At 40.9% G+C, this 135,225-nt stretch overlaps 2 protein-coding genes across 9 annotated transcripts in view; both read left to right on the top strand.

Annotated features, from left to right (window-relative positions):
- The window catches only part of EPC1 (enhancer of polycomb 1), a 101,503-nt gene extending 98,885 nt beyond the window's left edge, over positions 1 to 2,618 (top strand). For 3 of the 4 annotated variants that reach the window (XM_073334417.2, XM_073334416.2, XM_073334413.2), the window contains one exon: positions 1 to 2,618. This exon is cut by the window's left edge and continues 3,005 nt beyond it. The gene's annotated coding sequence lies outside the window, so the exon portion shown is untranslated. The other variant, XM_073334415.2, reaches the window with a different exon arrangement.
- A 59,137-nt stretch (positions 2,619 to 61,755) lies between these two features.
- Positions 61,756 to 129,663, top strand: KIF5B (kinesin family member 5B). 5 transcript variants are annotated; one of them, XM_073334409.2, is made up of 26 exons: positions 61,756 to 62,131; positions 73,301 to 73,388; positions 75,871 to 75,944; positions 76,692 to 76,796; positions 77,275 to 77,323; positions 77,718 to 77,773; positions 77,855 to 77,942; positions 79,680 to 79,804; positions 82,613 to 82,717; positions 83,198 to 83,343; positions 91,254 to 91,402; positions 94,295 to 94,488; positions 95,383 to 95,451; positions 100,595 to 100,801; positions 107,913 to 108,056; positions 108,991 to 109,176; positions 114,891 to 115,032; positions 115,382 to 115,443; positions 115,530 to 115,639; positions 116,341 to 116,442; positions 119,424 to 119,484; positions 119,578 to 119,649; positions 119,757 to 119,861; positions 120,334 to 120,550; positions 124,179 to 124,311; positions 127,044 to 129,663. In XM_073334409.2, exons 1-26 carry the CDS (start codon positions 62,006 to 62,008, stop codon positions 127,048 to 127,050), a joined length of 2,922 nt encoding a protein of 973 aa, XP_073190510.1. In that variant the 5' UTR covers positions 61,756 to 62,005; the 3' UTR covers positions 127,051 to 129,663. The 5 variants fall into 5 exon arrangements, with proteins under 5 accessions (XP_073190510.1, XP_073190508.1, XP_073190509.1 ...); XM_073334408.2 differs by having other exon boundaries at positions 61,757 to 62,131; positions 108,988 to 109,176; XM_073334411.2 differs by having other exon boundaries at positions 61,758 to 62,131; positions 108,988 to 109,176; positions 114,891 to 115,008.
- The last annotated feature ends 5,562 nt before the right edge of the window (positions 129,664 to 135,225 follow it).

Raw genomic sequence — 135,225 nt, 5'->3', positions numbered from 1 at the left:
CTTGTCTTCCAACTCTCTGACCTGGTGGCTGCTCCTTCCACCCATCAGAGCGTTCACTTCACTTCTCTCTCTTGAGTGGGTGTCCTAGGGCATCTCCTACTTTTTAATCTGCAAAAGAGAGGAATTCTTGAAACTTCAGGGTGATCCCTCTCCAGAGACTTAGCAAAGATCTGTTTGGAGACTGCCTTCCTTGATAGAGGCCATCGATCCTGTTCCCAGCTCAGTTACCTTTTGCTCCCCAAAGTCTGGAATTCTAATGGTAGGGGAGGGTGTGTTAATAATTCTCTTCCTCCCTTCCCCTTCAACCCCATTCAAAAATCATCTTAAACGCCTTTCTTAGAAGACTTAACCACCTCCACTGCTGCTTCAGCAAAGGCTTCTCCTCCTGAGCTATGGAACTACAATACAATGAACAGTTGGTAAGGATCTACTTGGCAATATTGTGGATCCCACAATATTAGGCTTCCACTGCAATTTTTATTTTAATTAGCTTACTTTACCCAGACAACAACTTTGCATACATTTTGAGAGTGCAGTATTAATTGTATAAACATTAAATGCCTATAAAAGGCTGAAGTGACTGGACTTTATTTCTATCGCGGTTGTGTAGACTGAATTTTATATTGTACCGGTCACTTTTTTTTTTTAAATGAATGTAATACAGTTGTAGAAAAGTGTCTGGTTGGTTTGTTTGTTTGTTTTTTTAAAGGCATAAAATTATACTTGAGTATTTATATCATTCCAGCAAATGTTTCTTAAACAAATAGGCCTACTACTCTGGCTCTTCCAAATTAGTGCTATTAAAGGTCCATTATTACTTTTCTGCCATTTTCCATGTCTTGTCTGCAACTCAGCCACAATTATTTGAAGATCATCCTGCGATTCAAGGAGGGCCTTAACGGTTAGTGAAATATCTTCAGTATTGCTGGTTTTAATTCCCAACCTCCCCTTAAGAAAAGACCAAGATTGGTTCTGAGAAAAGATGGGGAGGAGGGTTGTAACAGAATATCAATTTAATATACAGTGCAGCAATGCTTAAAGTTTGGAAACGTCCTCATTTAGTAGTGGGAGGAATAGATCCACAGGCACCAAGGAATTCACAGAACAGATACAAGACAATATCTGAGATGACCATGTAGACTTTTGTCTCTATCATAGAGCAGACTAAGTGAAACATAAGGTAGTAAGTGTAGTGAAAGACTAATTTTATTAAATATTCTATATTTTGGGAAACCTCTAAAAATTACTCTTTTTAGGTAAAGTTTTTAATTTGACTTATCAATGCACTGCTTTCAGGTAAAGTTTGGAAAAAAATCTGAGACATCCTTAAAGTTTACTAATGGGGAGGAGGTACTATTAGTTAAGTAAAGGTGTGGCCAAATAGGTCCTGTATTGCTGCTGGATGCTTTCCAGGCCTGGGTTCCAGCAAACATCTGGAAAGGATGAATTTCAGAAACATGGGAGCTCTACTGGGAATTTTCTGCCACTGTTTGTGGAATTCTTAAACCTAGATTATCAGAAGATAGTTGCTGTGACAGGATAAAGGAAGAGGCAATTCCTCAGTTGAAATTTAGAATATTTATGCTTTTATAAATTTAACAGAGGTCAATGCAGAGCATAGTGGATTGGTGGTATGTGCTCTTGGCTGCTCATTTCCTTCAAGAGGCAAACCATTGCATTCTATACAAGCTGAAGAAAATGCTGCAGATTTGGGTAAAGTAACCTTCAGAAAATTGCTGAGTATTAACATTTTTTCATTGATTGTGTTCCATCCTGTTTTTAAATATCTTATTTTTAAGGCACAATGAATGTTAACCACAACAATAATTGTCGTTAATTTTAACTTGTATCTTCAAAATAGGGCCAGATCATGATCCTTATGTGAAGTCAATAGCGAAATTCCCGTTGACTTCAAACCGACCAAGAATTATCCCACATGTTGGAATTTTCAAAAGTGTTCCCATATCACTTAAGTACGCAAGCCTGTTGACAGTGCTCCTAAAGTCACTTAGGTGCTTTGGAAAATCTCACACATGGAATTCAAAATAGTAAATTATGAGATTACTACAAAGCATAGGAGAAGAGGAGGAAAGCTTCTGAAAATCTTTCTTCAAAAGTCCACAGCTATTAAAGTTAGCAACCCTAGTGAATGTTGGTATTCCCCTTTAGATGTGATTTTAGGTGTGGTTTGTATAAAGGTAGTCCTTTAGAAGGATCACTTTTTATGTGTAGACATCTGCAAATCTAGATAATAAAGCTCCAGTGCTTGAGCACCATAAATAAGAATTGTTCACTATGCAACAGGTATGCAGGACACATGTTAAAATCATAATGAGTGAGAAGTTTAGTAATATCCTCTATCAAAGGAGTTAAGGGATTTTCCCATTCTTTACCATCAGTTAACAACCCCAAATTAAAGCATATAAATATTAGACATTAGTTGAGATTTTCAAAAGTACTAGGGATTCTATGATTCTATGATTTAGCTAGGCATCTTCCATTTAACTTTAAATTCAGGCCATGCTTCCTGCAAAGGTTAGTGTTTGTTTATATATATATATGGAGAAAAAAGTAAAGCAATTATTATATAACTTTTTTCCCATGTCATAGAATATCAGGGTTGGAAGGGACCTCAGGAGGTCATCTAGTCCAACCCCCTGCTCAAAAGCAGGACCCATACCCAATTAAATCATCCCAGCCAGGGCTTTGTCAAGCCTGACCTTAAAAACTTCTAAGGAAGGAGATTCTACCACCTCCCTAGGTAATGCATTCCAGTGTTTCACCACCCTCCTAGTGAAAAAGTTTTTCCTAATATCCAACCTAAACCTCCCCCACTGCAACTTGAGACCATTACTCCTTGTTCTGTCATCAGCTACCACTGAGAACAGTCTAGATCCATCCTCTTTGGAAACCCCTTTCAGGTAGTTGAAAGCAGCTATCAAATCCCCCCTCATTCTTCTCTTCAGCAGACTAAACAATCCCAGTTCCCTCAGCCTCTCCTCATAAGTCATGTGTTCCAGTCCCCTAATCATTTTTGTTGCCCTCCGCTGGACGTTTTCCAATTTTTCCACATCCTTCTTGTAGTGTGGGGCCCAAAACTGGACACAGTACTCCAGATGAGGCCTCACCAATGTCGAATATAGAGGGACGATCACGTCCCTCGATCTGCTCGCTATGCCCCTGCTTATACATCCCAAAATGCCATTGGCCTTCTTGGCAACAAGGGCACACTGCTGACTCATATCCAGCTTCTCGGCTACTGTCACCCCTAGGTCCTTTTCTGCAGAACTGCTGCCTAGCCATTCGGTCCCTAGTCTGTAGCGGTGATTAATTTGCTCAGTGAATTGTAGCCTGCCACCTTTTCCCAAATAACCTGTCCTTTTAACACATTTGTGTTCTACTTTCACAGGATTCAGACCTTCAAGCAAGTCCACTACCTTGAAATTGGTAGCTGAACATCTTCCAAATGAGTTCCATCTCCAGGGCTTGAATGCTTCTGTCATAAATATAAAGGGAAGAGTAAACATCTTTAAAATCCCTCGTGGCCAGAGGAAAAATTCTTTCACCTGTAAAGGGTTAAGAAGCTAGGATAACCTCGCTGGCACCTGACCAAAATGACCAATGAGGAGACCAGATACTTTCAAAAGCTGGGAGGAGGGAGAAAAACAAAGGGTCTGTCTGTGTGATGCTTTTGCCAGGGACAGAACAGGAATGGAGTCTTAGAACTTAGTAAGTAATCTAGCTAAATATGTGTTAGATAATTTCTCAGCCATTTAAAGAAATAATAAAGCTGTGCTGAATAGAATGGATATTCCTGTCTGTGTGTCTTTTTGTAACTTAAGGTTTTGCCTAGAGGGATTCTCTGTGTTTTGAATCTAATTACCCTGTAAGGTATTTACCATCCTGATTTTTACAGAGGTGATTCTTTTTATTGTTACTTCTGTTATTTCTATTAAAATTCTTCTTTTCAAGAACTGAATTTTTTTTTTTATTCTTAAGATCCAAGGGTTTGGGTCTGTGGTCACCTATGCAAATTGGTGAGGATTTTTATCAAACCTTCCCCAGGAAGTGGGGTGCAAGGGTTGGGAGGATTTATGGGAGAAAAGTTTCCAAACAATGCTTTCCTAATAAAAATAAACCCAAATAAACGTTTGGTGGTGGCAGTGGAAGTCCAAGGGCAAAGGGTAAAATAGTTTGTACCTTGGGGAAGTTTTAACCTAAGCTGGTAAAAGTAAGCTTAGGAGGTTTTCATGCAGGTCCCCGCATCTGAACCCTAGAGTTCAGAGTGGGGAAGGAACCTTGACAGCTTCTCAAATAAGTAGGCTTTCTTCAAGTGCTGTCCCTGGGGGTGCTCCACTTTAGGTGTTTGTGCGCCCCTGCATTCGTAGTCTGAGACTTTTGGTAGCAGTGCGTGCTGCAGGCAGTTAACCAACGCTGTGCGACCAGCCCCCACTCAGTTCCTTCTCTACTGCCCTTAGCTACCAGCCAGAGCAAACAGCAGCTCTGCTTTGTAGTTAGTCAGTTACTTAGTTTCCTTGTTAGCAGCTACTTAGATTGTTTCCCTTTTCTTTTCGCCTTGGTTAAAAAACAAAACAAAAAAAACCACACAACCAAAAACCTCACAGCCAGGAATTTCAGAAAAACAGCCATTTTGAGGGTGGAAGTGACTCTCTCTCTCTCTCTTTTCCCCCCCCCCCCCCTGGTTTCCCAGGCTTTCAGCACCGCAGTGCCTGTCCCTGACAGCCACAGTTGGTGTGTTTGTGGCATGCCTTCTTTGCGCAGGCAGCAAAGTTTTGCATTGCCTCAGGCTCATGGCCAGAACAGCACAGAGTGGAGAGGTCTCTTGGACCTGCATCAGGGCATGAAGCTCGGAACACACACACAGACTCCCCAACTTTGCCAACTGCAGCTTCGGACAGGGGTCCTTTCTCCAACCCCACACTGGAGTGCCCCGCCGGGTGACACTTGAGGAAGCACCTGGGTCCCCACCGCAGGAATTAAAAAAACAAACCAACAAAAAAACAACCAGCTGTCCAGACAGTAACAGCACCGGCTGTGCTCGGGCGGCGGAGAGCTCCGGCACCACTGCAGCCAAGGACTGTGGGGGACGGCTCCGGCACAGGCACTGAGGGGAGGTCGGAACCCTGTGCCTCCATGCCACAATCTACAGCCGCTCTGCGGGCAGGCATCCGGTGCCGGCACTGGCTGTGCTGTCAGCACCGGGAGCCAAAGTAGCGGAAAATCCAGACACTGCTGGCTCTGCTAGAGCCAGAGACGCTCTACAAGAGCTGGCTCCGACGCAGGCACGAGGGGGAAACCAAAACCCTGTGCCTCTGCTCCGCGATCTACAAACGGCGGTGTGGCACCGCTGCAAAAGGCGGCGGCTTCAAAGGGGCACCCAACACGCACAGAGGCACAGCCAGCAGCACCACCTTCTCCTCCGCAGCCCTGGCACTGACAAGGAGGCAGCCCCAGGGACCAATCAAGCCAGCACAGCAGCGGTTCCTCAGGCAGCGGGTTCTGGTATTTGGCTCTGCCCCTGATCCCCCTATTCGTGGTACCGATATGAGAATGATACCCTCTGCACCAAGTCTCCCTGCGTCCCCAACATCACTCACTGTGTCGCTCCTTATTTGAAGGAGGAAGAACAGGAAGCTATTTCCCCACCAGCCCCACTCCTGACTCCATCAGGAGTCACTCCTGGGGCATATTATGCTGTCCCCAGGTACTGACAGTGGTACGGGGACTCCCTATGCTGCTCCCATCCCAATGGGCATACTGGAATCCATTGGTAATATGCCCCACACAAGGGGGGACTGCCCGCCACGGCCAGACCAGCACACAGTAATTCCCCACAGCTTCTGTACCAGCACCCTCAGTGGTACCAGGGGAAGAGGAGGAAGAACCCCCGCTTCTGCAGGGGACATCACCTACCCACTTGCCATCATTGTCCATAGAGGACACCTTTATGCCTCCTCCCCCTAACATAGGGGATGATTTCAAATTGTTCCATGGCTTATTGAGAGGGTGGTCCTCTCTGGACATCGTCCTTGAGGAGGTCGCCGTGATACAGCATGGGCTAGTGGACTTTTGCATACATCCGCTTCATTTTAAAAAAAAAAAAAAATTGCCCTTCACATGAATGAGGCACCAATGGACCCTGTAATGGTCATTCTGTGGACCCCTGTGGCTGCCCCTCCAGCCAGCGGGAGGTCCAACAGGAGGTGTGTACCAACAAAGGGCGCAGACTTCCCATCCAGCACCTAATTTCTTAGTGATAGACGCAGTCCAGCGACATGGCATACAACAACAGCATACATTTCGTGATCCGATGAAGTGAGCTGTAGCTCACAAAAACTTATGCTCAAATTGGTTAGTCTCTAAGGTGCCACAAGTACTCCTTTTCTTTTTGCGAATACAGACTAACGTGGCTGCTACTCTGAAACCTGTCATAGGAGGTAACTGTTCACCTTAAATATGTTACATTCAGCTTTGTGGTGTTAACAGCTAAGAAGTATGCTATCACAGCATTTATGAACTCTCTACTGATTTTCAACATATAAAACTGAGGGTTTTTTTCCCACAATATCAAATGAAAATCTTTCTCTGGATTTTTTGTATTATCTTGATCACCATAGTATCTGGGTGCCTATTCAACTACACTGAGGGAGATGGCAGGGTTTAAATCTTACATAAGTCTAAACATCAAGTAAAATATATTCAACATACTCTTTTTTTTTCTTAGCCAGAGATGGTCCATAAATTTATTAGCTGTTTCTTTGAAATCCACATGAATATTTTTTCTCATAAAATGCATGTTCCATCAACATAGGCAGAGGATAGATTCTGTCTGGGGATTTTGTCTGTTTGATTTAACGTGGGAGGAGGTTGAGAACACTTTTATAACTAGAGCTTTTCCTGTTTGTTAATATTATAATGGTACATCTGCGTCTGTTAGTAAGGGAACTAGGTCTGTAACGTTCCTGAAGAAGTTTGCCTTTTCTCCAAGGTACAGAAATAAACGTGAAATTGTCTGAAAACTGCATAGCTCAATACTTCAATCTAAATGGGAGACTATTTTTAAAAGCAATGTTAAAACTTAGTAGGACATCTCTAGGGGCTGGGTGCTTCCTCTGTCTTCAGTGACTGAACTGCTCCATATGCAAACTATTTTTCTGCCAGGAGCTCCCCAGTCTGGAACTGGGCAGCTGCTCTTCTAGGCTCTGCTTCAAGTAGTTCTATGCCTTTAGTGTGTTGCATGCCCAGCTCAGTCCCTCCTTGCTGCAGGCTGCTCTCAGTGCAGACAAAGTTTCGCACACTTAACAGAATGAGAAAGGGAACAGCAAAATACTACTGATACCTAGTTCTTTCTTATATAGCACTTTTCGCCCATAGAACTTAAAGAGCTTTACAAGGGAGGGTATCATTATCCTCATTCTATAGATCAGTGTTTTTCAAACCATGGGTCGCAACCCAGTACTGGGTCGTCTTGCTCTGGTCAGCAGCACTGACTGGGACATTAAAAGTCCCATCAGCAGTGCTGCCCAGCTAAGGCAGGCTAGTGCTTTCTGACGGTGCTCTTATCCCGCCCACACTCTCTCCCCCGCGCCCCCAACAATCACTTGCAATACCAGGACTTGCTTTAATGCATGGGTACAGACCTCAGTCTGCCTGTCAAAGATGTCCAGGATCCACAAAACCAATTCCTGGACATCCTGCAAACCCCCTGGACTCTGGCATGGTGCCCTCATGCAGCTAGACCAACCTGATTGGCACATCAACATCCTGGAGCTGTGGGTCATTTGCCTTGCCTGCCAAACCTTTCTGTCCTTTCTCCAATCTCACCACCTTCATCTGCTGTCCAACAACATGACAGCAGTCATCTATATAACCAAACGGTGTGGGGCTTGGACTGGTGTGTCCAATACAACATCACGCTACAAGCCGTTCACCTTCCAAACACCAGCAACTCCTTGGCGGACATATTCAGCTGCTCCTTCCATGCCAACCACAAATGGGAACTTCATGACCCCAATCTTCCATTTCTGGGGCACAACTTGTTACAATCTCTTTGCCACACCAGAGAACTGCAAGCTTCCCCTCTTTTGTTACAGGGGAGGGACCTGCCCAGGTTCCCAGGGTAATTCCTTCCTCCTTTCCTGGACCACCGGCCTCCGCTACACATTCCCGCCCATTCCCCTGCTCCCCCAAGTCCTGCGCAAGGTGCGGAATGACCGTGTAATTCTTCTCCTTATTGTCCCCACCTGGCATCACTAGTACTGGTACACAGACCTCCTACATCTCTCTGCTTGTCCTCCAATCCATCTCCTTATGCAAGCAAACAGCCAGCTACAACATCCCAACCTGAACCCTCTCCATCTCACGACCTGGTATTTGGATGGGGCTCACACATAGAAAACGCATGCTCCTCTGTCTGCAACATCCTTACCCATTGCCGATGCCCAACCACTCAAGCATGCTATCAAGCCAAATGGCACCTTTTTACCACCTGAGCGCAGTGCCACCAGCACCACCTGCACTCCATCTCCATTCCCACCATCCTGGATTATCTGCTTTCTCTCCATTGGTTAGGCCTCACCCCTCCTCTGTCCATGTCCGCCTGGCTGCGCTTAGTGCCTTCCTTCCGCCTGTGGATGGGTTTTCCATTTTCACCCACCCAACTACCTCCCGCTTCCTTTGCAGCCTTCTCAATGCCTTCCCCGCCATCCAGAAGCCTTCTCCTTCCTGGGACATTAACTTTGTCCTTTCCAACCTCACCAAGCTTCCCTTTGAACCACTCGCCACCTGCTCCCTCACTCATCTTTCCACGAAGGTGATCTTTTTGGTGGCTATCACCTCTGCATGGAATGTTAGTGAAAGGACACCCATGATGGAGGACCTTTCACTGTCTTCCCTGTGCCTCCATCCAAAATTTCTCCCCAAGGTGACCTCGCCATTCCACCTCCTGACCATCTACCCCAAATCGCACACCACCCCTTGAGAACATGCACTCCACCCGCATGATGTTTGACAGGCCTTGGCCTTTTATCTTAATTTTGCCCCGCCTTCTGTGTGTCTAATTGACTCTTCTGCAATGGTGACGAATGCTGCCAGGGTCGCACACTTGCACTCTCTCTCTCGCTCTCTCTCTTTTCTCAGCAACTCTCTAAATGGATCATCTGGTGCATTACCAACTGCTATACACTCTCTCGTGTCTTCCGCCCCTGCCCCCGGGGGTCATGGTCCACTCTATGCGGGAGTATGCTGCTACATTGGCCTTCCTCGCAGATGTCCCATGGCATGATATTTGTAGGGCAGCTACCTGGACCTCCAGCCACACCTTTTCTGCCCATTACGCCATCGCCCCTGCCTCTGCAATGGATGCAGCAGTCCTGCACACAGTCTCTCTTCTCATGAGCCCTCGTGCCCATCTCCACACTGACCACTGGTCACTACTCTTCCACATTTGGAATCCACATAGGGACCATCATTTGAAGAAGAAGAAAAGTTTACTTACTGTAATTGGAGGTTCTTAGAGATGTGTGGTCCCTATATGGATTCCAATCCCACCCTCCAGCTCCTCTGCTCTGGGCTCCTTTCCTTCTGGGTAAGGGAACTGGAGTGGCATCAACCCATACAGTCTCCTTAAAGCCTCGGACGCACCACACAGTCGACACATGCAGGTCAACAGACCCTACTATGAACAGTTCTGGCACATGGCACGCATGCACACCCATGGCTGGAATCCAGATAAGGACCACACATCACAAAGAACCTCCAATTACAGTAAGTAACCTTCTCTCATGTGCCTAAGTTGTTTCCCATACAGATTGATAGTCTTCCTATACAGAGCCCATCACTATTATTATTATCATAACAATATGAAGAGGAGGAAATATTTGTGACACATTTTCTTTGAAGAGAAGTGAAATCCTAATGCTTTCATGCGTTCAGATGCAGTACATGATATGACAGCCCTGAACAAAACAAAATAATTTAAATAAAAATCAAACTGCTTAATTATTAATATAATGTTAGTCCTACAGTCTTCAACAGTTGTCCTATGTTCTCACTGGTAGTTGCTTAGCCCCTGAAGCCTGCATATGGATCTGTGCAGAGCCTCACTGAAGTCAGTTGTGGTTTGCCTACTCATTACAAGCTCAGGCTACGGACTGTAAGGTCTTCAGGATCAGGACTAGGGCCGAGAATCCTAGATCCTCCCATTGAAACCAGTGGGAGTTAGGCACCTACATGTAGTTGAGGATGTGGGCTTCGGCTTAATAGTCTAACTCTTGTAAACACTTGTGAGTAACTTTACTCATGTGAGTAGTCCCATATAAGTTTATGGCACTAATCACATATGTAATGTTACTCATGTGCATATTCATTTATAGGATTGGGCTATGCATTTGTATAACATCTAGCACAATTGGTCGCTGATCCTTCTCAGATGATGCCATAATATAAACAATGTTATCCTAGCTATGAGTATTATCACAATACGTGGTAGAATTCATTCATAAGCACTTATTGTGACAGGGTCGGGCCAGATGGCTATAGGAGAGTAATAGAAGGCAGATATATAAGCCCCAGGCTAAGCAGGTCCCTTTTCCCTGGATAAGGTAACAGGGAAGGTTCCAGAACAATCAGGAACCTTCTGGAGACAATTAAGACAGGCTGATTAGAACATCTGCAGCCAATCAAGAAGCTGCTAGAATCAATTAAGGCAGGCTAATCAGGGCACCTGGGTTTTAAAAAGGAGCTCACTTCAGTTTGTGGTATGTGCGCGAGGAGCTGGGAGCAAGAGGCTCTAGGAGCTGAGTGAGAACGCGGAGTGTTGGAGGACTGAGGAGTACAAGCATTATCAGACTCCAGGAGGAAAGTCCTATGGTGAGGATAAAGAAGGTGTTGGCAGGAGGCCGTGGGGAAGTAGCCCATGGAGTTGTAGCTGTCGCACAGCTGTTCCAGGAGGCACTCTAGACAGCTGCATTCCACAGGGCCCTGGGCTGGAACCCAGAGTAGAGGGCGGGCCTGGGTTGCCCCCAAACCTCCCAACTCCTGGTCAGACACAGGAGGGGTCGACCTGGACTGTGAATTCAGAAAAACGGCCAAGCTGAGGGCTGCCGTGAAGCTCCCAGGCAAGCAAATCCGCCAATAAGCTCAAGACCCACCAAGGTAGAGCAGGAACTTTGTCACATTATGTATTTCTTTTAGTTTGGTGAAATCAGCATCTGTATTATTTTCGTTGGTATTAAAGCCTGATAATGCACAGCATTGTGTCATTTTGAATTGGTTTCTAGCTCCATTCCAACTGTTGATTGCCTTGCCTTTAAAAAAAAAAATCAGCATTCCATTCATAGGTTGCAAATGAATAAGGCTTGAACAGATGTTAAATAATGTTTTGTGAATGTAGGGCACTTTATGAATCAGGTTAGTATTCTCTAATTACAATTATCTCACACACACTCTGGCATTCAGCCTCATTAATCGCAGCTATTTGATTTCATTTGCCATAAACACTCCTTAGCTAATGTTGTGTGACGTTATCTCATGTGCAGCAAAACATAACACATACTGGGTAAACAGAGAGAAACTATAATAGTGGTTAGCATACATTGGCATCAGATACAGATTTTGTTTGCCACACATGGTCAATTGCTTTAAAAAATCTGAATGTATGAATCTAAAACAAATGTTTTACTTTGGGTAAACATTCAGGTAAAAACATTCGCTTGTGGACACAGCACTATCAAAACTGCTTCTTTAGAACATGTTCACACATCTCGTACATCAGAGTACTTAAGATATACGTATGGGACCACATTAACTTAATAAAGTTGTTCTTGACAACCAGCCTCTCACAAGTAGGCTGATTAAAAGTTGACTGTAGTTTGAAGCCAACACAAAATGTAACATAAGCATATACTTGCCAATGGCATAAGTTCTAACTTTGTTTACCCTGGAACCTTTAAGGCTCCAGGATTCTCTCACCTCCAAAACCCCATCTTGTATGGAAGGACATTCCTCCTCACAGTGGGGAAGAGAGCATGCAGCTCCCCTGTGGAGTATAATGCTGTGTTTCAGCTGGACAGAAGCGGCTCAGTGTAAAACTTCCATAAAACTTCACACCTCTACTAGCCCAGGAATCAAGAGCTAACTAATTTCAAGCTCACATCCCTTTGTGGAAACATGTTGCTACTGCTTGCCTGGCCCAAGCTGTAATTTTAAAATTGAAACTGTTCAGTGGCTAATAACATGAGAGGATTTCATATTTCTAAAACTTAACTTGCTCTGTATTAACAGAACTTTTAGCAGAGATGTTGCAACTGCAGCTGGCATTCAGACCATAGGCATACAGAGTGGCTTCCTGCTGCTTCCTTCAAATGCTTTCCTCCTGCAACCTGTGTTCCTCCCTCCAACTCCCATGCAGGTTGCTACATTTAGTATGTCATTTACAAATTAGAAGACATGATGTTAGAAATCTGTTTAAGTTTTAAGTTCTATGACTGGCCCAGTGTGACAGACTGTACCCCATAAAAGGCACTGCCAAACCATGGTTTGTGAGCCGTACGTGGCTCTTTTACAGTTAAAGTGCAGCTTGCGGAGCCCCTTCCCCCACTCCATTCTCCACCTACCAGATGGGGGGCAGGAAGCTCGGCGCTTCTGCCCTGTGGTGGGGCTAGGGGCTTCTGCCCTGCGGGGAAGAGAATCTTGGGGCTTTAGCCCCATGGTGTGTGTGGGGGGCAATCAGGACAGAAGCCCTGTACCCTGGCAGGCGCCAACCTGCAGAACAGATTGTGTGTGTCTTGCAGCTCTCGAACTTCTGAAAATTATCAGATGTGGCTTGGAGGGTTAATAAGTTTGGCCACCCCACCATATTTTCATCCTTTTTACAAGACCATGATAAATTTTGTATGAAGTATGCCTTGTGAGGTATTATTTGAAAACTCAGAACCAGCTGAATATTATTGTCTTGGTAAAACATATATCAACGCTGTATGTAAAGTTGTAAGATTCTTCTGTATAATATTCCTGTAACTTGTACCAGAGTTAGAAAGGCAGGCCTAAACCAGTTTTTCAGAGACAAAGACAAACTGGCACCCTCACCAGGTATCAGCATAATTCAGATGAACAATTATAGACTATCACCTAGTTAAGTGGCCATTCTGTGGCAGTAAGAAAGGTCTGAGCGAGAACTTTATATATTGACAATGGGATAGCTAGGAGCTTTGGGGTAAACAGACTGCCTGTTGCCTGAACCTCCACTGGAGGTAATCAAAGAGGGAAGAATGGTATAAGAATGGAGGGGGGACACAACACAAATTATCTCTCCCACCTCTTCTCCACTCACGACATCAACAAAGCTTGAAAGACAAAGAAGGAAGCATCACTGAACTGGGGGGGAGGTCCTGGCTGAAACAATTCAGCCAGGCTCCTATAAGCTTTTGGTGAGAAAAACCTTTTTGCTTTTAAGTTCACTTAGCTTGTTAAGTTAGGCATAGTTTGTGATTTATCTTTTTATTTTCTTTGTAACCAGTTATCACTTTGATGCCTCATTACTTGTAAATCTATCATTCTGTAATTAATAAACTAGTTACTGGTTCAGTAAAACAATGAGTGTTTGGACTGAAATGTTTGGGAACCACCACGTGAGATAACAAGGCTGGTGCATATCATTTTCATTGATGAAAGGATGGACTTTCGATGAGCTTGTATTGTCCTGAACGAGAGAGCTGGGCAGTACAAGACACACATTTCTGGGGGAAGGTCTGGGACTGGGATGTTCCTGGTGTTGCCCTGTATGTAATTCATGAGTGGCTGGCCAAAGCATTCATTGTAATTCAGCTAGGAGTGATTTTGCATGCCAACAGCTGTGTGTGAGCAGGCCAGGAGTGGTTGCTCTCACAGAAAAGCAGTGTAAAAGGCACCCAAGGTTGGAGATTTAAGGGGACACAGCTGTCCAGCAGTCCAGATTGTACTCTGGGGAAATGTCACACCCAGGTAGTATGATATTTGCATAAAGGGTGGACTTTAAAGGATGCAGAGGAGAGCTATGATCTAATATTCGGAATACATGAGCAAGAGTCAGGATCTCCTGAGTTTTAATGCAAGCTCTCATTCAGAATCCCTCTGTGGACTGGAGCTGGTCAGGAATCTTCTGACAAAATAGTTTTCCCTCAGAAAATGCCAATTCGTTGGAACCAAAATGTTCCACAGAAATGTTTAGAGTTTGATGAACTTTTCCCTAAATGAAGGCAGGGTTCTAAATGGAAATCGACTGGTGTCCTGACCGCTCACCTAGTGGGCTGCTGGGAAGCACAGGCTTCCAGGGGCCATACAGCCTGGAAGCCCTGGCCCTAATAAGGGCTCTCAGAGTCTGCAGCAGGGAGCCTGAGAGCATCAACCCACTATCTGCAAAATGGGGGACTTCCAGGGCTGCCTCAAATCGTGGCGGATACCCCAGGCTTCCCCTGATGGCAGCTCAGGGAGCTGGGGCAGCTAGCAGCTCCATTTTGGCTGGGAGAAAAAATAACATGGAAACATTTCAATTTTTCAGAAACTAAAATCTCTTGGAATGGCCTTTCTATGCGAAATTTCAAAATTGATAGTTTTAGTTTGAAAAGGTCAGAATTTCCCATGGAACAAAAATTAAAGTTTCAACCAACTTGGACAAATTCCTTACCTCTGTCTGATTTCCCCCATAACTAAAATATGAACAGTTAGATCACCCACTTGTAAGGATTAATTAGATGATGATTTGAAAGCACTTTTGGCTCTTAATGCTAAGTTTTAGTACAGCCAGTATTTCCAACTCACTGTAGTGTAGTTTTTAATGTTGTCAGTTTTGACTTCCAAGGGTTTATTACACTATAAATAATTTTGTGTCTCACACTTTTTTAAAGTGGAAATACCTTCTACAGGTACCTTCTTTTTGGAGCTCTCTCTCTTCTGTTTACAGATGCATTGCATTACCAAGGCAATCCCTGCAAAAGAAATGTAGACGCCTGATCATTTTAAAATGGAAATAATCCAGACTAAAGGTCAAATCCTAGATACAGGAGTCATAAATTCATTCACATCAAATCTACTTGCTGACTGGAACTGTATTTGTAAAAATATAGGCAGGACAACTCTTGAGAATGCAACACTGTTTTGCCTAAACTATGATATATTTGTTCACTGCTGCATAATAGCTAATCAACCAGTCTCGCTGCTTTGGTTCAGGTACTACCCCTTCCTAATACAGAGATATTCACAGAATCAGGATATTGGAAAAGAGAAGACAGATTTTTTTTTATTTATATTTTTGTAACCGTTTCTGAGAACAAAATCAAATTGAAGAAACTGCCCCAAGTGTTCAATGGGTATGAAGTACAGTTCTGGCAATGGATTTATTAACAAGACAGGAGTTTGCATGTATATCTGGCAAAGGAAACAGTGCCCTCTGGGGGCTCAAAAATTCATATTCGTTACAGCTGCCTCTTGCAATTGTGATGTTTCCTTTATCATCTGGCTCTTGATATTTGCTTTCTGAATTAACACTAACAGCAGTTTTGCATTTTTCTAAACTCTTTGATTGTTTTAAATCTTTATTAATTTCTTTTTATTAACAAAAGTACCCATCCTTTTTAACCTCAAGTGACATAATAGGAATGTTGTTAGATGCATAGATTATTATTTCTAAATAGTTATAATTGTGCATGTGAATAAAAAATAGCATAGCCCTTGCCCTGAGGAACTTAGTCTATTTACATGACAAGCACAGCTGTGGGTAGCAGGAAAGGGAAGCTGGGTTGGGCTGTAAGACAGCTGTAGGAGAGCCCTGCTTTAAGGGAGAACAGTTTTCTACAGAGAGCAGAGGGTGTATGATAGTTTCACATGAGTTGTAGTTGGCACTCAGATAAGATGGTGATGGACATGGTAGGGGAAATCTGAACAGAAGAAAATTGTTAATTTGGTTTAAAATTTATTTTAATTTGGGAATAAACAGAGAGGAGAAATCCTGTTACAGGCCGGGAAATGTGATCATTTAAATCCTACAACCAATGGCCCAGGGAGTTCCCAAATAATCTGTCACCCTTTAAGAATGCCAGTATGAGAACCACAGAGCTCTCCTGACCAATAAAATACCTTGGGAGGGCAGAGAGAGAGTGTCAGGGTTCCCTCCCCACTCTGAACTCTAGGGTAAAGATGTGGGGATCCGCATGAAAGACCTCCTATGCTTATTTCTACCAGCTTAGGTTAAAAACTTTGCCAAGGCACAAATTCTTCCTTGTCCTTGGACGGTACTTCTGCCACCACCAAGTGAGTTAGACAAAGATTCAGGAAAACGACCACTTGGAGTTCCTGTTTCCCCAAAATATCCCCCCAAACCCCTTCACCCCCTTTCCAGGAGAGGCTTGAGAATAATATACCAACCAAATAGGTAAACTAGGTGAGCACAGACCAGACCCTTGGGTTTTTAGGACACTAAAAACCAATCAGATTCTTAAAAACAGAACTTTATTATAAAGAAAAAAAAATAAAAGAAGCACCTCTGTAAAATCAGGATGGAAGGTAATTTTACAGGGTAATAAGATTTAAAACCCAGAGGATTCCCCTCTAGGCAAAACTTTAAAGTTACAAAAAAAACAGGAATAACCTCCCGCAGTGTAGGGAAAATTCACAAGCTAAAACAAAAGATAACCTTGCATAATTTTAGATGCATCATTTCAGTAGAAGCTGGATTATTTATTTGGTTTCTGTTTGTCTCGAAAGGGAACACACAGAGAGCACAAACAAAACCTCCCCCTCTCCCTATTTGAAAGTATCTTCTTTCCCCACTGGTCATTCTGGTCAGGTGCCAACTAGGTTAATGGAACTGATTAACCCTTTACAGGTAAGTGATTCTGTACCTTTGGCCAGGAGGGATTTGATGTTACTGCATATATAAAGGTTACCCTTCCCTTTATATATATGACAACAGTCACAAGCCTTGTGATGGTATCAGACAAAAAAAATCTGAGAGCAAGCATTCAGCATAGTCCCAGACTGCTGGAACTTCTTGGCTTACTGAGGGGGATATGGCTCCTGTTCAAAACGTGGCACTCAGTTCTTCTGAGCACAGAGCCTTGGCAGAAATGACCAATCTGCTCTTTGTCATCATATCCTGATTTTAAATCTGCATCTGGCTTCTTCCACAATGATCTCTTAGGTGAACATTTCCCTCTGCAGGCCAGGACATCATTTTTACCAAAACTACTAGTGCATGAGTAGGAGTCACCATGCCTTGGTATCATGGCACCACTTGTGTAGCCTGTTAATATATACTTGCCAAACTTGCCTTCTCAATGGGCATCTCTGGGTTCTCTTTGTTCTTTGATCTCCTACATACTCTTAGGAATAAGGGAGTAAGCTCTTGTATTCTCTCAGGGTGTGAACATTCTGGTCAGACCAGAATTAATCTGAGATATACAAAATATACAATTCCTTCCCCGATCAATTTGAAACATGCATTAATGGAGATGACTTTAGTGAGTCTATAGATGTTATGCCAACATTTATTGTTCATGAATGCATTTAGAGCTTTCTCTCTCATCTATCCTTCAAAAGCAATCATAGTTTTTATAATACATTTATATATCATAGAGAATGGAACATTCTAACCAACTTTCCCTGGCATGTCAGTTAACTGTGGCTAGTTTACCCTGGAGTTGTGCACCTAATGCAAAACACCACCACCACCACACACCACCCTACAGGTATTCTCTAGAATTATTAAGTGAATGAGCTTTGGGCATGTTTACACCTTTTTAGCATTCACATTCTATTGTGTCGTTATCAGAAAGTGTCCCTTTTGAGATTCTCCACCGTCTCCTTCATGTTTCTGCTTGGTGATATGAGATCAACAGCTCTAACAAGTGCAAAACCTCTCTTTGTCCTCCTTTGTGCTTTCTTTTTATTAAGGTTATTTGTTTTGATGTGTTGGGATTTCCTTTTAATGGAAAGTAATGATTAATCTGATTAAAAGAAAGAATATAGATGTTTAGGTGGTGTATAATTGCTAATGTAGTGTACCAGTGTTATTCTATGTTTCTGGAAGTATGAGATATTACCTGTTATAGCACTGTTGTATGTATTTACCTACTGGCTAATCAATAATACAAAATGTATTTGTTTAAAAGAGTGCCTCCACCAGGACCTGACCCAAAGCCCAGTGAAGTCAATGGGAATCTTTCCATTGACTTAATGTACTTGGGATCAGGCCCTCAGCCTCCCATTGCATAAAATCTCTGCACATAATTTTTTATAACAAAGGACCAACACCAAATGGTAACACAACATATTGCATATCTTAAATAGACAGGGAAAAAAAGGCAAGAATTAAGGGGCTGTCAGATTTAAAAATGAATCCGAATAGAAAATAGAGCTAAGATGACCAAATTAGAGTTCTAGGAAATAATGTTAGTAACATTAGTCCTCTCTTTCATATAGCTTTGTATTAGATTCCCAACTAGCCTTCTTTTCATCTATCAGGTTTTTGGCAGTATCATAAGAAAAACCCTTAGTTTAAATATACTTGACATTCATTAAAATCATGAACTCCATGATTGTCTCATAGAATCACATGCACTAGTCATAGAAAATACTATTAGGTCATCTCCACTGTCAGTGCAGGATTCTCTCCTTTACTATCGTTTCACGAGTTTTACTCAGACTCGTGGTGATGTCTCAGCTGTTAGTTCCTACCATGACATCCATAACTTCTCTACTTGTAAACCCAATGCCCCATACGTTGTATACCAAATGAGCTATCTGCCCTTTCTGCAACAAGCCAACTCAGCCTAGCCAAGCTAAGAAAAGGGAGCAGGCAACATTTATTGATGGCTGTTGTTCATTTAGTACAATTTGTACTTTAACTGTTGGCAGAATAACAAACTGGAGGAGCTCGTGGCCAAATCAACTTTCAGCTGTGTGTGTGTGTGCACGCGTGTAGCTGGCACTCACTTTAATATGGAGCTCCTTCTGTCCATCTGAGGAGAGAATGGCACAGAGGGCAAAATTTCCATTATGATGCACTGTCTCAGCCTCAGTTTGGTACCTGATGCTGCTACATTGTTGTTTTTGTATTGCCTTGTTTTACAGATTTCTATTGCTTCTGTTTTACTTCCAACATTATATTTAACATATAAATAGAAAGGGAGCTTTACACCTCTCTGCAAAAAACAGCAAACGTTCATTATAATCCACAAACCCAGAGCAATCTGAGAGGATAGACAAAAATTACCAATTTTAAACTGTTAAGTTCTGCGGGGTGTGTTTTAATCAGCCCTTAGTTTTATGATAATAAGTGATTTCCATTCTTTTTATTTTTACATCAGCTCTCTTTGCAAGGTAAAAAATAAACCCTTTACATAAGTAACATGTTTTATGGATCAAATGTTGAGAGAGCTAAATTTCTGCCATCTTGTGGTACCAAAGTTTACTGCAGCTAGGCAGCACTGTCCCTAGTGGTGGTGATGATTTGCCTGCATTCACATCAGGCAGTAAATGTACACATAGTAGAATGACCAGTCCATCAGAGATTTAGGTATGCAGGTTGAGGGTTTCAAAACATGCTATTATGGAGTTACATTCAGGCACATGATGTGAACATTTATGTGGCTTTGAATCAATACCTAGCAAAAATCTTTTTACATACTATTACAGTGCAGCTAAATATCATTATTAGTATTCAGAGTAACAGCCGTGTTAGTCTGTATTCGCAAAAAGAAAAGGAGTACTTGTGGCACCTTAGAGACTAACCAACTTATTAGAGCATAAGCTTTCGTGAGCTACAGCTCACTTCATCAGATGCATAAGATGCACTTCATCTGATGAAGTGAGCTGTAGCTCACGAAAGCTTATGCTCTAATAAGTTGGTTAGTCTCTAAGGTGCCACAAGTACTCCTTTTCTTTTTATTATTAGTATTAGTAGTAAATATATTATGGTGAGTGTCCAAAGGTTTCCATTGGAATAGTAATATATTGTCTTACAACCCAAAGCTTATCTGTAATATAGTTTTTGTCCATTATTTATTGTCATGATGAACAAAATAACTTGCCTTCTTGAAAAAATCTGTATATATGAAGGAGGCTGTTGTCTGTAGGACTCAATCTGATTTCTTGCAGAAGTTGGAAAGTGTGTAGTGAATAGGGTAGGGGACTGCAAGAAGAGGAAGAATAATCTTATGGTTAAGTCAGTTGAATGCTGCCCTGGAGAACTGGATTCTATCTCTGTCTGACTCGGAGTTCCTGTCTCATGCTGGGCAATTCAGTTAAACTAAGTTGTGTGTTCCTTGTTTTCTTGGTGCCCAACTTGATATCCTGGCTCTGATTTGCAGAAGTGCTGATTCTCACAACTGCAACTGAAGTCAATAGAAGCTATGTGTTGAATGTGTAAAATGCTATATAATGCTAAATAATCTGAAAAATCAAATTGGGCACCCCAAATTAGTGGACACTTTCAAAATTAATCTCTATGCCTCAACTCTTATCTTTAAATACCACTCGCTCACCTCACAGTGGTATTGTGAAGTTAAATTAATTGTTTGTGAAGCACTCAGATACTGTAATGCTGAGCACCACAGAAAATCCCATGAGGAAATTAATATATTGAGAGCAGGGTTTGAATTTTAATTAAAAAGGTTTAAGGCCACATATTGAACAATCAGAATTAAACAAAATATTGAATAGTGAGCACCATCCAGCGTGTGGACTGAATGAGGCAGGGGTACTGTGGGAAAAACAGTATGACCTAGATCCATGTAGGAACTTAGGTCTTGTGATGCAGAACATTCCAACACCTAACTTTTAGGCACCCAGAAAATGCCAGGAACAACACTGTGACCCACAAAGCCTGAGTTAGGTGCCTAGGATCCCCATACAATGAACAGGAAGAAAAAGGCACCTTAGACTGCGATCTATACAACCAGCAACTTAGGCAGTGAGCTGCCTTAGCTAGCCAAGAGACAACAAGCGGGGGGTGGGGGGAGAGGGTGCTAAACCACGCCCCCTCACAGTTGCATGCAGGAGGCTCCCCCTAGGCATTTTGTTTTGGCCCCGCATGCAACTTACGTGGCCACAGGCTATCTTTCACAGTTTGTGACTTGCTCTGGGGCATCTAGGCAATAGGCGCCTGGTTGTCTATCATAAGGCAGTAGTGCACATGCTCAGGAGGGGGATTGGTATCTACCATTAGGCTGCACTCTGCATTCCCAGAGGCAAACACTAAGGCACTGAGTGAGTTTAGGTGCCTATAGGGTTAGGCAGCAGTCAAGCAAGAGTTTGGTGGTTCCCAGTGGTGCCTAAAAACAGGAATTAGGTACCTAAGTACCTTTGTGGATTGTACTGTTTGTGATCATGTAATTAAAAGGCTGTATCACAATGCATATGCACAAGGGAGCTGAATTAAGGTTGCTCAGGCAACCTTAACTCTAGCATTTCCTATCTTTTAAGTGCTTGATTTACATCCTTAATGTGTTCTTTAACACAGTTTTTTATGTACTATATACTGTATGTGATCACATTTTGGCTCCTGGTTCATCTCCTATTCACCACCACAGAAGCATTTAGGGACCATAATAGGTGTGCAATGACCTTTCAGAAAACTCCCCAGTGACGCTTTAGGGAATATGTGGAACACTTGGTGATATTATTGATACCAATATTATTATAATGCAAATGATCTGACCAGATAGGCCATGTAAGGTATCTATGGAAATTTTATAATTTGCCAAATATGATAATCTTGTTTATATGTTTGTATCACTTGTGTATGATGAATTATAGATATATAGGGTATATCTGTATTTCCAAACTTGTACAGTGTTTCTGGGTGACACCCCTGGATATAATGGCATCAGCACTGCCTGACCTGTTCAATGGCCCATCAAGGATTATCAGTCGTACAATGAACCCATTGAAAGGAGCCCAGGGGTAGACCTGATGAGTTAGCGAGGCATGTAGGGGCAGGCTGATGGACAGAACTCAAGGGCTTTTCCATGCCAGGTGCAGTGAAGCTTGTGTTTGGGACACAGGCAGTACAAGCTGCATGGCAAAAGGAATATAAATGGCAGCTGCATCATCTCCATTTTGTCGTCTTCATTCTTGCTTCTTACCTCTGGAGTAACTTTTCTACAAACTGAAGCTCTGAACAAAGGACTGCATGACCCATCCAAGCTGTGGATATGTTCCAGAGGGACTTTCAAGCCAGCAACTCACCAATACTGCTAAGAACCTGAGATAAGGACTTTGTAGTCTTATGTAGATATCTGATTGCTATCATTTAACAACTTTCTTCTTGTTCTTTCTTTTTTTCCTTATTATAAACCTTTAGTTTTAGACACTAAAGGATTGGCTTGCAGCATGTTACGTTGGGTAAGATCCAAACTAATATTGACCTGGTAATGTGGCTGACCCTTTGGGGTCAGAAGAACATTTTGTATATGTGAACAGAGTTTTTAAATAACTTCTCACCGTACCAGACCTATGTATTGATTGGGACCCAGGAAACTGGAATGCAATGAAGGGGGCTGTGAGATTTATTTATTTATTTATGCCTTCTTGATAACCAATGTGGGGGATCAGAAGCACAGTTTGTGACTGGTTGTTGAGTCTACTGCTCTCCCTTTTGCAGGCTGCCCTGACCTTGGCATTTTCAGTGAAGGCTACCCTAGGCACACTGGGTCACATCTCCCAAAGCAGGAACAATGTAAAGCTGGCAAATATGGCCCTATGCTGTCCCCCTTTACAGCACCTGGCCAGGGGCATACTGGGGGCAGGAAAGGGAGTGGTCAGAGCATTCTGCACTCTGGCTATTCTGCAGAGCAGCGCTATAGCCGTGCCAAAGCTGCCATAAATTGGACCAATAATTTCAGTGAAGAAACACAAATGAACAACTGAAATAAGAAACACAAATGGAGAGAGGGGGAGAGCTTGAAACTAACCTAGGCTAAAACTCAACAAGGTCAGGAAAATCAAACATCAGTGCACAGACCCCCAACAGCAGAAAAATAAACCAAGAGAAAAGTCAAGCAAACGAAGGGACATATTCTATAACACCCTCCCTGGTGTGCACATGGAACTAGCGTTCATGTCAGTGATACTGAGATGAGAATATACCTGCAATCATTCACTACGTGTCTTTTGTTTTCAGCTGCTGAGTTTCAGAGTTGTCTTCAAAGGGCAAACTGCAGGAAGCCATCTGCCTCCACAGAAGTGGCAGCCACCCAAGAACTGATGCTCAGTACAGAAACTGGTTGAGCAAGACAGTGTAAGTGTTCTTGACAAAGCACCTTAAAAAGAATCATCATGCAGGAACAGAAGGATATGGATAGCACAGTCAACTGTACACTGCCAAGACATTTCCCATTAAGGCATCCTCTTTAAGATTTGTTTTACAGACTGAGTGGATGGGTCACTACAAAAAGTATTTTTCCCTCTGCTGATACTCATACCTTCTTGTCAACTGTTGGGAATGAGTGACATCCACCTTAATTGCATTGGCCTCATTAGTACTGACCCCCCACTTGGTAAGGCAACTCCCATCTTTTCATGTGCTGTAAAATATATATACTGCTTGCTGTATTTTTCACTCCATGCATCTGATGAAGTGGGTTTTAGCCCATGAAAGCTTATGCCCAAATAAATTTGTTAGTCTCTAAGGTGCCACAAGGACTCCACGTTGTTTTTACAGACTCAGTTTCGGAGTATTCCAAAAGTCACAGAGCTGTAGTTTTCCCTTGTTCCTATAAGCTGCTCCTCTGACTTACCACATCTACACATTCATAAAGTGAGATCCTCACCTGTTCTCTGGCCTCTTAACAAACATAAAAACATTGGAGAAGTGGAAAGCAGTTCTACAAACCCCATGTCCAGCTGGGGAAGGATTCCCTCAATGCAAGCACTATGGATAGCCATATGGCTGCCTTCTGAGAAGCCAGGGTATAAAGGGCCTGTTGGGAGCGGGTCTGGGAGGGGAAGGGGCATGTTGAGGCATAGGCACGGTACACAGCACTTTGGAGATCCCAGGAAGCACTACAGATCATAAAGCAGTCCTTGACACTGCTGTAATTTACGCAGGCCTCCAGGATTTCTCCAGGGGTCTCTGCAGTCCATGGAGCAGCCCAAGACCAGAAGGGTACAAAGGTGGCTTGTAGCTAGCTTAGCATCCCCCTTCCTCTTGGGCTGTGACTTCTGTGCTGGGCTCACAGAATCTCACCTGTACATTTTAAGGCCAGAGTGATGGAACATTTACCATATCCAGTGGAGGTCAGATTGTGCTGGCATTAGGCGTAAACATACTTAGCGATTGCTTTGGGCCCCAAGCAGCTCCAAGGGGACCTTCACTTGTGAGCCCCCTCCCAAAAAATATTCCTGTTTAGGGCCCCCAATGGGCTAGCACCACCTCCGAGGTCAGCTTAAATTATCCTAATTATCTCTCTGCCCTTAAACTCAATGTCCATAGGTGTGTCATGTCAGGAGTACTGCATGTGGGAACATGAGTTGTAGCTCACAGAGTTTATTTGTATTTGCAGGTATAACTTATTAAGCTTTCTGGGATTCTTTTATATAAATAACTCTACATACAAAAAGAATTGTATTATACAATAAATCAGAATATTCAAGATGTCCACACGAGGGATTTAAGGGCACTTGGTACAATAGAATCAACTACATACCTTTATTTTTTTTAACTTGTGGCTTTTCTTTGCTCAGAAGTGTAAGGTATTCATGTTTTATCAACCTCTAGTATCTCTTGTTAAAATCCACTGCCCCAAAACTTCATTAATATAGAGTTACTGTTGACCTGCAGTGCCTCATATTTTTCCCAAATGTTGAGTACACCTCTATTTAAGACTCTAAAAACCAGCATATCAAGAGTGAAAGTATAATGGTAGACTTTACAGCACTTAGAAAAATCAGCTGTTAAACTGTGAAGCTACTTCAGCCTTACCGATCATGGTGCTACTGCTGCACTAAAATTCCAAATATTGTTACACTTGCTGTTATTTTGCTGTTTTTAATTCACCCCTTTTTCTTTCCTTGTTACTCTTGACCTATGAATCACAGCTGAATAATTAGTCTCCGTACTAAGAATGAAAAATAGAAGCTCAAGAGAAGTTAATTGGTCTCCTCACTCACTAGTCCAGGTACAGTACACTAATTAATTTATGCACTAGAAATAATTCCAACGTTGCCTTGTGTGAAAATGAGCTTGGGTTGTGGCTATCTTTTCCCTTGTCAACAGCATGAGTCAGGTAAAAAAAAAACAAAAAACCTTCACCATACTGGGTTGTATCTCCTCAGCCCTTTAATATGCAATATGCCAACACCAAACATTCCAAAATCATCAGACAGACCCCCTCTGATGTTCTTCTCTGTAACCATGAGGGCTAGAATCTTACTTTGTTTTGAAAAATGAGAGCTAAGATTCTCACCTAATCACTTGTCCCCAGGAGCTTTAAGTAAGAAACCAAATATCACAAGACATGATAAAACTGCAAGAGTTGGTAATGCTGATGGGTCAACAAAAATAATGATAATGGATGTTATTAATACAACTGAGGATCAACAGACAAGGTTAAATAATGACCCAATCAAAACTTCATACCTGTATACCATAAACTTTTTATAATCAAAAAGACCTCAAAAAATCTTAATAATAATCATATTGAAGTTGTGGATTGTGTATTCCATAGACATATATTTGTATTTGCATGTCACTGACTGGGATAATTCTATGCTATAAAAGATCTATAGATGTATAAAAAAACCCAATCACATAGAAAGTCAAAATAAAGCAATTATAGAATAGCTAATTCTGAGGTTCAACATCCCTTGTAAGTTCAAAGCTTGTTCTCTACTTCAGAAAGCTTTCAGCTTTGCACAACTAACTAATGTCTGTGATTTAAGCTTTTTATTATTTTTGCTATAGGAATAAGAATTGCTATATGAGAACAGACTGCACTGGTCTGCACCTATAATCAGCAATGTATGGTATCCTGTAGACAGCATGGTCAATCCTAAATGTTTCTGCAGAATAACAAAAAACATCCATAATACACACAAGTGTGCAATACTACAAAATGACACAGGGAAGAATTTCTTCCCAACCCTATCAAACCTAATGATTAGTTCATGCCCTGAAGCATAAGTATTGATAATCAATATAATTTCTATTCTAGAAGGCAGTATTATATCCTAAGATTCAGGGAGAGTGGGCCCCCAATAAGCACAAGTAAATCAAGTAATTGTGTGCATAGCTACCCATTTTCACATGCAGCTACCTTATTTGAAAATGTCAGTGTGGGAGTTTTATTGGCACAATGTGCCCTTTTGCAGGCTCAGTGAATCTGCATGTATTTTTGCAGGTACGCCCATGGCACTCACAAGTAAAAAAACTATTCAAAGATGTCATTATGCTGGACTTGAAAGAACCTGCCTAGAGGGTATGTGCCACAATACTGGGTGCAATCAGGAGAGATGATGTCGCCTAAATGAAGAGGTGGATGTGGGGAAGCATGCAAGCAAGCCCTGGCCTCCTGGAGAAGAAAAGATCCAGAATTTACTGAGTACAGCTTCCTCTGATTTACAGCCACGTCTGTCACTAACAAAGCGTTGACAAACATTTGTGATAAACACTTTGTCAGGCTTCTCTTGTGAAAGCTTTGGAGCTGTGCCTGACCGTAGCTGGTGATAGTGCAGCAGCCTTTATCAGCCTAACCTTTATTCGTGCCACTTTAAATTTGGTATCAAAGAATGACCTTTTATTTCTCCTTTGATTAGCCCCTGTTCACAGACAGGTGTTCCCAATTAGCTTACCATCCTTCACTTCTTTTCTTGCAGCTTCTCTAGTGTTGCCACCTGTCCCCGCTTGTCCATTACCCTTCCTGTTTTATTTGCATTGTTCCTTGACATATATCAAACTGGGATTATTGAAGTTCCTGGTTTAAGGGCTTCTGATCACTCAGAGGACTTGTAATGGGATACAGAGCCTTACCTTGGGGACATTTGTCTACATCCAGCATAGGCTAGTAGTTTAACAAAAGAAGTTAACCTTTGTTAGCTGAAATGGGTTGCTGGTCTCAAGCCTGTTCCTGATGGACGTGGATCATCATCATGAAACCACCACCATAACTAGCACTCCAGTGCACAGACTGAAAAGTAAGGCAAAGGACCTAATGGCCTAGAGACTGACCTACACTCTGTCCCCTAAAACAGAGCTGAAGCATGTTGGCGGTGTGGTGTGCTGAGAATTTTGGTTTTTACTGGAATCATTACAGTATTTATCACAATTCTATTTTAAAAAGCTCCTGTTTTAGTGAGAATCCAAATTTCAATCTCCATCTGTCAGGGTTTCTGAGCCAGTCCCACTACTAATAAACAGCTACAGCAAAAAAATGAATACATTTTATTCCTAACCACTGCCACCCAAAAAATAAAGCAGATAGTCTGACTCCAACAATGTCAGTCAGTTGTTCACTGCAGAGATGTCTTGAAAGAAAGGTTTCTACAGAATGGGTCAAGAAGCCATTACTTACAAGGAGCAGAGAAACTGATGACTACTCAGCCAGCTGATTCTTCAGGGCAAGAAACATCTGAATTCCTTTTATTTCCTTGTGCTTTCAAGTCAGATTTACAAGATGATATTTGCTGGAATTCTTGTTCACTTTACCATTTTCAGTAAGGATATACAGAAACAGAGCAAGCAACAGAGCAAATTCTCCAGTTTGGATTAACTCCAGAGTTAGTGGATGGATGGTTCTGGTGAGGTGAGAGCCTGACATCAAAGTATTGAAGCCTCTGTATCCAAATGTTGTATTTATGTCCTTTCCTCAGCAATAGGAACAAATTAAGTATCTTCAGATTCACCATTTTCTACAGAGACTTTACACATTTCCCTTGTGAACAGTCAGATCATTTTAGTTAGAAACCCCATATTCTATCTTCCCTTTGATAAGTCTAGCATTATTGGACCAGTTATGCAAATAGTCTGCATTCACAAAATTGAGTGTCAACTATACATTAAACCTGTGCTCATAAGCAATGGGGAGAATCCTGTTGGTGCCTTGTGTCTGCTTAGTTCAAAATATTGCACAAAATATGGACTCATGCAAGTCTTTTCTTTATATTGTCATTGGCTCCTGCTGATGCTGGTAAGTCGCACATAGCTTTTGGTAATGCTTGGTCCAACAGGCATTTTGACAACAAATAACTGACTCTGGAAGAGATCCTGAGGTTGGACAATGACTGGACTGCATGATGTCGGAGACATCAAACCTCTCTGTTCCTGCATTGAGGTGTCTACTCAGTCATATGCATCTGTTGGGACTGACATGATGACACTGAGGTGAAAAGACATATATTCATCAACCACCAAAGAGGATGTACACAGAGTGAAATTCACTAGTGGACTTAAGTAGAGGTTAGACCTTGTGCTGACCATCTGCACAGGGGTGAATTTCACCCACAGGTAGTGGAAATGGCTTCCCATGAATGGGTTATACTCTGTATTCCTTCAGTGAGAGATAGGTATTGTCTGGTTCTGCGATGGGGTATACAAACCCCACACTGGGCAACAAGGGGTTAAGGAAGTGCTCTGGACTCAGCCAGACCTTCACTGTCACACCTTTAGGAAATGCATCAACTGGAGCGGGAGTTAAAAGGCAGAGGAGCAGCTCATTTGGTGGCAGCCCAGGGAAGATAGTAGACCTACAACCTGCAGCTCTAGGAGAGAAAAGCTGGGGTAAAGGCAGAATCTCTCCTCACAGCAACTGTCAAAAGGTCCCTCCCTGAGGGAAGGGAGGATCTGCTACAGAGACAGCCTGAGAGGGAAGCATTCCCCTCTCCCTCTAATATAAACTTACCCCTCTTTGTTTTGTTTGATTACCCAGCAGGGGAGAGCCCTGGGACTGAGCTGGCCCAGAAGAGCGAGACAGTTGCCACTTGAGAAAGGAAGAGAGCTACCATGTTACACGAAGCTGCCAGAAGGTGCCTTGTGGACAGAGGACATCTTTCACAGCACCTTAACCCAGATAGTGACCTTGGGGCAATCGTAAGGTGGGTGATAAGAAATGGCCCAGGGAGGGCAGCCTTAAGCCTCCCCTGGCTGCCAGATCACTGATAGCCCTCAAAAGGCCCTGAGTCAGAGCCCAGTGGCGAAGGTGGGCCCAGGCTCCCCCATGACAACCCGCTCCAGGTCATGGACCTAAGACTCCAAATTTGCCTTCTGGTTTCTGAGTCTTTAGGGTTAATGTTTTCAATTAATCTGCAACCCTGAGGACTAGGAACTTGCTTTTTTTTAAAATGAAAGCTGAGTGGCTATATAATTGACTCTAAGGACATTGTTTTTAATAAAGCCCCCAAATATTGCTGTAGACACACTGTAAAACTGCATGAGTTGAAAACGCTGCATTTCCAGGATCTTACAGCCAGCTTTTGGGCTACACTGGCCCCCAATTTTGTACTCCCTTACACATTAACACTAATCACAGTTTCCATGTTTTTTAATGTCAACGTCACTTCATTGCTGCTGATATAGCCCTCTAAAATGTAAATTGATCTCGCTGTGTAAGTCTGACCAAACTTCCTATTTCAGTTTGTGGATACCCTCTCCAGGGTTTCTCAAGAGGACATCATTGTTTTTGGTTTGGAAAACAGTAACTGTTCTGACTTAACAAAGTAAGCAGTGTTGAAAGAAGCATAGCAAAAACAAGCAGCACAAAGAAGCTTTCCTGGTTAAATGACTTTAGAGTCACCAGTCATGTTCCCCTTCAACAGATGTTGATATCGCAGAATGCACCACCACAACTGGCATTAGCTGGCAACTTAACAGGAAGTCTCAGCAGGAAGGCCCAGGATTGAATGAGGCTTGGAGACTGAACTGCCAGCTCAACCGTAGAGATGATCCTTTCAAGTTGGGGTTGATTCATGAAGTAAACGGGTGAGGCAGGATTTGGAGAATTTTGCAGTGCTGCTGCACATGCCACACGTAGTCTACATATAAAACTTCACTCTACAAAGCCAGTGATACACTGGACAATATTTTTACAAAGAAAATCTCAAAAGCGCTAGATAGAAGTCATTCCTAGTGCTCATAAGATTTTTGTTGAAACCCTAGCCCTATTGAAGTCATTGGCAAAATTCCCATTCACTCCAATAGGACCAAGATTTCACCCATTGTGTCTAGAAAGGAGGTGAACTCCAGAAGGGAAATTGTTTTAAACGTCTCATCAACTTAATGGTGCAATTTTAACTAAGGGTTCTTGTGAGCTCTCCCCAGCCTGGGTACTCCCATTAATTTAGTGGATGTCAAGCCAGTTTTTATTGTTTCCTCCCATTTTGTATTCTGCCATTTAGGTCAAAAATTTAGGAAAAGATGTGATCCTATGCACTCAGTTGGAATTCCTGCTACACTCTTTGAGAAAGATCCCAGAATATAACCTTGCATGTGTCTTCCTTTGCTACATGTACTGTCTTTGGTGACTGAGGTGGTATTGTATACTATCTTATAGAACTCTAAGGAATAATTAAAAACTTGCTTGTCCATATCAAATATAAAAACAAAAACAACAATGAAACCTCTTAAAGGCCTTGAACAGCTCTTAATTTTAGGTTTTTTTAAAAAAGGAAAAGCTGCCTATTAGTAATACAGTTTACAAATTCTAATACTTCGGAATTTACAGACTATGGCCCCAGTCTCGTGACTGAATTCAAATAAGCAGACCCTTTTGCCCACACAGAGCCCTATTGAGGGCAATAGGGCTTCACATGGGCACTGTTAGAGAGCTTATTCCTTCAAACTCTCCCACTTCCCTGGTCCTTCTCGCATGAACAGAGAGCAAAAATACCTGAAGTCCGAAGGTGCAAACAATTTAATGTTTATTGCGGTGAACTTCCAGCAAGCTTAATCCAAGTTCCTTTTTCCTTATTTTCGAATCCCAACTTACTTCCTGTTTGCCCCTAATTTATATAGTAATAGTCCTAGCTATACCTTAACCAATCATTCTACTGAAATTTACCTAACCAATCCTAACATATTGTAACATAATTAGCTAACCAGTTATATCCCACCACCTTAATTAGTTTACACCCAGCAAAATTAATTATACAGCAGACAGAAACAATCACAGAAAAAGACAGAGACCATGCAAATAAACAATAGCGAAGTGTGAACTATAATGACAAAACAATACAGAAGTGAGGATTTCACAACTACATCTACAAAGACATAAGGAAAAGGAGTACTTGTGGCACCTTAGAGACTAACCAATTTATTTGAGCATGAGCTTTCGTGAGCTACAGCTCACTTCATCAGATGTTTACCGTGGTAAACATCTGATGAAGTGAGCTGTAGCTCACGAAAGCTCATGCTCAAATAAATTGGTTAGTCTCTAAGGTGCCACAAGTACTCCTTTTCTTTTTGCGAATACAGACTAACACGGCTGTTCCTCTGAAAAAAGACATAAGGGTTTCCCAGCTGTGTCAAATGATAAGTGAGTTCTTACTAGACAGAAAACTATCAACCTAAATTTCCTTTTACATCTTCTAGGCTCTTCCCTTTCTCTGGAGGTGATAGATCGGATCACCTTCCTAATAGCCCCATATTGACTAGTTTGGAATGTGAGGAGGTGACCGTTCGCTTCCCAGCTTATGGCTGCCTCTTCTGCTTAGCCAAAGGCATTGGCCTAAGAACAGGGCCTCAAACTGTCACAGTGAGAGAAGGCCCTTACACAGATTCTTTCTTGTATATCTCTATTACTAGCTACATGATAAACATATATCTGAATTTTTAAAGTATAGACCTTTACAGGCAGGCCTGAATATCTATATCCTAACAGCAGAGGTGAAAGTAAGCTGGTATGCCCTGGTACGGTGTACCAGTAAGAGCTGGTGCGCCATACTGGGACCGGATTTCCCAGAGGGCAATTTAAAGCCCTGGGGTAGCAGAGGCGGGACAGCGGCGGGGATTTAAAGGGCCCTGGAGCGCCAGCATCTGCTACCACCCTAGCCCTTTAAATCCCTGCCACCACTACCCCAGGGCTCGGGCAGCAGGGCTCAGGCGGGGATTTAAAGGGCCCTGAGCTCCAGCCACCGCTACCCCCCCCCGCCCGGGGCCCTTTAAATCCCCCCTGAACCCTGCTGCCCGAGCCCTGGGGTAGTGGTGGCGGGGCTCTGGCGGGGATATAAAGGGCCCCGTGGCTCCAGCCGCCGCTAAAGCCCCGGCCCTTTAAATCCCCGCCTGAGCCCTGCTGCTGAAGTCCTGGGGTAGCGGCGGCTGGGCTCTGGAGGGAATTTAAAGGGCCAGGGTGGTAGTGGCTGCTGGAGCCCCAAGCCCTTTAAATCCCCATCTGAGCCCTGCTGCCGAAGCCCTGGGGTAGGATTTAAAGGGCCTGGGGATTTAAGGCCCCGCCTCTTCCGGTTGAGGCCACCCCCCTGCTCAGGACTCCGGCGTACTGGTAAGTCCTCTAACTTACTTTCACCCCTGCCTAACAGGCACAAGGGTCTGTTTGCACAGAATCAGCTGCAGGAATTGGGCTGTAAAAAGAACATGTGTTATATTCCTAGTCATAACTGAACTAATCCAGACAAATATAATGAGATAAGACCCTATAGAAACTTATTTACAACACATAGGATTTTAAACAAACTAGAGACAATGCTGGAGGTCAAAGCCAGTACAGAGATTTAAGAGTCCAAGTAATGCATTAGACTTAGTGTTGGAAAGAACCATGCACAGCAGCATTTTGAATCAGATGCAGTCTATGAATCAGCAGCTCTGGAATGTCAGTGCAGAAAGAATGGCAGTAATGGATGCAAGAGGACACAAAAACATGTCTAGGCCATTCCAAATCTATTTTAGCAAAGCACTTGTCTCTAAACTAAAAGATATTCCTGTGATGGTAAAATGATGTCTTGGTAACATATTAACTAAGATCCTCAAAGCATTAATTCAGATCCCTAAGATTCTGAACAAAAGACAAAATCTGTTAACCGGACACAGAGAGAACAAAAAAGAGCTTCCTGAAGCAAGGAGCGGGTACTGGAGTGTGGAGACAGGATGTTGTCTTATCACTACTAAGTTTCCAAAACATTTTGGGCCAAATACAGTGGTGCAAGTAGAAATCATTTCTTGCTGGTACGCTGCACTCATGGGAGGGACACAAAGGGGGAGGCACGTGACCTCCCCACGTGACTCTGCCCTGCCCCCAGCCCGGGCCCACCACGCTCTCCCTGTCCCCTCCCCATGATCCACATCCATCCCACGTTACCTGGGGGGAAGGAGGGTGCTCTGTGCTCCTCCTGCTGTGCTGGAGACTTCTGCTGTACAGACCCCAGGCAGGAGGACTCAGGAGACACAGCTGTGTGGAAGGGCTGGGGACCGGGCTGGGGGTGGTACAGCCGTGCCAGAGGAGCTGCTGGTGTGAGGCCGACCTGCAGCCCCACGTTCTGCTCCTTTTGCTGCTGTGGTTCCTGGGAGATCAGGGCTCTCTGGAACCACAGCGGGGAAAGGAGCAGAACGTGGGGCTGCCTGACAGTTCCTCTGGCACAACTGCTCCCAGGAGGAACTGTCGGGCAGACACAGGAGCCTGCCCCCAGCCCCGACCCCTGCACAGCCCTGTCCTCCGGCGGGGCTGCTGTACAGACCCCAGGCAGGAGGACTCAGGAGACGCAGCTGTGTGGAAGGGCTAGGGACGGGGCTGGGGGCAGGCTCCTCCTGTGTCTTTCCAGTACACCATACCAGCTAAAAATACCTTACTGGTACGGTGTACTGGACTGTACCACCATACTTGCACCACTGGCTAAGTCATACCTTGGCTAGTACTGAGATAGTCTAGAGGAAGCAGAGACTGCTGTCTCATAATCCTCTGTAAAAGCGGCACAGCGTCCTGTAGCACCTTATAGACGAACAGACGTATTGGAGCACGAGCGTTCGTCACCCACGAAATTACTCTGCTGGTCTGTTCATCTATAAGGTGCCACAGGACTCTCTGCCGCTTTTACAGATTCAGACTAACACGGCTACCCCTCTGAAGCTTCATAATCCTCTGTTACTGGCATCCTCCTGGCTAAAGCAGCATTCCTCAAAATGGGTGGGGAAAAGAGACATGTACTCTGCACAAGAGCAGCATCTGTTCCCAGCTATCTCAGGCTACGTACTGCATTGCAGCAGGATAAATGCCAGCTATCTGGAAGGCTGGATGTAAACTTTTAAATTGCGGAACACTCCCCCGACTTAGGGAAGTGGTATGTCAGAACAGTGCATTTCCTGGCCCTCATTACTAACATTCTCTTGAGCACTATGGAAAGATCTTGTCCTGCTGTTCATGCAGTGGAAAAGACTCCCTATGCTCTCTTATGCTTTCTGGCCCCCCCATTCCCACCTCCTTGCCTCTCTCCACTTGTGCCCTAGCCCAGAACAGGGAAGCATTTTTTCTCCAGCATCTTCCAGGATCCCAAAGCATCTGAACGCTCATTAGAGAAAAGTTTCAGAGTAACAGCCGTGTTAGTCTGTATTCGCAAAAAGAAAAGGAGTACTTGTGGCACCTTAGAGACTAACCAATTTATTTGAGCATGAGCTTTCGTGAGCTACAGCTCACTTCATCGGATGCATACCGTGGAAACTGCAGCAGACTTTATATACATACAGAGAATATGAAACAATACCTCCTCCCACCCCACTGTCCTGCTGGTAATAGCTTATCTAAAGTGATCATCAAGTTGGGCCATTTCCAGCACAAATCCAGGTTTTCTCACCCTCCACCCCCCCCACACAAATTCACTCTCCTGCTGGTGATAGCCCATCCAAAGTGACAACTCTCTACACAATGTGCATGATAATCAAGTTGGGCCATTTCCTGCACAAATCCAGGTTCTCTCACCCCCCTCCCAAAAACCATACACACAAACTCACTCTCCTGCTGGTAATAGCTCATCCAAAGTGACCACTCTCCCTACAATGTGCATGATAATCAAGGTGGGCCATTTCCAGCACAAATCCAGGTTTTCTCACCCCCGCCCCCCATACACACACAAACTCACTCTCCTGCTGGTAATAGCTCATCCAAACTGACCACTCTAAAAGTTTAAATCCAAGTTAAACCAGAACATCTGGGGGGGGGTGGTGTAGGAAAAAACAAGGGGAAATAGGCTACCTTGCATAATGACTTAGCCACTCCCAGTCTCTATTTAAGCCTAAATTAATAGTATCCAATTTAGAGAAAAGTGATTTTAGACTAGTTAACATGAAGAAAAAGTGGAGTAAATCACCTTTTTGTTACTGTGAAGGAGGGGAAAGCACGTGAGCAATGCTAGAAGAGTTTTGTAACTGAACTTTATTTTTAAATGGGTCATAATTCAGGACCTCTTCCCCCTTGTCAAATTCATTTCAATCCTTTGCAGAGAATGTCTACCTTTGCTCCAAATCTAACCTATCAGTTTTGAGGCCAATGTAACCTTTTTGTGCACTTTAAAGGGGAGACAAAAAGCAGTCTTGGAATGAAACTCAGTTGCAAACTTAACTGCCATTGCTAAATAAAAGCACAAATTGATTAAGAAATAAATGATTTCAGAATAAACTTTTCCCCAGGCTTCTGCACAAAAGAAGTCAGACATCTGAAAGACTCCTCTGGTTAACTTTCTGCATCAGAAGCAGCTGACTGAATGAGTAGATATTATGCACTGATCAGCATACAAAGAGTTCATTGCTATCATTCGCAGCGTGGACTCTAAACTCTATTAGAAATTATGTGGCAAGGCAATAATGGCGACTGGATGGATAGCTGGCAGGCAGGGCTCTGATAGTAATGGGAGAGAGCTACTAAAAATCACCACTTATTTCTCTGATTTTCAGTTGCACAGGATTCTTTCACTCATTTCAGTTTCCTGTGAAAAGGCAGGCTATATTGTCAGCAGAAAAGAGTATCTTCAGTGCTTCCTATACCTACTTCTATAATTGTCTCTGACTGGAGCTTCTTTCAGCATATAATAGGGGGTATACTTGTGGCCCCTTAAGAAGTACCAGTCACAAACAGGTTCTAGTTTTGAATGGTTTCCTGGGTTATCAAGTAATTGCATTACAATTAATTTCTAAATAACAACATGGAGTCCTTTTCACAGAGAAGGATAATAATCCTTCCACCACTACCTGCTGCACTGAAATCCTTGAATGGGATTGGAATGAGGGCAGGCCAGAAATTAGGAGGAAGAAGAGTCACTACATTTCATGCTATTCGTCAGTATAAAACATCCTCAAAGGTATCATAATATATTTCAGCAAAGACTGTGGTCAGAGGGAGAATATTGCATTTAGAAGATTATTGCTAAAGTACTGTTCTGAAGAACTGAATATGTTGAACTCTGAGAGCACTTTAAGACACATTCTTTTCAGTCTCAGTATGTCCAAACCAAGGTCTTAAGTGGAACTTTAATGATGCATAAGACCTTGTGTGGGCCACCTGCACTGGGGTGAATTTCACACATAATAATGTGAATGCAGCAACAGGACAAGTTTCCCTACAAGGTACCGCTAATGACCTTAGCACTGGTTTGAAGGATGAGAAAGTAATTCACTCCCCTTTGTTCATTCAGTCCTTGGTTTCTACTGAGACTTCCCACAAGTGTGACAATTAATGTCAAATGTGATACTGTGGCTGATGATGACACCTGTCCACTGAGAACTGGACTGAGACCACCAAAATAATTTCACACAAAACACCGAATAAACAACGTGTGGTAAAAACTGTTGATTACTACCAGTGTGGGATTTGAATCAATAAATTAGAAGCATAATGCTCTGTTCCCCATTACTAAGCCCCTGAGCCATCCAATCCTCCTTCAAAATTTTCTATGCTGTAAAAACATGAAAGGAAACTACTGAAACCTCTGGGTGTTTTCTTTTGAGTTATTGTACAGGGAGACTTTGTCTTGCCTCTGAATAATGAGACCTGGTTCCTGCTCAGCACCCCGCCCTTAATGAATAATTTTAAATAATTCAAATTAAAACTAAGTAATCATTGCAGAGTAATTGTTTTAACCAATGCATATAAAGCTGGTCCTTGGAAATAAATACATCATTAAACAAACAAACACAGTCTGTAATCTTTCCAGTCGAAGACTCAATTCATTTAGATTACTCTGCTGGTCCCTTCCCCAAAGGCTGAGGAAAAAGGGCTCTCCAGAGGAACAGGCAGAAAAGAGGAAACAAAACAAAATTATGTCTAATGGTTTGAACAGAATCACTCTCAATATGTGTAAATTAAATAAAACTGTTTAAAAAGCTTATGATTTTGGACATCACTGTTTATGGATGGGAAAATTAGGTTGAACAGTAGAATGTTTTACCAGTAGAATGTCTGTTTTGGAACACTTAAAGTAAAAGTTAACTAGGTATGGTACATCATTGTTGTCATCTAGACAACAATTGTAATGCATGGCTGTGCACTTTAGGATTATGTAATTCTTTATTTTAACATCCTTTTATCAATAACAATGTCTGTAGAAGCTTGTGGGGAAAAGTGCATAATAGTCCATTATTGGTAGGCTGTTCTGTTAAATTGTGTAAATGATTACACTTCAAATCTGATTGCTCATTACTTTTCTTTCAAATATGCAAGAGGCAAATGCAGAATTTGTCTCTTTAATGTTTATTTGTTTTTTCTTTCTATTGGCTTTTTAATAGAGGAAGTATAATGACAGGACAGAAAATTGAGAAGTCACTGGCAGATTTGGGTGTGCAAGGAATACAGAGTTAGAATCTAAAATGTGCATTCTCTGTATTAATGCTGTGTGCAAGCTATATCCCTTTATAGTCTAACAGCCCGTTTTTTTGTGAGCAATAAGAAGACATCTTAACAGCTTAAAGGCAAGAGGTCCACTATAATATTAAAATACTGTACGGAGTTGTAAACTTAAATAAAAATCTTTTATGGATTATTCTTGATCATGCACAACATTTTGACCTGAGACAATGGTTTATTGTGGAGAAGGTTTTTATCTGTATAGCTAGTGCCAGTAGCATGCCAACACAAGAAAAAATAACTCTGAAATGTTATGTCATTTATTAATTGAGCCAGCTGGAGTCCCAAATACAGCTTCTCCAATGGCAGAAATGTCCATGGCAATGCACTATATACTAAATACATGGTGCAAACATGAGCCATCCTCTCTCATAATAACTAGAGCTGCAGTTCTGAGGTTACTATTAAGGCTGTCAATTAATCACAGTTAACGCAAGTGATTAATGCAAAACAAATTAACACCTTTTTTTAGGGCTGTCAAGTGATTAAAAAGTTAATTGTGCTGTTAATAGAATACCATTTACTTAAATATTTTTGGATGTTTTCTACATTGTCAAATATATTGATTTCAATTACAACACAGAATACAAAGTGTACAATGCTCACCTTACATTTATTTTTTATCACAAATGTTTGCACTGTAAAAAACAAAAGAAATAGTATTTTTCAATTCACCTAATGTAAATACTGTCGTGCAATCTCTTTATCATGAAAGTTGAATTTACAAATGTGGAATTATGTACAAAAAAACCTGTATTCAAAAATAAAACAATGTAAAACTTTAAAGTCCAGAAGTCCAATCAGTCCTACTTCTTGTTCAGCCAATCGCTCAGACAAAGAAGTTTGTTTACATTTACAGGAGATAATGCTGCCTGCTTCTTGTTTACAATGTCACCTGAAGTGAGAACAGGCATTTGCATGGCACTGTTGTAGCCGACATCACAAGACATTTACATGCCAGATGCACAAAAGACTCATATGTCCCTTGATGCTTCAACCACCATTCCAGAGTATGTGTCCATGCTAATGACTGGTTCTGCTTGATAACAATCCAAAGCAGTGCAGACCGATGCATGTTCATTTTCATCATTTGAGTCAGATGTCACCAGATGAAGATTGATTTTCTTTTTTGGTGGTTTGGGTTCTGTAGTTTTCGCATCAGAGTGTTGCTCTTTTACAACTTCTGAAAGCATGCTCCACACCTCATCCCTCTCAGATTTTGGAAGGCACTTCAGATTCTTAAACCTTGGGTCGAGTGCTGTAGCTATCTTTAGAAATTTCACATTGCTATCTTCTTTGCATTTTGTCAAATCTACTGTGAAAGTGTTCTTAAAATGAACATGTACTGGGTCATCATCTGAGACTGCTATAACATGAAATATATGGCAGAATGTGGGTAAAACGAAGCAGGAGATATACAATTCTCCCCCAAGGAGTTCAGTCACAAATTTAATTAATGCATGATTTTTTTAATGAGCGTCATCAGCATGGAAGCATGTCCTCTGAAACAATGGCCGAAGCATGAAGAGGCATATGAATCTTTAGTGCACCTGGCGTATAAATATCTTGCAAAGCCAGCTACAACAGTGCCATGCGAATACTTGTTCTCACTTTCAGGTGACATTGTAATTAAGAAGTGGGCAGCATAATCGCCTGTAAATGTAAACAACCTTGTTTCTCTTAGCGATTGGCTGAAGAAGAAGTAAGACTGAGTGGATTTGTAACCTCCAAAGTTTTACATTGTTTTGTTTTTGAGTGCAGTTATGTAACAAAAAAAACCCACATTTGTAAATTTCACTTTCATGATAGAGATTGCACTACAGTACTTGTATGAGGTGAACTGAAAAATACTATTTATTTTGTTTAAAGTTATACAGTGCAAATATTTGTAATAAAATATAATATAAAGTGAGCACTGTACACTTTGTATTCTGTGTTGTCATTGAAATTGATGTATTTGGAAATGTAGAAAAAATCCAAATATTTAATAAATTTCAATTGGTATTCTATTGTTTAACAGTGCAATTAATTGCAATTAATTTTTTAAATCACGATTAATTTTTTTGAGTTAATCGCATGAGTTAACTGTGATTAATAGGCAGCCCTACTTTTTTTTTAATGAGTGTTAATCGCAAATCTCTGTTTTGAACCTCTTCACTTACTGTACTTTATCACTTGGTGGAATTGGCACAGTTCCACTGTGTTCTCATGATCTGGAGTGATTAAATATCATAAAAAGTTAATGGAGCAAAGTAGCAAAAGTTCAGGTCTTTTGAATAGGATGTTTATTTTTTAAAAACTTCTGGATCATTCTCTGGATAAAAAGATGGTTATCTGTAGCTATTACAAGGCTGAGTTCCAACACCATCAAAGTACTTCAAGTCTGAATAGCACCTATGTGCTAAACATGCTTTTGCCTCCAGTTCTTCTGCTATAGATAACCCTCCAACAGCAAATGAATCCTGCCAGTCATGACAGAGTTATTACAGAGTTTCAGGATTGCTACAAGCCCATGGATCAAACAAAGTACAACAGCTTAACCAATGCTATTGCAAAGTGGATAGCTATGGACTGGAGACCACTCAACATTGTACACGACAGAGGGCTAAGACATGTTATTCAAATTGCATCTTCCAGAATTGCATATTCTGTGTTGTAATTGAAATCAATATATTTTAAAATGTAAAAAAATCCAAAAATATTTATAATACATTTAAATTGGTATTCTAATATTGTTTAACAGTGAGATTAAAACTGTGATTAATTGCGACTTTTTTTTTAATCTTGAAATTAATTGCAATTACTTTTTTAATTGTTTGACAAACCTAGTTACTATGTATCCCTATCAATAGAACTTTTCTGGAAACAGAAAGTTGATCCAAGTTTATTGTAGATAGCAACAATGCTAAACTTAAGAATCAACATGAAATTGCCCTGGTTTTCTGTCTGGATAACAATAATTCACTGATACAGTTTGAATATTGAATTTTGAATCATGTAGTTCTTTAACATTCTAAAGAGCCTCCTCATCTAGGACACGGTGAATGACGAATTTAGAATCTCGCTGGGTTATAGAACTTGAAAACAAGTCCGGTGCAAAGTAAAATAACCTTCAGCTTTGCCCAACCTACGCTGAAGCCAAAACAAAATATTGAACAGATTCAACCAGACACCAGCCAGACAACAGGCCAAGAACCTTGCAGAACCTCCCAACTGCTGGAGATGCATCCACTTGAATGCCTTGCTATCACAAAGCCTTTGATCCTGTCACAGGACTGCCCTCACATGGACAAGTATCTGCACCCAATGTCTCAGAAGCACTGAACTACCACATTAGACTTTCTGCAAAACTCTCAAGCAGGAAGAGCCCATATCAGTTTATCTAATGTGCCATTAGAGTTTTTACTCTTTACAGAAGAGATTTATTGAGATATTAAAATTCGTCTCCTCCCCAGTCTGAGTAGAAACTGGATTTAACATCTATCCTCATAGTGAAAAAACATTGCCCAGAGAGGGCAACTGGTTTTGTTCTTCCAATCCTAGGAGATTCTGCAAGGTGAAAGGCATTTTTATGCCATGAAAACCACTTTTATGATCACATGTTATTGTAGACCCTTCATCACACAAACTAATGGGTCCTTACTTGGTATCCCCATGCTCATCTCTTTTGGTCTCTTCCTTTCTTTCTCACTTCCTTTCTTTTTTGTTCCTCATGAACTTTTTCTTTTCTTTCTTATTCTTCCTCCTCTGTTTTTATTTCATACAGGTTGACAAGGTGTTAATGGCATATTGTTAACCTGCACTCTCTTCTTAAGAGAGTCTGATTTTTAATGCTCTTGCATTTTTGGGTGCTTAAAAATCTGACCCTAAGTTATTTTTTTCCTAATTCCTTCCCTCACATAATGGCAATGCCTTGGACCTTTAAATATTTCCCTTTAAAGTTTCCCTGCTCATTGGTTTCTTATATCAAATTAAATTTCCTTGTAAGTACTTTGTCCAATCTGCTATCTCTTTACATCTATACTTTGTTTATATGTTTATGGAAAAAAACAAAAAAGTATTTCATGTTAATAGAAAAAGAGAGAGCATTCTAAAGAGCTATCCCATTATAAACACAGCCTTTTAATAGATAAAAGATCAGTCTTTTCTTACCCTTTAAAAGCATTGCTAGATAGTGGTCTAAGAAGGAGGCAAACTAATCTGGATAAAATAATAACTGATCTGAAATTTCTTTTAAGTTTGGTTACTATTTCTTTTTGTTTATTTTAATGTTCTTGTTCCTGGGTTGGAAGCGGTACACTAGAAAGCTATTCTTCTGACTCAGCCAAAGTCAGGAAGTACTGGAAATCTCAAGAGAAACCTGTTATTTCAAAACATCTAGCCTTGAAAGGTTCAGATAAATTTTGTTACTTGAAGATTCGATTCTTTATAAATAAGACATCAAATACTCACAAATAACCAAATTTATTAACCCATGAGTACTCGTCAAAGATCAGTTAGCACAAATACAGAAAGATAAGAGTTAAACACTTTTTACTATTTAATTGATCATCTGGGGATGCAATCAGCAGCATGGACTGTTCCAGAAATATAACTCACTGCTGAGGAGTATATATACACCTTATGTTGTGACCATGGGCACAAACTCCCCAAAATTAGTTTGCATAATTCTTGCCCTAATATTTCCATTTCTATGCAGTCTGCCCTTGCTATCCAAGATGGTTGGGAAATTGTACCTAGTTTTTAGCACAATTATATTAGTTGCTTCTTATTTTCACAATCCTCAGCAAAATACTATTTTATCTGTGTGTTAGCTAAGAACAAAAACTTACACCCAGTTTATAATATATTTCAGTATAGATGATGCTGGGGAAATGGTTTACTTTAGCATAAGCATGGATTCTCTTAAAAACATATAATATTGACTAAGTAATTTTGGCAACAATCGGAAAAGTATCTGAACTTTTGATTTGATTCAGCATCCCAAACATCACAGGTTTTGAAGTGTGCTCCTTATGGAGTTGCTCAGATGTACTTGGCTGGAATATAGTTAACAACTCTCCTGCTGCTGCCAGAGAAAGAGCAGAATTTGGCTCACTCCCTCTCAATAGGTTTGACAAGAGTAAATAGCAATACTTTTTTTTTTTTTGGTCATTAAAGCCAGTAAATAAAACTTTTTAGAGACAAAGAAAGCAGCTCTCATTCTTAAGTAATCACCTTTTCAGGATCGAACCATTCTTTAAAGTAAAGCAAAAACCAAAAAACCCCTCCCCCACGCCTCCTTTATGTATTAGAAGTAAGGACTCTTTTGTATTCTTGATAATTTCCCACTCATGATTACTTCTGTTTGTAGATCTTCTAAATCTCATCAGGCCTTCCAGGGTCTTACTGAAGCTTCATGCCCACGTCGGGGTTGCTGGTTAATTTAAAAGTGATGTAATCAGCAGTCTAACATGCTGTGTCTGTTTTATAGTCGGAGTCATACTGCTCAGCAGTAAAAAGCCATAGCTAAGGATATGTCTGCCTCCCAGGTAAAGAGCTGTGCCACACCCACAGGCAAACAAGAAACAAAAATGCACTTCAGACCCAAAGAAATAACTGGATCTTCTTATATATTCAGCAATCTCTAAGCACTCACCTGGAATTTTTTAAGAAAATGCTTAACTTTTATTAGACCTAGAAGGAAGTGCTCCAAGCAGCTTAAAGATCGAAAGAGCCAGCCTTCCATGCTTACGGAAACTGCTTCTCCCTCTGCCTCTAGATCTATACCTATGTGCAATGTAGAACATTAGCTGTAACAATATACTATTGTCTGTCTGTTCCCAGGCAAACCTAGCTTGTGGGAACACAGCAGGCACTGGGTGTGTTGCTTTTTATTTTAAAGAAACAAGAGCTTGTAATTAACCCTTAAATTATTTTTATTTAAATGTTACAGGTGGGATCCATAAAGGAAGTTAGATGCCTAAGTCCCATTTTTAGGCACTACTGCAATCCACAAACCCTAGCTTGGTTGCTTTCTAACTCTGTAGGCATCTACAGTTGCTTGGTGTCTATGTTATTTGAAGTACAATTTCCCTAGGTGCCTATGTTTCTGCCTCAAGCATGCATACTGCTGCCTCCCTTTAGGCACCTGGGTGCCTATCTCCCATTTAAGCCCCACAGCAATCACGGACCAGGGGAAAGATAGATGTTTAAATTGTGCATGAGGTCTGATCCAGTAGGTCTGCTTAGAGGCCCCCCTAACCGCTAGGCAATAGAGTCAGTCTAACGCTTTCTCTAGTCCAATTAATATGTAATTGAATTAAAATGCAACAACTTTAATAAGAGAGATTGAGAGAGCCCCACCTCAGAATATTCCACAGGATAGTGATTAGGGTTGCCAACTTTCTAATAGCACAAAACTGAATACCCTAGCCCACCCCCTGTCCTACCTCTTGTCTGAGGCCCTGTCCCCTGCCCTACCCCTTCTCCAAAGCCCTGCCCCCTCCATTCCTCCCTCCCTCTGTCACTTGCTCTCCTCCACCCTCACTCACTTTCACCAGGCTGGGGCATGGGGTTGGGGTGTGAGAGGGGCTGAGGGCTCGGGCTGGGGGTGCGGGCTCTGGGGTGGGGTCAGGGATGAGGGGTTTGGGGTGCAGGAGGGGGCTCCGGGTTGGAGTCAAGGGGTTTGGAGGGGGAGCTCAGTGCTGGGGCAGGGGGCTAGGGTGCAGGAGAGGGCTCAGGGACGGGGCAGAGGGTGAAGGCTCTGGCAGGGTGGTGCTTACCTCAGGAGACTCTGGTTGATGGTGTTGCGGGGCTAAGGCAGGCTCCCTGCCTGCGCTGGCTCCATGCGCCACCCCGGAAACGGGAAGCATGTCCGGCTCCTAGGCATATGGGGCCAGAGAGGCTTCTTCTGCTCAGAGTCTCCAACTCCAAACCCCATTCTTGTGTGAGGCACCTAAACCAGACCAGCTGTTTAGGTAGCCCATGCGACTCTCATTTGCTTTTTATTTGCCTGTTTTAGTATTATGGGAGGGGGGCCAAAAATATTCTGCCTACGGCCCCCAATGGGCTAGTGTAACCCACACACCTTCTGGGTGTGGTATTCTGTCCCCTCTAGTGGCACTGAGACCACTTAAAAAGAGAGAGAGAAAATGAGTCTGCTCTACAGCCTTAGCTAACAGCCAGTTGGCTTTTAGCTCATGCTTCTCGGCTCCTTGGAGCTAAGATCAAAGTGTAAGTTCCAGAGGCCCCAGGTTCTATCCCGCCCACCAACAACCGGGGTCTGTCGGCATTACACTAGCACTGGCTCTGAGTCCTGACTTGTAGTCTGCTGACCCAAATGCTGGAGCGCTGCCCTGGTGCTGTGGTGTGCTCCAGCTGGCTGCAGGGAGAGGCTCAGTCAGAGCAGGGATCCCTGTGCCTGGCCTGAGGGGAATCGGGCATTAGCCTTCAGCACAGGAAGGCTCAGGCTGGTAAATCTCCGGCTTGGGGGACACAAACGCTTTCTGCTTCTAAAATTTACTTTTTCATGAGATTGATAAAATGCCTCGTTTTGCACTGAAGCCTGAATACATTCAGCCGTTTTACATTTCTTTTTGAATTTCAAAGCAATTTTTCATTTGAAATAGGCCCTTTTTCCACTGGCAAAAGGGGTAATTTCGGAGAGAAAAATTCTTGAACCATAGCATAGTTTGAGAAACCGATCTGTTTTTTAAGTTTGCAAGGAAACAAATGAAAAGAAAACTAGAAGTTTTGCTTCTTGTTGTAACTATTATACCCACTTCTGCTCAGCAGGTTGTGCTACTTGAGTAACAGGAAGAAAGAGCAGCCCATTTGTTTTGGATTGGGGGAGCACCAGGCAGGAAGATGGACGTGGAACAATTCTGAGAATGTGCTAAACTGCACAGAATAGCAGAGAACAAAGGCAAAGAAAGGAGATTCTGAAAGCTTTGAAAATAGCTTTACAATTCTCTTGTTAAAAGAAAAGGAGTACTAGTGGCACCTTAGAGACTAACCAATTTATTTGAGCATAAGCTTTCATGAGCTCCGATGAAGTGAGCTGTAGCTCACGAAAGCTCATGCTCAAATAAATTGGTTAGTCTCTAAGGTGCCACAAGTACTCCTTTTCTTTTTGCGAATACAGACTAACGCGGCTGCTACTCTGAAATTCTCTTGTTGTTGCTGTTGCCTTATCTATGCTAGTCCCACACTTTGCTAGGAGTGTCCCCTTCTAAACAAAGGAGGCACCTGCTTTGTAGATGCTCAGGCATCACAGTCTGTTATGTAATAGGTGTATCAAATTAAATTCACAGAATTAAATATAGAAATACAGTAAATAAGATAGGGAATAAAATTCCTGGATAGCAATGCCAAAGAAGAAATTCAGTACTGTACTACCAAAGACAATATAGATAGATCCAGCAAATGGATCTGTGCAGGCAGACCCCTCTGTCTATTGCCCACATGGATCAATTTACAGGATCTGGCACATAGTAGGCCTGGTATATAACTATTCTCATATCTTAGCGGTGGTCTGCTTACCCTACTTTCTTTCTTCCCCTCTCCTATGCTGCTGCTGTGCTATGAATTACAAGGGTTATTCGTAAGCCTTTCAATACAAATACACATTTTATGGTGAATATTAGACTGATTTCACTGATTTTTGTTTGAGGACAGGGACTAAGGAAGGAGCTCAGGTATCCAGGAATCTTTTCTGTCTATTGTTGTCACTATCTATTATTTGTTTCCAGTAGCACTTATGATGCTGTGCAAACACCGAGGAATATAGCAGAGTCCCTGTTCTGAAGAGTTTTGGGAGAACTGGGGGTACAACACACAAGTGAAGTTATCGAGGGGATGACAGACCATGTCTTCATAATACATTAGAAGTACAAATTTGTAACAATGCTGGTTCTGGCGGGACGCAACTGAGAGTGCCAATTCAGGATAAACTGCTTAAAACAGGGCAGTCACAGCCCAAGGCTGGGGTTTTTCCACCTCTAAGGCAAACCAAACCAGCCAGACAGAGAAGACTTTGGTTTTACCCCACTGGCTAACCACAAGTCAGACAAGCAATTCCCTTAGACACTCCAGTTTCCAGTTTCCCACCAGTGCCGCTCGTTATGGGGACAGATGGTTATGAAAACCAGTGAAAGAAAAGAGGTTCTCTTGATCCCAAAGGACCAAGCCCCAGACCCAGGTCAATATACAAGTTCGATCTTACCCACAAATCACGCTGTTGCCAACCCTTTAGAATCTAAAGGTTTATTCATAAAAGGAAAAAGATGTAGATGAGAGCTAGAATTGGTTAAATGGAATCAATTACATACAGTAATGGCAACGTTCTTGGTTCAGGCTTGTAGCAGTGATGGAATAGACTGCAGGTTCAAATCAAGTCTCTGGAGTACATCCACAGCTGGGATGGGTCTTTCAGTCCTTGGTTCAAAGCTTCAGTGTAGCAAAGTTCCTCCAGAGGTAAGAAGCAGGATTGAAGACAAGATGGAGGAGCTGCAGCAGCTTTTTATATTCTCTTGCCATGTGGTCTTTCTTTCTTTGTTCCAAAGACATCACATGGCATGGAAAAACCTCAGAGTTCAGTCCATAGGCATGTCCCTGCATGCCTTGCTGAGTCACAAGGTGTGTTTGCCTTCTCTCAATGGGTCAGTTGTATAGCTGATGATCCTTAATGGGCCATCAAGCAGGCTAGGCAGAGCTGACACCAACTTGTCTGGGGGGGTCACCCAGAAGCATAGCACAAGTTTGAACTACAGACAGTATAGAGCCAATATTAATAACTTTAACTACAAAAATGATACACACAGATAGACAGCATAATCATAACCAGCAAACCATAACCTTGTCTGAGACACCTTATTTGACCCACTTTATACAAGAATTGGTGCCACTACAGGACCTTGATTGCAACAATGTTCTATACGGTCTCAGTCCAATTCAATAACATCACAAAAGTGTATATAGACTATTTCCAGTTGTCCCTCTACTTTGCCATTACTAGTTGGCTAATTTCTCATAGGCATCAGAATAGTAGTGGTTTTTTTAGGAAGAACTGGTAGTAGCTTACAGATCAGCTCAAGAGGGCACTTCATGTGTAAAAAGTGATGTGGTAGAAAGCATAGAGCAGGCAGAAGTAGACAATAGTGTACTGAAGCTGGGGTCATTGGCAGAGCAAAGAGATTGAAGAAAAGAGGCAAAGACAAATTAGTAAAGAGAGATAGGGTTATGCAGGACTTTGAACACAAGAGCAAGGATCTTGAACTTAATACAGTGGATGTATTCAAAGAAGGGGTGATATGATATGACAAGGACATGACTGGAGTACTGTCATGGATGGATATAAACTGTTCAGGAAGGACAGGCAGGGCAGAAAAGGTGGGGGAGTTGCATTGTATGTAAGAGAGCAGTATGACTGCTCAGAGCTCAAGTATGAAACTGCAGAAAAACCTGAGAGTCTCTGGATTAAGTTTAGAAGTGTGAGCAACAAGGTGATGTCATGGTGGGAGTCTGCTATAGACCACCGGACCAGGGGGATGACGTGGACGAGGCTTTCTTCCGGCAACTAACGGAAGTTACTAGATTGCAGGCCCTAGTTCTCATGGGAGACTTCAATCACCCTGATATCTGCTGGGAGAGCAATACAGCGGTGCACAGACAATCCAGGAAGTTTTTGGAAAGTGTAGGGGACAATTTCCTGGTGCAAGTGCTGGAGGAACCAACTAGGGGCAGAGCTCTTCTTGACCTGCTGCTCACAAACCAGGAAGAATTAGTAGGGGAAGCAAAAGTGGATGGGAACCTGGGAGGCAGTGACCATGAGATGGTCGAGTTCAGGCCCCTTACTGAACGAGGGAGGCAACCTAGTGACAGAGGATGTGGGAAAAGCTAATGTAGTCAATGCTTTTTTTGCCTCTGTCTTCACGAACAAGGTCAGCTCCCAGACTACTGTAATGGGCAGCACAGCATGGGGAGGAGGTGACCTCTGTGGAGAAAGAAGTGGTTCGGGACTATTTAGAAAAGCTGGACTCTCTCAGGGAACTGATGGGTAGGATCCCCTGGGAGAATAACATGAGGGGGAAAGAAGTCCAGGCGAGCTGGCTGTATTTTAAAGAATCCTTATTGAGGTTACAGAGACAAACCATCCCGATGTGTAGAAAGAATAGTAAATATGGCAGGTGACCAGCTTGGCTTCACAGTGAAATCCTTGCTGATCTTAAACACAAAAAAGAAGTTTACAAGAGGTGGAAGATTGGACAAATGACCAGGGAAGAGTATAAAAATATTGCTTGGGCATGCAGGAGTGAAATCAGGAAGGCCAAATCACATCTGGAGTTGCAGCTAGCAAGAGATGTTAAAAGTAACAAGAAGGGTTTCTTCTTCTTTTTGCTAACATACCTGAAAGTCAAGGGAAGTGTGGGTCCCTTACTGAACGAGGGAGGCAACCTAGTGACAGAGGATGTGTTAAAAGCTAATGTAGTCAATGCTTTTTTTGCCTCTGTCTTCATGAACAAGGTCAGCTCCCAGACTACTGCACTGGGCAGCACATCATGGGGAGGAGGTGACCTCTGTGGAGAAAGAAGTGGTTCGGGACTATTTAGAAAAGCTGGACGAGCACAAGTCCATGGGGCCGGATGCGCTGCATCCGAGAGTGCTAAAGGAGTTGGTGGATGTGATTGCAGAGCCATTGGCCATTATCTTTGAAAACTCATGGTGATCTGGGGAAGTCCCGGAGGACTGGAAAAAGGCTAATGTAGTGCCCATCTTTAAAAAAGGGAAGAAGGAGGATCCTGGGAGCTACAGGCCAGTCAGCCTCACCTCAGTCCCTGGAAAAATCATGGAGCAGGTCCTCAAGGAATCAATTCTGAAGCACTTAGAGGAGAGGAAAGTGATCAGGAACAGTCAGCATGGATTCACCAAGGGCAAGTCATGCCTGACTAGTCTAATTGATGAGATAACTGGCTCTGTGGATGAGGGGAAAGCAGTGGACGTGTTGTTCCTTGACTTTAGCAAAGCTTTTGACACGGTCTCCCACAGTATTCTTGCCAGCAAGTTAAAGAAGTATGGGCTAGATGAATGGACTATAAGGTGGATAGAAAGTTGGCTAGATTGTCGGGCTCAACGGGTAGTGATCAATGGCTCCATGTCTAGTTGGCAGCCGGTATCAAGCAGAGTGCCCCAAGGGTCTGTCCTTGGGCTGGTTTTGTTCAATATCTTCATAAATGATCTGGAGGATGATATGGATTGCACCCTCAGCAAGTTTGCAGATGACATTAAGCTGGGAGGAGAGGTAGATATGCTGGAGGGTAGGGATAGGATACAGAGGGCCCTAGACAAATTAGAGGATTGGGCCAAAAGAAATTTGATGAGGTTCAACAAGGACAAGTGCAGAGTTCTGCACTTAGGACGGAAGAATCCCATGCACCGCTACAGACTTGGGACCAAATGGCTAGGCAGCAGTTCTGCAGAAAAGGACCGAGGGGCTACCGTGGACGAGAAGCTGGATATGAGTCAACAGTGTGCCGTTGTTGCCAAGAAGGCCAATGGCATTTTGGGCTGTATAAGTAGGGGCATTGCCAGCGGATCAAGGGATGTGATCTTTCTCCTCTATTCGACATTGGTGAGGCCTCATCTGGAGTACTGTGTTCAGTTTTGGGCCCCACACTATAAGAAAGATGTGGAAAAATTGGAAAGCGTCCAGCGGAGGGCAACAAAAATGATTAGGGGACTGGAACACATGATTTATGAGGAGAGGCTGAGGGAACTGGGATTGTTTAGTCTGCGGAAGAGAAGAATGAGGTGGGATTTGATAGCTGCTTTCACCTACCTGAAAGGGGGTTCCAAAGAGGATGGATCTAGACTGTTCTCAGTGGTAGCAGATGACAGGACAAGGAGTAATGGTCTCAAGTTGCAGTGGGGGAGGTTTAGGTTGGATATTAGGAAAAACTTTTTCACTAGGAGGGTGGTGAAACACTGGAATGCGTTACCTAGGGAGGTGGTGGAATCTCCTTCCTTAGAAGTTTTTAAGGTCAGGCTTGACAAAGCCCTGGCTGGGATGATTTAGTTGGGGATTGGTCCTGCTTTGAGCAGGGGGTTGGACTAGATGACCTCCTGAGGTCCCTTCCAACCCTGAACTTCTATGATTCTATGATCAGAACAATGGGCAAGAAAGATTATTTTAGCAGCTATGTTTTGTATGGATTAGATGAGGACTGCGTAGGAAATGGGAAAGCCAGAGAGGAGGATGTTACAATAATCAAGGCAGGATATAACGAGAATTTTAGCAGTAAGGATGGAAAGAAAAGGTAAGACCTTAGAAATTTTGCAACTGGTTGACAGCATGAATGAAATCTAGATGTGAATGAAATTTACTCATGATGATAAAAGCTGTGCCAGTGCTACCCATGGAGTGATTAGCAACTACCTTCTACGTTACCTTATTTTCTTTTTGACTCAGCCACTCCTGTGTGTGCTAAATCAGCGCTTCTAGAAGCAGAAGCTTCTGACTAACCACCAAAAGCCTTTGCTTTCAGAGATGCCAATTCAGTGTTGTAATGACTGGATAACATCCAAGTTAGAAAGGAGATCTTTACTAAACACCCTGAAAAGCTATTGCAACCCCTATGTTGTATCCTATGTGTGTGGCAGCATGATGAATGGGAGTGGTGGAAGAGTGATTCTGAGGTGACTGAGAGCACTTTTTTTTAAAGCTTGTACGCCTGAAGCTATGACACTATGGCATGCGCAGACAAATAACGTCACACCAACTTTTGCAAGCTTTCCAGCAAATGAGGACTCTTCTACTTCTCTGAACACATCCATTTATGGGAAGATCAGAAGTCAATACTGTTTGTTTTGTATGAGGAACTCAGGACAAGAGCAGGGGTTAATTTTAATATACGGTTGTACTCTAAAAATGGATCTGTAAAAACAGCATAAGGTTCCAAGGTGTGTCTATCATTGCCAGAGAAATTATGCTCACTTTACAATTAAAAAAAAAAAATCTTTCAACCTGACAAACTCAGCCTGGGCTCTGAAAGTCAAGCTGTGTTCTTTTCCACCTGTATGACTCATGTATTAGAACCAATAATAAATATGGTAAGCTAGTTAATTGTTTTCCCGATAAGTGAGCTAACATACAACTCAGATCCTTCTCCCATAGGTTTGTTCGCTCTGCAGAGCTTAAAATACCAGAATTTATTAGAAAGTAGTAAAAAATAGTTGTCCAGTCATCAGGTCTGATCTGTAAAGTAATGCCTCTGTCCAAACTAAAGTCTCAGCCTGTCACTCTGACATCTCCTTATGGATATCGGGCTGTCAACTCAGGCTGAACATGGCTGAACCAGAACTCCTAACCTTCCAACCCAAGCCCTCCCCACTACCTCCATCCTCCATCACTGTGACAACACCAGTCATCCTGCTCTCCTCAAGCTCTTGTCAAGCTCTCATCATCTCACATCTTGATTGCTGCAACATCCTTCTCTCTGGCCTTGACAAATTCAGTCTTGCCCCACTTACATCCATTCATGCTGCACAGATCATTTCCCCAGCCCACCGCTTTGACCACTTCAACTCTCTCTTTGTATCTCTCCACGGGACTCCCCCTTCTTTATTACACCACATATAAGATGCTTCTGTTTACTTTCAAGCCTTTATGGTCAATTCCCACCCTACCTGTAATCTCTTATTGGCTAATGGAACTGTCAATACTCACCTCTGATTGGCTCATGGTGACAACATCCATTGCCTGCTTGTTAAATTTTCAACTAAACACCTTTATGCTTTCTCCTATACTGCCCCACATGCTCATTGAGAGGTGCTCTCTGTAAACATCTGCAGTTTAACCTCATTATATCCATCTTCAAATCCCTCCTTAAAATTCTCTTTGCTATGATAGCTATAAAAAAACTTACCCTTTAGGCAGCTGGTGTGCTCAGACCACTGCGTATCATACTGAGCAATACTGTCTCACTGTTTTCTCTCCCACCTGTTTGTATCCATGTGTTATTTCTTGTTTTATACTTAGGTTATAAACTCCTTGGGGTAGCGATCATCTTTTTGTGCTGTGTTTGTACAGCACCTACAGCAATGGACTGCTGGTCCATGATGAGGGTTCTTAGGCTCGATGGTAATACAAATAAATAAATAAAATAATAATAATAATAAATAATTACATGTATATAACCACTTTTCCAATAATAACCACGCATGGAAAAATAAATTGTATGTGAATTAGTTCATCTGTCATTTCACAGTGCAAGACATGTATTTCATTTAACTTTTAACCATTTTGCTGTGTTCCTGCTTTTATATTTTCATCTCTTTTTAAACTGTTTAGTTTAAACTGTCCAAGCTGACAAGCACTAACAAAATTAGTACTAATAATAACTTGTCCCTTCTCTCTATAATATTGTATGTGAGGTTATAAACCCCTCTCTGCAAATAAAAATTTGGTTCATATTTGTTTAAACACCCCTCCTCATTCAGTATTTTTTCTCCTCATTTTTCAATGTGAGCATACTATTCATACCCTGCTCTGAATACAGAAATATTAATTTCCTCATGGTTTTTTGATGGTGCTCATTATTATTGTATCCAAGTGCTTCACGAACATTAACTAGTTTATCTTCATCTTTCCCCTGTGAGATGAGGGGATGGTATTATCCCCTTTTACAGATGGGAAATGAGGCACTGAGAGATTAAGATCAAAGCTATCCGCTGCTTTTGGGTGCCCAATTTGAGATGCCAAGGACCTGATTTTTTAGAGTACTTTGCATTACGGGGCACTTTATAAGTTCAAAGCACAGCTCCCATTGACTTTGGTTGCAGTTGTCAGTTTTCAGCACTTCTGCAAATCAGACCCGAGTGTCTCAAGTCAGGCACTCAGAAAACAAGGCACAGAGTTAGTGACCACCTGTGAAAAGTTTAGTTTCAGTGACTTGCATAGGCTCACTTAGACTTCTGAAAGGCATATGACTTGGGTTAAAAAACTAGAACTATATAAAATTAACATGTCACACATTAAATTGATTAAAAATTGGTTGACTGATAGGACTCAGAATGTAACTGTAAATGGGAAATCATCATTGTACAAGAGTGTTTCCAATTAGTTCCAAGAGGGATCAGTTCTTGGCCTTATGCTATTTAACATTTTCATCAATAACCTGGAAGAAAACAAAACAATCACTGATTAAGTTTGCATATGACACAAAAATTGGGGGAGTGGTAAATCATGAAGAGGCTACAGAGTGATCTGGATCACCTGGTTAACAGGGAACAAGCAAACAACATGTGTTATATTATGGCGAACTGTAAATGTATACCTCTAGGAACAAAGAATGTAGGCCATATTACATGAGGGGGACTCTATCCTGGGAAGCAGTGAATTTGAAAAATATTTGGTGGTTGTGGTAAATAATCAGCTGAACTTTTGGCTCCCAGTGTGACACTGTGGCCAAAAGAGCTAATGCAGTCCTGGCATGCATAAACAGGGGAATCTTGAGTAGGGGTAGAGAAGTTATTTTATCTCTATATTTAGGATTGGTGTGACTGCTGCTAGGATACGGTTTCCAGTTCTGGTGTCTACAATTCAAGAAGGATATTGATAAACTAGAAAGGGTTCAGAGAAGAGCCACAAGAATGATTAAAGGATTAAAAAACATGCCTTCTAGTAATAGACTTAGAGAGCTCAATATATTTAGATTAACAAAGAAAAGAAAGGTTAAGGGGTGACTTGATTACAGTCTATAAGTATCTACATAGGGAACAAATATTTAATAGTAGGCTCTTCAATCTAGCAGAGAACATTATAACACAATCCAATGACTGGAAATAGAAGCTAGACAAATTCAGATTGCAAATAAGAGTACTTTTAACAGTGAGCCTAATTAATCATTCAAACAACTTACCAAGGGTTGTGGCAGATTCTCCATCACTGACAATTTTTAAATCAAGATTGGATGTTTTCTAAAAGATATGCTGTAGGGATTATTTTGGGGGAGTTCTATGACCTGTGTTATGCAGGAGGTCACACTAGATGATCAAAATTATCCTTTCTGACCTTTGAATCTATGAATCCAATCTGAGGGTATGTCTTCACTACCTGCCATATCAGCAGGCAGCCATTGATCCAGTGGGGATCGATTTATCGCATCTAGTCTAGATGCGATAAATCGACCCTCGAGCACTCTCCCATCAACTCCTGTACTCCAGTGCTATGAGAGGCGCAGGCAGAGTTGATGAGGGAACAGCAGCGCTAGTACTGAACATGTTCAAACTTAGATTTTTCAAAGGCTTATAAAATGGCCAAATTTGGGCAGTTTTACAAGGGCACAGCAAAGGCATTTTCCTGGCACAAGGTTAAATGCTCCCCTCTCCCTCTCCCCACCCTTTCTCCTGCCAAATTTCAAGGCTCTGCTCCAAAGCTTGACTGGGTTAGAGCTTCTAAATGACACAGTTGTAAGATGTTTTTTTTAACATGGCAAAACAACAGGACTTTCCCTAATCTCATTCTTGGAAACTGATGAACTGTTTTGGCGGAAAAATAAATAAAGAAAACAGCCTGAAGCAGACACCCAGGATGGAAAAATTTCAGTCTAAATAGTATAGTAGTTGAAAATTTAGATATAAGGTCCAAAACCATATTCATTTGTCTGAATGGGTTTCAGAGTCAGTTTTCTAGCTAGGGAGGTTAATAAAAAAAAACTTATTTAAAAAAGTATTTACAAAAAAAAAAAAAAAGCTGAGATAAATATGTTATATGTAAGGACAATATTCTCCAGGAGAGTTTTAACTGGTTAAAAAATGGTATGAAATAATATGAAAATAATTTGGAGCATGTTAATTTGATGAAAAGTCAAACCTGTTTTAAGTGTTTCCAGTTTAATCAGCAGAAAAAGAGTTGAGTAATTACTTAGGATGTACAACTAGAATAAGTTGATGCGCATCAGCAGTTGCATCTTCAAATCATGTTCCATTCTGTTGCTTCATTCAGGGGTCAGATATAACTGAGACAGGAGGTACATTCCATAGAAATTCATACATTTCATATAATTTATGTCCAGAAGGAATCACTAGATCATATGCTCTGGCCTCCTATATATCACAGGCCATTAAATTTTAACCAGACACCACTATCTTGAGCCCAACAACTTGGGCAAGTTGCAGAGCTCCCTGAGCAAAGCGGGGGAAACTGCTCTTTTTCAGGCATGTCATGTTAATGTGGGTATGAACTTTAAATGGAAACTGGGTAGTGAATTTGAATTAAGAGATTTAACTTGAAGGGTGGAGTTGGTTTGCAATCAAGTTTTATAGGATTGGATGGCATAATGTTATTCCTAGTTACATGCCAATGAAAACATTAAACTGATGTTAATGTTGCTTACATGAAAATACAGGGTAAGAGAGATGAAAGGAAGATAATTCCTGATATCCATGACTGTCAGGAGACCACAAATCAAGAAATGTGTGTGAGATAGCAAGCTACACTTGGAAAGGGCAAAGGATCCAGCAAGGCTTAAAATTGGCTAGGTTGCATGTGGAGGCAACTTGGTTGTTGGTGCGGAGATGTTATAAATGTATTTGAATAAGCTGTCAGAGTCCTAAAATATTTTTATTCTAAATTGACAAATTTCCATTGTCAGACAATAACAGACCTAACATATATCTGATGCCACTTTAAGCCATGTTGTCCATGGCTTGCTTTTGTCACCAGCATCCAGAAATTCTCTTGGTAGCCCTAGACATACAAAGAGAAATGTGAAGTAACAAAATATTTCAGACTGTTCAAAGGATGCCATGTCTGACAGACCATTCTCTCATCTGCCTCTGCATACTGATTTGCAAATTCTAAATAGCTTTGACATGCAATACACTTTGAATTCTGGCAAGTGCTATATATTTGCAGTACATTGAAAATTAAAATGAAAAAAGCACTTGTGTTTGCATTATGGATATTGAATTTTGACTTGTGCTATCAATCGATGAATCTATCATCTCCTTTAATTAATTTTTTTTAAAAGGGTGGGTAATTAACTTTTATTTGCTTCTGCAAGAAAACTTGATTTAAAGATTTAGTCAAATATGTTCAATCTTTTTAGATCAACTCAAGATTGCTGTCATTGCTCCCAAAACAATTTTGATGGGTCAATTACATCATTATTCGGATATAGTTTCACTGTAAGCCTCAGAATTGGCATATCGTCTTTGCTGAAGATGCTGCTTTTATAATGCTGGATAGGGATAGGAAATCTCAAGTAGCTGCAAATCTCTTTGAGGAATTTCTAAAGTTTGTTCTAAAGTTTGTAAAGATCATTAATGAGTAGAAACACTGTTGGTGAACTGGCAGACATAAATCAGTCAGATAAATTACTGTTTTACCAAAGTCGTCAGTCTTTACCAACCTACTTTACTAAAGTTATCAGTAAGATAAAGTATGACTTTAAAATTATGTATATATATAAAATTATATATATCTAATACATGGCAAAAATCAAGTCTCTTCTGAGAAAGCAATGAACACTTTAGCAGTATGCACAGCAGATGGTTAAAGAGAATTCAATCTGAAGTGTCAACAGCACAAGTCATGGCTTCTTAGAAGACTGTCACCTTGATTTTTATAGAATACATTTTCTCCACTGAGAAAATTCTCACCATAATTTTACACCCAAAGTTTTGTGAGATAATTACTACTTAATATATTGAGATATCAAAGTACAGGTTCTACATTTGCCAAAGACATAATCCCAGGAGTCTGTTTGGAAAATTATTGGGGACTTTTTAAAATTCATTCTTTATGCCTTTTAATCCTGTGCTTCCCTGAAACTTGGTAAACTTCCCTGGTGTTTTTGTGATGGGAACACCACTTCTTAAGAACTGATTAAGGGTCAGCAGAACTCATTTCACAAAAAGGTCTTCAATAGCAATTATGAGAAGTATTGTCAACCAACATTCCAATGAGTTTGCATGAAACTGGTAACATAGAAGTGAAAAGTGTTTTTACTGATACATTGAGCCAACTCTTTGTGATATCTTTTGTTTGAGAGTAATTCAAATATTGGTAATTATTTATTTCATGCTTCCTTTCTGTGTATTTGTGGAGTTTACACAATTTAAAACATTTGAAAGTTTAACAGTTGGCCCCTTCATGTAATTTCTTGAGAATTACTTCAATTTAGCACTAGGATATTATGGAGTACTTGGGAGCAAGCTACTGCAAACCTGCTCCTGTACTGAAGTTGTTTTAACACTATGTACAGTATCTCATCATATTTAGCTAATGATTTATATTCCCTTTGGTTATGGATAATGATAATTACAAAATAAAGGAGGTCTCAGCAGTTGAAACAATTGTTTATGTGAGTAATAACCATGGAGGGGAAAGCTTGTTGATTTTGCTGTTCGTGTATTTGTTTTTGCTTGGAAATGGATAGAAAAAGACAAGGAATTTTCATTGTAACAAATAATTTGCCTCCATGTTCTTTAAGCAAGGTACTTACGCACAATGTGCTTATAATTAGGCATGTGCATAAGTATCTAATCACAATTATGAAATTATCAATAAACAGATATAAGCTATTTTATTTAGAAATATAGAGTGCATATTCTTAAGGCTGGCAGCCATTATGTTTAAAATATGTTACTACAATTAAACATAAGCACAACTTTGGAGTGACATACATATGCTATATCTCTTATGTTAGATTGCATCAAGCCTCAGTGCCCCATTTGACTGTGTTCACACCCTGTGCCTATCAGATAATTATTGCATAGAGTACTTATGTGGCTGGGAGGTGTAGCTGTTGTTGTCCTGATTAAGACAGTATGCTCCTGCAAAGGTTTTAACTAGAGCAGAAGGATGGACTTGTTACAACATGATCTTGATTGAGAAGACTGAAAACTTGCTTCACAACACAGAACTAGATTTTAACAAATTACATCATGTATTAAAGTGAGAAAAACAGCTCTGAATACATTTAGACCATTGGTAATATTTAGAATGATTCCCAGATGCATGATCCATAATGCGCTTGTATAATTATTGGGGCTGCACAGTGTCTGAGTGCACCAAACCCTAGGGTGCCAGTTGCATGCCATGTACACTGCTATTCTGAGGCAATCACTGTAGGTTCTTCAACAGGTAGGCTTTGTAGACATTATTAGCCCTGGTGAGTCCCCATAACCATTCAGACATGGCTACGTGAAAAGGTATTTTACTAGGGCTGGCAGGAAAGCCGAAGTTTGCACATACCCTAGGTACAGAGGCTTGAATAGTTAAAGCTCAAAGTGAGCAACAGTGGTTTTTGGTTGGGCCACTGGGGCAGTCCACTTGAGGCAGTCAAGGCTCTTCAGGCCTAGCGGTGCATGCTCCAATCCAGTTTATATTCAATCAAATAGGAATTTGCAGATTTCTAGGGGAGGTTCAGTTAATGCCTCTCATTGGGCCACTCTGCACTGGCTCCCTACCCAACCACTTCTGCTCCTCCATAAGTCCCACCCAGACCTGCACTCTGCTCTCATGTCTGACAGTCACTGCCTATTTCACGCATGACTCTGTGTACATTTCCTGAGGGTCCTCTCTGGATTCAGCTTCTCTGCAGCTCCTCCCTCACAATGTGGCTGCTGCTTCTCAAGGGACCCTGGCCCCTTCCTGGTTCAGTACCTGGCTAAGGGAAGGGGATATGCAGTAGGGAGGGGGCTGGTGAAAGGTCCCCTGTGTTGCAAATCCATCACACTGATTTTGGAACAGGATCCATCTAAATAGCCTATGCCCAACAAACACACAGTATTCAACCAAGTCTTTGCTGTGAGAAGGGTCTTGGGGATGGACAATGCTGTGTGGCAGATCAGTCCCCATTAAAACTCATAATTCTCACATTTAATGTATAAGCACAGCCTCCATTTTTGTTCATAAAATACATAAGCTACCATTAAGGGGCCATTTAGACCTACTAAATCTTACTAATTTAAGAAAGAGGCTCCCTCATTTTTTAAAAATAATTTCATGCCATTTTAAAAGTTTCTATTTTGCGGGCTGGTAATCTCTGAACATGAGCAGACTAAACTGAACAGAGAAGTAAATTTGTACTTGGATTCAATCTCCAGCAGTGGAAAAAGCTCATAGTATATCTGAATTTAAACCAGCATGGTGGTAAAACCCGCTTGGAACCACCCCTTGAGAGCCTCCACACTGAAGGATTTAATTGTGTTTCAATTACATTTAAAACTTCATTAAATTTTAACTTTCTCTCTGAAAATTGTTACAGCCTTGAAACCAATTGATGAGTCAGTTGATGGGGGGGAGGGTGTCTTCTCTTCCAGCCCAGGAGCACAAAGGCAGAACAACAAGGTGATGAGCTTGGCTATTCAATAGTTCTCTCCAACATCCCTGCCACTGCTTTGACAAAACAAAATGAAAGATGTTATGTAAGCTTGACCTAAACTTGACCTAAACCAATGGGTTTGAATTGACTAGGGTTTAAAGGGACTGGGACTTTTCAGCTTGGAAAAGAGATGACTAAGGGCGGATATGATAAAGATCTATAAAACCATGACTGGTGTGGAGAAAGTAAAGAAGGAAGTGTTATTTATTCCTTCTCATACCACAAGAACAACGAGTCACCAAATGAAATTAATAGGCAGCAGGTTTAAAACAAACAAAAGGAAGTATTTTTTCACACAATGCACCGCTGACCTGTGAAACTCCTTGCCAGAGGATGTTGTGAAGGCCAAGACTATAACAGGGTCCAAAAAAGAACTAGATAAATACATGGAGAATAGGTCTATCAATGGCTATTAGTCAGGATCGGCAGGGGTGGTGTCGCTAGCCTCTTTTTGCCAGATACTGGGAATGGGTAACAGGGAATGGATCACTTGATGATTACCTGTTTTGTTCAGTCCCTCTGGGGCACCTGGCATTGGCCACTGTCGGAAGACAGGATACTGGGCTAGATGGACCTTTGGTCTGACCCAGTATGGCCGTTCTTATGTTACCTTACATATGGTACCCCAAATACCTATATGAAATGCTTAGTACACTCATTTTACTTTCAATGTGTAGTGTGTTTTGCACCAATCATTGTTCAAGGCAAAGCCTGTCATTACTTGCCAGGTGACAACATTGCAATGAGCCTGAAAAGTGATGGCCTGGTCTATTCTATGTAAAGTTCCTGTTCTGGCCCCTTCCAGGGCAGTTGGTGAAGTGGCCTGGTGCTCCCTCCCTGCCTCTCATCTGTGGTTGCCAGAGCCATAGGGCTTTATCCAGGAGCTGCACATGGCTTCCGATTACAATTTCACGTGGACATGATTTTTAAACAGATAGGAAACCACACGGACTATGCATGTGACACTATCGCCCAGTGCTTCATGAGCAGTTTCATACAGATGCCCGCGGTATAGCTGGGTGGATCTGTGATATATCACAGCCATGGTTAATGATGATTTTGTGATGCTAAAACATGATGCCACAAAACTGCCCCGGTTTACGTATTTTGAAAACAGGGTGACTGCTGGGGGGGGAAGAACCCAGGAGCTGACCACCTCCAGTGGCGATGGCCGTGACAGGCACAGAGCCTTGTAAATGAGCCCTTGGCGGCATCCCTGTAGCTCCGCCCCTGCCTGAAAGGAGGGCTGGGAGCCCTCGGCTGCCGCGCCTTTCCATCATGCTGTTCACACCCCCACCTCTCATCTGCCCCCTTGACCCAATCACTGCGCCTGCGCTACAACATGGCCCAAACCCCCTTTGTGCGCCTGCGCAGGAAATTCTTGCGTCTGCGGGTGGCCATGTTTCCCTCCAGGCGCCCAACCTAGTGCGCGCCTGCGCAAACGAGCCCTTCGGTGGTAGTCGCCGCTGTCCTCGATGCGCGCCTGCGCGGTGAGTCTGAGGCGGCGGGGTAGGTGTTCTCTGCGGAGGGTGACGTCACCCCCTCCCTGCCCTGCTGTCGGCACCGCCTCTGCTCGAGGAGGGGAGGGTCCGGACTCGCCGGCTGCAGGCGCCGCCATGGCTGCCATATTGGGGAGGAAGTGAGAGCAGGAGGCGGCAGCGGCGGCCAGGGAGGAGCCCTTCCCCTCTCCCCTCCGCTGAGTGAGGCGCTGCTCTGCCGGCGGCGGCCGCTCGCAGGACTCCGGAGCGGGCGGCGTGGAGGTGGCGGCGGCGGCGGCTGGGCTGAGCGCCCCGAAGGCGGCGGCTTTGGCCTAAGATGGCGGACCCGGCGGAATGTAACATCAAAGTGATGTGTCGCTTCAGGCCTCTCAACGACTCCGAGGTGACCCGCGGCGACAAGTATGTCGCCAAGTTCCAGGGAGAGGACACCGTTATCATCGCGGTGAGCGCCGGGCTGGGGAGGGGGCCGGATACCACGGGGATGGGCGCGGTACGAAGGGGAGAGACAAAAGTCGGAGAAGAGCTGAGCGAGAGCGGAGGGGGCCAGGCGAGGGATGCAGCCGGGCTTCGTGGGGGCATGACCGGGCAGAGGAGGGAGCAGGGCAGGCACAGGGGTTGACTTGGCCGGGCGGAGTACAGGTACTATATAAAGCTGCCACCCAATCAAAGACTCCCTGCCTAGCAGGCCTCTTGCAGAGGCTTGGTCAAACAGCACTCGAAACTTTGGGCATGGCTTTAAGAGGCAGTTTTGAATTTGAGGTGGGACCGTCGTGCACATTTCATACACTGTGCATAGGAAAGTTGTGGTGCTTTATCGCAGATCAGTGCTGTAATGAGTGCCCTCCCCCACGCCACCTGAGAGACCTAGAGAAACAGCTCTTATGTGTGGAGGAAAATGGTGTATACAGCAGTGTGTGTGTGCCATTAATGGATTTGGATTGTTCGTTACTGACCAGTAGTAATTTTCCAATTCATATCTTTCTTTACTAATCGTTCTGAGGAAGTTTGCACTGAACTAGGGTACAAAATAAGCAGGGTGACTCAGGAGAATAGAGCGCCCCAGATATTGGGCTTTCCATTCTTCTGTTTTCAGGATATTATTGATAGTGGTTTTGTGAATACAGTAGTGAAATTTTAAAATAAAGAACAGACATCCTAGAAATAGGTGTATGGGAAGAGAGAGAAAATGGGCAAAAGATCTAGGCTTCTTTTGTGTAACGTAATGAGTTTGGCAACTAATGTCTGCATTAGTAATGTCTAAGAAAGAAGTTACCAGAGTAATTTGTTCACTGAATAGTTTTGGCAAAAGAAAATCTGTTGAGTGGCTTTTGTGATCAGTACATCAACCAGTGGGCTAGTGACTAATACTTTGTCCAGCAAAATAAATTGAGCCTGCTTATGTCTTTGTGGTTCATCACACATTTGCTTGCAATTTAATAAAAATCACTCTCTGTAGAATAGAGGCCTGCTGTGAAGAGATCTTGTTGGTGTCCTGGAAAAGATCATTCGAGCAGTGCCAGTTTGCAATGCAGCTGCTGTAGAGTGAGTTATTGAATGGAGAGCTAGACTATATTTACAGTAACAGTCTTCTCCCGTATCATTTGTATTTGTTGGTAAAGATTTTTTTTCTGTAATTATGTCTCACTTGTACTCATTCTTAATCTGCGCATTCAGATGAAGAATTTGCCACACAGTGGCACAATTGCAAATTTAGAGAGGAAATGAGGAATATACTTTAAAATTTACCTTGCTAATATTTTAGATTTTAGGTTTCTGTACACTATTTTCTTCTTGAAGCAACCCAAATTAAACATATTTATTCATAGCAGCTTAACTTGGAAGTGGAACAAATGTGTAACAGTAAATAAAGGTTCTGTTAGCTTCATATTTATAGCACAAGGCTTTAAAGTATTACTTCTCTTCTACTTAAATTCAGTTTTAGAAAACAAATGGATTGCTAATGGAATATGGAACCTTTTGCTGTTTCTGGTATAAATTCAGATCTGATCAGTAGTAAGTAGGCCACTGAAAAGCAAACAAAATGCTTGTGAAATTAGCTGGTATTGGCCTATTCAAGACCTCATTTCAGAGATTGGTGCAGCAGACTGCATTAATTCTCACAGTTACACAGAAACTTGCCCATCATTTATCTAGACTGTTAGCAAATACAGAATATGACAAAACTGATGTCACTATTAGAAATAAATATGCTCACTTTCATGCTTGGTCCTGAGTATCCATTCATAGGAGCACCGTGTGCCCCATCTGAAATCAAAGGCTGTAAAGTCCATTCTTGAGATGTATCAGATTTTCTAGGTGATAAATTCTCTTCTGTCCCCACTCTCTAACTTTCTAGCAACTACCTTTTGGACCAAAGTGCAATCATTGCTAATGGGGCAGGGGCTTGAAGTTCATAAGGAGGATCCATGGTTTAGGTTTCAAATGATAAAAGTGAGGTAATTTGGAGTGGACATTGAGAAACATTATCATTGTGGTGTAGACTGTGTAGGATCTTCCACAAGAACTCCAAGATGGTCAGTTTTTACAAATGTAAAAAAATGATTGAATGTTTTCTTGTCGCTACTTTTTACCACTAATGGAAAAGCTAGAATTTTCACTGGGTAGTAAAGAAAATATCACAGTGGTGCGAGCTTTGCTTTTCTAGTAAGATTTCAAAATAACATCTGAAGGATGAAATGGTCTGGAGACTCACTAAGTCAGTGTGAGGCAAACTAGTTCTTCTTAGAGACCACATGGAGCTTGAAATTGACAGAATTAGTAGGGAATTAACATGCATTGTAATGACTTTTTTATTAACTGTATTCCTCTGCAATAGTGAAGGCCAAATGTAAAACATCCAGTAGCCTTAGGTCCAGGACTTGCTATTTTCAGCCTTGGACCAGTGCCCAGGAAAGCACTGATAGGTTGAGGTACCACTGACAGTCTTTTAAGTCCTGTCTCATGATATTCCAACCACTGGGACTGTAAACAAATGCTCTTTACAGTGAATATGCTGGAATTCCCATCATTCCAGTAACATAAAGCATTTTTACTCCTGATATATGGCAAGATTCCCAAACTTAAAATCACATCCTCTGATTACTAAATAAAATTGAAGTCCTAATTCTCCGGGACTGTCAAACTTGCACCTTTCATAACCATTCAGTTTATCTCCAAGGATGAGTGAGTTAGGTTTTGCAAAGCTTCACTGATCCCTAGTAGCCTGAACACTTAACCAGCTAGCCTGTTTGAAATATCTTGTCTGAAATAGCCTTCCTAAAGCCTTTCCTCAGTTATTTCCATGCAGAGTACTGTATATCCGTTTCCCTCTCCTTTTCATGCATATCTTATCGGGCTTCTCTTCACCACTGTATATAGTGGTAGCTGCCTGCCAAGCTCTTCTTTTCAGTAAGTTGGGCTAGGATTCTCTTCACAGCCTCCTCACTCGAGGAGAGGCTACACCTTCTTGATTGGCCCGTGGTACTTAACAACTCTGCCTCTGCAGGCCCATGCTGAAATATGGAGAAGCTTGCCTCTTATCTACCCAGTAACATTTGGGAGTTGTCGTCCCTATTGGCTGGGAGAAGGGCAAGACTGGAAATAAGATAGGAAACAGAGTGGGAGCAGAGATGCTCCCAGTACTCTTCTGCGCGTTTGTCCTACTCTAACCGTACACATGCGTTCCTTGACTTCCTCTTCCTTTCTGGGGAAAGCAGCAATAGTTTTCTTTTTCCTGGGCATCCATACATCTACAGGCATGCTTGTGATCCTGGACAAGTGAGTATTTTCCCTCTCCTGTCTTTTAGAGAAACGATTTATTGTAGTTGTAGATGTTACATATTTCACAGCAATTTGTGGTTGAGATGCAGTATTATTTTGTTTTGAAGAACAATAGCTACAAGAAAGATGTAGCTCCTTAATTGTTCTTGCATGAGGCCATATCTCTTGGGCTTTGAATTCTAATTCCAAGCAAGTCTTTTTCATTTTAGAAATAGTTAATTTTAAGGGGAATCTTTTCTAGCTGTTCTTCCTGATGAATTCATGTGTTTAAAAAAAAAAACAAATGCACATCATTAAGACAGTATGTGGACTTGTATGCATGTAACATTTTTGTTATAGCAGTATAAAGATATGTTTTCATTGTGACTCCAGTTCTTTGGAGGTTGGGTGGGTATTATTCTATTCCTTCAAGTACTGTTAACACTGGGGATTTGCTCAAGATATTTTAGCTTTGGTGCTAGAAAAATTTGTCAACCTAACCTTTTTTTAAATTGACTACGTTAAAAAAAAAAAAGCTAGTTTGTTAAAATACCCTCTAATTTTTAAAAATTCAGAACACAAATTTCTTTAAAAAAATAAAGTTTTTTCTGATCTCCTTTAAATAATTAGAGGCATTTTTTCATTGAGGGATGAACTGACTGTAGAGGGAAATAGTGAAACTGACAATATATTCACTGGTCAAATACACAAGTTAACTAAAAAAAAAACCAGCTAAATTCTGTAATCCTACAGTTTATAGTAACTAAGTGTTTTAATTATTGTAGGTAGAGTATCTTCATGTTTAAACATGGCATTCTGTGAGGAGCACTGGGAGTGTCTGGAACTAGGCTGTGGAAATAGCTGTGCCCCCTAAATGTTGTTATGCAATTTAGTCCTAGCACAGCTCCTCCTCTCTTTGCTAGGAAAGTTAATTGTGCTTTAATTTTATTTTTAACAAGTTAGCAAGCACAATGATGATGGTGTGTGTAGACAAGGACAAATTATGGGGTTTGGGCTGTGCTGACAGAGGTGAGTTGTTGGTAAAGCTTTCAAGTGTGGACCAGGCTATGATGAGCATTATGACACCTAACTCGAGGCAACTTAATCTTGTCTAAACATGACTAATGTCTTACTGATGATATTTCCTTGATGATTGCAGCAGCAGCATAATTTTCAAATTGATATTTTTAAGTTATCGTGCTTTTAAAATACTAAAGCCTTTTCCAGCTAATGACTCTATTGAAATATTTACAGCATGAATGCTGAGAAAACTGGGTTCTTTAATGCTGAATTCATTATAATGCCTTTTTGTTTAAGAATGTATGCAAGGCAAGCTGAAACCTAACACAACTGCAGTGAACATGTTTTTTATAAGTCCCTGTTGGAGTTACCCACAAATTTATATTTCTTCAGTGTTCAATGTAAGTTATGGGGAGTGCTTACTGAAAAGGTCACATGAAGAGAGAAACCAGCATATTCATATGTATGTGGTTTTGACCTTTATTTTTTTACACTTGAAACTGTTTGCAAGCAGAGAGCATTATCACTTGGAATGAAATGCTTGTATGCCACTTTTAGTACCTGTATATGTGCTCTTTCTTGTCTTGTGATTTTCTGCCCCCCAAAAACAAAAAATAAACTAGTGTACTCAGTCACACCCAGACCTTTCAGACTGTTCACAACTGCTTAAGTCTGAATTGAGATCTGGAAGAGCAGTCTGGGTATTAACATACAAATAAGCAGTGTCCTATTTTTCCTTCAAATGCCTATATTCGGTAATGTACCTTTCCCATCTTTTTCTGTTTTTTTGAAGATCTCTGACTGCCTCAGTGTATTTTCTAATTAACTGGGTAGTATCCTTAACATGCAAGGCCTGGTCCCTGCCCTGAATATCTAAATATACTTGGCTTTAAGTTTAAAGAATATACTTCTTTAAAACTGGTTTTGTATATTAAGTTAAAGAAAGGTTTGGCTCTGTCACTTTCTTGCAGAACCAGACTAGTGAAGATCACTTTCTTCTACTGACTTCATCGTCTTGGCAGCAGGAAAGCAATATTCAGAAAGAAAAAGTAATTCATATGGAACACTGAAAGAGGGTAGGGCATGCAAGAAGTGGGACACTTACACAAAACAGCAGAAGTAGGACGATGGTATGCTATTTTGTATTTTAGAAGGAAAAAACCACTTCCATACTTGTAAAAGTACTCCACCTTAATATTATAATCTGACCTCATATGGAAAATGACTGCATATGTTAGAAGCTGTACTCTTACCTATAGCTGAAGTATTTGTATTTTTTCAGTGGTGGTGGTTAGTTTAATATTTTGCTGAGCCTTGATCACTTAGGAGAAGTACAACAGTTTCTCAAAGCATATGGCTTTTTGACAAACTCTGTAATAGTGCAGACATGTATGGCTAGAAGACTTGTTTCAATACTGAAGGAATTCTACTGTACTGCTGCTGTGCTATATCATTTTAGTAATAATCTCTGTTCATCCTAAAACCTAAAGACACTTTAAATGTCAGCATTGTTAACTGTTTCACTGTTGATCCCTTTAGAACAAACATCCAGCTAGAGCGATAGTCCCAGGTCTGCTTGAATGCTAAAATTCCAGCTGTTCCCCACCCATCTGCTAGAATCTCCAGTTTTCCCTAACATCTTCCCGGCTGCAATTATGTATTTTCATTACAAAAACTTCTTGTATTGAAACTGAATATGGGGCCATCATAAAATGGAGACTGATAGTATTTTCTCATTTATCCTCTGGCAAAGGAAATGCTGCAGAACTCTATCCCTACAGGTTGCAGAGTACACAGAGCCTTATATATGATATATTATGTAAGCAAGTAAGGAAGCACTCAAGTTACAATCTTAACACAGAAAAATAAGAATGGAGGACTGGAAAACTAAGGTCCAATGACATACCCTGCACCCTCTACAGTTACAAAAAATCAGTTTACATGCATCTTATTCTCCTCATGCACTCCAAAAGAATTGAAAAGCATAATTTTTCTTCCTAGAAGCAGAATACTATGCTGGGACTCTGCTTGTCTGTCTTTTTTGCTACTTTGAACTCTGGCACTGACAGAGCAATAGTACATTATGTTCCAAACTGGGAAAGAGGGTTGGGAATGGAAAATAAATGTGCTCTCAAATTAATGGGGGAAAAAAAGGGATAAGTTTTGCTAAAATCACTCCGTTTGGGATTTCTTCGAATCATAGAATATCGGGGTTGAAAGGTACCTCAGGAGGTCATCTAGTCCAACCCGCTGCTCAAAGCAGGACCAATCCCCAACTAAATCATCCCAGCAAGGGCTTTGTCAAGCCTGACCTTAAAAACTTCAAAGGAAGGAGATTCCACCAGCTCCCTAGGTAACGCATTCCAGTGTTTCACCACCCTCCTAGTGAAAAAGTTTTTCCAAATATCCAACCTAAACCTCCCCCACTGCAACTTGAGACCATTACTCCTTGTTCTGTCATCTGCTACCACTGAGAACAGTCCTCTTTGGAACCCCCTTTCAGATAGTTCCGTCCTAAGAATCTTTACTTAGACCTAAAGTTTTACATTTTTTGTATATTTTTTGTGGGCAAAAACGGTGATAGCAATACTGTGTCATACTGTTTTGCATTGGGAGAAAAGCTGGGTTTTTTTATGCCTCAATCTTTTATAAACTGTCTTGTGCTCTTCATGCCAAGAATAAGCCGGCTACAGTGTCAGACAGAATGGGTTTCTAAAATGATTACATTAGCAAAAAGAATATGCTTTAGAGTTAAAAGCATTGTATATGTTGTGATACAGAAATGGAACGTTACTGGCTGCTCATCTTATAGTATCAATAATGAAAAGACTATTCCAGGTATTAAGGATCAGAAAACAAGATGATCCAAGCCACATATTGTTATGGATGGACTCTGAAAATCTTACAGTAAACTTTAAAACTATAGGGTATGAATGCAATAGAAATAAACACTTTTATACAATTTATTTTCTGTACTTCTGAGGATAACCTGAAGTTAGAGGTTATTCTGTCTCATTAAGAGTAAAAGAATTGTCTTCTATGGACAAGACATTGAGAGATGATGACTTGCCAGCGGACATCTGTGAAGAGCAAAGTTTTGTACATTTCAGTTGTTTCGAATATATTTGAATGTAGGCTAATACTGAAAACTGTTGCCCAGTACAGCTAAACTGGCCATTAATTATGATAACAAAAAAAAAAAAACTTCCATCAAGATTTGAGTAACTACTGCTGGGTCATGCTGGCAGGTAGCTGCAAGTTAGCTTCAACAAGGGCTTGGAATGTTGCTTTGAGGCAGACTGATTTAAGTTCATTTAGAGAAGGTTCATAGAGTGACACCATAGAAGCAGCCAAGGAGGAAGCTTAGGCTGATGTCTTATGGGGTAATGTTTGTTTCCAGTACAGCCAAACTCTGGGAAAGAGGTGAATCTGGATGTTTAACTGCGGGTCTGTGGGCTCTGGGGAGACTGGAAAATAGGGATTTGGCACACAAATGAATAGGCAACCTATAGGCTTAATTTGCAAGGTTAAGTGAAATATTTTTACTGAGCAATTGAGTCTGATTCCTAGTCAAAAGGATATCTGTAACACAAGGGTTATTACACCCAACGTATAGAGTATGTGATGGTTCAGCTTGTTTTTTGTCACTTATGGTAATACCCAAAACTGCAATCCAGAGCAAGGCCTGATTCTGTACCTTTCCTCAGAAAGTTTTCAGTCATAGCCTCTTGATGCAGCTAAGTTATTTGTGGCGAAGTGAGGGAAATTTGTGCCACAATAATGGTGTGATCTGGGCACTGAAAAATAGGGTTATGTTTCTTAATAATGTATAAAGACCTACTGATTTTTTTTTTCTGAAGATTTTTTTTAGAAATTTGGTTGTCCTGCTGTGAGAAAGTAGGCCACTGGAAAACAGCTAGAATTGATATTGCAAATGCCAAATAAGTGAAACCTATTTGGAATTACACAACAATCTTTCAGACTGTTTTTTGTGATAGGTGTATATGTAGTTCTTTTAAAATCAGTCACAGGTCTAGGCAAAGCTGTTCTTTATCACCTCCGCTTATTCTGGCATTGAAATATTGTTTTAAAATTAAAAACAGTTGTTTGACAAATATAGATCAGTGGAGATGCTTGAGCTAGAGCCTCATTGGTGTAAAGTGTGATGGGAGGGAGTGGATTACAGGCAGACTATTCTGTTAGGGCACTGAACCTTTGGAATTTGCATTCCTGGTTTGGTCTGTAATCACTCAACTTTCAGGGCATGCCACTAAGACTGCCACCTTCCTGGTCAGTAATGAGAATGGGGATTCTGGTAGATTTAATAAATTTGTTACAGGGAACTGTGTTCTGGAAGAAGTCAGTCTGTCAAGGGTTCCTGAAGTTTGTGATGTATAAACTTTTATATTTAAGATTAATTCAAATAAGGGATTCATTGTTTGAGAGAGAAGTCCTTTAACTAATCCATAAAATTCAACAAAGCGTAGTACGTATAGTGAGTAATCCTATAAATCAAAAGGAGTGGGAAGAAAATTTGGTTATTTTTCTCTAAGCTCTGCCCTTTCATAGTACTATCTCAGTGGCAGCTTAAAGGAGAATTATAAAGGCATGATATAGCTAAATTATTTTAAGTAGAGTTAGTAAATTCAACCTCCCTCCCTACTGTTTGTTAATGGAGATAAATTTTATATCTTACAATGTGGGGAAGAATGTTAAAAAACTGATTTTCGGAGAAGCTTGTCTCTCTCACCAACAGAAGTTGGTGCAGTAAAAGATATTACCTCACCCACCTTGTCTCTCTAAAGAGCTCAAAAAAGTTAAACTAACATGAAGTTTAATTTGATTGAATAAATTGTTTTGATTGAAACTAAAATATGTTACAGGCACACTGAATGTGATGTTTAAGAAATTCCTGTAGGACTTGGCATTAAATCAAAATAAAATATAGCAGTTTGATTGTTTTGGACAACATCACTAACCTATCTATCCACTAGTTAACAAAGAATTGTGGAAATTTCTTATGCAGTTTACAGCTTTGTTTTATAGCTCTGTTTTCATTTTCCCATGTGAGGAAATAAAAAGCTAAAAATTAACAAAACATTGTACTGGAAACGTCAGGAATCGGGTACTTTGACCATTTACGTGAAGAAAAAACACTGGATGAGTTAAGCAGTCTTTTAACTGTTAAAGATAGATATGGATTACTGCAAGATGTAATGTTTTAAGAGCAATGACCTGCCTGACTTAATCCCTCTAGAGAGAGTCTCCAAAATCAGTTGATAGTCACTTAAGACTTTCTCAAAAATGTACTGACTTGGAATAGTGTATTCATGAATATCAATTTTTTTAAGTGGAAAAATAATTTGGAGGAAGTTTCAAATTACATCTAAACCTGAAGGAATACCAGCCACATCAATAGTACACCATAAATTTTGTTTAGGATATTATTGGACACAATATGAATAGCGTAGATACGGTACAAAAGGTGATAATGGGGGCAACGTGATCCAGCAATAGGAATGTGTATATGAAGTAGTGCATGCAGACTTGTGCATATTAGACAAATGTTACCTGTGAGTTATGAGTTGGCCTGCAACACACACAATACCAGATATGCCTGTTAATATTCCTTTTATTAAAGTCACTACAGGAAGATTGAGGAAATGGCTGTCTATAGCTGTATCCTTTATTCAGTGGCTAATTTTATAGATATGCTTATTGAAACTTCAGCCTCACACCTCAAGACTGATAGTAAATGTTAAAGAAGGAATCTGTCTTGCTAATAAGTGTCCATCCCAGTTTTAGTTTGGCTTGGATAAACTTCTTAGACTGTATTAAAAGAAACTAGCATAGATCATGTGTGGGATTTCCAAAAGCATCTAAATGATTTGATGAAGATCCCTGGATCTTGTGTCCTAAATCACTTAAGTGCTTTGGGAAATCCCGTCCCAAAACACAAAATTGCTTTCATCATAATGCATCTACCATCCCGATGGGAGTGGTTATGAGTGTCTGAGTAGTCACTCAGATGATGGGAGTGGTAGCAGCATAATACAGAAAAAGGGGATAGTGACATACTCTATCTCAGTGACATAATACTACATTGTCTCTTTAGTCAGATCAGCATGTAGTCACCAGAATATCCAAAGCATTAGTAATGGACACCTCCAAGAGCCTGCTAAGTCCAAAACTAAGTCTGCACTAACTGAAACACTTAAGTAGAATTCAGTGCTTCAGCAGCTTGAATATTTCCTTCCATCCAGACAATAAAATATAGGTAGCAGTCCGCTTTTGCAGCGTAGACTTCAGCTACCTCAGGTTTGGCTTCTGCCTATTAAGCACTGTAGTTTCTTGGCATACTTCCTCTAGAATGCTACTACTCTTCCCTTTCAAGAGGGATCTCATCTATCAGAATCCTGAATTAATAACCATCTAGTCCTTTTCCCAGAGGAAGAAATGTTCTTGAGTGTACAGTACTAACCTGAGCATTTTGGTTTAAGATTTGTGTGAAAACTTAAAATGAACTGACTTGTTGCCAAACTGTAATTAAGTGAGACTGGGTCATACTTACGGTGAAAGTTCTTTTGAAAAACTGTTTAGGCTGGTTTCAGGCTGCAGATATGTTTAGTTCAAGGCTTCATTCGTATGTGCTCATCTTTCACTCTGGTAACTTGTGTATAAATCAGTTCCTCTTATTGAAGGCTTCAAGTATACAAACAAAAGCAAAAAGATACTGTAGAAGCAGGCTATTAATATGGACAGTTCAAATTTGAAAAATGTTCAGTTTTACTTTCTGTGACTGGGATTTTTTACTCTTCTTGTGTCTTTTCAGTCCAAGCCGTATGTGTTTGACCATGTATTCCAGTCAAGTACATCACAGGAACAAGTATACAATGATTGTGCTAAAAAAATTGTAAAAGGTAAGGAAGAACATTGAACTTGACAATAAGGAAGCCATCAATAGACTATTAAGTGGCTTTTACTGTTGAAAATTGTGATGTAGTTCCAACTCTCCTCTTCCTACCCATCTTTCCACCAAAAACTGTATCTAAAAGAAACAGCATGAGTGGCAGTAATTATAGCAGGAGTGGCAGTAATCACTACAGTTAAAGTTGATGAATGACATCAATTCTGAACCCATATATTCAGTTCATAACTGTTTGAAATGTTGTTCTTGTCAGGTTGCAATCTTTCAGGCCAGGTCTCTTCCATTAAAATTCTCTCTTGGACAATTATAGGGGAAAAGTTGTTCTTAAGTAAAAGGATGGGAAAATATAACTTTTCTATTTTAAAATGATGCTCAAGACTCTTAAAAAAAAATTGCAGCCAAAATCAATGGGGTTGAAATATGGCATAAGAATAGACTGTGCTATGGAAATACCTGTTCCAGGAAAAAGTCTTGATTAGTATAAACCTTCAAAAATCAAGCATATGCAATGTTTTTCTAAGCTTGTATAATACATAGCTAAGTAAGTTTGAGATCATCTTAGTTGTATAAAGAGAACTTGAGTCAACTATAGTGCAGATAGAACTCCTGCCTCAATGCTTATGCATCTTAAAGACTACAGAATCTCTGTCCTTGACTGTATTAAAATTTGGTTGAGGCAATACTTTTAAAATAGAATTATAAAACACCTAGAAAATCATCATGTGGTAGTCTAACCAGTTCATCATTTGCAGAATAAAATCTTGCCGTACTACTTGTAGTAGAATCCCTTGAACAGGTCAGTAAAATATTGGGTAAAGAAAAGGCGTCCCAGTTGATATCAATTATTTGGGCTTTCAAAAGGCTTTTAACCAAACCTTCACAAATTATGAAAGAAAAAAAATTTAGTCTTGGGGTAATAGGCAATTTACTGGCAAGGATCAGAAGCTGGCTAAGAGATAAAACAGAGAAATGTTAAATTTTCATCATAGCAGAAGTTTAGCAGTGAGTTGCTATAAGGGTCTGTAGTAGCACTCGTTTTGAATGCATTAATGATTTTAAAAGGGGATGAGCAGTTTGGTATTCAAACTTGCAGATACAGATTACTTGAGCAAGACTGCAAAAGGCTGGGAAACTTCAGAGGATCCTTACCAAGCTAGGTAAATGCATAACAGGGTGGCAGATGAAATTAATTGTTAACAAATGCAAAATAATGAACATCGGGAGAGAGAATTTGAACTAGTCATACACCTTTCAAGGTTCTAAAGTAACTGTAAAAACTTATGAATTTCCTAAGTGTGGACAGCAAAGTTAAGACTTAAGCTCAATATGCAGCAATTGTCTAAAAAGCAAATAAAGTTAGGAGGCATAAGGAACAACGGGATGAATAGTACAGAAGTATTATGTCAATTGTATAAATAGTGTGTTCTAACCTGGACTGCAGTGTTCTCTTTACTTATCGCTTCACAAAAAAAGATGTTGCATTATTTGAGGGAGTTCAGAAGATGAGTGATTAAGGGGATGGGTAAACTGTCATGAAGAGTTTTAAAGATTGATACTACTCCCTTTCATCGTGTTCCTCCTTACTAGTCTCCTCTCAAGTACTGTAATTAATAGTATTGAGAGGTAGATAAGGAACTTCTGTTTGTCTCATAACATGAGGACAAGGCGCCATTTAATGAAACTGGCAAATTCAACACTGATAAAAATTTCTTTTTTCACAAAAGTCACAATTAAATTATAAACTTGTGGTAGTGAATTAATCATTGAGGCAAGTTACCTAGGAGACTTCAAAAAAAGTTTGGACATTTATATGGATAACAAGAATATCAGTTCAATAAATATTACACTAAATTTGAAATGTACATATATTACAGTCACAATACTTTTTAAAAAAAAAACTAGCTTTAGAAAGGATACAAACGTTTAAGTTTATGGCATAAGCTAACCTACTGGAAGTTAGAAAGAATGTTTCTCTGGGTGGGCTTGTTATCCAATAACAGCATGTTGCAGGATTTCTTCCTCTGTCCTCAGAAGCCCAGTATTTGTGTTCCTAGTTTTTCAGTTCTCATAGTTTTCCAGCCTAAACAAGACACTAATTTCTAATGTAAACTTTTTAAAAAAGCCTTTCACCCTGTCTTGTATACTAAAAAGAAGCAAAAAGGTACAAGCCCATTTTTTCCCCTTTGCAGCTCACCTTTTAAAAGTGTCTGTATGTTGAGTCTGAAACTCTTATGTAATACATTAGTTTACATTTTAATTTATTAATGTAACTTCTCCTACTCTAGCAACATGCAATTCTGTTTTATTAGACTTGTGTTCATAGTGGAAACACCTTGTAATGGTCAAAATTCATTTGGAGTCAAAATCCTAAATTAGATTATTTGTCCATTAAACACTCAATTATCTTCTTGCAAACTTCTCCATAGGCAGTTAGCTTGGAAAAGAACACTAACGCATAAATTCTTTCTTGTTAGATGTACTTGAGGGATACAATGGTACAATATTTGCTTATGGACAAACATCATCTGGGAAAACACACACTATGGAGGTAAGGTATCTAAAAAGTACTTTCTCACAATATTTTATCATTTTTTCCATAGTTATATACCCTTCTCCTTTTGAAATAAAAGTCCTCAGTCTCCTCTGTTCATCTGGCATCCCTTCCCCCACAATTTCTTGGTGGGCTTGATCGTAATATAGTATTTTGGGCATCATTATTTCCATGAGTCTGGGAATAGCAGTAATTAATTTGTGGAGCCTTATTTGGCCCTCCAGCAGCAAAATAAGAAATACTAAGTATTCCATTAATAGCAGCTTTTTATCTTCAATTTATTATTTAAAAGATTCCTGGGATAATTTTTTACCCTAACCAAATCTTGGTCCTAAATGGGTTGGCAAGACTTCTTAAAAATTTTCTTTCTAGTTACTATTCTAAAATCAACTCCTTCATAGAATCATAGAATATCAGGGTTGGAAGGGACCTCAGGAGGTCATCTAGTCCAACCCCCTGCTCAAAGCAGGACCGATCCCCGACTAAATCATCCCAGCCAGGGCTTTGTCGAGCCTGACCTTAAAAACTTCTAGGGAAGGAGATTCCACCACCTCCCTAGGTAACGCATTCCAGTATTTCACCACCCTCGTAGTGAAAAAGTTTTTCCTAAAATCCAACCTAAATCTCCCCCACTGTAACTTCTGTGTTCAGTTTGTCGTCTTTGAATATTAGAAATCTGTGGTATTCATGGAATTATAACTGATAAAGAATATTGCATTTAGTTGTTTTTTTTCCCCTCAAAAGGGAACACTTCATGATCCAGATGGGATGGGGATTATTCCAAGAATAGTGCAAGATATCTTCAATTATATTTACTCCATGGATGAAAATTTGGAGTTCCACATTAAGGTAAATTGTTCGGTTTAAGAAGTACTATTGAAACAAAAAGTTGCATCTGATTTTAAAGTAAAGTAATTGATGGTTAAATCTTTGGGGTTTTTTGGTATATGTACAAGTCTCCCATTTTATTTGGAAGATATGAATCCAAAGACAGTTGGGCCCAGAGGTTGGGAATACCTATTTTTCATAAATAGGGAATTCATTGACAATAAGATGCTAATCTTTAACAGTGAGGGCAGTTATCCTTTGGTAACTTGGATAATGGCTGTGGTAAATTCTCCATCACTTGAAGTCGTAATTAAGCTTGGATGTTTTTCTAATAGAGATGCTTTGGTTCAACCACAAGTTCTTGGGCTAGGTGCAGGATTCACTGGAAGGAATAAAGTCTCCTGTGTTAGGCAGGAAGTCAGACTAAATTATTACAATGGTCCCTTTTGGCCTAAAATCTATGAATTACTGTTTTTAATGCTGTATCTTTTTTTATTAGGTGTCATATTTTGAAATATACTTGGATAAAATAAGAGATCTTTTAGATGGTAAGTCTGTGCCCTTTATATAGGATGGGGATAGCAACTTGTTAGACTGTAAAGAAACTTTACCACCAGATTAGGATAGTTATGTGGCACATTAATGATATGTTGTAAATGGCAACTATCAATGTAGTCTTTTGTTGGCTTTCATAACCTTACAATTGTAAAATTAAGTATAGCTATGCCTTTTCTTTGTATAATGTATTATGTGTATAAAAGCGTTTGGGTTTCTCTAATGGCCATTTTGTGTAAATCCTTGTTCAGATGTTAGAATATAAGAATTGCATGGGATACCATGAGAAATGTTTCTGTTTCCCTCGGGATATATATGATCATTCACCACATTATTCTTTTGAACAAATGAAATATCTTATCTGTAGAGTTTTTTTTTTTTTTCCAGTTTCAAAGACCAATCTTTCTGTTCACGAGGACAAAAACAGAGTTCCTTATGTAAAGGTGAGTATAAGTGTTACGCTATTGACTAACCTATCTTTTCTCCATGTACATCACTTATTTATGTTTTGTCAATTTTTAAAGGGCTGCACTGAACGTTTTGTATGTAGTCCGGATGAAGTAATGGATACTATAGATGAAGGAAAATCTAACAGACATGTAGCAGTTACAAGTAAGTGGTTTTTTTTCCTTTCATTGATTTTATAAATGAGAGAAGCCCAAACTATGAATGTAAGTGAATGGTTCTAGTTTTTTGAAAGATTGACTTTTGTGTAACTCACCTCAGTGTGTCACTTGCTGCAAGAGTAGGTTAAGACAAATTAAAACAATCTTGGTCTATTTAGTTTGTCTCCCCTTCATCGAACTTCCTGTTTCTAGGACAGTGTTACTCAACTTGAGGTTGCATGCCCTTTCTTGGAGTAGGGGCAGAGTACAAGCATGGAGTAGTGAAAGGTCATGATCCCAGATCCATGTCCCCCACCCCTTGAATGTACTCCTGTGTCTGGAAGTAAAGCAGTTTGTGTTTCATGAAGCCACCTGCTTTTTGTCTCTACTACTGCAGAGGCCTATAACAAAGCTGATCACGAGATAACCATGTTTACCTGTCTGCAGATTTAGGCAGCATTCCATAGGTCTAAGCTTCTCTCTTTGGTCCTGTGGCACTGTACTAAGTTGTAAAAGTATGTGCCTTGTGTCTTTGGAGCTGTCAGTGGACTGTCTCATTGTAGGCAATATGTAGCCTTCTTCTGAGTGGGACGTAGGGAGGGGAAGCTACAAAATGAGATGGCAAAAAGAGGAAAAACAAAAAATGGTACATTGGGGACAGAAAAGGTAAAACTGAGGCAGAAGAAAAGAGAATATAAACAAAAAAATATGGCAGTATTTGGCCAAGGGAATGGACAAGCTTTTCATCCACAGAGGACTTCATCAGAAAAACGTTGGGACCTGCTGTTTTTGGTGGAAATTTCCTGTTCCTGCTGCCTGTTCCTACTTTATCAGTAAAAGGTTGAGGAAGGCAATCAAATATCGAGGCCAAGCCTGCTCTGGCCCTCCCTTTGATCAGGAGAGTGGTTTGGAGGAGTGATAAGCCAAACACAGTTACTTTTTTTCTTGGTGGCAGCAAGGAACAGAAACCAGGACTGGTCAGCATTTAAAGGCTGAGGAACAGGGAAGTAGCAATGGATGGGAACAAGGGACTATTCCTTCTTCACACTTCCTCAGCTTCTCTTGTAGCTACCCGCACATCTTTAAAGGGCTATGGGGGATTTAGGGTTGTTTCTGTCTGACACAGAGCTAGAGAGAAGACTAAATAGGGGGCTCTTCTTCTCCCTCTTCACCTCCAAAGTAAATCAGCTTAGACTTCTGTTACTGAACTCAAAGAACTGTTTTAATTCAATATGAAATGTGTGTCTTTGAAAGTTTACTTGTGTTTCACATCTTACCTATGCTATAAAGCATAAAGAAAAAAAATCATTATCTTATAACAAAAATGAAATAGTTTCTAAAGGTAACTCTACACGTTGGGTCAGTATGTAACAGCTTTGGAAAAAAAAGTGACAAATGTTCTAGTGTTTCTAATAAATTCCAAAAATACTTAAGCCCAGAGTAAAAGGCCAGATTAGTAAACTGTCAATATACTTTCTATTTTATTAATAGAAATGTGTAGGAAAAAAGCTGACTTAATCTATTGAATAAAATGGGATAGACCCTTCATTTGCCTGCTTTCGTTTAAATACACTGTATTCATCACAAACTACTGTAAGGCTGTCTATCTCTAGAGATATTCACTGTGAGAGGTTCATGTTGTATACTAAATGTTCAGCTAAGGTCAAATTAGAGTAATTGTTACCCAGTGCAGATTTGTTGTATAAACAAGTGTTTTGAAAATTCTTAAATATTTGCATTATAGATATGAATGAACACAGCTCTCGAAGTCATAGTATCTTCCTTATTAATGTAAAACAAGAAAACACTCAAACAGAACAGAAACTGAGTGGAAAACTTTACCTTGTGGACTTGGCAGGTAGTGAAAAGGTAACTTCGTCTTTATATATTTGAAAACTAAAGGAACATACAGAACCTTGTTTAACGTAGAGCTCAAGTATCACTTCCTAAGAATACACAAATCATAATTCTGACTCCTCAGTCAGCTTCATGACTCGTTTCAACTCCAGTGCTCATATATGAAACCCAAACTCCAGTATAGGCTAGTTTTATATGCTCCCTATTGATAGATAAGCTTGAATTTGGTAAAAGGTATAGTGATTTTTTTTTTTTTGTACATGGAAAAAAGTAGATTTAAGTTCATTGTCCCTGTTTAACTGTGATATGACAAATGGGAGGTGTGGGTTGTGGTTGGTTATATGTTGGAATTGAAAGGAGTTTGTTGTGAAGGTGGTGTTAGTGTGGATATTGTGTAGGTTGTGGTTGCTTGTGTTAACGCTGTCCTAACTGGTGATCACGCTGGCTGGAAATGCACTTGAGAAACCTTAATTCTGAGACAAGGCTGTTATGTGGAAATTTCTTCCTTATTTCCATTGAATGAAGTGGAGTCACCTTGTGCACCACTCTGCCAGTACTGTGAGCTCCCTATTTATGGGGTTCTGCTTGTCCCCTATAGTCCATCAGGCATTAGGCCTGAGTGAATTATGGTGTTTAAATTGAGTTTGGATAGTAGCATGAGTGATAGGCACAAAGCATTTGACCAGAAAGAATAAGATCATGAGAAAGGGGGATTGTTTAGGTTAAGTTTATAGTGACCCTTGAAATACCAGTGTTATCTTACTTAGAATTTAGGTTGAGGTAATAAAAATAAAGAAAAACATGGCTAATCGGGTACCCACCAGGTGCAGGAAATAATTAGTTATATTAGTTTGTTTTAAAAATAAATGCTTACTCCTGTAACTAGGGAAAAATATGGCAAAGTGAGATGAGGAAACCTTGAAGAGAGCAAGTTTCAGCCCTGAACTGCTTCGTCTGATTTTAGTTAAGGTCCAAAAACCCACAGTGACATCACTTGTTTATTTATAGTGTATAAAAAGCCCAAGGTTTTTTGTCAGAGCCTTTTCTTGCCCCTCTGGAGACATGCCATCATGGAAAGGCATTTCCAGGCCTGATCCTGTTGTGAGTATCTGGCCAGAGGAGTGCAACAAAAATTACAAAAAGTTTAGAAAACTTGATCTACAAGGAAAGGTTAAAAAAGTGGCCATGTTGTCAAATCCCTTTCACTGTTTTACTGGTTCCTAAAAATGGTCAGTGAGCAGTTTTTTCCAACAAATTGTGCACCCACCTTATAGTATATGTATTTGTGTTGTAGTTGTTTACACTTAACACTTGTTTACATTAATAGAATAAAACGTAACTTCAAAATTCTTTCAGTGTAGATTGGGAGAATGTGAGGGAAGGGAAATGCAGATCATAGAATTGTAGAGCAAGGTTGGGCGTTTAGACTAGGAAACTAGGCTGGGCAGCAGATCTGGGGACAGGTGTTAGCAGGAACCGGTGATGCTTCCTGTTCTTTCAGAGTAACAGCCGTGTTAGTCTGTATTCGCAAAAAGAAAAGGAGTACTTGTGGCACCTTAGAGACTAACCAATTTATTTGAGCATAAGCTTTCATGAGCTACAGCTCACTTCATCGGAAGTGAGCTGTAGCTCACGAAAGCTTATGCTCAAATAAATTGGTTAGTCTCTAAGGTGCCACAAGTACTCCTTTTCTTTTTGCTTCCTGTTCTTCATTCTCTCCCATCTTTATCCATGACCCTCAGTGCCTTCTGAGAGAAGTCATGTTGTAGTAATTTTCCACTGCAATCTCCTCTGCTCTTATAGACTTTCAGTGTCAGGAACTTTTATCTGAGGTTTTTTTTGTGGTAGAGGCTGTTTTTGAATCTGGTCTATATCGGCTTTCCCTGTTGTTTAAGATGGTAACTTTCCTGCCTGATTTGATTGACTTTTGGGTTAATTGGTGTCCATAACTTCGAATTTCTTAGCTTTTGCACATGAATAAGGTTAAGATTTTGTCACGGAGGTAATGGAAGTCACGAAATTGGTGACTTCCAGGCAGGGCTTTGGAGCTGTGCTCTGGCTCCGATCCAGCTCCAGGCAAAAACCTGCTGCTCCGCAGGCTCTGCTCCAAAGCCCTGCTTCCAGGAACCTCTGACATTTTCGCTTCAGCCCCGGAGTAGCAGAGCTGGAGCTGTCAGCCAGCGGGGCAACCCAGTGGCACGGGCAGACCCCCGCATCTCCAGGCCACTGCGGGGAGGGGAACAGGGGGATCCCACAGTCTCAGTCACTGAGGGTAGGGGGAATCCTGGAGGCCCAGCAGCAGTGGGTGCTGGACCCTCCTCTTTCCCCATTTTGTCATAGTTATTTTTAATAAAAGTCAGGGACTTTTGGTTATTGCCTGTGACTTGTCCATAACTTTTACTAAAAATAACCATGACACAGTCTTAGCATTATGCATGAATTGTTTGTTTGCATTCAATCCTTTTTTTTAAATGACCGGTGAGTACAGTTGGTCAGACTTTTCACCAAAATTGGGTTTTCAATTCAATTAATTTTTTCATAGAAAGTGTCTGCTTTCCTTGGGAAATTTTTGATTTTCATTGGAAAAACTGATTAGTCTTGAGCTGAAAACTTTTGTTGTTTGATGGAAAATCAGAATTTTTCTTCGGGTGGTGTGGAGTGAGGGAAGGGAATCCATTTTCCCAGCTTGCTCTGCCAGTTAGTGGCGCTACAGCGACACTTGGTTTTAAAAAAGAGCAAGCTGTTCAGGCTTTTTTATAAGCACTGAACCTGAAAAATGCTTTCTAGAACGTTTACTTGTATTTACTCAATCTTTTTTAGGTTAGTAAAACTGGAGCAGAAGGTGCTCTGCTGGATGAAGCTAAGAACATCAACAAGTCTCTCTCAGCTCTTGGAAATGTCATTTCTGCTTTGGCTGAAAGCAGTGTAAGTGGTTTTTTTAAGTCCAGAAAAAGAGAGAATACAGATGTAATAGTGCCCAGGAAATATGGGCTGAAATTTTCAAGGAGGTGCATGGGATTTAACCACACATCTCCCATACATTGCCTTAAAAATCTCAACCATTGTATCACTACATTGCAAGTGCAACAGTGTCTCTTGCTGTGTAAAGCAGAATTTTAAATAATCTTCTGACATTATATAAGCTTATATTAAATATCTTAATGGAAGTTTCCTTTACCCTAAAAGTACAAAAGCTTGGACATAACTCTCTCTTATTTGAAAGGTTTGTGCTTGTACCACTGTGTTGGGCATTGTTTAAGAACTTGAAGAGAAATTATCTTCTTGCTAATTTATTGGGCTTAGCTGAATTGAGCGCAGATCCTTATCCAACAAACTAGATAGTTGTCTGTCAACTCTAACTTAGTCCTTCAAACATATGCTAATCTATACATTTATTCATTCCAGACTTATGTTCCATATCGTGACAGTAAAATGACCAGAATCCTTCAGGATTCATTGGGTGGTAACTGCAGAACCACTATTGTAATTTGCTGCTCTCCATCATCATACAATGAGTCTGAAACTAAATCTACGCTCTTGTTTGGTCAAAGGTGAGTAAACAATTTAAAAATGCTAGTCGGGAGAGACATTTGTCTCATTGAAGACTTGTAAGTCATGAAGTGCAAGCAACTTTTTATTACACTCCCATGCATCTTATCTGGTAAGATTGGTGTAAGTAAACGCCTTCGATGAAATAACTGCAAAAGATGTCTGCTCTTATCAAGCAAGTAGGTTGAGCTCTTAAATTCTGCTGCTGACTGCATGTTCAAATATACACATTAATACTTCATTCTTTCTGTTTAAAAACCAAAAAGATCAGTGCAGAAAGGCACTAATGCAGAATAATTTTTAATTTAAATTTACAGATGGTTACGGTTCCTATATCAAATATAATATAAACACTTTAACTCATGTATACACACTGCTAAGCATTTTAGTGCCCGATTATGTAGTGTGCCTAAAATATCATTAAGCAGGGCTTGAAAAATCCACTCATCATGGCAAGTAGGAACCTTTTTTTGTGAGTGTCGTGGACCAATATCATCCTCTTCAGCAGAGTTTACTTATGGAAGAAAAGATTGATCTAATGCTGCCTTCCTAAGACTGCAGAGTTCCAGTGCTCACTTCTGCAGCTGCTCTTACCATGCTACAGTGTAAATACTGACCAGAGTGTATGAGGATTTTTTTGGGGGGGTGGGGGCTGTTACTGTTCATTACCTTTATGTGCTTCAGTGAAACAGGGAATTGTTGATCTTGCTCTTTTGCTGCTTAGCAAAGCACTGAGCAGTAGCAAAGGCTGTCACTGGAGCTATTTGTGGTGGAGGAAAACTCAGAAATGAGAAAAGTGAATGGTAGAGTAGCAGAGACCACACCAAAGCCCTCTTCAGGCTTTTGAATGGGGGGAACACAGAACGCTGCATCTCCTTTCTGGCAGCTGAGGAAAGAGGGGTTCAAATTTCAACTATGCTGTTCAGCTAGTCCCTGAACGAAATCCAGCAACAATACCCTGGTAGGAATCCCAGCAGGTGGGGGTGTATGGATATAGGCATCTTATGTGGGTGTTTCCCCTACGCAGTGAGGACTCCGTTTCTGTGCAGGGTAAACACCTAGATGGGATAAGTCTTTGACTACCGGATGTCTAGTAAAACCCAGTGGATGTGGATGAGGGTTTGAGCATGTGGGACATGAGTTTGGACCTGGGGGTGGGGAGAAGAGATCAATGGATGGGATAACAAACTTCAGGGCAGAAAGTAAGGTGGGATGTACACACAATAAGGGGGGGAATAGACAAAGATATATGGAGGCAGAAGGAGAGAGAAGGAAACAGACACTTGCTTCATAGTCCTGATCTCTGCCTCTTCAGATTCACTTTGCTGTTGTGGCTACTGGTAAACGTTCCCTTACAAGTCCCTGGGGAAGGGCATGTAACTGCCAACAAAACATTGAAATAGACTGTGCAAAGTAAACAATTGAAAAATAGATAACTGCTAACATACTATAGATAATCTGAATGGTTACAGTGCATCAGTTACACCATTTTCAAATGGAAATGAAGGGTCAGATTCTTGAACCCAGTTACTGTGAACTATTTGAGCCATCTCTGTGCCACTCATTCCCTGCCTGCACACACAATTCTCTACCTCTGGGCAAGATCTTAAATTGTTGCCCTGATTGAGCTCTCTAGCCTGTTTCCTGTAACGTGCATTACAGCAAGAATTCTTTAACACTTAATTACTAATACAGGCTCATTTTATATTTAAATCCAAAATATAGAGAAACATTTTATTCCAAAAAAACAAAGGAATCAGGCAATCCTTATCATTAGGAACTCTAAGAATTTGGATATTTTTGACATGAATCTGTTCTCCCATCACTACTATTATTCTGTCTGATTTTAATTCTCTATTTTTAAACTGCCAATTTAATAATTCCATCCCCTGAAAAGTGAGTTGACTTTTCTTCTTAATCTGCTCCTCTTTATCCAGCCATTGTTTTACTTAGAACACATCTATCCGAGGAATTAATTTAGTGGATCAAGTTTCCAGCTGGCCTTACAGAGAAAACATTTTAGTATGGAAAGAATTTGTTGTGTGGAGTGATTCAAAAAGTTTTCTGATTGCCAGATCAAGGAAACTAAGTAACTGAGAGTAAGTTCATCTGAAAGACTGAAGTTTTGAGCTTAACATCCTTAGTTTCCCAGGTTCCTCTCCTCTGAACTGTTATCTAAGTAATTTCTATAGAAGTTGGTCTCTCAATAATTCATCTTCATAAAACGTGAATGTATCGCGTTCCTACATCTCATTTCATAAGCCATACACTTAGTGTCTTTCACTCGCATCTTGAAATGCTTTAGTAACATTAATTCTCACGCCCTTCTGAGAGCTTTTACCTATTTTAGAGAGAAATATAAAATCTGTCTCCAGAGTAACCAGCATCAATTAAAAATTTATAGTAACATTCCTTTTTAGTTACAATTTAGATTAAATCCACCAAAGGTATGTACACCTCTACCCCGATATAATGTGGTCCAATATAACGCGAATTCAGATATAACGTGGTAAAGCAGTGCTCCGGGGAGCGGGGCTGCTTTGCCTCGTTATATCTGAATTCGTGTTACCGCAAGCGGTTCTTCTGCACCCCCTCCCCCTTTACTTGCTGAGGGCCCCCCCCGCCCCAGCTCACCTCTGCTCCGCCTCCTCCCATGAGTGCGCCGCAGCTCCGCTTCTCCCTCCCTCCCAGGCTTGATTGGCACAGCAAGCCTGGAGGGGAAGGAGGGAGAAGTGGACCGGCGACAGCACGCTCAGGGGAGGAGGCGGAGCGGAGGTGAGCTGGGGCGGGGAGCAGTTCCTTTCCCTACCCCGATATAACGCTGTCCTCAGGAACCAAAAAATCTTACCATCTTATAGGTGAGACCGTGTTATATCGGGGTAGAGGTGTATATGTGATAGCAATCAATTTTGAGGAATGAGGCATACTAGAGACTGTCAGGAAGTGAGAAGTATACTTTGCTGGAGTTTAGGGTTTCATAATAAAAAATAACCGAGGATCATATGGGGAAACATTTCTTCTTCAAGTAGTGTCCCTATGGGCACTCCACTTCAGGTACACGTGCACCCCACATGCTTTCTATTAGAGATTTTCATTAGTAGTGTCCGTTCAGCCCGCGTATGATATCCTTGTGTCCCACACTTAGTGGCGCTGAAACAATTTTAATAGTAGGGATGCTGAAAGCCATATTCACCCTTACCCATATTCACCACCACCTCCTCCCCCCACCCCCGCCAGCTGAGGCTGGCAGCCAGGACTCCGGGCGCGGGGCTGGCAGCATCCCTAGTTCCCACGCCTGTGCCCACAATGAAGCTATATCAGGTTGCGCAGGTGAACCGCCCTCAATTCCTTCTCAGCTGCCTCAGCCTGAGACGGAACTTAGCATGTCTTCTTTACATGTACCTCAGCTATTGCTGAGCTTGTTTCTTTCTCAGTTTAGTTACCTTAGTAGTTAGTTCTGATTTTTTTTTTAAAAATTTATATTCTCTGGGAAAGTCCTTCCTGAGAGGGACATGTCTGATTCACTGGGGTTTAAATGTTGCCTCTTTTGTGTAGAGAGGCCATCCTGATTAGTGACAGACACACAAAGTGCATTTGCTGCTGGGAGAGTCGAACATACTATAGAAGTGTAACTTCTATTTAGCCCTTCAAATCCAGGGCTCAGAAGAACAGTCATTACAACTTGATTTCTTAGATGATGGTGCACCCCCCTGTACATCAGTTTTCCCTCTGAGTCTCTAGCACCTCCTTGACCTTAGTGCAACACACTCCCAGAAAGGGGAAATCCTCAGACCTCCTCTAAACCTTGTAAGAGGAGCTTTAATTTCCCTCTCAGGGATCCAACCCCCAAAACCTTGTTTTCTGACCAGGTTGACACCTCAGAAACGTCATCCTTGAGGCTCAGTACCATGGAGGCAAGGAGCTCCACCAGAACTGGTGAAATAGGAAAGTGCCGCAGCCCTAAGGCTAAACATGGCTCTGGAAAGGCTTTGATACCATCTAGTGGAGATGGTCAGAACAAGTTCAGATGTTCTGTACCATCAGAGTTTTTACTCTTGTTCTGTTACCTTGTTGAGTTCTTTGGTACCAAATAAGCCTCCAGACACATCAGCACCATTTGCAAAGCACTTCAAGCTATCGGTAATGTCTGGCAAGGACAAGCTTACAGGTCTGTGTCTCACACAGATGTTTGAGGCTCCCCCCATTTGATGCAACTTCACAACAGGCTTCGTCACTGAAGGATCAGTTTTGACAGGATGATTGAGGGTTTGACCTCTCCTGCCGCATTAGCCTGCCAGCTTCAACGTTTTGTCCACCTCCCTCCCATTTGGAGACCAACTGTTCCATTTTGAATAACCACAGGAACGTATCACCTTGGACAAATGGGTGATGGAAGTAATATCTTTGGGCTGTGCCATCCATTTTACCTCCCTCCTTGTTCCCCTTCTCTTTCCCGCTTCAGGGACATATCTTATAAATTACTGTTAAGACAAGAAATAAAACCCTTCTTCGTTTAGGGGTGATAGAAGTGGTCCCCACTCAGCATAGGGGAAGTGGGGGGGAGGGGCCTTTTGTTCCCAGGTGTTCGCTTGTACTAAAGAAAAATCGAGTGTGGAGATCAATCTTAGATCTATGGTGACTGCCTATTTGCATTATTAGGCAATTACAATTACATTGCATTGTTAGGCAATTACAAGGTATTCTGTACCTTGACGATTGGCTACTCAAGCATCAGTCATACCAAGAGGGGTTGTCTGCCACAAAGACAGCACTGTCTCTATTCTTGGACTTGGGGTCTTCAGTGTGGAAAAATCCACACTGACTCCCGGTCAAAACATATGATTTATAGGGGCATCCCTGGATTCCTTGGCATCCAGGGCCTTCCTGCCCATGGACAGATTTGTGACTTTATCACACCTTGTCAGAACTATTCAAGGGAGCTCCCATACTTCAGTCAGAAACTGTCTTCATCTTGGTCACATGGCAGCTTGCACCTTTGTGACTGTGTGTGCACGGTTATGCCTTCACTGTTTTCAGGGGTGGCTCAAAGCCGTTTACTCGTCTAACAGGCACAGTCTAGACAAATAGGTGTCAGTTCCCCAGCAGGTGAAGTATTCCCTAGACTAGTGGAAGGTCCATTGCAAGGTAGCAGTAGGGGTTCCCTTCCTCCAACCAACATCATCGGTAACCATGACCACAGATTCATCTCTGTTACGGTGGTTGGAGGGGCACACCTTGATTCTCTAACCGTGCAGGGGAGATGGTGATCCTAGGAAACCACCCTCCATCTCTGTCTGTTGGAGCTCAAAGTGATCGGATACACCTGCCTTGAATTTCTGCTTCTCATCAGGCACAGATCTATCAAGGTCATGATGGACAACATAGCCTGCATGTTCTATGTCAAGTGGCAGAGAGGAATGAGATTCCCTTCTATGTGTGCCGAAGCAATGATATTATGGAACTGGTGCATAAAACATTGCATAGGAATTTCAGTAGTGTAACTTCAGAGCAGACACGTTGTCATGGCTGATGCTCTCAGCAGGTGTTTTCCGCAAGACTATGAACAGTAGTTGGATCTCCAGATTCTAGTTGGTATTTTTCAGACTTGGGAGTTTCGAGAAGTGGACCTCTTTGCCACAACTACAAACAAAAATGCCATTTGCTTGCTTTGGGGAAGGTAAGGTCATAGTTCCTGGGGGGATACCTTCCTTCTCCCTTGGATGAAAAAGCAGTTTTATGCTTTTCTCCTGATGCCTCTGATCCTCCGAATGACAACAAAATCAGACAGGACAAGACCAGAGTCATCCTTAAAGCCCTGATGTTCAAGGCTAGCATGGTTTCCTTTCCTGTTCCACCTAGCTCTTTATCCACTGATAAATCTTCTGATCACACCTGAACTTCTCTCTCAGGATGCCAGTCGACTGCTGCATGCGAAGCTGAGCAGTCTCCTCAAGGTGTGGCTCCTCAGTGGTTTTTAGGGCTAGAGGTTGTCCTGTTCTAGAGAGTAACAATACAGATTATTCAATAGTAGGAAAGATTCAACCAGAAATACTTATTTTTAAAAGTGGAAATGAGTTATTCACTAGTGTGAACTCCAGAACGCTGTCTATGAAGTTGCCTTGCTTCTGCTCATTTTCAAATACTTGTTGCAGCTTAAGAAAGCAGGATTTTCACGTAGTTCCTTCCAGATTCCTCTGGCTGCCCTGACAGCTTTTCACACCACCATTGAGAGGTTCTCCCTGTTTGCTCACCCTGCAAATACAGGGTTCATGAAAGGTCTGGGAAATCTTTTCCTATGGGTGAAAGTCCCTACCCCATTTGGGGACCTTTTAATTTGGTTCTTAAGTCATATGAAGCCTCCTCTTGAACTGACGATGACCTACTCCTTATTGAATTTCTCTATGGAAACAGACTTCCTAATGACTATTACCTCAACCCCCAGAGTTCGAGAGTTTGTGGCATTAATGACTGACTCTCCTTTCATAATATTCTACAAGGATAAGGTTTCCATTACAGCTGCATCCCAGTTCCTTCCTAAAGTGTCTTCTAAGTTTCATCTAAATCAGATAATTTGGTTACCAGTTTTTCCCCCCTTCCCCCAAACTGAACAGTTCCAGCCAGGTGGCTGTCCTCCTAATTCTAGCTGTCAGAAGGGGGTTATCCTTCTCCCTTGATAGAACTAAATTTTATTTTTTTTGTGGCTCTCCTAAACTGTTCACTTCCTTTGCAGACAGACCAAAAGGTTATGCCTTTTCTATCCTGGGACTATCAAAAGGAATACTGGTGTGTCATCTCATTCAGTGAGGTCACAATCTACGTCTGTGACTTTACTCAAAACAACCCTGTTTCAGATATCTGCAGAGCTGCTACATGGTCTTTGGCACATACCTTCTCCAGACACTATGTATTCGTCAATGCCTACAGATCTGATGCAGCAGTTGGCATTGCAGTTTTCCTTTAACTTATTTGACTCTGAATCTCCTTCTACTTTATGGGGATGCTGCTCCGGAGTCACCTGAAGTGGAACACCCATAGGGATACTACTCAAAAAAAGAGAGGTTACTCATCCTATGCAGTAACTGTAGTTCTTTGAGATGTGCGTTCCTATGGGTGCTCCACTATTTGTCCTCCTTCCTCTCTGCTTCGGAGTTTCTTTCTGAGACTCGGATGTGGAGAACGAACTGAGGAAGGTTCACTCATGCAGTTTGATACAGCTTCAGTATTGGACATGAAGATGTCAGTGGCACATGCAGGGACTCAACAGACAACGATAATGGAAAATCTCCATTTGAAGGGGTGTGGGGCACATGAACACCTGTCGGGGGACACATCTCAAAGAACTACAGTAACTTCTCTTTTTGCCTAAACTAGAGAACATAGTTTGTCAGGGCGCACATCCTTTCCCTCAGGCAATATATTCTCAGTGAGTTTGTCAGGGCGCACATCCTTTCCCTCAGGCAATATATTCTCAGTGTAAACCCTACTTCATTCCCCTTCGTTGAGTCCACATTAGTGATTCTTCATTTATGTAGAATTTGCAGAATTAAAATCTGCGTACGCCTGGCGCTGGAATTATCTTTATGATTGAAGTTAAGGCGGTGGTTGAGCATATGGAGCTTATCTATAGATGGTTGGAAGGAAGATGATGGTGGTTTAGAAGGGGAACTGATTAGCGCAGTGTAGACTGGATGTTTAATGACTTCACTGCTTAACTTTTGATGTACTTTGTAGTTGTCTTATCACAGTTATTGAAGGTTTTCTATGTGGCAAGAAGAATAAGGACACAGTCAGGCACAATTTTGTGCCTACTGGATAGGTTAGGTAATGAATCAGTCTGACCAAGCTGTGGGAAGGCTGGAATCTCCGTATCAGACTTGTTCAGCCTGGCTAATTTTCTGATCTTCCTATCTAGAGCTAAGACTATTAAGAACACAGTCTGTGTCAATGTGGAACTCACTGCAGAACAATGGAAAAAAAAGTATGAAAAAGAAAAAGAGAAAAACAAGACACTGCGTAACACCATACAGTGGCTTGAAAATGAGCTCAACAGATGGCGCAATGGTAAGAAGTTATTACATTTTTTTGTTGCGTGAATTTTAGCTTAGTGAAGATAGTTGAATTAGTCCAACTAGATTAGGCGTGGCCAAACTGTGGCTCTTGAGCCACATGAAGCTCTTTTATAGTTACTGTGGCTCTTGGAGCCCCTCACCCCCACCCCCCCAATTCTCCACCTATCAGACAGGGGAGTGGGGGAAGCTCGGGGCTTCTGCCCTGCAGCGGGGTGGTGGGGCTAGGGGCTTCTGCCCTGTGGGGGTTGCGGGGTGGAAATGTCATGGGGCATCAGGGCAGAAGCCCTGCGGGGTAGATTGTATCTTGTGGCTCAAACTTCTGAAAATTATCAGATGCAGCTTGGAAGGTCAGTAAGTTTGGCCGTCCCCGGACTAGATGATCATCGTAGTCCCTTGGAATCTATGGATCATTGAAAAGTAAATTTTAAAACATGGATATATCAAAAACTGATAAATCATAAGTTGTAGTGTCAATCTGAAGTCTCATCTTCAGCTTTGCATTTCATGGCTCGTTATAACCATAACGATACTGAATTCTAGGTTAACTCTTCAGTGTTACACATATTTTTGCATTTTGTGAATCTGAGGTAAGACCTATTAATTGCTATTCTTTTCCAAATTAGTGTATTGAGTTTTAATAAATTAATTTTAAAAAGTTAGTTTGGTACAGTTGCAGGTGTCTAAACAAGGTAAACTATTTTTTACCTTTATATAACTTTAACCAAATCTATTTTTCCAATTCAGTTTGTGTTACTATAAGACTTCGCTGACAGTTTTAACCAGGAAACAAACTTTTACAGGCACATAAATAGCCTGTGAAAACTAGGGTTGTATCATCATGAAAAATGCTATTAAAATAGCATATAATCTTTGAGGCTACTGCAGTAGTCCTTACTCCTTTTAAAATAAATTGTGACTGAAACTACTGAAACGTGTGGCTAAGAATATTTCTTCACGTTCCAGTTGAGATGACATGCGTTAGCTTTCAATTTACTGGATTTTTACTTCAGTAGACTCTGTATTTGTGTTAGGTGTGTAACTTCTAGGAAAATATTGATTGCATTAAACCAGGAGTTCCCAAACTTGGTTCGTGGCTTGTTCAGGATAAGCCCAGGGCGGGCCGCGAGACACTTTGTTTACCTGAGCGTCCACAGGTATGGCTGCTCGCAGCTCCCAGTGGCTGTGGTTCGTGTCTCGCTCACCCTGAACAAGCCGCAAACCAAGTTTGGGAACCCCTGCATTAAACTGTTGTACTTTTTAAATACATTAAATTGTAGGGGAACTGTGGCTGTTTAAAGTAAATGTTCACTAATATGTTAAATGTTCTTCGTGGGAAGCACTTGTGGGATTATGGAAAGCAGAAACTTAGAATGCTGCGTTTTGGAAAATTTACTGTCTGTGAATGGAAGATAGTTTTCATAATACTAATATTAACAGGATTCTATTAATTAAAGGATAAGAATATAATTAATGCTAATCAGAATGGTTTAATCAAACAAACCTGATTACATTCTTCGAGATTGCAAGTTTGGCTGATAAAGGTAATTACATACATGAACTAGACTTGTATAATATGTTTGATTTAGTACTCACACCAGTCTAAAAAATTAGCACTGTGCAATATTAAAGCACAAATTAAATAGATTAAGAACTGGTGAATTGACAGATCTCAAAGTAATCATCAGTGGAAATCATTGAATGGTGGGAGGGCTAATGGGGTTATGCAGGGATTGATACTTGACTTGATCGTATCAATAGCAGTGTTAAATAGTAATTACTGTTTAGTAAATATTTGATACTGCTTACTAATATTTATATACTAAATATTGACACTATTTAACTGCTTGGTAAAGCCATTCAAACAATATGCATTTTAATATAGCCAAATGCAAAGTTAAACATCTAGAAACAAAGAATGCAGGCTATACTGTATCTGGGAAAGCAGGGACTGTGAACGATATCTAGGGATCATAGTGGACAAGCAACTCAGCATGAGTTCCCAGTGTGATGCTGCAGCTAAAATGTCTGTGATCCTTAGATGTACATACAAGGAGGTAGGGTCTATAGGAATTGCGAGATCATTTGACCTGTGTATAGTAGTGGTGTGATTGACACTAGAATATTGTGTACAGTTCTGGTGTCCACATTCTAAAAATTGGAGTGGGTGTGGAAAAGAGCCGTAGAAATAATTCAAGGGCTTGAAGAATGCCTTATCAGAGAGAGACAAGGTGGTTGATATCTTTTATTGGACCAACTTCTGTTGGTGAAAGACAAGATTTCAGGCTTACACAGAGTTCCTCTTACAGCAAGAGACTTAAAGCTCAATATATTTATCTTGCCAAAAATAAGAAGATTGAGAGGTGATTTGATTACAGGGTAGAAGTACCTTCACAGGGAGAAATGCTGGGTACTAAAGAGCTCTTTAATTTACTAGAGAAAGGCATAACAAGACTCAAACTGGAAGCTGAAGCAGAAATATGACCTAAGTTTTTAAGTGAGGGTGATTTTAACAACTGGACCAAACTATCAAAGGAAGTGGTGAATTCTCAGTCTTTCAGATAACTTCTAGAAAGGGATCTAGCTTTTATGCTTTAGTCAAACAAATTATGCTTACTCAAGCACACAAGTTATTGGACTCAGTAATTAACTGAAATAATAACTGGGTGAAATTTTAAGGCCAGAAAACACCATTCGCCCATCAAGTCTGACTTCCTGTATGTCACAGGCCCTTAAACTCTCTGAAATATTTTATTAACCATTTAACTAGTACCTGTCATAGCTAGGGACTATCTCGTATATAACTTCTCAGGGATAGTTCACTTTGAAAGACATTTCTAAACTAACTGTGATAAGAGAACATATTTATAAAATCTTTTTACTTAAGGGGAGACTGTACCAGTTGATGAGCAGTTTGACAAAGAGAAAGCCAACTTGGAAGCTTTTGCAGTGGATAAGGATGTTGCTATCAATAATGATAAACCAGCTGCTACAATTGGAGTGACTGGTAATTTTACTGATGCTGAAAGGAGAAAGTGTGAGGAAGAAATTACTAAATTATACAAACAACTTGATGACAAGGTATGTTGTTCTTGTTAAATATAAAATCTCTTAGTAAGCATATTTGGAGCTACAGTGGTTGATATTTAATTCAGACAAATCTTCATTTGTTAGTACAAATGAGCATGGTGGGTGTTCTCAATCCATATAACATGGTCTGACTGCAGTTCCCATGGATTAAACACAACAGAAACAATCACCTCATTTGGGACTAATTGGCATTCTCCTTCTCAGTTTCAACAGGCGGGGACGGAGAATGGAAGGATAGAAAGAACAAAGCAAAGTGGGCAGAGCATAGGAAATAGATGAAAACGGAGTCTGATGTAGGTAGAGTTGAGTTGTCTTGAAGAATGTTCTGCATTCAACTAGTTGAAATGCTCTTGATTAGTTGGATGTCTGATGATACAATACTAAGGGGAGGGGAAGGTAATATGCATATAAACTGACATTTGAGTAATCTGTTTTGGAAAAGCTGAGAGATGTTGCTCATTTGTCCATTATTATATTTTACAAAATATGCCATTTGGTTACATATCTCTGAAATTTAAACAATATTACTAAATACCTTGAAGTAAGAAGTTTATATGAAGTTAGGAGAATTTTCATCCAAAGTAGGTTACTTGGGAGTTACAGAGGGGACATGTCCTAGTTCTTGAACTTGGAGAAGACATTGTGACATAACAAAGGGGTAGGATTTTGCTCTTGGGTGCAAGGTAAATTACGACAAATACATATAAAACTAGAAGCCTGCTATATTTTTTTTATATCCCTTTTGAGTCCATGAATCATCGGTCTTGTGTTTAGTTTAATAATTGTTTCCAAACATGGAAAGGTTGATGAACAACTGACTTCTAATCTGTATTTGAGATTTTTGTGTGTTCAAACTGTTCAATGGATTGCTGGTTTTAATTGCAGGATGAAGAAATCAATCAGCAGAGCCAATTAGTAGAAAAGTTGAAGACACAAATGTTGGATCAGGAAGAGGTGAGTTTTACTATTGTGTATTTTATTTTGGGTTTTTCATTTGATACAAATAATTGGGGATAATACAGAAAAAAACCACCTTAAAGTCACAACTAACTTTTCAGTAAACTGAAAGTAGGATGATTATATAAGCAAACTGGTTTATTCATTTACCACATCATAATCTTTCTCCAGTTTTAAAGTTAGAATCTAACTGTTCAGTGTCTATCCAGAGCTCCCAGTTTGATATACTTTGGCCAGACAGTAGCTACAGATTCACAAACCCCTTTACCAACTTAGTGTGTCTGTTAAGAGTTTTGGCACAGTAGGTCTTCCCCACCTTTTCCATGGGTGTCAAGAAGTCTCATTCTTCAGACGTTTCAAAATACTTGTGTTCCTCTGTAGGAAGAATATGAAATGGAGGGGAAAAACCCTCTTAAGTAGTGTTCATTTTAATCACCACCATATTTTGATCACAAAACTGTTCAGTTTTCCAAGGCATTGAGTTGACCTCATAATTTTTATACAGTTAGCCTTTTATCTAGGTTTGCTGGAAGCATTGGACACAATGTTTTTTATTTATGAATTGTATATTAATCTGCTCTTGCTGTGTAATGCCAACCAAAAGTATTTAATTTGGTATAATTTATTTAAAAAACAAAGCTTTACCAGATCGTTCTGTTTCTGTTAATTTTGACAGATTTTTGAGTAGGTAATTTTAATATCTAATCTCCATACAAAGCTGATATGTTTTTACAAAAAATTAACTCCTTCAGTCACTGAATTATTTCTTAATTTTAGATGCAAATGATTCCATTGCTAGAGAAAACAGAAGGGAAGCATGGGCAACCTTGCCTGGCTCTCCTATGTAAGAAAATAGATTTACTTCATTTTAAATATTTGTCTTGAGCCATGTCTACACTACAGAGTTATATTGACTTAAGTTAGAGCTATTCAGGCTGGAGCCGCAGATGTCAAAATCTCCACCAGCTTGAGAGATTTTTCCTGGACCTCCTCTAGTTGGATATCTCGGGCCATAGCCATCCTACTCAACAACTCCTGATGAGTCTTAAAATTGTCCCAAGGTGAAGAAATAGGCTCCATTATAACTGCCTCATCTGGGGATGAGGAAGAAGGAATTAAGTTACGTCGACGATCATAAGCCACTTTAATTACATCAGTTGTGCATGTCCACACAACACTCCTTGGGTTGGCGGAATGTTTCCACAGTGAGGGCTCTTGCATCGACAGTGTTGCATTGTAGGAAGCTATCCCACTGTGCAACCCTGCCGCTGGGAGCTCTGGGAGCAGAATATGGTGCATCATGGGGGCATACTCATCCTCACGTGATGCAGTTCTTTCAGTCCTGTCATTCCATGGGCTTCCAACCTTGTGCTGTTTTTCAGCAGCCCTTGTTAACTGTGTGCCCACCATCTCTGCCTGAAAGCATAATGAGCATTATGAACACAATGGGACTAGTTCTGCAGTATTTCATGAGCTGTGAATCAGTGTTGCCTGCCCTGCTGCCCGCCATGTAAAGAAATAATTCAAGATTGCTGCTGGCATTCATGGAGCAGCTGCACATAGTGGACTGTCTGTTCTGGGCTTGGGAAACAATCACTGAGTGGTGGTATTGCATTGTGATGCATGTATGGGATGACAAGCAGTGGCTGCAGAACTTTCGGATGCACAAATCCACCTTCCTGGAACTGTGTGCAGAGCTCATCCTAGTGCTCCAGAATGAGAGCTGTCCTCACTGTGGAAAAGCAAGTGGTGGTCGCTGTGTGGAAGCTTGCAACTCCAGACTGCTGCTGGTCAGTCACAAATCAGTTTGGAGTTGGAAAGTCCACCGTGGGAGATGCAGTGATGCAAGTGTGCAGGGCCATTAATCTGCTATGAAGGACTGTGACTCATGGTAATGTGCAGGAAATAGTGGATAGCTGTGAGGCAATGGGATTCCCTAACTGCAGCAGGGCAATAGATGAAACAAATATCCCAATTTTGGCCCCAGACCATCTTGCAACGGAGTACATCAACTGAAAGGGCTACTCTCCATTGTGGATCACCAAGGCCTTTTCACTGACATCAGTGCGGAGTGGTCAGGAAAGGTGCATGATCTTTAGGAACACTGGACTATATAGAAAGCCGCACAGTGGGACTTCCTTTCCTGACCAGAAGAGTCAAATGTCCATAGTAATTCTGGGAGACCCCATCTACTCCTTGCTCTTGTGGTTCATGAAGCCTTACACCAGGAACATAGACAGTGGAAAGGAGTGGTTCAGTAGATGCCAAATGACCATTTAATGTGACTTTGGCTGATTAGAAGATTTCTGGTGCTGCCTTTTTGGCAGGTTGATCATTTTCAGTCGACTGTGCTCTGAATAACATTTGCAAAGTGAAGGGAGAAAAGTTTCCCCAGGGATAGAGTGCTGAGGTGGATCAGCTGGCTACTGATTTGGAGCCGCTAGATACCAGGGCAATTAGAGGGGCACAGCAGGGACGAGGCTATTCGAATTAAGGAGGCTTTGAAGAAGCATTTTGACAATGATTCGCAGTAATGTCTTTATGTGATGCATTTGGCCAGGCAATATTTACTTGCCACCCTGAACAACCCCTTTTGTGCTTGCTTCCTGAGCTTTAATTGTACTGAGCAAATACTCCTGCCAGTAGCCACCAACTAACGTGTATGAAACAAATAGACTCATTTCATTTCAAAGACTAAAGTTTAATAACAGGATAAAACTCTCAAATTTTTTCGAATGGGACATGGTAATGAGGAACAGTCTCTCAGTTATGGCTCTCACAGCTGCATATAACTGCACCTTTCATTGTGTCGTGTAGCTTTATCATCTGCTCCTGCCTCTGTTGATTTGCAGCACTTTGCGAAACATATCCTCCTTTCTCCTCCTGGTTTGCTGCCTTATCTGATTTGAGGCGCTCTGCTGGTGTGGAGGAATGGTCCTCAAGGGCACATCTGCAGAAGGCAAAGAAACCGTTAACAGAGACAGTACTGTGAATTCACTCAGAACCATGAATCACAAAAGTTACATACACCTCTTTCTCACTGTCCCTTTGCTATCACACAGCTTGGTGAGAGTCCCAATGTGGTGCGTTTGACGGAGATGGGGTGGGGTTGGGAACGGGGGAATGAGCAAGAGGAGACAAAGGGTCTGGGTGGTTTGCAAAGAGGGTCACTACATGCATCTAGAGAGAGTATTCTGAATATTGGGTAATCAAACCCAATATCTCACTCCTATAACCCAGGATGCAGGGTGTATCTCCTGCATGCATGTGGCTTCAGACTGGGTCTGTATGCTGCTCGCCAGTGTGTTGCTCTGATCCCTGCAGAAATAATTTCTAGTTGGCGTGGCAGTTTCCTATAGTCGGGGGAGAAACAAGGCAGCTCTGCCAAGGAACCTTCAGCAGAGGATTGCAGAATACCTACAGAAAAATTTCCTAGAGATCTCCATGGCGGATTCTCGGGACATGCTGGTGTACATTAAAAAACTTATCCGCTGGGCCCACGCTGCATAGAAATTTGTTAGTTTCTGTGCCTTATCCCTCCTCTACCATATAACAAAGTACATGAGAGCTCAATCTCTTCTCGCTGTGCTGTATCAAAGCAAAATCAAAGCTTACCAGAGCTCGCATCCCTTGCTTCAGGAATACCAGAACTGGAGTGCTGGGACTGGCTGGACCTCTCTGGAGTCAAAAAGAGGTCCAGACTAACCACGCCACTGGATGACCCTGTCATGTGTTCCACAGCTGCCTCCAACTCCACTTCCTCGTCTGTCACTTTACCACTTTGTCCTCAGGATTGACTCCACTGTTCCCTGCCTCAGGTCCTCCCAAAGTATCCTTGAGGCTCTTGGTGGTCGAGGTGGGGTCGCCGCCAAGGATGGTGTGCAGCTCCTTGTAGAAGCGGCATGTCTTCTGCACTGCACCAGAGTGACGGTTGGCCTCCCTTGCCTTCTGGTATTCCTGTCTCAACTCATTGGTCTTAGTACAGCACTGCTGCTTGTCCCTTTCATGCCCCTTCTCCTGTATCCCTCTACCAATCAGCCTGTAGGTATCAAAGTTCCTGTGGCTGAAATGAAGCTGTAACTGCACAGCCTCCTCTCCCCACAGACCCAGAAGATCCAACCACTCTGGTGTACTCCACACAGGAGCGTGTCTACTGCGGAAAGCCGGCGTGGTCAGCTGGAAAGATGCTGTGTTTAACTGTCCATGCTGAGCAAACAGGAAGAGGAATTTTAAAAATTCACAATCCTTTAAACGGGGAAGGGGCGCATGCCTATGTTTCTTCAGGGCAGCAGAGTTCAAACTGCTGACTAGAGCAGTCATTGTGGGACGACACCTGGAAGCCAGTTAGAGCAACATAAACAAGTACAGTGTCGATACTGACAATGCGTTGATCTAACTTTTGTCACTAAAAGCTCTACTCCTCTCATTGAGGTGATTTTATTTTGTCGGCATAGCAGGAATATTAAATCAGCGGGAGGAGTATTGTAGTGTGTACACCTCCACTGTTTTGTCAATGAAAGCTGACTTTTGTTGACAAAACTGTAGTGTAGGCAAGACCTGAGCATATAAGACTTTGACCATACTTCAGAAAATGGTTTCAGCTCTAGTTTTTCAATATTTTGAAAACTCTCCATTCTGCTTGGTTATGTGCCTATTCAGTAATGAAATATTAAAATACAGAGAGGGTGAAGTACTGGCCCCGTTTAAGTCAGTTGGGAGTTTAGAACATTCTAATTAAACTAATGATTAGCAACTTCTTTAAAGTTCACCAGGAAGATCTGCTATATGATTTTCAAGCCTTCCCACTCCTCCCTCCCCTCATCCCCCAAGGTTTTGACTAATAGTTAACTTCAAATAAAAATGCAGATCTTGTCAGTTGTACCAGATATTGAAATATACAACATGAGCTTTGTCTACTCTCCTTGACAAATAGTTTAACCATCTGTTACTTAAAATCTGGTTGTACTGAGGCTAAATTCAGGGATTGCTATTTCATGATGGTAGACCATGTACAAATTCTAAATAAATAAGGCTTTATGCTCTAGGAGAAACTGCTCAGTAAGTTTGGGCTCTCACTTGCATTTCTTAATGTCTCTGAAGTGACGACTTGTGTTTAATTACTTTTTTATCGCTTTTGTAGCTTCTAGCATCTACCAGGCGGGACCAAGACAATATGCAAGCTGAGCTGAATCGCCTCCAAGCTGAAAACGATGCCTCTAAAGAAGAAGTAAAAGAGGTGCTACAAGCCCTTGAGGAACTTGCTGTCAACTATGATCAGAAATCTCAGGAAGTAGAAGACAAAGCAAGGGAATATGAGCTGCTTAGTGATGAACTCAATCAGAAATCGGTAGGAAATCAGGTCAAGGAATTACTAAATGTCTGTAACGTAACTCTTTTATTAGGAAACGTTTTTTTAACTGCTTACATACGTTGTCTTTTAAATGGCTTTTCTGAGTGTTAAAGCATGAAATTTAGCTTTATTTCTTTCTGATGTGGAATTGTAATACACCTCTACCCCGATATAACGTGGGTTCACATACAACATGGTAAAGCTCCGACACGTCGCTGTGAGCAGCGTGTTAAAGGTGCCAGGCCGGGCTGGGGCTGAGGGATTGGACAAGGGGCAGAGGGTCTCGGGGGCGGTCAGGAGCTCCTCCCTCCCCTCCCCCCGGGTCTGGGAGGCAGGAGCTGGGGGGGGGGCCCACTTTTGGGGGCCCCGCAGTGCCAGAGTGGCCCCGGGGGATTAGTGGGGGGCTGGGAGTAGCCCGCTCCTCTTCCCTTGCCCCGGCCCCAGCCATGTCGCTCGGGGGAGGGAGGCTTGGGGGAAGGGATCCCCCCCACACTCACCGACAGCGGCGGAAGCGGAGCAACCCGGCCCCAGCCCGCTCCACTCCACCAGCTCCCAGCCGCAGCGCTCCGCTTCCCGCCACAGGTGAGTGTGGGACTTTTCCCAACCCCCCCAGCAACATGGCTGGGGCTGAGGCAAGGAAAGCAGAGCAGGCTGGGGCCACATCGCTCTGCTTCCTGCCTCCGGTGAGTGCAGAGGGTGTCCTTTCCCCAACCTCCCTGTACTCACTGGCAGCAGGAAGCGGAGCAGCCCGGCCCCAGCCCGCTCGACTCCGCCAGCTCCCAGCCGTGGTGCTCTGCTTCCCGCCGCAGGTGAGTACGGGAGGCGTCCTTTCCCCAACCTCCCCACGCGCACCAGCGGCAGGAAGCGGAGTGTCGTGGCTGGGAGGTGGCGGAGTGGAGCGGGCTGGGACTGCCGGTGAGTCGGGGGCAGGGGGTGTGGATAGGGTTCGAAGCAGTCAGAGGACAGGGAGCAGGAGGGTTGGGTAGGGGGTGGGATCCTGAGGGTGATTAGGAACAGGGGTCTTTGGAGGGGGCAGTCAGTGAAAAAGGAACGGGGTGGGCCAGAGCAAGTTCGATATAACGCGGTCTCACCTATAACGTGGTGAGATTTTTTGGTCTCCCGAAGACTGCGTTATATTGGGGTAGAGGTGTAGTTCTGATTTGATTATCTAAACAACAAATCATAGTTAATGGGAAAGATAGAAAATGCAATTTATATCTGCCACTCAGATTTCCCTTCTGGAGCCTTGGCTTGGAGTTGCCCTTTTGAGGAGTTATTCCATAGCTGCTAATTTTTGCAATTTGCCTTGGGGGGGTTTCAAAATCCTGTTAAGTCGCTGTAGCAGCAGGTTGTACAGTCAGTTCTGTTGACTAAAGTGAGCAGAGGTAGGTGTTGACTCTCAACACGTTAATGCAGTAGGCAATTCAAACTTATCACTCTTCAAAAGCTACTAGCAGTTAAGGATGGAAAGTAGGCAGTTACTGTATTATTGATGAGAGAAGTGCCTGTTTGCCTTGCGCTTTTGGTGTCCAAGTCTCATTCCGTGGGTCTGTTCCGTCCTAGTCCCGGTGTTAGCGGTATGTCACCAACCAAAAGATGGAGAAAGATTCTGTTCTATACTTCTATTTGAGCTGCTTCAGAAGTTCTAATATTTGTCAGGTTTTGAATAATTTACTTAATCCTCTTTCCTGTGGATTCTTTCAATACTTTTCAAAACTATTACCCAGGTAAAATATTTTTCTTGTTGATTCAGTTTCCAGAACTACTCTGTTTTTGGGATGAATTTTGCCTTTGCTTCCATCACACTAGTAACACGCAATTTTCTTTGTGTTTATTGCTTATATAAAAATTGTGCAGTTTCATACAGGCAACATAGACGTTTCCATTTGTTTCCTTACCAACCAGTTGCTGAGTTTCTTAATTAAAAAACATTTTGTGATACCAGACTGGATCTTCATTTGCATGAAAAATTTTAGTTCTGTCAGCTGTACTCCAGTCTGGGGAATGTTCTTTTCTTCTCTTCCCTTTGCTGTGCTGACTCTATTTACATTTCACTTCCTTGCTATGCCAATGAGTAAATAACTGGAGATACTAGCTTGAGCGATTTTGTTCTAAACTCTCTGCTATGGTGACTAGATGTACATAAGAGGCAGTATTTGTTGACTGTCAGCAACCTAAAGCTAGTTGGGCCTTATTTGAAATAGCAATTAGTATCTGCCATCATGCCCAGCTTTTTTTTTTTTTTTTTTTAAAGCTCCTAGCCTGATGGTGACTGATTTGTTGGAACAAACAAAATACTAGTGCTGCTGTCCTAGAAATATTCAAAGTAATGTTTTCTTCCAGCAGTTGGGAATAATAAGGGCCTTGCTTGCTACAGGATGTACACATTTCTTGAAAACTTACTTTTGTCTATTGTGTCCACCAGGACTGTACTATTTTCCAATGAAAAATTTGTTCACTCATAGGTCTGTAAAACTAAAAGGGTTTTCTGCCGTTGTTTTGCAGACTGATCTGAAAAACTCTAAGGTTTTGTTTTTGTTTTCTCTCCAAACATTCTAGGTTGGGTGGATAGCAGATACTTTTAAGAACAAGAATGCTGGTAAATTAGGATTATTTGACACTGGAATGATTTTAGAAAGTGTTTCTCCATCTTTTTGTTGGTGGGTTTTATCAAACTTGAGTAGTACAAAGACTTTATAAATGAGCAATCTAGAACCAGTACAAAAATATTTTTAAATTTGCACTTCATCAAAGAACCTAACTCCAGGAATCCCTCTTGTGTGTCTGTGTGCAAGCCAGCTTGGGACTTCAAATAGTTATCCTAAACTTTTGCGCTCAGCAGCAGGCCTATGGCATCCCTCTTGGCTGGAAATCTGCTAACTTCAGTCTGCATTTAGAGGCTTAGTTTCCTTCTGATTATAGTTATCAAAAAAGTTTCTTAGGAGTGGGATCCTCTGATCACTAACTTTTCTTAACTCGGTGTAAGGTGTCAAGTCATTGCTGCATGTATCCCAGTTACCTTTTTTTGTTTCGGGTATAAATTTTCTGTTTAAACACGATTGACAACTGGTGTCCCTTTGTCAGTGACAAGCCTGTCTCTTCTGGGCATGTTTGTGCCATAATTGGGATAATTGGTTTCAGGCCTCCCTTGATCACAGGTGTGACAGGGATCCCAGGGTACGACCTGGAACTGTGGGACCACTGTTGCCCCATAACACTCCAGCCTGGGCTGTCTCTCTCAAAGCTATGCCAGTGACAAGCAGCAAAACTCCTGTGATCAAAAGAGACGCTGTGATCACTCAGCCATCAGCAGATGGAGCCTCATATCCAGCTAAATTATATGAATGCTCCATGAGCCACTCATGAATCCTAGAGAGAGCCACCAGCAAATCACCGCAACCTTGCACCCCAGAAATTTACAGTCTTACATTGCTCAAGACTCACTTGGACAGTGCAACTGTCATTAATTAGTTCGCCACTTCATCAAAAGAAAGTGGACATGCACCAGCCTTTGTAATCTGAGCTGAGATTCCCCAAGCACTTCAACCAAAAATACACTGTTCAGGTAAAATATAAAAACAGATTTATTAATTACAGAAAGATTTTAAGTGATTATAAGTAGCAGGTATATAGATCAAAGTTGATTACATAAGAAATAGAATTGAGTGTGAATTTATTTTTAACTTTAACAGACTAAGGAGGATTTGAATCAGTCTCTCACTCTAATAGATCATACAGGCAGCTCACAGTTCTCAGTACACAGGCTGGATGCCCTTTCCAGTCTGGGACCAATCTCCCCAGCTCAAAGTCTTTGTCTTTCAGATGACCTTCCAGGTTTTGAGATGGGGGAAGAGAGGCCAAGTGATGACATCACTGTCCCTCTTTTGTACTTTCTTCCAGCTGCTAGAAAGATCCTTGCTGTGAGGTGGGTTAGGCTGTCCTTACTGAGAAGCCTCTGAGACAGTGGATTTTTCTTGATTGGCATCGACACCTGTCTGGCCAGTGATAGTTGTTCCTTTTGTCCCTACTGAAAGGCCAGCTATGGATGTCTCCCAACTTCACAACATATTTCACTAACGCTTAGGGCAGTACTTCATAACTTCACATACCATGATAGTACATACAATCCAAAATGTTATAAAATGAGACCGCACCAGCATTCAGTGTACAAAAAATATCCTATGACCGTGGTGAATATTGGGGTTTCATGGTGCTACTTTGCAGTCCAGAGAGTCACAACATGTGCAGTGACGGTGAGCTTATTAATCCCAACTTCATTGGAACATTGTTTGGCTTCTGAAAATTGCCTTGATACAAGTGTACTATTTGCATTCCAAGCTTTATTCTAATCTTAGTAAATCATTCCTTAGCAACAAGGATGGGCCTCACATTTTTACTAGAAGTAGTGTAAACAGTCTCCTCCGTGTAGCTTCCCCCTCCACCTTTTTTTAAAATAGTTTTTGCCAGAGCCTTTTAAGTCTGTGTAGAGTGCGGTTTTAACTTGCCTGTCATAGAATGGTATGATTTACATGTGGCATTCTTCAGAAACATCCATGATTGGCTGTGGGATATGTTAACAATTGTTGCCAGGAGCCAGTGAACACACCTGAAAGCTCCTCTGGTTTCGTACAGTTCTTTAGCCAAGTCCTTTTAAAAAAAAAAACAGTCTTAAGACTTAAAAGTGATTTGAGACTTTATATTGGTGCCATAAATCCAAAATGCAGGCACTGGTGTCATTCTCATCATTTTAAAACACCTAGCTGGGTCCCATGCACTACTTCTACTGCTCTGTCAAGGCTTTGACTCCTCAGGTGTCTGAATCTGCTTTATTGAGTAAGATGTCACCTCTGTATATCTTGAGCTTTGAGAGTGGACCATGCTTGATTTGGACCATACTCTGCTCTTAGCTTCAGAGACCAAAAGTTTCTGATCACTTCAGGATAGGCCTGGTGCCTTTGGCGGTGTTCCTGGCCTTTGTACTGAAGCACTGGCCTAACAGCTGTAATGGTCAGTGTCCTCTGCTTCCTGCAATACCTGGGTGCATTGGCTTTGGTGCCCATGCACTGAGTCTTGGAACCATAAACATCGTTGCCTTGTCCACATTGTTGGTCTCTTTGTAAACAGTGTATGTTGCTGCCAGTGTGGCCACAATGCTGTGTGTTACTACAGCATACTGATGTTTGTCTGGGATGAAGTGAATGCTGCTAAGGAACAGGAATGTTAGAAATTTGTTTACTGTTCAGAAGGGCAAGAACTGCCAGGTTCCCCCAGGATGATCCAGCTTTCTGTTTTTTGTTTAAAGGTAGCTATAGCCATCGCATTTGAGATGGAGACTGTCTAGGAAAGCCCAAGGGCTTTGGTATTATGGTACCAAGAACAGAGATGCTTCCCACAGAAGGGGCCCTTATACTGTACTCTAGATCAGTTGGTAAAATATGGCAGAACACTCAATTGTAGAAAGTACAATTTGGGTTTAGGATGTCACAGGCTGTCCTTCCCACTGTGCCTATGGTACAGTGTCCCCTAGCCATTGTTCAGAATACCAAGATGCCTTTGGATGCAAGGCTAAGAGTGAGGAGTGTTGGCAACATTTGTGCGGACTGTCTTTCCTGCTAAAATATCAGCAAACTGTGGGAGAAGTTGCACCTTTCTTTAAAGAATTCACAGACTAACGTGCTACAGGGTGGACGTGACCACGCATCAGGTGCAAGGTTCCCTTGATAATGCATTGATATCTCTGTTGTTGTGATGTTTGAGGTGATAGTGATAAGTATTTATCATTGATGCTTGCAGGCATGTATGGCGGCATTCATCAAGCCTTTGTATCGATACTCAGCAGAAGGTAAAGAACCTGGCAGCAAACCTTTGTGAGAATGGAAAAAATGAAGTCACTCAAAGACTAAGGAAACTAAAACAACCCTCTGTTCTCTTAGGGTCATTATTCAGTATCTGTCTACCATTATCCAGTATCTGTCTGTAGAAAAGGCAGTCTTTTGGTAGAAGTTTCTGATGCTGAATCTAAATGTGTTTTGGATGACTTTATCGAAATTAAGGTTGGAGAACAACGAAGAAGTATGTTCTGTTTGGCAGCTGGTATTGGCATAAAGTGGTCTTTTCAATTTAAGTCTAACCCTGGATTTAGTGTTAACTGTTGGTTGCACATGGATGGGCCAATCCTTAGTCTGTGTAAATTGTTATACCTTTATTGTGAATGTCTACTCTAGAATTAGTGGCACTGCACAAAAAGACAACTTAGGGTATGTCTTCACTACCCGCCGGATGAGCAGGCAGCCATCAGTCCACTGGGGATCAATTTATCGTGTCTAGTCTAGACGCGATAGATTGACGCCTGAGTGCTCTCCCGTTGACTCCTGTACTTCAGCACCGCGAGAGGCGCAGGCAGAGTCGACGGGGGAGCGGCAGCAGTCGACTCACCAAGTCGATCTAAGTACGTCGACTTCAGCTACATTATTCACGTACCTGAAGTTGTGTAACTTAGATCATTCCCCCCCACCCCAGTGCAGGCCAGGGCTTACAAACTTCTCCCACGGCGATATCTGTTGAGAAAGCTCTAGGCAGGGATGGACTGGAATTGATATAATCTGCTTCTGTGCAGAGGACTGCAGATAAACATCTAAATTGTCCCACAAGCAAAACATACAGTGATGATATGGATGGGTCCCATTTTAAAGCAGATACGGATGGGTCCCATTTTAATGTCTTTAAGAGAACCCCCTGTGCTGTCTCACATTGGTAGATGTAACCATAAATGCTCTTCTAGGGTGTTGGCAGAATTATTGTCAGAGTTGCAGGATTATGTATGGTGTGCTGAAGGGCTTTGTGTCTTTCAGAAAAGAACTCTGAGTTTTGGTGAAGTACTGCTAGTTGTTGAAACTTTTGTCTTGCATATTATGCTACTGTACAGTGCTTACAGGATTTTTAACAGTTACTTTTAAAACATAATGTAGTTACCAGATTGGGGCACTTTTAATAAAAAAAATAGAAAATTCATTTTAAGGTTGCTGGATGAAAAACAAGAAGAAAAATATTCCCATGTAAGGATTTAAACTGATAAAATCTAATTTTACACCTTCATTCCTTGTTCTAGGTAACTTTAGCCAGTATAGATGCAGAGCTTCAGAAACTTAAAGAAATGACCAACCACCAGAAAAAACGGGCAACAGAGATGATGGCCTCCTTATTAAAAGATCTTGCGGAAATAGGAATTGCAGTAGGAAATAATGATGCAAAGGTAAAGAGGAGCTGTCACAAATGTAAAATGATACATTCATTCATGTTTAGATCTTTTCAGTGTAGTAAAGATGTAATAACTAGGGTAATTTATAACACCTGTAACCATATAAATGTCTTCCTGTAAGGTTCTGAGAGAGGATAAAGAGAACCCAAGTGTTAGTATTTGCCTTTTACAGCTTTATACAGTGTTTATAACTGACTTTGTACACTATGCCTTATTATAAAAATGTCCAAGAACAGTTTAGTCTAACTATGCAAATACAGTGCAAACATTCCTCAACTTAAGTCACTTCAGTCCATATCGCTAAATCACCAGATGTAATTTGGCACAGTTGATGGTACCTGCTTAGGAAAGGCCGAGCACTGACGGGTAATGGTTGCTTTTACTTCTGGAATAGCTGTTCCTTCCAGAGTAATTGAGTTAACTAATAAGCCATGTATAGAAGATACTACAGCTCCCTATACCTTCCCTGTGGGTATAAGACGACTTCATTTTCCACTTCAGACAGTTTCTTTTCAAATGCTCACATCTGTTCACTTAGAAAATTCCCATATAGACTAACAAACTAAATTATTTTGAAGAGTTTGTCGCTGACCTGTAAACACTTGCAGTGACCTACAGCTTGGCAAACACAAGTCAGAATTTCTTGAGGGGAAAAAAATAAGTATGACTTAACCCCACCTGCTTCCCACTAGAAAGGCTAGTATAAGTTGTGTATGAATTTATTTAAATCTGCAGAGGAAAAAATGAAAAACAGTAGTAGCGGTGGCTACGATAAACGTGGTCTGAAATTGAATAGCAGTGCAATGACTGTGTACTAGGGACTAGGCATTTCTGTTTTCTGATTGTACTTTGAACTGCCGCATCCCATATTTAATATGAATATTTTGATCACTTAAACCTTTCAAATTCTGAATTTCTCTTTCAGCAGCCTGAAGGAACTGGCATGATAGATGAAGAATTCACAGTTGCAAGACTGTACATTAGCAAAATGAAATCAGAAGTGAAAACCATGGTAAAACGCTGCAAGCAGCTAGAAAGCACTCAAACGGAAAGCAATAAAAAAATTGAAGAAAACGAAAAGGAGCTGGCAGCTTGTCAGCTTCTTATCTCACAGGTAAATGTTGCATTACTCTAGCTTTGCTGATTCAAGTCACTTTTGAAACATGATTCCTGTGTTGGTTGGTTATCAAGTTACTGGTCAGTAGCTAGGTTGCTCTCACTTAACCTATAGCATACAATTTTGAAAATAGACAAACAAGGTGGATGCGGTAATATCTTTTTATTGAACCAGCTTCTGCTGGTGGAAAACCAGCTTTCGAGCTTACACAGAACTCTTTTTCAAGTCAGATTTTAAAAATAGTAATTCAGAGGTTTTGATCTGAACTTCTTTTTGCAGAACAGGTGAGAAATCAGGCATCCGTTTCTTCAAACGGTCTTAATGGTGTATTCCTCAACCTGTTTTTAATATCGGCAATACACTAAAGTGTTTAAGATTATCTTTAAAAAATCTTATCATTCTTGATACAAAGTGCACTGAGAACTATAGACACCAAGGGATTAATGCTTCCTGTGAAACATGAGAGCACAGGTATGTGGTTTAGGATGTCTTAAAACCCCACTATAGGTCCCTAGACTTAAATCTCCATTTCCATAATTTTCTATTTAACACTGAAACGACATTCTTATACTGGGTTAATCTTTCTTTGTGACTGGCTGACATTCTTTTTGCTGCTGGAGGAGTGTTGCATACAAATAATTTCTCAAAGCTTACAAAAGCTGCCCTTTTTCTGAAGTGCTCTGAGGAGACAGCCAGTTTAAACACAAATGGAAAGGAGGAGGGGAGGAAAGGCATCAGGGTTTAGACACAGTATGAGGAGGTTATCACAGTAGAAGTGCTCTCTTTTTTTCGTTTGAGCTTTTCAAAAATTTCAAATTAACTGTCTATATGTAACAGTCTGGCTGTTCCCCTAATTCCTTTCTCTGTATGACTGGTATGACTTTATCTCCATCTTATAGGGAAAGCAACTTTCCATTTCTGGGTAGATAAATCCTCAAGTGCAACGGGGTAGATTGATTTAAATCAGGGCAATTTAAATAATCATTTTGAATCAACTTTTCCATTTATACTTCAGTTATTTTCTAAAGAAAGATGCATTGTCATTGGTTGATCTAACCATTAAAACATGTTGATTTACAACTAAATAGAGCCTCCACACTAGATTTGGTACATCTTTTTGATACCTAGGAAGCTACACTATAACTATATACATTTATTTAAACAACTATATAGCTTTATATTTTCAGATTCTTATTAATTATACATTTTAAGTATGTTAGAAAATGGTGAATGAAATTTTATTTATTTACTAGATAATTAACTTTTTGTTTGATGTGTGTCAAGCTGCATTAGGATGGTAACTGGTATTTAAACAAACACACACAACCACATATAACATTTATTTTTATTGAACAAAATAACCTTAAATGTTTTGGATACATAAACTTATCAAAACATGTTTCACATTTACAACTCTGTTATTTATTAAAGAAACAAGTATTAACAATAGTCAATGAATTAAACTGATTTTTTCAGGTCTGCTGGGAAAATTTTCAAATATGCCTAAGTAAAAGTGACTGGAGCTGAAGTTCCTACTCACCTAAGTCTCTTGAAAATGAGACAGAAGTCTCTTACGTTACGTAGGCTGTCCTGCAGACTTTTAAAACAGTAAATATCATCCCCTCCCACCTCATTTTTATTCATAGGCTGCTTTTTCAACTCCCAATCAGTTTGTCAACTTTGAATGAGTCCAAATGAAGAAAATATTCTTTCTATGCCTGCAGAAGAAGCTAGTGCTGTCAAAAGCTGGGTTAGCATTTCAACAATGTCTGGTTCTACAGACTTCCATCAGTTCATTGGTGTGACTTTCTTTAAAACAGCAGCAGCAGACATGTACTACTTGAGTGGTTCACCTCCACTCCTGAAATTTAATAGGTTTGCCATGATTGATGGGTGATGCCCTTGTTACAGCAGCATCTTCTCCATTACTTAGGTATCTACTCTGGTACTTTGGGTTGAGAATATTGACAAGAAAATGAGATGGAGTAAGTCCTTGATCCATTCACTTCCTTACTGCCTGCAATTTAACTTTTGTTATTGGGGCATTTCTTTCTTCAGTGTCTCTTGAAGTACACTTCCAAATTTCAACAGCATCAGCAATACAGCAGCAATCTTTCTGCAGTTTGTCCAAAGCCATGGAAATAAATTTCAGAGTATTCAGTTCCAGCTTATTTTCATGTCTCTTAAATCCATACTTTGGCTTAGATAGTTTCATTTGTTTTGTCATAATTTTCCTTACAAATTGTCATCAGAATAGGCCAGTTCTTAATAAGTAGCACAAAACAGTCAACCACTGAATTCCATCATACATCCTGGAGGAGAATTAATTTGGATCCTCCTGCTCTCTTTAGTGAAGCTGAAGCAAAGTGGTTGTTACGGAAGTATTTTGCTCTTTCAACATTTTCCTTTATTCATGCAGTTGTATTTACATCTTTGGCTGAAAGATGCACCAGATGAGCGTGGCCCCCCTGTTATAAGTTTCAGGTTCCCTTCATTATCTTCTAGATTTCTTCTCATCTTTACTACATTTACAGCATTGCCTCTGACAAAGCTATGCATTTGACACTTGAATTTTTGTCCAATTTGTTATAGCTTTTACTGTTTCTTTTAAGTATTCTGATATATGGGCATTTACTGATTGCTCCAATTATTTCGGTAAGATAAACAACCACATCTTGTTTCAGAGTAGCAGCCGTGTTAGTCTGTATTCGCAAAAAGAAAAGGAGGACTTGTGGCACCTTAGAGACTAACCAATTTATTAGAGCATAAGCTTTCGTGAGCAACAGCTCACTTCCTCAGATGCATATCGTGGAAACTGCAGCAGGCTTTATATATACACAGAGAATATGAAACAATACCTATTCCCACCCCACTGTCCTGCTGGTAATAGCTTATCTAAAGTGATTTCCAGCACAAATCCAGGTTTTCTCACCCTCCACCCCCCCACACAAATTCACTCTTTACAGAGTTGTCACTTTGGATGGGCTATCACCAGCAGGAGAGTGAATTTGTGTGGGGGGGTGGAGGGTGAGAAAACCTGGATTTGTGCTGGAAATCACTTTAGATAAGCTATTACCAGCAGGACAGTGGGGTGGGAATAGGTATTGTTTCATATTCTCTGTGTATATATAAAGCCTGCTGCAGTTTCCACGATATGCATCTGAGGAAGTGAGCTGTTGCTCACGAAAGCTTATGCTCTAATAAATTGGTTAGTGTCTAAGGTGCCACAAGTCCTCCTTTTCTTTTTGCGAACCACATCTTGTGTTACACAGCACATATTACTGGATCAGTGTGTGCATGGCTAAACCATCAAGACCGCAATTAACAAATTTCCTGTCAATGTTTTTTGCACACGGTTCATTTCCTTCTCATACACTGTATCCAGCAACCTTCCAGCAATGTCTGCTCTGCTGGGTTGAGTATAGCCTGGTCATATTGATTGTACCATATCAATAAAATATTTGTTCTGAACAAGACAAAAGGAGAGAACTTCATGCATAAATAAACCATGCATTTTTTTCATCTATGGAGTCTTGCTGGAATTTGCTGATCCAGATGATAAGTTCTTCCACGATTTTACTGGATGACGAAGAAAGTCTCCCTTTTTTGTTTTTAAGCAGGTGATTTACTCTCTGGTGTCTGTTGTTAGTTGCAGCACTGCTGGTAATACCAGCAGATGGCTCTGAAGCTGTAGACATTGCAGATGGATGTTCATAACTCTTTATGTCTAAGCTGGGCCCTGAAACAAAATGTTTAAAAAAAAAAAAAAAAGTCCCACTCACGCTGAGTATTACTCAGTGCACTTTTAAAGCGGTGCACTGAGATTTGTAAATTGATTCAACGTACTGCAGCTGTTTAAATAGTATAACTTATTGTAAACCCAACTTCATAGGGAAAATAATAAATCATAAGTATTATCTAAATCTATTTAAGTCTTTATTTCTAGCAACATACCAAACAGCTTGGGGAAAAAAAAATTAAATGTTAAAATTCATGAATGCCTGATAAAACTTTACTGTTAAACAGGAAATCTGCACCTAGGATATTTGATCATGTTAGCAATAAAAAATTGTCTCAGAAGTTCAGCAGTTACTGTAAAATGTAACTGATAACTACTCCCACAGCAAACTAACATACCAAACATTTGAGCACACACACTTTGAAATTCATAAGGAATCAAGCCATCCAAAACTCAGCTTAGATTACTGTCAAAAATTTATTATTCACTAGCATAGTAAAACATGGTAGGCAGTGCTTAAGAATGATGCAAAACTAAGTTGACCAATCAGTTGATCCAAATTGTTTCAAACATGTCCACATCATCTTCAGAGTCATTGCATTCTGAGAAGCATTTTTCATAATGTTTCATTCTGACAACTAGATCTTACATCTTGGTTGCACTGTTTACATTTGGCACATGTTCCTTTTTTTATTCAGAGGTACAGGGTTTTCTTGAAAATGTTCCCAAACAGGGACTATGGCGTGCAGCCACAGCAGTTTTTTCCTCCTGTTTCCAGGTGCTGAAATGAACAGTAGAGGCTGCACTCAAATGAATGTCATCCCTTCTTCACAGTGTCCTGCTTTGACACCAGTGTTGCTCTCTTTGGGTTATGTACACTACGTCTCCCTTATTACATATCTACGCCATCACTACCTCCAGAAAAACAAGGGCTAACAACAATCCAGGATTGTTGCTTGTGTAACCCACATGCCTTTTGCACTGCAGTATTTTGTTTGGAGACAGAGGGAGCCAATTGAGAAATTAATGGATTTCTGTTTGTAACTCTGTGTACACATGCCATGAGACAGAGCAAGGAGGTCATTTACCTGAAGTGTCCAGAACCATCAGGAAGCAAGGGCTGGTAGTTACTAGGCAGATCGGTGTTTGTCCATGAGCTGGAGAGTAAGTTTCAATGGAAGGTGGAATCTTAAATATTCATAATTTGAGATCACGTGGAGAGAAGCTATAAAACAGGAGTGGATGATCCTAATGAGATGCATGATGATGTCTCCTGAAGTCAGAGGCCAGATTCCAGTGCCTGTGATGATTTTGCCAGTCTCTTGCACCAAGTAGCACAGCCCCTGGATTCCCCCACAGGATCAAACCCTTAAACAGTATATGATGTATTATGTCATATTTATAAAGTTTGACCTTAAAAGCTAGATATTTTTCCCCTGACTTTCTTTATAGAGAAAAGCAGCATTTAACTCAGTTCTTGATAGACTCGTGGATTCAGCATATTTTTTATTTTAATATTTTAAGAGATTATAATTTTAGGCCTTAACAAATCTTGCATTAGATTCAGATTTAATTGTAAACAGGTTTATTTTTTTAAATAATTATTTAAATAATATATTTAAATTTTAAAAACATTTTTATATTTTTCCCAAAAAACAAACAATTTTTTATCCCCCTGATGTGCAAAGATAAAAATCTGTAGCTTGCCTTTCTCTCATTCCATCAATGTATTTACGTGTGAGCAGAGGTTTTTGAAGTATTATGATAGTCTGTACAAGGCATACTATGAGGGTCTTGATCCTGAATTGGGTCAAGCCTTCCTTTTTCTAAAAAAGGAGAATATTTGTATGCATTTGGTTTTCAGATTAGTTATTTTTGCCTTTTAAAATTTTTAATATTTTAAGTCTTGCATGGAACTTCATTTTCATATGCCTAGTTTAAACGTAAATTAATCTCGTTTTCATTCTGAAAGCATGAAGCCAAGATCAAGTCACTGACAGAATATCTTCAGAACGTGGAACAAAAAAGGAGGCAACTGGAAGAGTCTGTGGATTCCCTTAATGAAGAACTAGTCCAGCTTCGGGCACAGGGTCTGAATTATTCTTTATATTTAAGTATGTAACCATTAATGTGGCCATGCAGTATGCATAACTGGCATTGGAGAAGATATGTGGTTAGTGTTTGTCTTATTAAGATAGCAATCTAGTGCTATATAATGTGTAATTTAGAAGTATTAGAAAACAAAGTAAAGTAGTTAGAGATAATGTATTTGGAGACACTTGTCTGAAAGAACTATTCAGAAAAGGATTAAGATACAGATATAAGACTGCACCTTAATCTGTCTGCATACGAAAAACTTCATGCAACCTAATTCAAGGTTTAAAATGAAACGTAAGTGTAAATCTGATAGTTGTTCCTATGATTGACTAGGCTCTGTAACTGAAAACTTTATTTTCTCATTAGAAAAAGTCCATGAAATGGAGAAGGAGCACTTAAATAAGGTCGAAACTGCAAATGAAGTCAAGGCAAGTTAATGTATTTTGCTGTTCCTTAATAGTTTTATATAAAACTTCATATTTTAAATAGTAAAACAAATATTTTTTTTCTATAGCAAGCTGTTGAGCAGCAGATTCAAAGCCACCGTGAGACCCATCAAAAGCAAATTAGTAGCTTAAGAGATGAGGTTGATGCAAAGGAGAAGCTTATTACTGAACTCCAAGAGTAAGAGTTGTGCTGTTAAAATATTTTATTGATTTTTACTTAAATTTTTATACCTAGCAGATTACTGAATTCCTTAGGATATTAATTTCTGGGTAATATTTGATTATTCTGATTTAATTAGTTCTTCAGTTAAGTCTTTAACCATTCTTCATAGTAGTGAGTAGGATAACTGTGGTGTCACCTGAGGTACAGTGCTCAAAGCAAAGAATGTCACTTTTTTTTTTTTTACACACTGGTCTGTTGGTGCTGAGTTTCAGGGTTTCTACAAGTGATGAGTAATGAAAAAACAATGGCATTTAGCATTTGGAAATCTTAACTTTAGTGTGGATAAAATAAAGATAATATACTAAGCATCTATTGGTATAGTGAAAAAACCTTTCCAGCATTGTAAACCTGTTTAATGTGAGCATGATGCTTTGATAAAGAGTTCATTCATTTGACAGATCATTTCATTTGCTGATCATCTATCAGATAATCAGTCCTGCGTAACAATTAGTTGCAAAGATTTCTGTTTAAATTTATAATGCAGTCTGAACAGATTCCTTTTGGACCTTATAATCCTTTATTAAAGGGAGCAGAGCACTTTCTGTCTCAGCTTAGTTTTGCTAAGAATGGCATATAATGATGAAGACTTGGAGCATTGTTGGAGTATCATTATGTTTCTATATATTTGTATATTAATCCTAACTTTCTGTGTCCAGCCAAAACCAGAAGATGATGCTTGAGCAAGAACGTCTTAGAGTTGAGCATGAGAAACTGAGAGCTACAGATCAGGAAAAAAGCAAAAAACTGCATGAACTTACGTAAGTAATAATCATACTTCAGGCAAGAAAATGTGTGGCTGCAAATCTGAAAATTGTAAATACTAGTGAGCTGAAGTGGTGTGGGAGATGTTCATTACTTAACACATTACTAAGGATACGATTCTGTCACAGAGGTCACGAGTTCTGTGACTTTCTGTAGACCTCTGAGACTACTTCTGAGGCAGGGCCGGAGCAGCTGTCAGCCCTGGGCTGCTGGAGCAACGGCTGCTGGAACAGCTGACTGGTGGCCACCCGGGGGTTGATGGAACAGCTGGCCACCATCCAGCCCTGGAGCAGGGGGCAGGCGGAACTGGCTGGCGAGGGGACACTAGAGCAGTGGCTTGGGTTGGGTGAGCAGCAGTGGTCAGCCCCTGCAGGGCTGGAGCAGCTGCAAGCCCCAGCAGCTCTGTTTGTCTCTCTCTGCCCCCGAAGGTCGTGGGCTTCCATGAATTTTTTTGTTGTTGTTGTCCGCAGCCTGTCCCTGACTTTTACTAAAAAAAAATACCTGTGACAGAATCTTAGCCTTACACATTACTTAAAGCCTCCAGAACTCTGCTTATTCTGGCTCAGCCACACCATCTATAGTCATGATAATTCCTCCAGTATTAGAATGTTATATTAGTTTGGTGCCACTTTGCTTCAAAGAATAGTCTGTGTTTTAAGAGAATTGTTTTCCCTCCCCATGGCAGCCACAGTTACTTGAGGTTTTTATTGTGATTTAGGAATTCCATTACTGTTCTGAAGTGGAAATGGGCTACTACTTGTAGGATTGTTCACTCATCTTTAATATTTTTTCTTCCTCTCATCTCACTGTTCTCCCCTTCCTCTTTTTAAAAATCAAAGTCTGAAAGTGTGACCTCATTCTGAGGCACCCCTCCCCCACCCCCACCCCCAAAAATAAACATGCTACCATTTAGTTGGCTGTAATGCCATTTCTTTATGGGAGAACCATTTTGGATTACCCACATGCCAAATTTAAAATGGGTAATGGTTTGCCCAGTGCATGCAAGATTGAATTCTCGTATAGACTTCTTCAGGAAACTAAATAAACTGTTTAAGGGAATTGGTTATGATGGCTCAAAATTGGATGTACAAATGTAAAAAGAAATTTCTCTAAATGCCTCTAGCCAGAGGAGCTCTCATGGATATCTTTTTAAAGACTTTGTCCAAAAATTCATTGATTTATGTGGGGACTGGGACACAGAACATATTCTAGTTTACAGAAAATTGGTGAGCATGTATTTGGAAGGGTTACCAGAGAGTTGAATGCATTGTTTTATTGACTGACATGGTAGAACTATGTAATTTACATTTACTGGGTGTCATGTTTTGCCCTGTAGTATTGTAGTTTTCCATAAAGACAAAACCTGAAATTTTTATTCATGCCTGCAAACTTGTAGGAGATTTTAATTTTGTGTAGCTAAAACTTGAAAATCAGTTATGAACTTGGTTACATTGGTCTGGGAGCTGCTGGTTAGTCAATGACCAATGGCAAAACAAAATCCCTTTTAGAGTGATGGCAGCCAAAGTATGTCTAAGGTCTAATATTATCAATCATCAGAGATTTTTAAACAAATGCCCTTACACCAGTGGAAAACGCAGCTTTGTTTTATATCCTGGTAGGTTACGATTTTTTGGCCCATAAAGTCACTTCATTCTAACTCTTGCTTTATGTCCACATCCCTAAAGCTTCAATTCCAACACAATTTTTGTATCTGCCATCTTGAACTGTAGGAGTTAGAAACTCTGGTGCTGTATTTATACCATCTGAAAGCAACTTGGGACCAAATTATATCAAGCATTAATCTCTTAATCTAGCAGTTCCTCATACAGTATGCATAACTGAATCATATGAAGTTTTGATGGCATGAAGTGTAAGATTATCACAATTAGATGATTTTAAAGTGTAGGCCAAGGTATTCATTTTTAACTTTTTACAATACAGTACAGTATCATAAATGTGCATGGCCTTTTCAAACCGAAGACCATGCTGAATACTAACAGTGTAAAACTTCTCTAGTCTCAAACTCAAAAACATATTTATAAATTTGCTGTGGCTCCCTCCAGATGAGATCTGAAATGTAGTTGGAGCTCATGAGCATTTCCTGTTGCAGCATTAGAAGTGGTAGAATAGCTTAATCAATTTAGACTTTTGGTGATACTGGGTGGGAGGAAAATGTTGTTATAAAGACAGGAAAAAAAAACTTGCAAAGTTTGGTTTCCTTTCTCCTTAAACCCAACACTGATTCCCTACTTTTCACCCTTCACTATGTTTTTGATCAAAATACAGTTCCTGGGTCCTTTCCCCAGTATTCTGCCTGAACTCTCCAATTGCCTCATAATTTGAAAGAAGCTGAAACCAGAGCCCTTAACAATAAAGTTGATGCTTATTTCTCAGGAACGAATCTTAAATAGGATGATTGAGAGAGCCCTATAATGTGATTGGTATCATTAGGCTGTTGTATCTTTTGGAAAATGGAAATCTGAACTGCTCATATATAAAGAAAGAAATCAGTAAAACAACATGAAAAGTTTTTTTCAAATTGAATAAATCCCTCAGCCCACCCGCACATAATATCTGTTATCTCCTTGACAAGTCAATGTTAGAAATATTTGTAGGAACAGTAGATCTTTCCAAGCAACGGCTCTGGACCTATAATCAGAACTTTTCAACCTCTGGTATGTTAATATAGCTGTTTTAGGATGTTCTATAACTCAGCTGTCTGAACTGACTTATTAAAATCTCTTTTAACACTAATTGTATACAAATTTTCTCACCATATCCCTGCTCTTCTGGTCTTGGGCTCTTGAATTCTCTGCCATTTGTGACTGATTGTAGGGTGGTTTTGCACTTTGCATAATTAAGGACTTAATCTCCTTTCATTTTGGAACCTAAAATAGGATTTATAAGGTTTGTATTTTACACAAATATAAATGTTTAGCTGTATTAGTGTATATATATATTGTGTTTTGATTGTTAGGGTTATGCAAGACAGAAGAGAACAAGCAAGACAAGATTTGAAGGGTTTGGAAGAGACTGTGGTAAGTTATTACAATGTGTACTTAAGATAAATGCTTGTAACTTTTGTTCCTGTTAAGAATTGTAAGCTGTAAAATACTTATTTATTGTTTTAGGCAAAAGAACTGCAAACACTACACAACCTTCGGAAGCTGTTTGTTCAAGATCTGGCTACTAGAGTTAAAAAGGTAACATGGCATGATAGCAAGACTTGTCTCTATTTAAATGTGGTAGTAAGTAAGTGAGCCTAACTAATTTAATGTAATGTATCACTCTTTTCTGTTTATTACCATAGAGTGCAGAGATTGACTCAGATGATACGGGAGGCAGTGCTGCGCAAAAACAGAAAATTTCCTTTCTTGAGAATAATCTTGAGCAGCTTACAAAAGTCCACAAACAGGTATAGTAAAACTTAAGACTAAATGAAATTAACTTTAGAACTTCAATAACTGTTCCTTGTTCGAGATGTATTTTAAAGGTATAATGCATGTGTACATATTTGTATCCTGGAGTAGTTGTTCATACACTTCAGAGATGCTTGCTTGTCTCAAATTTTAACTTCAATTTTTAATATTAAATACATAGACTAATGTATTCCTGTGAAGGTTTTTTACAATTTAGACTGAAATGGTGGTGTGTTTGTGTATATATAATACAGTGGTATCTATCTATAGTTTAAGTGGTATAGTTCTATTGACTCTTAATACCTAACAGGAAATTTTACTGCTCATATTTATTATTTTAATTAGTTTATTCAGTTTAAACTTTCAACAAAGTAAGTGTTGTCCCGTCTATTATGGTTACTTTCATCTTGCTACAGTGTAATTATTATTTTTTCAGGGAAAAATTAAAGATATTTTGCTTATCCTCAGCTGGTACGTGATAATGCAGATCTTCGCTGTGAGCTTCCTAAACTGGAGAAACGACTTAGAGCTACAGCTGAGAGAGTTAAAGCTTTGGAGTCTGCACTAAGGGAAGCCAAAGAGAATGCATCTCGTGATCGCAAACGATATCAGCAAGAGGTAGACCGTATTAAGGAAGCCGTGAGATCCAAGAACATGGCCAGAAGAGGACACTCTGCACAGATTGGTTAGTAAAGAAAATACCGCAGTTTCCAAACATGTTTTGGTTAACTTTTCTTTCCTTTCTATTGTTCTTCTTTTTGGATAACTTAAGGCCAAATTCTGTCCTGCATACATGCCTGCAGCTCCTAGTAATGTCAGTGAGAGTTGCACATGTGAAAAAAGGCAGGATTTATCACTTAGTACAAAAACTGCAGAAGTTAATTTCAGTGTACAGTACATGCAAATATTTGTAAGTCATTGCTTTGTTGACGTGATTTGTCTCTTCGGTGGGTGGGCTTTCACACCATGTAAAACCTCACCTGCACGGAACAGTAACTACCAAGGTGAATGTTCTGTCTCCTTTAAAAACAAAAGTTTGAACATAAACAAAAAATTCTATAATTTGCTCTGCAAGTCTTTGTTATACTTTTGTGATGGCAAGATTACGAAGTGGCTATCAAAACAAGGGAAGGGACAAGAAACTTAAGTGTACTCAATTTCATTAGCAAATTAGTAATGCCTTTGCTAAAGTAACAAACACAATTTTCACAGTACTTTTTTGGTAATTGATTTGCTTAGTTATGTATTTTGAATAGAAGGATCTCATCAAAACTTGACTCTCATGTCTCTCTAAAACTGGAAAATCCAAGGAGAAAATGCAAGATCTAAGACTTCTGTAATTCAATGTTTTGAACTTAAACACAACAATCCTCATCAACTTCCATTCCGAATGCAAGGTCCATTCTTTCAACTTTGCCTTCTCTAATATCAGTACAAAGCAACATGTACTTCAAAACAAACAAAAAAAGCCCAATCTCAAAACACTCCATTGCTTGCAAAATTTCCCCTCTAGCGAGGATGAGAACAAAACCACATGTGATGGATGTTACTCAAATCTCTTAATGCAAGACTGTAAGGCACTTGGATACTGTGGTGGTGAGAACCGTATAAGAACATGGAATAGAACATACATTTTATTAATTTATAAAAAATTACCCTAATTTCCACTCTAAACAGTAGGATAGGTACAAGTTACTATGCGCAGTAATTATCATAATCTGTAAAGCCATTCCTCTGCATGCTTAAATATTGAAGGTGCTTGCCAATCAAAATATAGTGCTTTTTACTCAAGGATTTAATGCTGTGGCTTAGTACCTGAGCAGCTATCACCTACCATGATTTATTACACAACATAAAGAATAAGATGGTATCATCCCTAAAAAGAGGATGTTGCCCTGTGGAATTTGTTGCCAAGGGATGTTTGTGAAACTATAACTGGGTTCAAAAAAGAATAGGTAAGTTCATGGAGGATAGGTCCATCAATGGCTGTTAGTCAAGATGGTCAGAGATACAACCCTGTGCTCTGGATGTCCCCAAGTCTCTGACTGCAAGATGCTGTGACTGTATGACAGAGGATGGATCACTCAATAATCACCCTGTTCTGTTCATTCCCTCTGAAGCATCCGCATCTGCCACTGTCAAAAGACAGGGTACTGGGCTAGACAAACTATTGGTCTGACCCAGTATGGCCATTCTAATGCTGGGAACAGAAAGTGATGAAAAGAGTTAATCTCTCTAAAATGTCTTGCATTCACAGAAATTGGTAAGGCTGGGAAGAAATGTATGCTCAGAGAGCAAGTTCTGTATCCAAAAAATGATGAGTCACTAGACAACTCTTTTATAGCTCGCATTAATCCAAAATACCAGTTATTAAACAGGAGTTCACTTGACACACATTCTTCTATTATTTGTGGGAAGTCACTGAAAACAATTCTGATATCCGATCTAGCTAACCTGAGGGTGGTCTAACACAGCATTATTATCCATTTTTCTTGTGTTATACAGTAACAGCTTTCAACCTCAGATTTCAATGGCAGATTAAACAACATCAAGAGTATTTGCTTATTTAAACCTGAAAACACAGTAGAATCTTGCCAATCAGTCTATATTGAAAATGGATTTAAAGATTTGTTGCTCAAAGAAGTAGGAATCTGGAAAATTTTCTTTGTGCTGCTGGGGTGGGGCCAGTGCAGTGAGCGAACGTTCCCCACTGGTCAATAGCAGAGCACCACCTCATCCACTAACCGTAATCCAGTCTTCACTGAAGCCCTGAGACAGGACTGGAAAAGCTTTTCCCATCTTGCCTGTCTCCCCCAAAAGCCATACTTCTGAAATGGGATCAGGATAAACCCTGCAGAAAGTGTCTTATGTTTGCTGCAGAAGTAGGGGGGAGAACTGCTGTATTAAAATGGTTTTGGTTGTGCAGACAGTAGTTTGCGTTGAGGGGGGAAAATAGTCCCTTATTTCTGCTTCCTCTTAGATCACCAGAAGGACAAGGGAATGGGGAAGATTTGAGGGTCTCGTTCTACCTTTGTCACAGAGCATAGGGAGAGGCCTCTGATATGCTAGAAAAAGGCCCTGGGCTGACCTATTCAGAGAGTGGCTTTCTGTGAAAGGCCAACAGCTAGCTGGACAGGGAAGGGGGGAGGTAAACTATTTTAGTCCAATTTTATAGAATTGTGCATGCAGATTTCTCTGAGCATACCAACTTTAACTGTAACACAAGCACAGAGCTTCTTGTGCTTCCAAAATCCCAGTTTTAGAGCTGTACCCTCTCTCCTACTGCTGAGGTCAGCTAGGCTTGAGAAATTGCTCCAACTTCAGAGCCCTAAGAGGAGAGTGGGACATGTCCTGGGCCTATTTTATGATTTTTGCTATAAATTGGGAAAGGATGAGGGAGAAAAGGCCCTTCCCATGTTGAGTTGCTGGAGAGTGATGGTAGTGCTCCTGTCCCTGATCTCCCATTCTCTCCCTGGGGGGATTCCTAAAGAGGAAGAGAATCTGTAGCTCGATAAGGGCCATAGCTTCATTTTTGTCAGGGCGTAGCAGCTGTTTGCCAAGATAAGACTTCACCCTGCTAGCTTTCAGCCTAGGCCCCAAAACTTCTCCAGCTGGTGCTGTCAGCTAAGAAGATACCTAGTCAGGATGTAAGAGAATGCATAACCACCATGAACCCTGTTGCTATATATGGTGATCACACTGGCAGATCTTTTGATTCAGCTTTTTGAAGGGAGGATCTGACAGCAACTGCTGAATGCCTGATGTGGTACACCTTAGCCATTAGCAAAAAGTTGGCACCTCCACCTTTGGATATTGCACAGCTTCTGCAACTGCATAACTCAAGAAGCTCAGATATAACAACAGCAGAAACTTCAGTAGCTTGTTTTCTTGATGAGGCAGAATCAGCCTGGTTGGGCCTTAAGGCACAGAGTAACTGAATTTGCACATAGTTCTTCACCTAGTTGGTTTTAAAAGATACTTAAACATCTAAGAGCAAGCTTTTGCCTACAACAGTTGTTGCAGCCTTGTGAACCTAATTTTAATTATCCTAATTAGCATTCATCTGTTTCATACAACCAATCATATGATACATCACCTGAGTATAACAATGTGGTTGTTATAATCCCCAAAACATCACTTCCTTAGATTTTAAAAATGTTTTTCTCATTTTAGAAAGCATGATGCAAATAGTAAAAATATGCATTTCTCAGGGTGTCATAAAACAAAATATTAATGAATTTAAACAATAAAAGGTCAAATGATTAGAATTGCTTGGTATATGATTTCTAACAGTCACATTTTATTTCGTGTAGCTAAGCCTATCCGTCCCGGCCAGCATCCAGCAGCTTCTCCAACTCATCCAAGTGCAATTCGTGGGGGAGGTGCGTTTACTCAAAACAGCCAGCCAGTCACACTGCGTGGAGGTGGAGGACGGCAGGATAAAGTGTAAGTTTCTCTTTGTCTCTAAGGTGCTACAAGGACTCGTTGTTTTTTGGTGATACAGACTAACATGGCTACCACTCTTAAATCTTTCTCGGGGCTGTTTTTTAGTGTCTCCTTAAACTACTGTATTTCATAGTTTGTGTTCGTAATCCATCCAGCTGTGTAAACAAACCACTTGAATATTCTGTGGTTATATCTTGCAACTAGAGGACTATGCTAAAATATGTAAATAAGCAGCCCATACTGTTGCCTCCTTTTGTACACCAAAGTCCAGTTGTGTAGTAAAGGGGCAGTTCTGGGGTTAGGAATCGTACTTCTAATTGAACAAAATACAGAAGCTGTAATGTATAGATCAATTTGCCACAACCATACTACATAAAACATCGAATGTATATGTAAAAATACTCTTGCTGTTTGAGTTGAGTTCTCAGTGTTACTTTTTTAAAGTACTATACAAAGTGCTTCAGTGGTCAGATTTTCAGTAACTGAGATTAGTATGTGATTTTAAAAAAAGCATGAGAGTATATATTACAGCAAATGAGCACTTACTGAAATCAGTGGGACCCTTCACATACTTAAGTACCAGTGTTGATATGGGGCTTTAAAACATATTTTCACACTGATAGATTCATGGCAGGCAGTTGGTTGCTCCCCTCTGCTCACTGTAAAACATCGGCCTCATTTTGAGTATTCCATCTGTCTGAGCATCTGCTGCACAATTAGTTTTCTGTATTGAAACTGTCTGCGTCTTAGGTTGAAGCACAGTTAGAGCCCTGCAGGTCTTCAGATCCTGTATATGTAATAAATCTCTCCTTAAAGACTCAGAATTTGGCTTTTATCTTAGTTCCATTCTTTCCTAGTTACTATTAACATATTTTCTAAAGTTTTCCTTTACACTGGTTTAAGTTATTGAAGGCTATTAGGGGTTATGCTTTTTGTTTCTGGGATTAGAGAGGGGCCAGGGAACAGGAGTGTGAAGTACAAGATTTTCAAGTCCAAGTCTCTTAAGTATCAGACAGCGAACTGATGCTGGCTGTTGATTAGCACCTAGATACCCTGGTGATTGGCTGTTTTATAAATACTCAGATCATAGTTCTCTCCCATTGATAGGATTTGTATATTGACTTTCTCTTACTCTCATTGCCTATTGAGCTGTCATCTCACTTGGAAAAGAAAAAGAACTTCCGCTCTTCGTAGCTGTATACTAGTTGGCATTGGGAAATTCAAGCAGGTAGACTGTTAGCTGTTAGACTGAGTTCTTAAGTTTAGCAGATTAGCCAGCTAAGAGAGATAAGTGACATAACTTTTGAAGCCTTAAATTTTTGTTGTCAGTGCTAAGAAAATCACTTCTGCATTAGGTTATTGCAGTGCTCCCCCCGGGGGGAGCGAGGGGGGGAGGAAAAGAGGGATAGTCATCTGGGCTAGTTAGAAATGAATTTTTTAAAGTTTTTAAAAAATGGAAGAGTTGTGAAACTTCTGTTTAACACTGGGATCTGCAGACCTCCCATTGATGTCGGTAGTAAGTTCCATGTGTCCATCAAAGGCATGGTAATGGCCCCTTGTATTTATGCTTTTCACATTTAATTTTACAGAGTAAAAAAACATTACCAGTGTATGGACAAATGAAGTTGTGCTCTCTTTGAGCAGTTACATCAGTTTTACCACTGAAAACTCATAAATTACTCCTCAGTGTGCAGATCATGTCAAAAACCTTATCACCTGTTCCTCTCTACCTCCCCACTTTCCAGCCACCCAACAATGGTATTTTGTTCTGAACAGGTGTGTGGCAGAGTGTGTGGGAGATTGGAAATGTAGGTACATTATTTAACCATTTCTGCCAGGGTTAGTATGGATATTTCACACTTGAAACTTACTGAGTGGCAGGCTTTTAGGGGTCTTGGAAGAAACAGGGTGTCCACTTTTTAATAGGTAATGTAATTTAATTGTTTTCATGAAAAAATATTAATAAAACAAAAGAAGGGTAATTATTAGTCTACTACCCTTACAACCCAGCCTTTTGGGGATGACTAGTGGGTAAGGATGTCTCATTCCAAAGACCCCCTTCTTTCTAAAACAGCTGTAAAGATACAATTTGAAGAGCATCTTTATCAGGTGCTGCACCCAACCGCCACCCGCCTCAGTGAAAATTTTACATGCTGAAAACTGCCAAAATATCAGTTCTAAGTAGCTGCCAAATTTGTATACATGGGCAATGGTCATAGGAAGTATTGGCATATTATGTGTTTGTATTAATGTAAGAACAGCCATACTGGGTCAGACCAAAGATCCATCTAGACCAGTATCCTGTCTTCTGACAGTGGCCAATGCCAGGTACCCCAGAGGGAATGAACAGAACAGGTAATCATCAAGTGATCCATCCCCTGTCGCCCATTCCCAGCTTCTGGAAATAGAAAAGAAGACACAGGATAGAAGTCTTTTTTCCTGCCTTCCAGGGAATTGGCTACATAAAACAATCGTAATTACTGCAAGCTACTTATCTTCCTGTAAATTGTAGACATCAAGGTATTTAAAACAAACATGCCTGTTGCTCATTTTGACATTGTGAGGTATAAAGCAAACTTCAGACGGTCAATTTGATGAAACCGACTAAAGGTTGAAATGGATAGGGATATTAAAAATAGCACTAAGCACCTTGTTCTTAATTAGTATAAATGATTATATTTCATGTCATTGGCATATGTTTGCATATCTGTTTAACTGTTTTTTCTTTATAGTTGCTGAAAAGTAAATGAAATATGAAGATGATTGGATATCATGCAGAGTGTGTCATTCCATGACAATAATCTCTCCCATTGAGGATTGTAGGATTATTTTTTGAAAATGTATAAAATATACCTGGCCTGTACAGCGCTCTCCCCTCCTACAAATTCTGCTGATTTCCCAACAAAACTAGAGTGCAATTTTGGCGTCTTGAAAAATGACATGTTACTTCAAGTGTAGCTCTGTCCATTACAGTTTGTCTTTCATGTCTTAAATTTAGTCTGCACTGTGCCAAGTTGAATGTATGTTAAGAAAATCTTAGTTCAAATTTCCTAGCTTAATTTGTGTACATTTTATTGTCTGAGGGAATGTGGAACAATGTTGACATTTTTTTTCGTTTTGTTTTTTTAATTTTTACCACTTTAAATAACACTACTTTTCCCACTCTAAGTTAGAACAGCACTGTGCATTGAAGTTCTCCTTAAGTGATGTTCTATGTAGCCAGGACTAATATTATTTGTACAGTGTGAAAATACTGAAGTGTGCTTATGACAGCTGCCATCAGGCACTTAAATCTTGAAACCACAGAACTAAAGATTTCAGTTTGAACAAGGCTGTTTAACTGTTATCTCATTAAGTACCTGTAATGTTATTTTGAGTTAAATACTGTACAAGTAACAAGAGTAAACTTAAGTTTACATGGGAAAAGGCTTTGGCAATAGAATATTTCATCTGTCCTGTTCTTTATTCTATGCATAGCTTGATGGAATGAAACCATTCTGCTTCATTCTGATGAGCTTGTTCACTGTCACCTGAGTTGGACAAATGGATATTTTTCACTAATTTAGCATACACTGAAATGAGCTAGAGTAATTTAGGATTCAGTTCTTATGTTTCCAATACTGTATACATACTGGAATTCTTGAGATGAAATTTAAACTTTCAATTTGAGAAAATGAGTCAGTTGAAGAGCTGGATAATTAATTAAAATCCACTAATAATGGAGGCAAAGAAACATTTTCATAGCTGATACAGCCAGTAATCCCAGAGACGTATGTAAAAACTGTGCTAAACTGAATTGTATTGTAATCTGTTTACTTCTAGAAATATTTAAATGTCTACTCTACAGTAGTTGTATCAAACTTTTTTCTTTTTCTCTTTGCAATATAGTTCTGTAGGATTGGCTAACAACAAACAAACTGTTTTGGTTTTGAGCTGATTTTTCAGAAGTTTTGAGCACCCATAACTTCCACTGAGATTAGGATCAGGCTTTTAATGTGGTAATTTCATCATTTGTGTAATTTATTCCTAGGGTTTTAGCCACTATATTTTTAGAACAGTCCTTCTCAAAAGATAGAAATGTTACCAGATCTTTGAGAGGGAAGGAACTTAGCGATATGAAAGAGAGTTCAAATAGTTTTGTCCTGAACCAGTTAACGTTATCTTTAATATTAGTGGTCTGACCTTTTTTGGCTATTCATCAGGCATAATGGAAACCTAAAAGCTCCATAAGGACCTCAATAGTAAATCACTTTTTAAAAAACTTTTTATACAAAGTAAAATATTTGTGCTATGATATAGCATACTCAAATCTTAGACCTTAATTCAACATACTTTTTTCTGTTTCCTTGCTAACTACTGCAGCTTGACTTTTGTAATAGGTTAGATTTTTAAACCTATTTGTTTGCATCAGCCAGAAATCCTCAATGTTTTGGAGTTTTCAACCTTTAAAGACCTATTTTTGCTCTTTGGAGTGTGTTTCTATCAGTCCTAATCGTGCAAATTCTTCTGAAGCATGATAAAGGCAGCATATCAAGGAAAGAGGACAGTGAAGTGGCAGTTATGATAGATGGTTTTAAATGGAGTCCTCCTAATGGAAACAGCCTTGTCCATTATCTCTGAATATTAATTGCACATTTTCAGACCTCTACATATTTTACTTTACACTGGCTAAAAACTGGCTTCCTTGGAAATATTCTCAGATGAACAGGATCTTTTTCTCATGTAGATGGTAGTTTCATTCCTGTAAGTAATGTATCACGGGTATTGGTGCTGAACATTGCTGTGTAATAAGCAGTAAAATAAACTGTAACTAGCATGTAGCTCAAAATGTACATCACTTTTTTTATATCTAAGCTTTTTTGTTTTAAGCTTTTATGAAGTTTACCAAGAATTGCAACTTACAATTTTCAAAGGAATGGCTTTTTTGTTCTTTTTGATTCAGTTATGGTAGGTCATATGGACAGGACAGTTACTGTTTTGTAAATTAAATCTGTAATAGTCTGTTAAATGCATTGCTGTTTCAATTTGCAGTCTGAGTGGTTTTTATTTTTATGTTCCTCTGGATCATATTTTTTAAAAATGGTTTAGAGTAGGAACTTAAATAAAGGAATAATATTTATTCATGGTGAGCAACTAAATTATTTGCATAACTTAAATACTGACTCACTGCTGTGTGTAACTCTAAATTTGACATGAGATGACAAGTCTACCTGTGGAACACAGTGACTTAATTTCAGTACATGAAGATGCATTAAAACATAATTGGTTTGGAGAAGACGCCATCTAGTTTTAACTTACCTGCATGCTGTAAATGTATCTGTGTTTAAATAAAGAGGAAAAAAAACTTTGAAATGTAGTGAACTTTATTAAGACCTTGCAATAGTGTCATTGAGTCAGCTTCATATTAATACTTTTCACTTGGCAAGACAACATGTATTTTGTTGTGGGTTATAATCATTATACTCCACTTTATTAGAGCCTTTGTTGTGTAGTTAATGTCGGTTAGTGTAGGTGTTGGAAAAAGATTATTCCATCAGTCTTAACAGTTTGCGTTTTTTCACTCTTGTAAATTCATGTTATGAAAAGCTTCCAAGATTGATTGCATCTTATTCATGACAAGACTTTTAAATATGGTGTGAGCTGCTTCAGCAGTGGATTTGTCGACCCACCACAAAGACAGAGGCATTGATAGTATATGCTGTTTTCCTAAATAAACTGATATGGAGAAAAGAGCTTGGATTTGATTTCCTTTTCACCAGTATCTTCACTGACTCCTACAGTTGCTTCTAATTAAGTATGAAATCAGGATAAAGCCAAAATCTCTCTTCTCTCCTCCTCTCTTCCTCCCTCCCCTCACCCCCCCCCCCAAAAAAAAACCCCACCCCTCCTCAGAATGATTTGTAGGGGATTTGCTTGATGTAGAAAACACACAGGCACTCTAAATACACAGGCCTATGTGGTAGGTGTGAGAAACTTCTAGGTATAGAGACTTCCCTAATTGCTCAGTGCAGCCCTTTCACTTGGCTTGTCAGTAATAGTGGTCACACTGAACTGGCTAAAGTCTGACTACAGCAGCCAGTTCCTTTTTCTTAAAAATGGGATAAAAGCACATCCATGGATATTAACTGCTATTTTGCCTTTAAAATACTTCAGTACACCATTTCCTGGTTATGGGAGAGAGTCATTACCAACCTTCCACTACGTCCCCTTGGTTAGATTATGTTTCATAAACTATTCTAGAGGGCAGGTTAGAGTGACAGTGGGGAAGAGAAAGTATGCTGACACTGCTTCTCTCCCTCACCCCAGCAATTTGAGGAATGCAAAAAATGGGTAACAGGGCAGGAGTAAAGCAGTCTGAGGTCATAGGCACAATGGCAGCATGATGTCCTCCCCATACTGTGGCTATGCTCTCATGCACCAACAGAGGATGCCTTCCCATTCTAGACAGGGATGGCAACAGGGAATGCAGCAACAAGGTCCCCCTACTTCAAGAGCCAGAGGGCTGCAGCATGTGAATCCCTAGTACTTTTACCGAGGGTATGTCTACCCTTAAAATGCTACAGCAGCACAGCTACACCACAGTAGTGCTTTGGTGTAGACACTACCTATGCCTGTGGGTGGGGTTCTCGTTGGTGTAGATCAGTGTTTATCAAACCGTGGGGCACACCCCCTGGGAGGGGAGGTGCAGAGAGAAGGCCAGCCATGATGCGGGGCAGGGATGGAGCACCATGCTTCCAGCCACACTCTGCCCTCAGACCAGCTCTGTCTCCAACCCTGTTCAACCTCCAGCCTCAGCTCCACTCCTCCCCTCAGTTCTATCCTTGGCTGTGCCTTCAGCCCAAGCTCCCCAGCTGAGGAAGCCTTGGCTGTGTAGTAATTGGAGAGGGGGGCGCAGACAGATTCAGTTACTGGTAAGGGGGGGGCGGTGGCAACTGAAAAACTTTGAGCACCAGCTGTGTAGATAATGAACTCCCCTGAGAGGGGGTAGCTAAGTTGATGGAAGAATTCTGTGGACCTAGTGCTGTCTACGCAGGGACTTAGGTCACCATAACAATGCTGCTGAGGGCTGTGGATTTTTCACACACTGAACCAATGTAGTTAAATCAACCTAATTTTCTAGTGTAGATAAGCCTAAATGGACTGGGCCTATTAAACTCTTTTCCTGCTGCGCAGTCCATTGTAAAGGTGGCAGAAGGCTCCACCAGAGCAGATGGTCTTGGAGTTAACACCCCAAATGAAGTGAATGGGGCAATTCAAATCTAAATTATTGCTTCCAGCTTTCTGCCCACTTCTGGCAGATGTCAGTACACCAGTCATACTCCATTCACATTTTCTACACAATCATGAGGTGAGAAACTTTTAAATGAAAGCTGACTGAATCTGTACTCACATGACTCCAGAAACTGGGGTTTTATGTGCAGACTTATAGTACGTATGCCTTGATCTGGGCTTGCTTCAGCAGCAATGCAGGAAAGAAGCAAAATAAGAGACACACAAAAATCTGCCCTTTCAGCATCATGATACATCTGAAAGATGGCCACTTTGCACAAAAATTTTCAATACTATAGGGTTAAGAGGTCAAAGCAGAATTCAGCCTCTGGATCCAGTTACCTCAGTTTGTTATATTTTTCTCTGTCCACATTATTCCAGATTAACAAAATGCTTTCTAGCTTTACTTAATTAAAATGTTGCATAAAAACAGGAAAATAAGAGGTAAGGGAGGTACTTTATTTTAAATACTGCTACCAGTCTTCTCAGCCTTCTCTAGGCCTTTAGACTTCAAATCTAATTTTACTAGACCTTTCTGAAAGCAAGACAATTTTCTCAAAAGCCTTCCTAATTGACTTTTTTTGTATGGAGCCATGTATTATACAGCAGGATAAGTAAAGGATAGTAGATAGAGAAATAAGCATGAAAGCAGTTTCATTAGTTCTCCTGGGCACAACCAACTGATCGAAGATCACTTAATCGATCTCTAAAACCAAGTACAATTAAACCCCTTTGTCATCATTATCACAATTCAGGGCAAGAGCACCTATATTCCCCTTCATGATCCAGCAAGGGTACTCACTCACTCTTTAGGCTTCCAGCACCACAGCCCTTACATCTCTTGGGTGGAGACACATGTCATGCTCCCTTGTGACCTGTGTTCCCTGTAAGCTGTGCTGCGCTGTTGGGCGGCCACCCAGGAGAGATTCAAGTGCTGCCCAGTTGACTAGCCGAGTGTGTACAGCTGGCAGCATGTGTTGAGGTGCTCCTTCCCCCGCTGCTTTGCAGCCACATTGCTCCATGCTGCACCTGCTCCTGGGACCCTCCTGCTGGCTGTGCAGAGTAGGGCGGGAAAGAGGAAGGTGCTGATGTCAGGGTGACCCCTTCCTCTCCCCGCACCTGTACCCCATCTCCACAGAGTAGGGGAGAGGGGACAGCCTGGCTCAGGAGGACTCGGAGGTGGAGCTGTTGCAATCTCAGGTCTGAACCATGAGTGACTGAGTGCCTTTCTTAAAGAGATAGTGCATGGTTTCTGAGACTTTCCCAGCAGCCAGCTCACACAGTCTCACTCTCACACACTCTCTCTCTCTCCCCTGCCTCCCCATGAGAAGAGACAGCAGGGCTCAGGACAGAGCAGGGGAGCCTTCTGTGAGTGCCTTAAAGAGACAGCACACAGTGTCTCTAAAAATGGCCATGTCTACACTACGAACGTACTTTGATTTTACATAAGTCAATTTTTGGGAACAGACTGTATAAAGTCGAATGCGTGCATCCACACTAAGCACATTAATTCGGCAGTGTGCGTCTACAGTACCGTGGCAAGCATTGACATTCCGAGCGGTGCACTGTGGGTAGCTATCCCACAGTTTCCACAGTCCCCACTGTCCATTGGAATTCTGGGCTGAGCTCCCAATGCCTGATGGGGCCAAAAATTTGTTGCGGGTGGTTATGGGTAAATGTCGTCAGTCAACCCTCCCTCCCTCTTTGAAAGCAACAGCAGAAAATCATTTTGCGCCCTTTTCCCTGGATTGCCCAAGCAGACGCCATAGCACGGCAAGCATGGAGCCCATTCAGCTCACCGCAGCAGTTATGACCATTGTAAACACCTTGCGCATTATTGTGCAGTTTATGCAGAACCAGCACCTGAAAAACCAGGCGAGGAGGTGACGGCAGCGCGGTGATGAGGACATGAACATAGATTTTTCTAAAACCACAGTCCCCAACAATTTGGAGATCATGGTGTTACTGGGCAGGGTCAAGCTGTGGAACGCCGATTCTGGGCCTGGGAAACTAGCACAGAGTGGTGGGACCACATAGTGTTGCAGGTTTGGGATGATTCCCAGTGTCTCCGAAACTTTCACATGCATAAGGGCACTTTCATGGAACTTTGTGACTTGCTTTCCCCTGCCCTGAAGCAGAAGAATACCAAGAAAAGAGCAGCTCTCACAGTTCACAAGAGAGTGGCAATAGCCCTGTGGAAGCTTGCAATGCCAGACAGCTACCTGTCAGTAATCAATTTGGAGTGGGCAAATCTACTGTGGGGGTTGCTGTGATGCAAGTAGCCAATGCAATCATTAAGCAGCTGCTATCAAAGGTAGTGACTCTGGGAAATGTGCAGGTCATAGTGGATGGCTTTGCTGCAATGGGATTCCCTAACTGTGGTGGGGCTATAGACGGAACGCATATCCCTCTCTTGGGACCGGACCGCCAGGGCAACCAGTACATAAACCACACTGGGTACTTTTCAGTGGTGCTGCAAGCACTGGTGGATCACAAGGGACGTTTCACCAACATCAACGTGGGGTGGCCGGGAAAGGTTCATGACGCTTGCGTCTTCAGGAACTCTAGTCTGTTTAAACTGCTGCAGGAAAGGATTTACTTCCCAGACTGGAAAATAACTGTTGGGGTAGTTGAAATGCCTGTACTTATCCTTGGGGACTCAGCCTACCCCTTAATGCCCTGGCTCATGAAGCCATACACAGGCACCCTGGACAGTAGTAAGGAGCTGTTCAACTGTAGGCTTAGCAAGTGCAGAATGGTGGTAGAGTGTGCATTTGGACATTTAAAGGGTCGCTGGCGCAGTTTACTGACTTGCTCAGACTCAGCGAAACCAATATTCCCATTGTTATTGCTGCTTGGTGCATGCTCCAAAATCTCTGTGAGAGTAAGGGGGAGATGTTTATGGCAGGGTGGGCGGTTAAGGCAAATTGCCTGGCCACTGAATACGTGCAGCCAGACACCAGGGCAGTTAGAAGAGCACAGCAGGAAGTGCTGCGCATCAGAGAAGCTTTGAAAACCAGTTTCATGACTGGCCAGGGTACTGTGTGACACTTCTGTTTGTTTCTCCTTGATGAAAACCCTCCCCCTTGGTTTCCTCTAAATTCCCTGTAAGCCACCCGCCCTCCCCCCTTCAATCACAGCTTGCTTGCAAAGGAAATAAAGTCACTATCGTTTAAAAAACATGTATTCTTTATTAATTTATTATAAAAATAGGGAGATAACTCACAAGGTAGCCCAGGTGGGGTGTGGGAGGAGAGTAGGAGGGAAGGAAAAGTCCACTTCAAAACTTGTTGAATGACAGCCTTCTGTTGCTTGGGCTGTCCACTGGGGTGGAGTGGTTGGGTGCCCAGAGCCTCCCCCTGCGTTCTTGGGCATCTGGGTGAGGAGGCGATGGAACTTGGGGAGGAGGGAGGGCAGTTAAACAGGGGCTGCAGCAGCAGTCTGTGATCCTGCTGCCGTTCATGAACCTCCACCAGACGCCAGAGCATGTCCGTTTGATCCCGCAGTAGCCCCAGCGTTGCCTCATGCCTCCTCTGATCTTCCTGCCGCCACCTCTCCTCACGTTCATCGGCCACTTTCCTGTACTCTGATATTGTGTCCCTCCACACATTCTGCTGAGCTCTGTCAGTGCCAGACAACTGAATG

This window comes from Lepidochelys kempii, chromosome 2, assembly GCF_965140285.1.
Source record: "Lepidochelys kempii isolate rLepKem1 chromosome 2, rLepKem1.hap1, whole genome shotgun sequence".
In the NCBI taxonomy this organism is placed as follows: domain Eukaryota; kingdom Metazoa; phylum Chordata; order Testudines; family Cheloniidae; genus Lepidochelys; species Lepidochelys kempii.
This window is presented reverse-complemented; position numbering and strand designations above follow the sequence as displayed.

Excerpts from the sequence above, each read along its gene's own strand:
- KIF5B (XM_073334407.2), top strand. The coding sequence starts at position 62,006 with ATGGCGGACCCGGCGGAATGTAACATCAAAGTGATGTGTCGCTTCAGG. Across the intron at positions 73,389-75,870 it reads TGCTAAAAAAATTGTAAAAG|ATGTACTTGAGGGATACAAT; the intron begins GTAAGGAAGAAC and ends CTTTCTTGTTAG. Across the intron at positions 119,862-120,333 it reads TTACAAAAGTCCACAAACAG|CTGGTACGTGATAATGCAGA; the intron begins GTATAGTAAAAC and ends GCTTATCCTCAG.